Raw genomic sequence first — 144,179 nt, forward strand, 5'->3', positions numbered from 1 at the left:
GGATGTAAGAGAAATCAACCATTGCATCCACATTGCCAGATTTGGTTAGAATGGCCAAGTGGTGGATTTTAATTGCATCCATGTTTAGTACTTTTTTAGAATGGCAAGATAATGGATATTAGGTCCACATATCGCACACACTTTATTTAGAATAGGAAGTTGGTGGATGTGGGAGAAACCAACCATTGCACACACCTTGCAAGAACTGGTAAGTATGTCCAAGTGGTGGATTTTGGATGCAACCACTTTCAAGAATTGGCTAGAATGGCTAGGTGGTGGATCTAAGGTCTACCTTTCTCAAACACTTTACTGAAATTTGTAAATTGGAGGATTTAGGAGACACCAACCATTGTACCTACTTCCAAAACTTGGATAGAATGGCCAAATTTTGGATCTTGGATGCACTCACCCTCCAAGACTTGGTTAGAATGGACCACGTGGGAATATAAGATCTACCTATTGCACACGCTTTATATGTAATTTCAAGGTGGTGGATCTAGGAGACACCAACAATTAGATACACACTTCATACCTTGCTTATAATGGTCGAGTGGCAGATCTTTGATCCACCTCCTTTCCAAATCTTAGTGAGAATGGCCAAATGGTGGATCTAATGTCTACTTATCTCACAAACTTTGTGTAAAAATACAAGTGTTATGATGGCCAAGTGTTTAATTCACCTAACTTAAATACATGGTTAGAATGGCCAAGTGGTTGATCATGGATGCACCCACCTACCAATACTTGGTTAGAATGGCTAGGTGGCGAATCTAACGTGTTCATATTGGACATACTTAGATTAAAATGGTAAGTTGGTGGATGTAAGAGAATCCAACCATTGCGAATGGCCAAGGGGTGGATCTTAATTGCATCCACCTTCAAAATTTGGTTAAAATGGTAGGTTGGTGGATCTAAGGTCTGCATATTGCACACACTTTGTTTCAAATAGTAATTTGGTGGATACAAGAGAAACCAAGCATTACATCCACCTTCAAAGACCTGGTTAGAATGGCCAAGTGGTGTATTTTGAATTCCACCTTCATGAACTGGATAGAATGGCTAGGTGGTGCATATAAGGTCTATATTTCTCACACACTTTTTTGAAAGTTGTAAATTGGAGGATTGAGGAGACACCAACTATTACACCCACATTTTAGAACTTGTTTAGAATGGCCAAGTGTTGAATCTTGGATGCACTCACCCTCCAGGACTTGGTTAGAATGGCCCACTAGTAAATCTAAGGTCTACTTATTTTAAACACTTTATTTTAAATTCACAAGTGGTGGATCTAGGATACAACAACAATTGGATCCATGTTTCAGGCCTTGGATATAATGGCCGAGTGATGGATCTTTGATGCACCTACTTTCCAAATCTTAGTCAAATTGACCAAGTTTTGGATCTAGGGTCTACTCATCCCACAAGATTTGTGTAGAATTACAAGTGTTGAATGCACCTAACTTTAAGATATGGTTAGAAAGGCCAACTGGTGGATCATGGATACACCCACCTACCAATAGTTGGTTAGAATGGCCAAGTGGTGGATCTACGGTCTATCTTTCTTGCAAACACTACTTAAAATTGATAGATTGTGGATGTAGGAGAAACCAACCATTGCATCTACCTTGCAAGGTTTGTTTAGAATCGCCAAGTAGTGGATGATGGATGCACCCACCTACCAATACTTGGGTAGAATGGCCATGTGGTGGATCTAAGGTGTTTATATTGCACACACTTTGTTGAAAATGAAAAGTTGGTGGATGTAAGAGAATCCAACCATTGCATCCACCCTCTGAGGTTTGGTTAGAATGTCCAAGGGATGGATCCTAATTGCATCCACCTTCAAAACTTGGTTATAATGGCTAGATGGTGGATCTAAGGTCTACATATCGCACACACTTTGTTCAGAATAGGAAGTTGGTTGGTAGAACAGACCGACCATTGAATACACTTTGCAAGACCTAGTTAAAATGGCCAAGTGGTGAATTTTGGATGCAACCACCTTCAAGGATTGTCTATATTGGCTAGATGGTGGATCTAAGGTTTACCTTTCTCACACACTTTGTTGAAATATGTAATGTGGAGGATTTAGGAGACAAAAAACATTGCACCCACTTCCAAAACTTGAATAGAATGGCCAGGTATTGGATCTTGGATACACTCACCCTCCGCGACTTGGTTAGAATGCCCAGTGGGAACTCTAAAATCTTCCTATTTCACACACTTTATTTAAAATTGCAAGGTGGTGAATCTAGGAGACACCAACAATTGGATCCACATTTCAAGCCTTGATTATAACGGTAGAGTGGTGAATCTTTCATGCACCTACTTTCTAAATTTTGGTTAGAATGGCAAAGTGGTAGATCTAGGGCCCACAAACTTTGTGTACAATTACAAGTGTTATGATGGTCAAGTATTGAATGCACCTAACTTTAAGACATGGTTAGAAAGGCCAAGTGGTGGTTCATGGATGCACCCACCTACAAATACTTGGTTAGAATGGCCACGTGGTAGATCTAAGATGTTCATATTGCACACACTTTGTTGAAAATGGGAAGTTGGTGGATGAAAGAGAATCCAACCATTGCATCCACTTTGCAAGATTTGGTTGGAATGGCCAAGTAGTGGATGTTGATTGCATCCACCTTCAAAACTTGGTTAGAATGGCCAGTTGGTGGATCTAAGGTCTACATATTGCACATATTTTGTTTAGAATAGGAAGTTGGTTGATATATGAGAAACCAACCATTGCATCCACCTTGCAAGACTTGGTTAAAATGGCCAAGTGGTGGATTTTGAATTCAACCACCTTCAAAAATTGGCTAGAATGGCTAGGTGGTGCATATAAAGTCTACCTTTCTCACACACTTTGTTGTTGAAAGTTGTAAATTGGAGGATTTAGCAGACACCAACCGTTGCATCCACCTTCCAAAACTTGGCTAGAATGGGCAAGTGTAGGATCTTTGGATGCACTCACCCTCCAAAACTTGGTTAGAATGGCTCACTGCAAAATCTAAGGTCTACCTATTTTACGCACATTATTTGAAATTGAAGGGTTTGGATCAAGGAGATAGTAACAATTGGATCCATGTTTCAAGCCTTAGATATAATGTGGTGGATCTTTGATGCACCTACTTTCCAAATCTTATCTAGAATGGCCAAATGATTGATGTAGTGACTACTCATCCCACAAGCTTTGAGTAAAACTACAAGTGTTATCATGGCCAAGTGTTGAATGCACCTAACTTTAAGACATGGTTAGAAAGGCCAAGTGGTGGTTCATGGATGCACCCACCTAACAATACTTGGTTAGAATTGTGAGGTGGTGGATCTAAGGTGTTTATATTGCACACACTTTGTTTCAAATGGGAAGTTGGTGGATGTAAGAAAATCGAGCCATTGCATCCACCTTGTAAGATTTGGTTCAAATGGACAAGTGGTAGATCTTAATTGCATCCAACTTCAAAACTTGGTTAGAATGGCCAGTTGGTGGACCTAAGGTCTACATATTGCACACACTTTGTTTAGAATAGGAAATAATTGGTGGATATAAGAGAAACCAAACATTACATCCACCTTGCAAGACCTAGTTAGAATGCCCTAGTGGTGGATTTTGAATTCAACCACCTTTAAGAATTGGCTAGAATGGGTAGGTGGTGCATATAAGTTCTACCTTTCTCACACACTTTGAAAGTTGTAAATTGGAGGATTAGGAGACACCAACCATTACACCCACCTTCCAGAACTTGGCTAGAATGACCAAGTGTAGGATCTTGGATGCACTCACCCTCAAAGGCTTGGTTAGAATAACTCTAGTAGGGAGTCTAAGATTTACCTATTTTACGTACTTTATTTGAATTGAAGGGTTTGGATCTAGGAGATAGCAACAATTGGATCCAGTTTTCAAGCCTCAGATTTAATGGCCGAGTGGTGGATCTTTGATGCACTTACTTTCCAAATTTTATTCAAAATGACCAAATGGTTGATGTAGTGACTACTCATCCCACAAGCTTTGAGTAAAACTACAAGTGTTATCATGGCCAAGTGTTGAATGCACCTAGCTTTAGGACATGGTTAGAGAGGCCAAGTGGTGGTCGATGGATGCACCCACCTACCAATACTTGGTTAGAATTGCAAGGTGGTAGATCCAAGGTGTTTATATTGCACACACTTTGTTTTGAATGGAAAGTTAGTGGATGTAAGAAAATCTAATCATTGCATCCACCTTGCAAGGTTTGGTTGGAATGGCCAAGTGGTAGATCTTAATTGCATCCAAATTCAAAACTTGGTTAGAATGGCTAGTTGCACAGCTTTGTTTAGAATAGAAAATTGGTGGTTATAGGAGAAACCAAACATTACATCCACCTTGCAAGACTTGGTTAGAATTCCCTAGTGGTGGATTTTGAATTCAACCACCTTCAAGAATTGGCTAGAATGGCTAGGTGGTGCATATAAGGTCTACCTTTCTCACACACTTTGTTGAAAGTTGTGAATTGGAGGATTTACAAGACACCAACCATTGCACCCACCTTCCAAAAGTTTGCTAGAATGGCCAAGTGTAGGATCTTGGATGCACTCACCCTCCAAGACTTGGTGAGAATGGCTCACTAGGGAACATAAGGTTTACCTATTTTACGCACTTTATTTGAAATTGAAGGGTTTGGATCAGGAGATAGCAACAATTGGATCCATGTTTCAAGCGTCAGATATAATAGCCAAGTGGTTGATCTTTCATGCACCTACTTTCCAAAGCTTATTCAGAATGGCCAAATGGTTGATGTAGTGACTACTCATCCCACAAGCTTTGAGTAAAGTTACAAGTGTTTAATTCACCTAGCTTTAAAACATGGTAAGAAAGGCCAAGTGGTGGTTCATGGATGCACCCACCTACCAATACTTGGATAGAATGGCCACTTGGTGGATTTAAAGTGTTCATATTGCACACACTTTGTTGAAAACGGGAATTTGGTCAATGTAAGAGAATTCAACCATTGCATCCACCTTCCAAGATCTGGTTGGAATGGCCATGTGGTGGATCCTAATTACATCCACCTTCAAAACTTGATTAGAATGGCTAGTTGGTGGATCTAAGGTCTACATATTACACACACTTTGTTTAGAACAAGAAGTTGGTGGATATAGGAGAAACCAACCATTGCATCCACGTTGCAAGACTTAGTTAGAATGGCCTAGTGGTGGATTTTGAATTCAACCACCTTCAAGAATTGGCTAGAATAGCTAGGTGGTGCATATAAAGTCTACCTTTCTCACACACTTTGTTGTTGAAAGTTGTAAATTGGAGGATTTAGGAGACACCAACCATTGCATCCACATTCCAAAACTTGGCTAGAATGGCGAAGTGTAGCATATTTGGATGCATCACCCTCCAAAACTCGGTTAGAATGGCTCAGTAGGGAATCTAAGGTCTACCTATTTTACGCACTTTATTTGAAATTGAAGGGTTTGGATCTAGGAGATAGTAACAATTGGATCCATGTTTCAAGACTCGGATATAATGGCCGAGTGGTGGATCTTTGATGCACCTACTTTCAAAATCTTTTTTAGAATGGCCAAATGGTTGATGTAGTGACTACTCATCCCACAAGCTTTGAGTAAAACTACAAGTGTTATCATGGCCAAGTGTTGAATGCACCTAACTTTAAGACATGGTTAGAAAGGCCAAGCGGTGGTTCATGGATGCACCCACCTACCAATACTTGGTTATAATTGTGAGGTGGTGGATCTAAGGTGTTTATATTGCACACACTTTGTTTCAAATGGGAAGTCGGTGGATGTAAGAAAACCCAGTCATTGCATCCACCTTGTAAGATTTGGTTGGAATGGCCAAATGGTAGATCTTAATTGCATCCAACTTCAAAACTTGGTTAGAATGGCCAATTGGTGGACCTAAGATCTACATATTGCACACACTTTGTTTAGAATAGGAATTTGGTGGATATAAGAGAAACCAAACATTACATCCACCTTGCAAGACTTGGTTAGAATGTCCTAGTGGTAGATTTTGAATTCGAACACCTTTAAGAATTGGCTAGAATGGCTAGGTGGTGCATATAAGTTCTACCTTTCTCACACACTTTGAAAGATGCACTCACCCTCAAAGGCTTGGTTAGAATGGCTCACTAGGGAGTCTAAGGTTTATCTATTTTACGCATTTTGTTTGAAATTGAAGGGTTTGAATCTAGGAGATAGCAACAATTGGATCCATTTTTCAAGCCTTAAAATTAATGGCCGAGTGGTGGATCTTTGACGCACTTACTTTCCAAATTTTATTCAAAATGACCAAATGGTTGATGTAGTGACTACTCATCCCACAAGCTTTGAGTAAAACTACCAGTGTTATGATGACCAAGTTGAATGCACCTAGCTTTAGGACATGGTTAGAAAGGCCAAGTGGTGGTTCGTGGTGGTTCAAGGATGCACCCTCCTACCAATACTTGGTTAGAATTACTAGGTGGTAGATCTATGGTGTTTATATTGCGTACACTCTGTTTCAAATGGAAAGTGGTGGATGTAAGAAAATCCAACCATTGCATCCACCTTGCAAGGTTTGGTTGGAATGTCCAAGTGGTAGATCTTAATTGCATCCAAATTCAAAACTTGGTTAGAATAGCTAGTTGCACAGCTTTGTTTAGAATAGGGAATTGGTGGTTATAGGAGAAACCAAACATAACATCCACCTTGCAAGACTTGGTTAGAATGCCCTAGTGGTGGATTTTGAATGTAACCACCTTCAAGAATTGGCTAGAATGGCTAGGTGGTGCATATAAGGTCTACCTTTCTCACACACTTTGTTGAAAGTTGTGAATTGGAGGATTTACAAGACACCAACCATTGCACCCACCTTCCAGAACTTTGCTAGAATGGCCAAGTGTAGGATCTTGGATGCACTCACCCTCCAAGACTTGGTGAGAATGGCTCACTAGGGAACATAAGGTCTACCTATTTTACGCACTTTATTTGAAATTGAAGTTAAAGTGTTCACATTGCACACACTTTGTTGAAAATGGAAATTTGGTCAATGTAAGAGAATTCAACCATTGCATCCACCTTCCAAGATTTGGTTGGAGTGGCCATGTGGTGGATCTTAATTACATCCACCTTTAAAACTTGATTAGAATGGCTAGTTGGTGGATCTAAGGTCTACATATTACACACACTTTGTTTAGAATAAGAAGTTGGTGGATATAGGAGAAACCAACCATTGCATCCACCTTGCAAGACCTGGTTAGAATGGCCTAGTGGTGGATTTTGAATTCAACCACCTTCAAGAATTGTCTAGATTGGCTAGGTGGTACATATAATGTCTACCTTTCTCACAAACTTTGTTGAATGTTGTAAATTAGAGGATTTACGATACACAAACCATTGCACCCACCTTCCAAAACTTGGCTAGAATGGCCAAGTGTAGGATCTTGGATGCACTCATCCTCCAGGACTTGGTTAGAACGGCCCACGAGGGAATCGAAGGTCTACCTATCTTACACACTTTATTTGAAATTGAAAGGTGGTGGCACTAGGAGATATAAACAACTGGATTCATGTTTCAAGCCTCGGACATAATGGTCGAGTGGTGGATCATTGATGCACCTACTTTCCAAATCTTAGTCAGAATGACCAAGTGGTGGATCTAGGGTCTACTCATCCCACAAATTTTGTGTAAAATTACAGGTGTTATGATGGCCAAGTGTTGAATGCATCTAGCTTTAAGAGATGGTTAGAGAGGCCAAGTGGTGGTGCATGGATGCACCCACCTACCAATACTTGTTTAGGAGGGCCAGGTGGTGGATCTAAGGTGTTTATATTGCACACAATTTGTTTCAAATGGGAAGATGGTGGATGTAAGAGAATCCAACCATTGCATCCACCTTGCAAGATTTGGTATGGAACCGACCCCGGTGAAACTTGAACTGCTAATTTATTGGCAATTATAGTTCCAATTTCCAATATGAAAAGACCGACATGCTCCACAAAGTGATCATTTCATGCCCATGCATGAAGTGCTCATGCCCATGCATTCACTTCATTTCTGTCCCCTCAGCTGTAGTTGCCCAATCCAGTATGGATCTGCATCAACTCAAACTTTACATTGACATAACTTTCTCACTGTAGCTCCACAAAGTGAGCACTTCATGCCCATGCATTCACTTCGTTCCCCTGAGCTACAGTTGCCCAATCCGTTATGGATCTGCATCCACTCAAACTTGAAATTGACATAACTTTCTCACCGTAACTCCAATCGACGAGCCGTAAAGACAAGCCAGTAGAGCACTTCAAGCACTAAAGTTCTAGATCATAAACTTCCATGTGTGCTCACTTATAGTATAATCTTTTTTAGCATCATTAAGGTATTTGTTGGCCCTTTAAAGCCACAAATTGTATACATAGCTTGTTACCAAGCCATGAACACTGATCAAGGATCAGGTAAGCTTCAAGTAAGCTCAATGTGCATCTTCCTAGTATCTTTCTTAGTATGGTAGCGGAGCTGCACGACATCCACCCCCTCTGAACTTGCATAGCCTCCGGTCTGTGCCTATCGGTCTTTAATTTGCATCTACTATAAGCACTTAAAGCTCTTTCCTATCATCACGCTCATATAACTAGTAAGTACATGTAAAACAAAATAAGGCTTAAACCCTATCATCAATTTTCTTCCTTATATCATTAGGTAGTTGTCCATTAAAAATATTTTAACTGTATCTGTCATATCTCCAAAGCATTCAATTATGGGAAACTTGTTTAGTGAACCCCGCTAGACTCAAGTGCTCCAATTAATGATGCACACAACCAAATAGGGTCGCCATGGCATGCATAGCATTTTTCATTTCATCCACCTTCTCATTTGAGCTTTTGTGTCGCGCGCTATGAGCGCATCTTCTCTCCCATGTGCCCTCCTTCACTGCCTGCTACCATACCTCATTTCTTTTTCCCTTCTATTCACACCCACTAAGCCCTTTTTATTGTGTGGGCGGTCATTAGGCCTTAAGCCCCTAGTCCTTTGGGCGGCCATTGACCCTTTCATTTCTTAAAGGCACCACATTTGGCATGTGTATCGTCCAAGGCATTGCCCATCACGGCATTTGATTTTCAACAGCCCTTGACTGACAATATCATCGTAAATTTTAATATTATTTTAGTGTCGTGGATATTGCCACATGCCATCAAGATGTAAGTGTGGGTGATTACTTTTGACCAAAGGCCTTCCCTTTGCATTCATAGCTGCCTTGCTTTAACCAATGCATTCCAAATAATGACAATTCAAAGGGGAAGCCCTTCAAGAACTTTATGTATTTTCGTAACGGGCACCATATTTGGCTACATATCAACCACGATAATGTCGAGCACAAATTCACCGGCTTACCCTGCTATCAATGTTCTGCAAGATATGAAATTTTGAACAAGATACTCCTCAAGACTTACTACCATATTCAAGAACCTGGTTGAAGCTCAAAAATTCCCAAATGATCGAGGCAACCAAAGTGGTACGGAAACGGCCCCCATTGAAACTTAATTTGCTAATATCTCGGTAACTAGAGCTCTGATTGTCGATCTAAAAAGACCGACGTGCTCCACAAAGTGAGCACTTCAGGCCCATACATTCAGCTAATTTCTGTCCCCTCAGATGTAGTTGCCCAGTCCGGTATGGATCTACATCAACTCAAACTTCAAACTAACATAACTCTCTCATCGTAGCTCCAATCGACAAGCCGTAAAGACAGGCCGGTAGATCACTTCAAGCACTGCAGTTCTAGATCATAAACTTCCATCTATGCTCACTTCAAGCATGATCTTTTTTAGCATCATTACGGCATCTATTGGTCCTTTAAAGCCGCATTTGGCATACATTAAGCATATACATAGCTTGTTACCAAGCCCTGAACACTAATCAAGGATCAGATAAGTTTCAAGTAAGCTCGATGTGCATCTTCTTGGAATCTTTCTTAGCATGGAAGCGGAGCTGCACGACAACGTAGGATGGTCATGAGGAGCATGCAAGACGGCCACCACCAACCAACAAAAAAACACCCACTCAACATGCATGCAGCTAGTAGTTAAATGCGCACATAGTTGTCCCATGTTTCTCTCTCTTTATCTTTCTCTATATATAATGTTGCCTTGGACTCACACCCTCAATTCAAATGACTGAGCGTGGGCGTGCCATGCAATCACTGTTCACCTGACATCACCATGCACCTCTCTCTCTCTCTCTCTCTCTCTCTCTCTCTCTCTCTCTCTCTCTCTCTCTCTCTCTCTCTCTCTCTCTCTCTCTCTCTCTCTCTCTCTCTCTCTCTCTCTCTCTCTCTCTCTCTCCACTTCATCAGACGGCAAGCAAATTTGAAGCCGCCAGAGTAGACATATACCCAACCACCCATCACCCAGTTCTCCATCTAAAAGGTGCAGTGCTCGACTGTTTATTATGCACATTAGGTAAAGCCTACACGCATACAAGTGTTAAAGTGTTATGTGCTTACAAGCACCTTTAGTTTGAATTCTCACCTTTTGCATGTGTGGATAACCTCATCCACACTTAATCTCAGAAGCAACCAGCAAACACTAACGCCGATGTATGTCCACTAACACCCACACTTTTCATGTGCGCCGCATGCAACCAACCACAACCCACTTTCAATTATCTATAGCACAACTATGGAAAAGTCACATAAAATTTTCTACAAGGTTGCTTCATTTTTTCTTAAGCACATGGGGCATGACCCTCTATGAGTTTTGATAAATTTACCAATGGAGCTTATTCTAGCCACTTGTGATGTAAAAACACATGAATTGGCTAGATTATTTATGGATCATTTACACTGACTTTGTGAGATGCTTATAGACATTTCTGCTCGAAAGGCAAGGCAGCTTGATAGGAAATTCTAATTCCTGATAAACATGTCTAGCAACTAAGCTAGCAGAAGTACGGTACGCAGGTTTGGCGAGTTTCTTCCTACCCAGCAACGGGAGCGCTATGAAACTTTCTTGTCTACCAAAAGAGCAGCTATAGAGAAATTTGCAAGTCAATCACATAAGTAAAAGAGGTAATTTGTCGACTCGAGCCTCCAGGGGGGTAATTCATTGTTGTGCAGGTAGTTGTTTTGATGTGGATGAGGTTCCGACAACAACCACAGAATTGGATAGACCAACAGGGCTTATTGGATTGCCGAGGAGAAGTCGCAAAAGACTGGGTTGATGGTCATGAAAAACGCGAGGCTAAAGGGGAGGTGGTTCTTTCTTGAGATGGGGAGAGAGATGCCTGTTGCAATTGCATTTGCCGATTCAACTAGATGACATTACAGCCCTTTCTAGAATCCGACTTGATAGATTTAGTGCAGCTGAAAAGATCAGTTTGCCATGGCAATCACACTCGTGGGTGTCATTTCAAAACCAAACCTAGTTACACATTAAACCCAAAAAATCCAGGTAGCACGTGTTGCCTCATGGGGAAGAGTATATGATATGTGCATGGATGACTTGGTTAGCGCATGCGATGTGAAACTTGGGTCATGAGGTTGTGGGGTCAAATACAGGCTGCGGGTATGGTGGAGTCTTTGCACTGCCTTGATTTTTACGCTATCCAAGTTTAGTTATCCTAGAGATGCTGCTCGTGAACTCTGACCATTTATCCCCTCATCGTCATTAAATGCATGGCGTTACTTAGTGTGAGGGACATGCATTAGCCAAGGTTACAACAAGGCATGCATAAATGTGCGCTTACATGCACAATGAGAGAATTGCACATTTTCTTAGAGGCGTTTTTGCCTTTGATTTTTTTGTTGCAGGGGGGGTTTCTAATCACCGAGCAAAAAAATCGAGCGAAGACAAATTCGAGCAATTTGATACAATAGCAACAATGGTGAAAGAAAAAATTATGTCATGCACATTATTTTCACTACGCAAATCTAACACTCAATCGACAAAAAATGAGAGTTTAGAACCGATATGAAAATTGAATATTCGAGGCACAAGCAATCTCTTCATACTTGAAACATATACAATTCAATTCCATGTGGCATACCTCCTCTCAAAAATGGTGAAAAAATAATAATGTCAACAATGGTGCAAGAAAAAATACATATTACTTTCACTACACAAATTTAACACTCAATCGACAAAAAATGAGATTTTAGAACCAATATGAAAATTGAATACCCAAGGCACAAGAAATCTCTTTATACTTTAAACATATACAATTCAATTCCATGTGGCATACCTCCTCTCAAAAATAAGTTGTAAAAAGTTTGGCAAGCTCCATTTTGCTAATTACCAAAAGTTTAAGTCAAAACTCCTCGTCTCGCTTAAGTTCGTTGGCAGCTTGTGCAACATTGGCTTTTATGCTACCTCTTAATTCTGTGATCCCTCCTAATTGATAAGATAAAGCTTGAAGAGGTGTCTTGCTCGACCTCTAAATTGTTGCTTTATTTGATCATTTTGCTTTTCGAACCACTTTCCTTGAGACAATTTCTTGCCTAACAAGTCTATTGTGAGATCAGTAGAAAAAAATGATAGGACCCAGAGCCAAATGCAAGTTTTTCTATGCAGGAAAGGCCCAAGTCTCAGGTATATTTGCAAGTTGGATGCAGAGATAATTCATGAAGCAACAATTCCTTAAAAGCTTATATATTGTGAGTGTTCTCATTGTTAAAAACACCCAAGGCCATGGCACAACTAAATCATCTAATCCTAGGATATCCAAGCAAAATTGAAAGAATCTTTTAGTCCTAGCTCAGACAATGGTGATTTACAACTTCCCAAATCATCTTTTGTGGCCCAAGACATTGCTCACAAAAAGGATAATAAACACATCTTAAAGAATTATTTCATGGAAATGGCCATGCTTATCGATGGAAACCAATAGCACACGGCCCGGGTAGTAAGTGACACTCTGAAAAAACTCAAGGACCAAAAATTATACAATAGTGAGAATTTTTATTTTATTTTTTGTATTGCAAGGTGCTAGGTTGGCAAGAAGGCCAGTTATGCAAAAGAAAATTTTGGGATCACCACTAAGAACCCACTAAACCCAACAAAAACCATCAAAACAAACAAAGAAGAGGCATACGTCTAAGTCCTTAAGCATTTTTCAGAAAGCAGATGTAGCAGAAGCCTTGAAGAACATCAAGACAACAATAGAAGCTCCATCTCATAGTATAAGCTAGCTATTGAATATGCTCAAATCATACAAACCAAAGCCTTACAAAGATGCGGAATTAGTTCCTAGAATCCCAATCAGGGAACATCATGGGGAATTAACAAAGAAAGATCCAGAGCTAGAGGCCACAGGGGAAACTCACCATATATGTTGATTGACCAGGCTTAGACACTACCAATAGTAGGGAGATGGATGAAGAAACTTGAGCCCTACAAGTCACTAGCGGTTGAGCCCCTTCCCCTAGCTCTTGAGCCCTACAAGGCACTAGTGGTTGAGCCCCTTCCCCTAGCTCTTGGATTTTCCCATGACAAAGTGCCATTCTCTAAGGTAACTATGATATAGGACGACTACCTAGGCCAAACATCCATAGCAATGATTGGAGTTTAAAACACGATAAAAAATGATCGACTTGAACAAAATGTCTCATATCTTGTAAGACATTTTAAAGATAGATTTAAGGAAGATAATAATGAATGACATTCATAGTCATAATTAGTAACAAACTTAATTAATGCCTAATGGAGAGCAACACCAAAAGGATATAGAAAAGATGAAAATAGATGAGATTCATAAAGTGTGTAAAATGCACAATGATATGTGCTTAAGGTGCATTATGAGATGTGGGTGACATGTGTAGCATCAAGCCACACGGGTTATTTATGCGGTAAACATAGGTAGATGATTTATGTGGCTTATAGATAGGATGCAAGGTGTAGAGGGGCTTCACATAGGTGGAGGTAGGGTTAGACCTAACAATCGACCCCTTCAACAGAACTTCATAATAGATAAGCCCAAGATATATCATGCCTAAATCTCAATGGATTCAATAGGTCATGGTTCATACAAGGAATTGTATATAATGCACATGTTTATATTTGGATGGCATCATAACATGGTTTAAATGGATACATCATGCTATGGGTCAAACTCGGATGCATCATTCAATGGCCTAGAGGGTAGGTCTTGAAACAACAATGACAAAGAGAGCGTGGTGCTTCCTCTTCATTGTCTTCATTATTGCTGGTGAGGTTAATGTTGCCTTCATCCCTATTTTGAGTCTTCTTCAAACACCTTGAGAGTGTATGTCCAAGTTTTCACAGAAGGTGCATGTTTTGACCTTGAAACAATCACTCTTGTAATTACACTTGCCACAATGCTTGTACTTTGCTTTCTGCTTAACAAAAGATCCTCTTGGAAAAATTCTTCTCCTCATCTTGAAGTGAGTTGACAACATCTTCATCCTTTATGTACCATTACAAAGTTGATCATATTCAATTGGAAGTGCCTTGAGCAATACAACAACTTTATCTTTATTATCTACTTTAGCATCAAGGAATGCTAATTGAGTGCAAATAAATTGAAGCTTGTTAATGAGAGTTTCCATGTTTTCATGTGACTCCATAAGAAGCCCATGAAGTTGCATTTTTAGGCTAGTTTTAGAATGCTTAGCCTTTTCTCCAAACATATGTGACCACTTCTCCAATGCAGCTTGTAGTGAAGTGCTACATTCATCTATAAATGTCATCTAGTGCGGTAATTATTATACCTAGGGATTTCTCATCTCTAGATGTAAATAGTGCTTGTGCTCCTCCCATCGTGCTACTTTCCCCTTCCCCAATTAGTTTGATGACTGCCCTTAATTCTTTTTCATTAAGTATTACTGGAATTTAACTTGCCATTCGTGGAAGTTATGCCCATTAAATTTATCTAGATTCTTGGTGCTCATGGTGATGGAGCGGTCTTATATAAGAGACTCTCTGAAGTAGTGGCTAAACTGTGTAGGCATGATAAGCCTTGTTGATGTTGTTCTCATCAACCTTCTCGACTGTTGATGTGTTTGTAGTTGGTTGTCAAGAGTTCACCCGCCAAAAATTTTGATGTTGTTGCCTCACAAGTCTTGGTGTACATGTCTTCAAAACCTTGTGTTGACTTGTTGAGGTAGAGTCTCTTTATATGCTAAAGGTTATACAAGATGGTGCTAGGGGCACCACTTCAATGGAAATATCTTCTAAGACAAATAGAGCTAAAAGCCTTGTAAAAAATCATGTATGGTGACTCAAGCACTATAAGATGAGCGTGGACTTGCTAGCATAGCAAGATCAAACCAGGATGCTTGGTAGATGGCAATTTGGTGGCTTGGAAAAGTTTGATAGTGTAGAAAAGCTTGGTAGATACAATACAGCTAGTCAGTTGACAAGGGGGGCTATTGATAATGCCGCCAAGGCAAAGATATGGGTAGCAGGTGTGGAGCTTAGGCAAGATGATGATGCCACCAAGGCGAGCTACATGTAGCACTTGGAAAAAAGAAACAAGTGTAGGATGATAGCAATTGAGAGAAGGCATTTTTGGCTAGCCTTGAGGGTATGGCTCCTTCAAGGATGGTGGCATGAATGCATGTGGGTATATTGCACTAATAAGGCTTGGGCCAAAGAAGTGCTTGACCGAAGTCTTACAAGTGCTTGCAAAAAGGTGACAAACAAGAAAAAACAAGAAAATTTGGGTGCTAGTAAGGTCAAATGGCCTTCAAAATAATTAAATGCTCATAGTTACATGTCAAGCACATGAAGCATAGCCTTTACACACAATATGCATGCAAAAGACCACCCAAATTCTCTCTAAAAATAGACACCTCAAAAAAGAAATATTTACAATGAAATGGATATTCTTAATAATCATAAATTGAGCCTAATAAATGAGCCTCACATAAGCTTTGATACCAATTGTAAGGCTAAATTTATGAAGGATAATTATGAGTAGTGTTCATCATAATTATTAGCAAATTTAATTGATGTTTAATGGAGAGTTGATGCCAAAAGGATATAGAAAAGATGCAATAGATTAGATTTGTGAGGTGTTTAAAATGTTAGGCTTGTATATCACTATGTGCTATGCTTCAACAATCATATTTGTAAACTGAGGTGTGTAGAATATACAATCATATGTGCTTATATAGCACTATATGGGATGTGCTATGCATAAATTCAAGCTACTTCAAGGAAGGTTCTTTTGGCCAAGATTGGAATGAGATGTTTTAATGTTACCAAATTCTTCTCATGTCAATGCATTAAAGTGGAATGAGTCCAATACCGTGTTAAGCTTTATGCAATGATGCACCTCAATCCATGGTTCTATATCAATTCATAGTTATGAGAAGTGTTTCATTTTATTGATCAATTGGCCCACCCATCTGCACACTCCCACTACGAACATAGAGAATCTCGGTGCATTTGGAGCAAGCCAGAACACCTCCATCCCATGCCAACTCTCTCCATTATCCAGAGCTATGAAATGATTCCAAGTGCGTGCCGGTTGGAGGATATCAACCCCAACTAAACAAGTTTAGATGCCATGTTTCTTCACTGAACCTCATTGAGTGCCAAGAGAGACCTCTTATATGCATTGAGTCGTATGGACCTGACACATATTTTTTTGGTTGACTCAACAGTGTATGTCCCCATGGAAATCCTACCTTAGCCAATGCCTCCTATTTGGATACAATGGAGCTGACCATGTAGGTCTCCCCTTGATTGTTGTGTAGTGGATATTGCTAGGTGGTTATCCCGCAACAAAGTTGTATATCAATATAAACATGAGTTTTCTTTATGCATCCACATATGCATTAAGTAGTTTCTACCAAGAAAATCAAACATGTTGGGCCTCTACCTTTAGCATGAACCATGAAATGCACCCATGGCTCATATCATATACCATCGCACCTTGGCTACGGCCGAAATAAACCATAATCAAACTATAAACCATAAACCATAATCCATGACATGGGTGAGCACTCCACCCCATTTTGAGTGATACACAAACATCCTTACCACTTTAGTACATCACATTGTTGTAGAAATTTTGAGAGCATCCAAAAAATAAATAAAATCTGAGAGCCACATCAGCTATCACAACCAAAACCATAAGGGAAATCTCAGCCCTTGACAATAAACATATAACCATCCTTGAAACAAACTCCCACACTTGGCATTTAATTGCACCCAATGTTACAAACTCTCGGGGGGTTCACTATGTCTAAAACCACCATATCACGTGCGTTCAAGACATGTTTGTGAAACCCCTTATCTGTGAATTTTTTGAGGAATATAATGTACCCTTTTCTTTTAAAATCTGTAAGTTTTTTTCAAATTTGAAAAATAATGCCCATCTGTATATATATTTATGTAAGTTTCAAGAACTTTAAATACCCTTCTGTTGAACTCACGTGACAGGTTACATTTTTATTAGGTGACCTCCCCGAGTACAAACTCACCATATACATGTGATGTTTGAGACCAAACATTTATGCATTACAAAGTTTCCAACCAGTGAGTAAGCATCTTCTCAAATGAACAATTTAAGTTCCATGCACAACAAAGCATCATCACATGACCATTATGATACAAAGCAGCCCCATCACCTTGGATAAGCATATGCCATAACTTCCTTCTTATGTGAAAAATAAATATTTTCACACAAGAGAGTGTTTGACCTCATATCAATGCATCAAGATCAACTTTATAACATAGGCTATCACCTTATCACATCACTTCTCTCATATGTAAATAACTATGATGTGAAAAGGAAGCCCTTTTTTGCATAATTGACTATATCGCTCGATGTACATAACCATATATCCACACATATCTTTATTTCAAACAAGTGGAATCAACTCACCAAAAACAATATATGAACTTCACATCAAACCCATGACCCCGTATGGTACCCCTTCTAAGTAGCACCTCCATCTACACATGTAGGCAATCCCATATTCATAGAAATTAATAACTCACACCCTTGATGAATATGTTTAATCAGGACCTCTTTGTGGGCTAAACGGGATCCTCCATCTGATGAGTACATATAGTAGCTCTTCAAGGAGCCTAAGGTCCAAAATTTTGACTTCAGTATAGAAGACAACAACTTGTATATTTACCATAACTCTTCACACAAGCACAAATTTGACATGAACCATATACGAGAAAACACTCTTAAGTGGTTAATAACTCGTTTGAAGGGATAGAATTAATTCATAGAGGTTTGGGAAAAGCGGTCAAAACATTGCCTTATGTGCAGGTTGCTCCATTTGAATGGCAAGAGACACTTCCTTAGTGATAACTTGGACAGTAGCAACAAAAGCTTTTAGATTCTCAAGGTCCATATCCACTACAAATGTTAGGAAGTTATCCTCTTTAGTATTAATTCTTGATTGTCAAGAAACTTCTTGTGTTGCCACAAGACAACGGTGATAAGAGCTATGTAGAGACTTTTGCCACGAAGTTGATGAGCACAATCGTCGTGAAAGGAGAATTGTAATGACAATAGAAAGAGAGTGGTTTTTCTTCTAGAATTTAATGAGTGAGAGCTTGTGCATAGATTATGAAGATGGTGATGGAGAACTTGATTCTTCTTCTCGATAAATGTAGAGTTTCACTGCATATGTAGGCCACCGTATATGTGTTGTGTGGGAGCACATATGATCCTTATATAGTTCTCTGGTAGGCAGAGTGGAGGCCAAGAACAAAAGAGGGTGTTAGTTTTCGATCCTAAAAGCAACCCAAATTTTGTAAAAAGCAATTTTCCTTTCTTTAAAAACATGGCTTGCTTTTGGTAGTCAACTCTCACCCCCATGACCATCCAATTTCAGGGCCAATTCACTCAATAAAAAGTAGCTATTGCAAACAATCCAATTCTTACTATCCTATCCTTGCATAATCATAGCGCTCATCACACGACTTCAGCGTATTTATGATCTTTTTTCATAAAAATTGTTCCCAAAAAACTTGTTTAGTCTCGTTTCTTAGTACAATGCCCATCCATACACATCTAATAGTAAAAAATATTGTTTTTAGGCTTAGTCGTTTTTTATGCACAAGCGATCCCAAGGCCATCCATAATGCCTAGGCCTAGCACATTTTACCATGTACAGTGTTTTTATTTTATTTAGGCTTTCAATAAAAGCAGACAAGACTTGGTTATGAGAAACCCATTTATAAGATTATATACAGTAACGAGCTCAATTACTCATAGTTCCTTTTCAAACGAAGCAGCAGAATAACCACTAACCACCAATATATGCCATAGTTATTACATCCAGTCCCTACCATTGAACATCCCAAGAGGTGCCAACCAATCCCAATATGTAGAGCCTGACAGCCCCCGACAGTAAACCTCAGAGGCGACCTAACCAGTCCACGGTCAGGAGCAGCTCTAATATGATGTTTATATCAGCTTATAATAGGAGGGGGTGTATCATTCCTAAGTTTACCATATCAAGCTCCTTGATATAACATCAACAGAAAACTCCGTTTGCAAACAGTTTACAAGAATACCATAGCCGTACTTTTAATTGCACAGTATGCGTGCTTGCAACAAGCATAAGGTAGGACCACCTTCCCTAAATTAAAACCTTTTAGTGTTTAATCGTGCATAAATAGTGCAATAAACCAACTAACCCAGCAAGTGTGAGAAAAAAACCTGAGTCACCTGCGTGGTGAGCTCCATTCTCCTTGGTAGTAAAGTAGACAGTAGGTGTTTTCAAAATAACTCAACACAACCACAATGGCTAAGTGAGGGGCAGAGATGTGCCCTCACCTGTTTTTATAGTAGGAGGAGGCCGGTCTGTCCGTATGATGTGCCAAGGTAGCGAGAGAGTCAGGCCGCACTCCCTCATGAGTGTGTGATAGCATAGAGCTGCACGCCTATGGCCATCAATGGATATCGATAGTCAGGGGGGAAGAAAGCCGCCTTCACTATGCCATGAGAGCAGACACCATTGAACACATTCGACTCTCCAGAAGTACAGAGCATCATAATATATTCAAGGGATAGGCCCCCCGGTAGTAGTAAACTTAGTGGTCTATTTTAAATGCAATCTCTTAAGTTGACCTAGTCTGGTCCAGGCAAAAGAGCAAAAAAGGTAGTAGTAAACTTAGTGGTCTATTTTAAATGCAATCTCTTAAGTTGACCTAGTCTGGTCCAGGGAAAAGTGCAAAAAAGAGGGGATGGGGGGGGGGGGAGTTTTTCTTAAAAAATACAACTTATGACCAATATACCAGAGTGTGTGTGTGTGTGTGTGTGTGTGTGTGTGTGTGTGTGTGTGTGTGTGTGTGTGTGTGTGTGTGTGTGTGTGTGTGTGTGTGTGTGTGTGTGTGTGTGTGTGAGAGAGAGAGAGAGAGAGAGAGAGAGAGGAGCAAGTTTCAAGAGATGGAAGGAAGGAAGGAGATGAAGCTCAGTGAGCCTCTTTGTGTTACAAAAGCAAGGAAGGAGATGGTGCTTAGTAGGCTCTCTTGTGTGAGAACATGAATAAGGAATGAGAGAGAGAGAGAGAGAGAGAGAGTGGGGTTGTTCACACTATTGGCACACCCACATTCTTTCGTTAGTTTCTTGCAACTTAACTTTAATTTGTGACACTTCCATATTCATGGTATAGGATGGGAATAGCTCAATAGCTAGTGTCTATGGACACAAGTATTTGTACCATCTTACCATGCATTTACCCAATTTTTTCTAATAGATAACGATCATAAAGTAAAGATTAAGTGCTCAATGTCTTATGGCCTAATAGTGACAGTAATGGGTTAATAGTAGATTATAAGTAGTACTTAAGACCATATCTTGAATTCTGCAAAAGGGAAATTATATTGGAAGTTTTGGCTTTGCACACTTGTAGTGGCTTGTCACTGAGACCTCTGCAAAATGTACAATAGTCACTTTTGTGCATTACCACAATATGGTTTATCAATATACGAAGGCTTAAAAATCAAGCCTCCCTCCCCCAAGAGTAGCTCACTTTTTTTTTTGTAAAACGAATAATTGTTGTGCTTCCCAATAACTTTTGAAACTTTTTCCCAAAGCACATCTTCCCTTCGTTTCTCTTTATCCTTCTTTATTGACAAACGATTGGAGTCCTCCTCCTATCTCAGCTTTTTCTCTTAGGTTCAAGATCTCGATGAAGATGTTGGCTTGACCCCCTGTGATGTATTTTCTTTAAATCCTTTGGTTTGACTTTCAAAGTCAATTAGTGCACTAGGCTTGAGCATTTGCAACTAGTGCAATGTGCATCCATCTAGGTGAAGGGGATCGGGGAGCACCACAGACGGAGAGTGAGTGAGAGAAGGAGACACACGACACACAGATATGGGTGGGGAGACTCAAAAGAGTGAGCAGCCCCCTATACACTTATGCTATGTATAAGGTATACAAATCAGTGGGCGCCCAAACTCTGGGCGGCCGGGCAAGGCACAGGCGCCTATACCCCAACAACCTCCCACTTAAAAGCGATTGTGCCTTTAAGCAAGAGAACCTAGTCTAAAGACTACAAAAGTCTAGAGAAAACCGCTCTCAACCGATGCCCACTGGCTGGCTATGATCGTGTGCATCCGGCTGTCCTGCTCCCGTGTAAGTCCATACACCACCAGACGTACCGCACACGTACTGCAAGTATGTACGCAATACCTGCATATCTCCCTCGTGCACTATGCCATCATCAGTCAACAAACGACTAACAACCCCAACTGCAAATGCTCCCACTACAGCTGCGATATCTGGTCTCAAGATCAGCATCTCATACATGAGACCACCGAATGCCGATGCAATGCTAGCGGGCCCTGCTAGCTCTACGGAGCATGCATCAACATATATATCCCTGGCAATAGGCATCTCTGACTGACAAGGCGTGTCAGCCACATGCATCTCCTGAATGTCCGCAAAAGACGCATCAACCTGTCGTGCAATCTCAGAGCAAACCAGCTGCTCTAGATGTCTGCTGGAAGACATATCCTGCACAACTATATCCCCATGCTCACTGTCGAGCATAGAAAGGAATGACTGCATAATCGTTGACATCTCAGTCTCCTCTGCAATCATCCACTGCAAACATGACCACTCAATCTGATGTGACTCACTAGAGCTCTCATGCTCTAACTCCGTATGCATAGACTCTTGCACAACGTCCTCATGTCGTGACTCACTAGAGCAAGACCGCTCTATCTGTCTATCCTGCATAGAAGTATCTCGCACAACTGACTCTTTGCTTTGCTCAATCACTAGCAAAGCATGCATGTCTGACTCTGTCACCTCTCTGTGTGACTGCTCAAGTCGTGCCCCAACTGTGTGCACAACGAGCTCACTACTCTGCACTCCATGCAAAGCATCCTGCAACCCATAAGCAAAAGAGACTCGCCTGCTCTCTCGCTGTCTACCTGGCTGCATGATCACAGAGACAACACCGTCTCTCGCGTGATCCACATGCAATGGGTAACCTGTACCACTCCTGGCACCTCTCGCAATCACTAGCGAACCCAAATGCAACGCAAAAGATCGCTCAAGCAGCGATACCCGACATCCACTATCCCGTAACTGTCTGACTGAGATCAAAAAATCCCGTCTCAGATCTAGCACATAACGCACATGACGCAAGGTAAATCTCATACCACTGGGCAAGGACAAACATATGTCTCCTGTACCCTCAATGTCATACACAGCACCATCAGCCATGTGCACACAACCAAGTCTCCCACTAGAAAACGTGCTAAACCACTCACGATACGACGTGACATGGAAAGTAGCATCTGAATCTAGTAACCAATGTGAAGACAATGTGCAATCCGATATGCAATCCGTAGACATAAGATCGTCTGAAGACAAGCTAGATGTAAATGTGACATTGCCGTCACAAGCATACTCAGTAACCACCGTACTGATCTCACTAGCATCTCTCATGCCCAAATCTACATCACGCATCTGTCGCCTCCATTGTCTCAAACGCCTGAAACATCGACACCTAATGTGCCCTCTATGTCCACAATGCCAACATGTCAAGTCTCTATGCCGTCGAGACTTGTGTGTGGGATCAATCTCTCCCATGGACATAGAAGTGGGACTAGACTTCCCTGTAGACATGGATGTCGCGTACATAGCATGTAAACTCTGCCATAAAGCATGAGTTGTAGTCTCCCTCGAGACCTGCCAGCCAACAGACTCAATCAGATGCAAACGAATCGTAGACATTGCCAACTCATCAAGATCCTGCCAATCATCATCACGCATAGACTTGGGCTTCACCGATAAACCACACAAGGGTTTATCCTGCCCCAAATCCGCCAATGCAACAAGCATATGTCCTTCCAAGCAACAAAATCTGCACCATCAAACTGTGTCAAACCATAACGCTGGAAGTCAAATGAAAAATCAGCCATAATGCTCGCAAAAGAGCAACCAACAATGAGTAGCAAATGTCAACCAAATCAGCCCTAAATTGGCTCGAATCGCATCAACAAAATTCTGCAAATATGGCTGTAAATCAGCCCCAAAACAGCCCCAAAATTCAGCTCTTAAACAGTTGCATAGACAAGTCACAAATGTGTTCCAAATCAGCCTACAACTGATCCATATATGGACACCTGCAAAGAGGAAACAATGGCTGAAAATTCAGCGCTCAAATAAGCCCTCAAACCTGCTTGTAAACTTGTAAACCTGTAGCTGAAACCTGCTGAAAAACCTCAAGCCATTTGTGCTCGAATTCGGCTACCTAGCTCGTAGCCACACAAGCATACATCACAATACTCACTCCTGTGAGTGTGCCAAGATAACTGTACGCCTTTCAAACCCGTGAGCTAATCACCAAGCCCACACTGTGCGGTATCGATGCATACACACGTACAAATCTCCCACCTGCAGAGAACACCGCACGCAAATGTTGAGTGCAACCCACAATCTCTACCTAGATTGCATAAATGATACACATAAAACTCCTAGGAAAATTTCGCCAAAGTTTCGTCAGTAAAACGGCCACAAAACCAGTAACCAAACTGACTGCACGCTCAAAACCATGAGCAACCAAAGCACATCAAACCGCACTCCAATGCATGCACCAATCTCCACACTTTGCATACATCATTGCAAACACTTGCAAATCTAGTACACAAATATCTGCTCTACCTGTGACTGCCAAAAAACATGCTCGAGGCATACATTGCCGAGCTCAAAATGCAATCACATTAGTCTCCCTGAGCATCAAACCACATAAGGCATACATCGTATCCTCCCACCTGTGAGGAAACTTGCAGCAAATATCACTCTCACATTTGAGAGCAAACCATGTGTGGAATCTTCGACACACAATAAACAACTGCTGCTGCAGAAAATTCAGCGTTCAGAATTTTAAAATTCTGATATGACGAGCGCGTCCGGAGTGTGCCAAAACCCCAAGGTAGACTCCTGGATCACATGTATCCGAGTCCGGGTGTGAAAGCTATGCCAAAAACCTCCGTTTCGACCCAAAAACGCAGCATAAACTGCCAAAAGAGGGCTGAAAAATGCAGCTCCTCAACCGTAGCTCGAATGAAGTTTTTGATGGCTCGAATGGCTTCGAAAGGGGGGTAAATCGCCAGGACACCTGAGGGAAACGCTCTCGGAAAGCTGAATTTGCCGATGCCGAAGTCGAAACCCTGTTTGCACTCTTGAAAGTGCGCGCACGCGCTGACGCGATTTCGGGAATGAAACTGGCTCTCCGCTGTCGTCGTGATTGTGCACACATGCGCTCCCTCCGCACCTACACTCTGATACCAATTGAAGGGGATCGGGGAGCACCACAGACAGAGAGTGAGCGAGAGAAGGAGACACATGACACACAGATATGGGTGGGGAGACTCAAAAGAGTGAGCAGCCCCCTATACACTTATGCTATGTATAAGGTATACAAGTCAGTGGGCGCCTAGACTCTGGGCGGCCGGGCAAGGCACAGGCACCTATACCCCAACACTAGGGTGTGACAAAAGCATTGCACCATTATGTGTGCATCACTTACTCTTTCAATATACACCACGGGCTAAAAATACACCACAAGATGACATGTGCCATCAAATTTGTTGCATTATTTTGCTAGCTTGGATGGCCTCGTTTTGTTGCGCCAAGCGTTAGTAGGCCTACTACTTTGTTCCAACTATAGGAGACTCGTCAAAGTCGATGATGCAAAAGTCGATGACGTGGAAGCGTACGGTTACAGAGAGAAATGCAAGAGAGAGAGAGAGAGAGAGAGAGAGAGAGAGAGAGAGAGAGAGAGAGAGAGAGAGAGCTTCTTGAACCAACCAATGAATTAGATCATTATACAATGGGGCTTGAGTGCTCCTTTATACTAACTTGGGGGACCTTAAGGACCACCTCTCAGGACCTAGTACCTAAAAGACAAAATAACAAATGGGATCACATTGGGCATTCACTTCAGATGCATAAACTTTAATACCCTCTCTGTTGAGGTCCATGAAGAAGCTACCATGGACACCCCAATAGTACGTTTACTACCAGGTAGATTTGCAACCACCAACATGTCCTAAAAAAAGAATGGTATCTTGAGCACCTCAAATACGCCTCGGATTTGCAACCACCAACTTGTCCTAAAAAATAATGGCATCTTGAGCACCGGTTTCCTCATAGAAAGTTGAATTGTACACCACACTGCGTCCAAGAATCCCCATTTGTGAACTGTGAACACATCACGTCCAAGAATTTTCAAGATAATGAAATTTGGAACATCCCCTATCCGTAATCCCGCTAAGAGAAATCGATTGGGTGCACAACATCCATAGTGTTTTGAATACATCATGTTGATTCGGACACATGGGTCAAAGCACTAATGACAAACTTCGAGACAGATCAAAATCAAGGATGGGAACTTCACTCGCCCCTCTCTGCCGCTCACGTGCCTCTCTTTGGCTACTAAATGTTGGGGTCGGCGCAACTTGGGCAGCCAACTTTGTGTGAACAAAGATGTGTTGCCTATATAAGGCTAAGAAAATCTAATCAAAAACTCTCTTTCATTTTTTTCCTCCACTTGTGCCTTATCCGCTTTGTTCGGGTTGAGCCTGCGTGCTACCACTGGTTCAACCCCTGGAGTTTTGGGCCGTCACGCCTTATCTTACTCTTCTTTGCAGCTCCCATGAAAACTTCCTTGGCTCTAATACCACTTGCAGGAGCGGAGCGAAAGCCTATAGAGTCTAGAATGGACATGGTGAGGACAGGAGAGAGAGCAAGCATACCACCTTAACCACCTCGCATGCACGTGCTTGTTGAAAGCATAGGGAGAAGGGTTCCTTTTATGAACCCGCCAGTGTGTAAATTCGGGTCAATTGTGTAAATTCGAAAAAATTGGTAAATTCGGGGTGCGCCACAAGATCGACGGCCCACGATTCTAGCGCTCCGGGAATTAGGCGTAGGGCATTGATCCCCTCCTGCCCATGCCCGTGTGAGATAGTGCTGAGGCAATGGACACACACATAATGACGTCATTAGGGATCTGCACGTTAATTTTTTTCGTTTATTTTATTCAACTTTTCAAAGAAATTTCAAATGGCCTTGCTTTACTTTTGGAGGATGTTCACCAATGTTCGGGAAAAATCATGTTCACAGACATACAAAAATCCCTCCAAGACAAATCTGAACGTGAACTTTTACAATACTAGCCAGTATTTTTGCAAAATTACATTATTTTCCATGTATTTTAAGCGGAATTTCTCCTTCTTGCCCTCCCCTCAATCGGCTACTTTGATTTTGCAACCGGCTCAAGCAAGGCTAAGCTAAGGCACACTTTTCACACAAAAATTGCTTGACGATGATGTTATTGATGTATACAATGAGATGATGAATATTTATATGAAGAAAACCCCCATATGATTATGATTATTTGTAACGGGACTAGACACTGCCCCGCGAAGAAGAATGACACCGAGGTAAGACCTTCCCATACGACATAGATTTTGACTGCCTTGTGAGCCTAGGACGAGTGCCCTTGTGAACCTTGGCGATGCATCCACTATGAGGACCGCCATGATGTATCAGGCGCTATGCCTAGATGTATCATGCGCTATGCCTAGATGTATCAGTAGTTCCTAGGATTACACTTGTACGCCAAGTTTGGTTGAAGGGGGCTATTGTTGGGATCAGCCCAACTTGAGCGGCCAACTGTGTCAACAGGGATGTAAAGCCTATATAAGGCTAAGAAAATCTTTAAAAAAACATTCTTTCATTTTTTTCCTCCACCCATGCCTTATCCTATCTCTCTTGTCTGCTCTCTCTCCTCTCCTCGCCATGTCCTTTGTAGGCTTCCGCTCCACTCCTACACTGAAGCATATTATGGCACTCTTTACCTGGAGTAGAGGGCAACCTAGAGGAGCACCGCAACACAGGAGCCCTCTCTATCCTTGGCATATGTACCATTGTTCAGTGACATCCACTTTCCTAGCACCTTTGACCTTATCCATGTCTTTAGTTGGGCTCTTGTTTGTGGAGTCACAATCACGAGTCAAATTCCCTCTCTTTCCACACGTGTAGCAACGGCTTCAGGTCTTCTTATCGATTCTTGATGGAGTGTATGTGCATATTAGAGTACACGCTATGCCAGACTTTGTCACTTTGGCCTTGATCAAGAAAGAACTCAATCCATCAAAATCCAACTTTTCCTTTGTAATCTGCAATTGAACTGCTTGCCCAACAACAACATACTCCTTCGAAAACTTGGCGAGTACCAGGGTACTAGTCAATGCAATTTCCATAGCTGAGTTGATCAAAGTGGTGGTGGGAGCACCTTCTTCACTGAGCATCTCAAAACGCAGAAGAAGCAAACAGCAAAAACGTAGCCACCTCCAACAGCGTTTCAAAACGTAGCAGACATAGGTAGTTTTCTTGGACCGCTTCTTCTTTTTACCTTCATCGTGCCACTCCTTTCCTTTGATCAAGGAACACGAGGAGACTAGAGAGAGAATACACAAGAGAGAAAGAGAGTTTCTCAAACCAACCAATTTAGCAATGAATTGAATGATTCTACAATGGGGGCGGCATGGCCTAGCACTATTTGACACCTCATTTTTCAGAGGGATCCCAGATCATTGTTGATTGTGGGCCATTTGCTCCATTTGGAGGAAAGAATATGGGTCGGGTGAGATTTGAACTCACGACCTCCCTATCCCAAGGCCATTGCTTTCCCACTACGCTATTGCAGGCGTTTTGAATTGTATGGAGAATGGTAGCATTATATTGTGTAGTTTTGGCTCATCGTGATCTTAGTTTACACCAAGTTCACTTCGAGTTTACAACGAGTTCACATCACAATGATATAGTGCACATAATTTGGAAAGTTCACATCTAGTTCACAGATAGTTTACATTCAAGTTCACAAATTCACATTTGTCCGAGTTTACACCTAGTTTACATCAAGTTCACATTCGGGATCAACGGTTATGATCTTCGAAGCCGATTTTCAACCGTAGATCCTCTCTAAAATTGAGTTGTCAATTAGTGACTCCTTGATACTAACTTTGGGGACCTTTAAGTACCCGCTTCAGAGTATGTCTTCAGATGCTCAAGCAAGGGCACTGCGCTCTCTCTCTCTCTCTCTCTCTCTCTCTCTCTCTCTCTCTCTCTCTCTCCAAGAAAGAGTGTCTCAAGCAAATTCTATCTCCTCTCTCTATGGCGCCGAGGGGGAGCCTTGCCCTAGCTTGGTTCGATTTTTTTAGTTTTTTTTGTTGGCGTGGGGGGGGGGGGAGGGGGCTCCTCAGGACTAAGTAACACGGGGTATTGAAGGAGGCCTAAGCCATGGGATCGACGGGAGGGAAGTAGGGCATGAAACATGAAACATTGTTCAACCGTTCAATGTGTCCAACTTTACTTTTCATCATCTTGATTTACTTTATTTGTTTTTGTTTCCCCCCTTTGGACAATCGCTTGCGTGCACGTGGATAGATCTTGACCCTCTCACCGCGGCTATCTAGGTTAAGTCCTGCTTGCGCATCATGTTAACTTTTTAACCATTGTCTCTCGTACCCATATCCATTGTCTCTGGCCGACATTTCTTTTTGGATATGGGTCCATAAGAATTGGAGGGAAAGTTATTTCCATCTCATGTCCACATTTAAGTCTTCTACGAGTATCCATCCTTCAAACCTAAGCAATATCCCAATGTTGTGTTTCCTGTGGACACGCCGCTCTATGTCATGTCTCACAGTAGCCAAATGGAGGGGGTGTATTCATGGCATGGTTTCGGTTAAAATCATAATTTTGTTCATTATGTAAGGAGGAAATACATAGGGTTTTTAGCCCATTTTGTAGCCCCTTTAACCTATTTTATTTCTTAGGTCATTAGGCTTGAACAATGGTTGCCCAAGCCATGTGGTCATTGAGTATGTGGACACCAACTTTTGCATAGTTAATGCCCCATCGGCCATAGTAGAGGAAGATTTGTTTCCTCCCCTATACAAGTAAAACACTAAATATGAGATTTAGCAATCACCTCTAATCACGTCTCGAGGTGTCTCACAGAAATATCCTTGTAGGTCCCTCTAAAGCATGACAACCTTTATCCTTGACCAACTTCCACATATTTTAAACATTGCGTCATCCATAACATAATTGATAGACCTATAAGAACTCAAAGTGCCTATATTGTCAAGCACCAATAAAGAGAGCCTAATTTCTTGCCGTCCACAACCTTCAAATACATCATCATTTGCTTTCAAGTACTTGCTCGATCGAAAAAACTCTTGCAAGATGATCTTAGAACCACCTCAAGTTGATTCCGAATTGGACTCCTTGGCAATTAAAGTAGTAGACATAACTTTAACCCTCCTCAATGGGGTGTGAATACATATAATGGATTTAAGGTAAGGGGTAGCTGCTAAAACCCTCCTATAGCCACAATAGAAGAGCATGAGAAAGTATTTCAAAAGGATTTCTTATAATCTCTTCTCACAAATCTCTCTTCCTGCTTGCACAAATAATCCTCTCCTACTCTCAACAAAGGAGATGCAACACCAACAATAAAGGAAAGTGGTTAAAAGGAGATGCAACACCAACAAAAGGAAGTGGTTAAAACATCACTTTTGAACTTGAAAAATGACACCATTCTCCTATCCAACCAAAATTGGACAACAAAGGTCGGGTTGAGCAAATGGCATTACAAGAAATTAAATCTTCCTGCCTTATAACTCCAGAAAAACATTTGAAAGAGAGAACAGGCATCATTAAATATAAAGTTTTTAAACGGTATTCCTTTATACTAACATCCATGTTGCTTCCACACCCATTTTACTTTGCTTTCTTCTATGTGAGACAATATGAAGGTGTAACACAATTTCATAATCATATGACTTGACTCCACCTTTTTATTTTCCTTCAAAACTGTGTATTTAGACTAATTGCTCTTTATTTCTAACTAGCAGCAAATGCAAAAAGCACAGTAAGCCCCTTGCCCAATACAACTGCCGTTCTAAATTGCTGCCTGAGCAAAACCTCAAAGCTTAGAAGCTGCAGGTTTGTCTAAAAACCACACCAAACTCCCCTCTGTTGGAAACACCATTTGCACAGGCAAAACGCCAGGAGCCTGCAAATCCCCAAAGGCCTTCTCAAGTACGTCAGCCTTGTTCGCTCCAGTGAGTACCATCGCAATATTGGCAGCAGAATTTAACACAGGAAAGGTGAATGTGATTCTCTCAGGAGGAGGTTTAGGGGAGTCCTTAATGGAGGCTATCCATTTCTCTTTTTCACGAGTCAAAGGATGACTTGGAAATAAGGATGCCACATGCCCATCTGGCCCCATTCCAAGTAATATAAGGTCAAACCTTGGGCAGTCAGAACTTGTAGAAACGTCCACAATTCGAGTCTTGACTAGTTGCCTCAAACCAAACTCATAGTCTTCTGCGGCACCATCTGCAGATAAGGCATCGTTGATGGAGTACACTTGGCCAGGGATTATTGGAACCTGCAACCAATGAACATAATCATGATGCATCACACATTTTCAGCAACCAGTAAAAACTGTTTGAATTGACCGTGGGCTTGGTTATGCAGTATAAGGATCTTCTTTGTTTTGCAACATAAGATTTGTTTAAGCCACTCTTTTGCCACCATGTACGATTATTTTGAACAAAAACAAGTGACAGCTGCCACCATGTACCCCAAACTGTGGGAGAAAATGGAAATACACACATGCCATTATGCTAATGTGAACTATAAGTGATAGTTTTTTATGTTGATCAAGGCTGAGTTCACTTTAAGTTGATTATGTCTTGTCTCTACTAAACATCAAAAATTAAATTTTCCAAAATAACAATGTCACCTTAGCTTTTCCACTAAAAATTCCTCACAACACAATTGAGCTGGTAAGAAAATCAAAACTATTGTACCGTTCAAAAGTTTGAGCAACCCTTACGAAGCTAGCTTCAACCTAATCATGCATATTTTAGAGTTGTGATAAGTGTGTTTATTATTCATGTTTTCCTACAAGTGTATAGCTTCTTGCAATGTCTTCAGATCACTGGCTTCCACATCAAACTTGATCAAGTGGTCCAATCCAAAGAGAAAGGCTTCCAACCTTTCCTCATCCTATTTCCGCAATCGTCCACCCAACTGAGACACACGGTTAGCATACGACATCACCCGTTTACCTTGTTGAGACAAAACCTGAAAATCCTCTTCCAATCGCTTCACGTACTGTGAAGGTAAGAAGCGAGTCTTTAGATCCTCCTCAAACTCCTCCCAACGAAGCTCGAGAGGGGAAACAAGGAGAGACTCGGAATGGGCAAGGTCCTCTCATTTCCTTTCTTAAGGAGAGATGGTTCTTCGCAGAAAAATACCCGTCATGGCACGACAAGCAGAAGAGCTTGAGCGGCTCAAGCAACAGATGGTAGAATTGTAAGCTGCACTTGCTCGGCTAGAAGTGTAGAAAGTGCTTAAGACCCTTGAAAAAGGGAAAGCAAAGATGGTGGAAGAGCCACCTCAAAATCCCCTAGTACCAACTCAGGGAATACCTCAGACTAGGGCCCCAACACGGCCTCAGAGGGATCCTGCAGTAGGAACCTCCGGACAGCACGAAGAGGAAGAGAAATCCCTTCACTGACTTACTCACCAAATTACTCTTTTATGAAGAACCTGGATAATATATCATTCAACCACCAAAAAGCTTAAAAGCAAGACGAGGATCATAAGAAGAGTCAGCATAGAATTCCAATGGACAAGGATTCCACAGTCATCTCCAAGAAGCGGTCCCGACACCACAAGAAGAAGAAGAAGATGTTTAAAGCTGGAGATAAAGATATTAAATTCGAATGTTATAATGAAAAGAGGATTGATACAAAGGCCCTCGCTTTTATTCAACAATTCGAGGTGGCCTTTGCAGAAGGTCATTTTTCAAAACGCTCAAAACTATGCCATGTTAGCATGTATCTGAAAGATACAGCTAGCACTTGGTGGATTACCACAGTTCTGGAAAAACGCAAACCCAAAGACTGGGAGGAGTTTAAAAAGAAGTTTTATGCTCAGTTCCTTCCCCCCGACTTTATTGATAATGTGAAGAAAGAATGGGATTGGCTCTCCCAAAGAGAGCATGAAGTTGTGCCTCACTATATCGACAAATTTTGGGTGGTCCTCCTTAAAGTTACTCCCTTTATGAAAGTTTCTCATGAAAAGAAGAAGCGCAAGTTTGAAGCTAGACTCCAGCCAGTACTTCACAAAAGTATGAAGCTCTACCCCCAAAACACTCTTCAAATTATGATCAATCCGCCCTCATAGCCGTAAACTTGCATTTGAAAGTAACTCCTCGAATTTACTGACACTCTTCCAGATGACTTACCTCCTAAAAGACCAGAGATCATCGTATTGATCTAATTCCGAACAATTCACCCCCAAATCAGCCACCTTACCGAGTTAGTCCTTTACAACAAGAAGAAATCCTTAACAAGTAAATGAACTTCTCAAGAAGGGTCTTGTTCGATCTCGCACTTCTCCATATTGTTCACCAGTCTTGCTTGTTCAAAAGAAAGACGGCACATTTCGAATGTCCATTGATTATCGTTCTCTGAATAAGATTACCATTAAGAATAGATTCCCAATTCCCCAAATCGATGATACCTTAGACAAGCTACAAGGGGCACGGATTTTCAGCCGCATAGATCTCAAGAGCGGCTACCACCAGATTTGTTTTGCTCCTAAGACATACAACTTTCCGAATGTACAATTTTTAGTAATGCTTGCCAGCCTTACTAACGCTCCAACAAGACTCTATTCAAAGAATTGCAACAGCATAAACTTTAAGTTAATACTAAGAAAAATGATTTTTTCTTGATAGAGATTCACTATCTAGGAGACATCGTCTCTCATAATCAAGTACACATGAACCCAGCAAAGGTTCAAGTTATTTCAGATTGGCCACAGCCTGCTTCAGTTCATGATGTCCAAAGTTTCCTTGGCCTCTGTTCCTACTAAAGACGTTTTATTCGCCATTTCACTCATGTAGCCACTCCTCTCTATGATCTTACAAAGAAAAAGATATCTTTTGTATGGGGGCTAAACAGAAAGAAGCTTTTGAAAAGCTTAAGTACCTTCTCACCCATGGACCCATCCTCGTTGTACCTGTAGGTAGAGTTGGGTGTTGCAGGTGCTAGCGTTGGCTCTGTGTGACAGCAAGCGTGAGAGAGAGCATCTTGGCAGTGTCTACCCTGTTACAATAGAGTAGGAGTATAGCATATGGGAACACACAAATGTAGTTAATTAAAGATCTACTCCCCCTTGAGCAATGCTTGTTAAATGGTCACACCAAAAAAAAAAGTTCTTTGAAGCCCGTTGTAGAATTTTGGTTCTCTAAAATCCCTTAAGAAGAAACGATCAAGGAGGGTTTAAAAAGAAACTAAAAACATGTTTGAGCCTTTTTTTTTTTTGGGAGGAGGGTGTGGGGGCGGGGGGGGGCTTTTGACAATGGGAACAAACACTAAAAGGGGGCCTCACCCTTACTCTACGAGCCTTGCAGGAGATTGAAGATGTCTATAGTGCAGTGGTCAATCAACAAGGCAGTTGATGAATCCAAGGTGATGACGACGACCAAGTTGATGAAGCCAAGCCGTAGCGTACTACAATATTGAATACAGGTCGATTATTGACGATGACCTTGGCTCAATGGGTTGCAAGAACGTGTCAGTCGCGCAGCAGATGGAGAGCAACATAAGAGAAGAGTTGATCCAAGCGTGGCAGTGCGGAGGGTAGGCAAGTGGCAAGCCAAACAGGTTGAGCGCTGTTGCTGAGTAGTTTGACGAAGGCCGCAACTTCAAGCAGTGGTGGATATGGTGAGCTTGCATTAGCAATACAATGATGAGAGTAAAGCAATCAAAGTCAAGGCCAAAGTGGGCTAATCTGAGAAGTTGAGGAATTGCGCAGCAGGAAAGGATCATACAAGAGCAAGAGCATTTGAGAATGAGTCTACACACGGGTTGAGCCTTGAGTGAACACCAGACGATGGATGAACGGTTTGGAGATGACAAGCCTCAAGACTCAAGATGTGAGGAGCAATATGTCACGTTACACATCCAACCCTATGTGTCCGTGGACAAGCTACAGCATGACCAGGGTTCAGTTCAATCAAGTCAGTCTAGAGTAGGACGTGATCTGGCACTTTTGTGAGTCTGTTCGCAGACCGTGCATGACCAGTCACGTAGAGTAGATGCATATCCTCCGGTTGCACACACCATGATCATCAGCATTCCCAGCAGAATCCATCAGGGGAATTTTCCAATGCATTAGAACCTATTTTCCCTATTTTTGACTTTTTTCACTTATTTATTAAGTGACTTTTGTTGGGAACTAGGTAGGGCAATTTTGCTAAGATAATATATAAGCAAACCAGAGCTAGCACTTTCTGGCAGAGGAGGCAACAGGAGCATTGCTCAACAAGCCAATTCTCAAGCAAGAACAAGAACCCCCATAGCCTGGCGTTTTCAGCAAGAGGACTCCAGCGTTTTTCAGCCATGCACTTGGCGTTGTGCAGCCCCTGCATCTAGCATTTTCAGCCAACCTGCTCATCGTTTCTGCACCAGCAAGATCAGGGAATCCACAGCAGTTTGACAGCGTTTTCAGCAGCGTTTTTACAGCAGCTTGGCAGCGTTTTCAGCAGCATCATATTAGCGTTTTGCATCAGCAAATTCAGCGGTTGAAACCCACCAGATCCAGCGTTTTCAAGCCACAAGAAAACAGCGTTTTCAGCCATAGGAAGCAAAGCTTTTTCAACAGCAGCAAGTCCGATTCAAGCACTCAGTTTTCAGCATTAGCCTCGTCCACGTCGTCCACACCATCAACATCGACATCGACATCACAGCATTTAGACTCATTGCATTAGTCATTGTACTAGATTGTGCAATCAATAGTAGACCACTCTCGCCATCGAGAGTGGAGCCCTTGGAGGAGGGTTTTACAACGTCTTTGGTGTCGTATTCTCTTCTCTCTCTATCTCTCAGTCTCATGCACCTTCACGCACAGTGTCTAATCACTTTGTTTGTGTCCATTGCACTCTCATTAAAGGAACGGAAGGCTCTCCCTTCCCTAAGTAAAAGGAACCCTTGAGCACAGTTCGGATCACTCATCTTGAGCAAAGTTCAACATTCATTCTGCTTCACCTTACATTGGTATCAGAGCTTTGGCAGTGTTCTGTATCACTCAAGGAAAGAACCACAAGAACCACAGAAATTTTTTTGCTTGTTGCAGTCACACGTAACCCAAGTCCTCTTGGGCGTGTCAATTCCTAATCGTGTTTTTGAAGAGTGACAAGAAACCCAAGAAAGAAGGGCTTGTCCAGCCTTCCCTTGTGCCTCTTTTCACTCATTGAGAGCGGACCGTGCACTTAGCGGCCGGCCAATCGACATGAGGTGGGAAAAAGCAACCTCGGTGTGAGCGCAAGGCCGCCAAGGGGTGCGCCCGCGGGAAAGAGAAGAGCTCAGATAAGAGAAGATCCTTCTCTAACACAGATTGCAAGCGAAAGAAGAACCCTAGAACCTCAAGAACCTCAAGACCCACAAGAACCTCAAGAACTCAAGAACCCAAGTTCCTTGTGAACTTAAGAACCCAAGACCACAAGAACCCAAGACTTCAGTGGATGGTCATCACTCGAAGCGGAATGGATACTTCGCTTGGAGGTGATGAGCATGAGAGAGGCGAAGAAGATTTTTTCCTACCAAGAGGTTTTTCCGACCCTCCCCCTTTCCCATCTACGCCAAGGATTGCACGAACTCCTGTGGAGGAGTTGAAGCAGTTGTTTATGGAAAGGAAGTTAGAACACGAAGAAAGAAAAGTAGAAAGAGAAGCAGAAATAAAGGCCTATGAAGAAAGGAGGACAACCATAGATCGTAAGTACCAAGAAAGAATGGCAGTCATAGCGCGTGAGAGCGAGCAAGCACGCTTGGAAGCCAAAGCAAGAGAAGTAGAATTTGATCGCGAGAACAAAGCAAGGATGCAAGAGATGTTGCGACTCTTTTCTCAAGTGCAGGCACAAATGCAAGAGATTCGAAAAAAAGAGACTCTCTCAGTCTGTTCTTCTCCAAAGCATGACACACAAGATTTGCATGATGAATTGCATGATAATGATGAGGATGATGATTTGAATGACAATGACAAGCATGATGATTTGGATGATAAGGACAAGCATGATGATTCGCATGATGATCAAGATGTGATTCCTCACACGCATGATGATTTGCATCATGAAGATGATGTGATTGTTCACAAGGATGATATGTTGGTTGATACTTTTTCTAGTGAAGCTAACCTCATTGCAGATTCGATCAATCACGAAGAACCGATCTTGGCTCTCAAGTCGAGCTCCACAGAATCCCCACACGAAGATTCGATTAAACACGAAGAACCGATCTTGGCTCTTTAGCCTAGGTCCAAAGAACCCTCACAGGAAGTACTATGTGCTCGAATGATTCGTCAGCACGCATTGTTCGAGTGTTTTATTCGTGATCGTTTCCTGTATTTTAGTCAGCGTCTTTATGTGATCCCTTTTCCTAGACATGGCATATTGTTCGATGAGCACGATTCACTCATGAATGAGCACTGATGTTGTCACGAGGACGTGGCAATTGCTAACCTTAGTTGTTGGTTTCTTTCCAATGATTTTTGTTTTATTTTTGAGACCCTCTTTTTGAAGTTGCAAATGGTCGGACATTGTATGGCCAATGTGAACGGTAGTTTCACCCGCAGACGGGAAGTTGGTCGGCACTGGAATTCGTACAGTAAGAGGATGTCTAGGCTCAGAGCAAGATCATACAGGTCCCCCCCGTCGCACTTAGCAAGTTGGTGGATACTAGGAAGTGAACTCAATAAAGGCATAAAGTCAAGGTGGGATCACCAACAGAAAGTATCCGACAGTTGGGCCACATTGCACTTTTGGATGCGGTCCCAATGAGGATAGATGGTCAGAAGACCAGCGGGAGCCCAACGGAAGCATCTCCTAAAATTTAGGGAACTGCTATTTTGGGCCACAAAATGTGTTCGCGTCATTACCTTCGGTATGACCAAGGGAACATTTTAGTACTCTGCTGCAAAGTCAACTGATGCACAAGTTGAGAGATTTTTAAGCAGGAAGCCCAATGCGGGGAAATTGCATGTATGAGTGCCAAGTGGCACTTTGTGGTCAATTTACCAAGTCTGGGAGAACAGAACCCGTAACTGACTTTTGAGAGCAGTTTTGGAGGCTGTTAACTTGGATTTTCAGCCATTTCTCTCCATTTTTGAGCTTCCCATGACTTTGCCTAGGTCCAAGGAGCTCATTTTCAGCATTGGAAGGCATCAGATGCGTGTTTACAGGGCTGTTTTGCTGCGTTTTCAGCGATACGCAGGTTTTGACAGCCATGGAAATCTTCTCCTTTTTGCATCTATTTGTTCACAGATGCATTACAGGTCAAGGGCAAAAGAGGGGGCGCTCGATTTATGCTGGGAGGATGCTTCATTGAGAACCTGTCACAGGTTAAGAGCTATGGAGTGCTTTCTTTCCCTCTATGTACAGTATGGTGACGGGAGTGATGCCCCGCACGCTACATACTGCTCTCTTTCTCCCCTACGTGCAGTTATGTGATGCCCCACAAGAGGGCTACTCATTTGACTGATGTACAGTTGTGTGGGTTCATGCTTTTGTGCTGAGGCAAGAGCCTCCTTGAGCAGGAACAGGGGTAGCTAACTGCTGCTCCAAAGCAGGCACTGGTGAGGGTCATAACCTCACCGTACAGGTGCAAAATCAGCGCTGTGTATGCACTGTAATTTGACTGTTTTTCAGCCATACGGACGCCAAGATCATTGGGAATCGTGCCCCACTGGCAAAGGACAGTTAGGGGACTGTTTGGGGCTGAAAACAGGGCAAAAACCAGTAAATACAGCGTGCTGAATTTACTGTTTTTGGACAGGAATCAGAGGGTATACGTCAGTGCAAGCGAGTTCCAGCAGGGGAATTGGTTTCGCGCAAGTTTTGGGGCTGTTATGCTAGAAATTTGGCCAAATCAAATGGTATCTAGGTGGATACACGTGAAGGATTCCCAGGACCTTACCTTGTAATTTACCCTCCTAAAGAATAAAGAAATACCGAAAGGGGCGCCAATTTTGGGGCCTACAGGTTGTCGGCGTCTGCTCGGAGCATTCTAGCTTCCGAGCCGTGTGTGTATTCAAGTATTAACTCCCGTCGCAAGTTCTCTTTGCAAAGTGCTGAGTGTGTGTGTATAAAGTAAAGAATTTCGGGTGAAAGCCAACGCCTACCGCCCTACGGGCCAGTTTCATGGTTCCGTTGCCGGGACATCAATCACTTTTTCCTCAAAGAGTGAGCCTGGATAGTTGAGGGTAAAGACACACAGTGCAAGAACACGGGGATTACACTATGGCCGACAAGGGGAAGGGAATTATGGAAGAGGGTTCCTCTTCACAGGACAAACAAGAAATTCCTCATGTACGCCCTGCTAAAAAGTGGTCAAATTAGGGCTGATTTTCTGCTGCGTTTTTAGGGTTTGCAAGTATGAACCAAGATGAGATAGGGAGAGGTCTCACGGTGGTAGATTGGCCACTTGATCTTCTGCGGGAGTGACGTGGGTCTGCCAAGTGACATGTTGCTTGCCGATTCTCTGAGGCGATTGCTTGGATTCTGTGACGCATTGGTAAATCATCTTGAAATTTGAGCTTGCTTGGTCGTGGGTGGTACGTCAGGTTGTGGAATTATGTTCGTTTGCAGAGGCAAGAGCCTTTTGCAACACGTAAAAGTTAAGGGACAGGTTGTAAGATGCTATGGTGAAGTTCAAGAACTATCTACCTATGGATGCAAAGTGGATAGAAGAGCATGAACTGTCAGAGTCACCAAATGTATTGCAGCTTTACCTTGAGGCCTTTGGGTTACAGCCTACGTATGCCCCAACCCAATGTTTGCAAATGAGGGGTAATGATAGAGCTAGCACATCAAATGTACTCATGGATTCAGTGCAACAGCAGTGTACAGTTTGACAAAAGTATGAAGGTCTCATTAAGTCATTTGTACATATGTTTTGACAGTCTTTCTTGCAGATACATGCGATGATAAAAGGGTGCTTACCACACAAGATCATCTATGGCATGTATTTATGGTATGCAATCGAGGACGTTTGCGATTTCAAGAGGGGGGTATGTCACGAGGACGTGGCAATTGCTAACCTTAGTTGTTGGTTTCTTTCCAATGATTTTTGTTTTATTTTTGAGACCCTCTTTTTGAAGTTGCAAATGGTCGGACATTGTATGGCCAATGTGAACGGTAGTTTCACCCGCAGACGGGAAGTTGGTCGGCACTGGAATTCGTACAGTAAGAGGATGTCTAGGCTCAGAGCAAGATCATACAGGTCCCCCCCGTCGCACTTAGCAAGTTGGTGGATACTAGGAAGTGAACTCAATAAAGGCATAAAGTCAAGGTGGGATCACCAACAGAAAGTATCCGACAATTGGGCCACATTGCACTTTTGGATGCGGTCCCAATGAGGATAGATGGTCAGAAGACCAGCGGGAGCCCAACGGAAGCATCTCCTAAAATTTAGGGAACTGCTATTTTGGGCCACGAAATGTGTTCGCGTCATTACCTTCGGTATGACCAAGGGAACATTTTAGTACTCTGCTGCAAAGTCAACTGATGCACAAGTTGAGAGATTTTTAAGCAGGAAGCCCAATGCGGGGAAATTGCATGTATGAGTGCCAAGTGGCACTTTGTGGTCAATTTACCAAGTCTGGGAGAACAGAACCCGTAACTGACTTTTGAGAGCAGTTTTGGAGGCTGTTAACTTGGATTTTCAGCCATTTCTCTCCATTTTTGAGCTTCCCATGACTTTGCCTAGGTCCAAGGAGCTCATTTTCAGCTTAGAAGGCATCAGATGCGTGTTTACAGGGCTGTTTTGCTGCGTTTTCAGCGATACGCAGGTTTTGGCAGCCATGGAAATCTTCTCCTTTTTGCATCTATTTGTTCACAGATGCATTACAGGTCAAGGGCAAAAGAGGGGGCGCTCGATTTATGCTGGGAGGATGCTTCATTGAGAACCTGTCACAGGTTAAGAGCTATGGAGTGCTTTCTTTCCCTCTATGTACAGTATGGTGACGGGAGTGATGCCCCGCACGCTACATACTGCTCTCTTTCTCCCCTACGTGCAGTTATGTGATGCCCCACAAGAGGGCTACTCATTTGACTGATGTACAGTTGTGTGGGTTCATGCTTTTGTGCTGAGGCAAGAGCCTCCTTGAGCAGGAACAGGGGTAGCTAACTGCTGCTCCAAAGCAGGCACTGGTGAGGGTCATAACCTCACCGTACAGGTGCAAAATCAGCGCTGTGTATGCACTGTAATTTGACTGTTTTTCAGCCATACGGACGCCAAGATCATTGGGAATCGTGCCCCACTGGCAAAGGACAGTTAGGGGACTGTTTGGGGCTGAAAACAGGGCAAAAACCAGTAAATACAGCGTGCTGAATTTACTGTTTTTGGACAGGAATCAGAGGGTATACGTCAGTGCAAGCGAGTTCCAGCAGGGGAATTGGTTTCGCGCAAGTTTTGGGGCTGTTATGCTACCGAAATTTGGCCAAATCAAATGGTATCTAGGTGGATACACGTGAAGGATTCCCAGGACCTTACCTTGTAATTTACCCTCCTAAAGAATAAAGAAATACCGAAAGGGGCGCCAATTTTGGGGCCTACAAGTTGTCGGCGTCTGCTCGAAGCATTCTAGCTTCCGAGCCGTGTGTGTATTCAAGTGTTAACTCCCGTCGCAGGTTCTCTTTGCAAAGTGCTGAGTGTGTGTGTATAAAGTAAAGAATTTCGGGTGAAAGCCAACGCCTACCGCCCTACGGGCCGGTTTCAGATGTATGCGGATGATTCATGAAAAGATGAAATGTTTGCATTCAAGGAATTTACACTCCATGTCTCTTTCTTGGCATGACACAATCGTAGAAAGAGCACGAGAAGAATTGAGCATCAAGTATCCGCATTTCCGTTGTGAATTGCCACAGTTGATTGATTTCGATCAAAAAATCAGATTCGACCCCATTGTTTGCGTGTGTTTGATGAACGTTTGGCACTCCGTCACTTTGTTCATCTGCATTTCATGCACAGTTTTTTCGAAAGACTCAAATTTTTCCAGTCACTTTACATGGAATGGGTATGTTCATGTTTTTGTGTTGGAAGTGGTTTTAGGAAATTTCAGCCTCGGAGATTCTAGAAGAAGGTAGACGCATGACTATAAACGATGTGGAAGCATTGAAGATGACTTTGTGTCTCTTTCGGCGCGGCCCAAAGACGAAGGCATTGCAGACCTTTATGAAGTTCAAGTATTACATGACCCACGCATCAAAGTGGGCCAACGAAGAGACCTTTCGAAAATTCCGGATGCTATTGGCGATCTCCCTCGACGCCATACAATTCGGTACCAGTACCTCACTTCGAAAAGGAGGTGTTCAATTCAGTCAAGTCAGTCTAGAGTAGGAAGTGATCTGGCACTTTTATGAGTCTATTCACAGACCGTGCATGACCAGTCACGTAGAGTAGATGCATATCCTCCGGTTGCACACAGCAGTATTCCCATCAGAATCCATCAGGGGAATTTTCCAATGCATTAGAATCTATTTTCCCTATTTTTGACTTTTTTCACTTATTTATTAAATGACTTTTGTTGGGAACTAGGTAGGGCAATTTTGCTAAGATAATATATAAGCAAACCAAAGCTAGCACTTTCTGGCAGAGGAGGCAACAGGAGCATTGCTCAACAAGCCAATTCTCAAGCAAGAACAAGAACCCCCATAGACTGGTGTTTTCAGCAAGAGGACTCCAACGTTTTTCAGCCATGCACTTGGCGTTGTGCAGCCCCTGCATCTAGCGTTTTCAGCCAACCTGCTCAGCGTTTCTGCACCAGCAAGATCAGCGAATCCACAGCAATTTGACAACGTTTTTACAGCAGCTTGGCAGCGTTTTCAGCAGCATCATAACAGCGTTTTGCATCAGAAAATTCAGCGGTTGAAACCTACCAGATCCAGCGTTTTCAAGCCACAAGAAAACAGCATTTTCAGCCATAGGAAGCAGCGCTTTTGCAACAGCAGCAAGTCCGATTCAAGCACTCAATTTTCAGCATTAGCCTCGTCCTCGTCGTCCACACCGTTGACATCGACATCACAGCATTTAGATTCATTGCATCAGCCATTATACCAGATTGTGCAATCAATAGTAGACCACTCTCGCCATCGAGAGTGGGGCCCTTGGAGGAGGGTTTTACAACGTCTCTCGTGTCGTATTCTCTTCTCTCTCTCTCTCTCTCTCTCTCTCTCTCTCTCTCTCTCTCTCTCTCTCAGTCTCGTGCACCTTCACGCACAGTGTCTATTCACTTTGTTTGTATCCACTCTCTCATTAAAGGAACGGAAGGCTCTCCCTTCCCTAAGTAAAAGGAACCCTTGAGCACAGTTCGGAGCACTCATCTTTAGCAAAGTTCAACATTCATTCCGCTGCACCTTACACAATAAGCTTGAAAAGAGAAAATGATGGCAATGTCTCCAAATGCTAAGGCAAGAGAAGCCGAGAGGAGGTGGGGTTGGTTGTGGTCGAGTAAAGAGTCGTGAACGAGGATGAAAGTAGCACAAGTAATTGGCATATTGTTGACTGTAAAGTGCAACGGAATGAATGTTGTATTTTCTCAAGATTAGTGATCTTTACTGCTCAAGGTTCCTTTTAGTTCTTATGGAAAGAGAGAGCTTTCCGTCTTGTAGAGTGCTGTGGTCACGAACAAAGTGAGTGGATTGTGCGTGCAAGTGAATGAGACTAAGAGAAGGAGAAAGAAGAGATACGACATCGAGAGGTTTGTAAAACCCTCCTCCGAAGGCCCCACTCTCGTCGGCGAGAGTGGTCTACTTTGATTGCACAAAGGTGTACAATGCGAATGCAATGGACTGATGCAATGGGACTATGCCGATGACGACGACGATGATGACGACGGCTAAGGCTGAAATCTGTGATCTTCTAGGGTTGAATTCGGGGTTGTCTTCGTGGCTGGAAATAACTGTTTTCTTGCTGTTTCATGGCTGGAGATGATCGGGTTGTCGGGGGCTCCTGTTGGGGGACAAAACAGTGAGGATTTGTACCCCTTTGGCTGCGTTTGTAAGGGCTGATGTACCTGCTGAAAAAACCCTGAGAAAACGCTGATGGGGCTGAAGATCTGGAATGCCAAAACGCTAGGGTTTTGGGGCTGAAATCGCTGAGGTTTGCAAGAGGGTTCTCTGGCGTTAGTAAATCCTGCTACTGCTGCTGGTAATGGGGAAAACGCCAAGACCTTGGGAATGATGGATGGCTACTGATGATGAAAACGCCAGGGATGAGGGAGGTATGGCACCGGGGAGTCATGAGGGGGGTACTGCTGAGAAGTTGCCTGTTGAGCGGGAAGCTCCTACTGCCTCTTCTGCTGTGGAGTGCTAACTTGGGTTTGCTTATATATTAACTTACCCAATTTTCCCTACTGACTACCCAACAAAAGTCACTTAATAAATAAGTGAAAAATGTCAAAAATAGGGAAAATGGGATAAAGTCACTTGAAAAATCCCCTAACTGATGCTAATGGATTCTAATGGGAATTCTGATGGTCATGCTGTGTGCAACAAGAGGATATGCATCTATGCTAAGTGACTGGGCATGCACGGTCTACGAATAGACTCACAAAAGTGCCAGATCACTGCTAATCTAGACTTGACTGAACTTGACTGAACCCTGCTGTGGTGTAGCTTGTCCATGGACACATAGAGTTGGGATGTGTCACGTGACATCCCCTCCTTTTCAAAGTGAGGTACTGGTACCGAACTGTATGGCGTCGAGGGAGATCGCCAACAGCATCCGGAATCCTGGAAGGGACTCTTCGCCGGCCCACTCTGATGTGTGGGTCGTGCGGTACTTGAACTTCATAAAGGTCTGCAACGCTTGCTTCTTTGGGCCGCGCCGAAAGCGACACAAAGTCTTCTGAAACTCCTTTCTTGCTTCAACTTCGTATAGAGTCATGCTTCCTTTGTCTTCAAGAATCTCCATGGCTGAAAATTCTTGAAACTATCTCCAACACAAAACCATGAACATATCCATTCCATGTAAAGTGAAGGAAAAAAATCTTGTCTTCTCTAAAGACTGTGTATGCAATGTAGATGAACATAGAGATGGAGTGACACCCCGTTCATCAAACACATGCAAGCAATGAGGTCGAACCTTTTCTGTTTGATCGAAACCAATCAACTGTGGAAAATCACAATGGAAATGCCCATGCTTGGTGCTCATACTATCATGTGCTCTCTCGGAAACTGTGTCATGCCAAGGAAGAGACATCGATTGTGACTTCCTGACATACAAACTTTTCAACTTTTCATGAACAATCCACATACATTCGTGCTCATCCATGAGAGGAACGTGCTCAACATACAATATGTCATGCCTACGAAAAGGGATCACATAATGATGCTGACTAAAATACAGGAAACCGTCACGAATGAAACACTCGAACAATGCGTGTGTATCAATCATGCGAACACATAATACTTCCTGTGATGGTTCTTTGGACCAAGGCACGAGAGCCAAGATCGATTCTTCCTGAGGGGATTCTTCTTGAGTGGGTTCTTTCTGAGGGGGTTCTGTTGACCTAGGCTCGAGAGCCAAGATCGATCCTTCGTGATTGATCGAATCAACAACGAGGTTAGCTTCGCTAGAAAAAGCATCCACTAACACATCATCCTTGTGAACAATAACATCATCTTCATGCAATTCATCATGCTTGTGAGCAATCACATCTTGATCATGCAAATCATCATGCTTGTCATTGTCATCCAAATCATTATGCAAATCATTGGCATCCAAATCATCATGCAAATCATTATCATTCAATTCGTCATGCTTATCATGGTCAATCAAATCATCATCATGCTTCACACAATCATGCAAATCCTGTGTGTCATGCTTTGGAGAAGAAGAGTGTCACAAAGTGATGACGTGGCGGACAGCAGAAACCCTAATTTCTGCCAGAAACCCTAAAATTCCTGCAAACCCTAATTTTTGCCAAAAACCCTAAATTCCGGAAATCGCGGAGGCGGATTATTAAAAAAAAAAAAAAAAAAATTTTTTTTTTTGGAAAATGATGAGCGACGCGAATTTTGCTTTTGCTTTTTTTTTTATAAAAAAAAAAAGAGAAAAGACTCTCTAAGAGAGAGAGAGAACTGATGCTTTTGATTTTAAAAGCTTTTGGGGCTCTGCTTTTGGGCATCCCTTGTAACCTTTATATTAGTGGTGAGGGCCTCACTTCTCAGAGCATCTGGACGCAGAGTCTGAGAGTGAAACCCTAACCGCTCTCTTGTACTTTGATGATTGATTAATACAAAAAGAAATACCGAAAGGGGCGCCAGTCTTTGGGGCCAATATCTCTAGGCACGGAACTCCGCCGGGCCAGTACAAATCTATTGTGATCTGTGAATTGTTTTGAAGTGGTTATTTGGTGCTGTCGCGGTTGATTCTTGACTTGGAGTGTCCAAGTTTGTTACAGTGGTATCAGAGCACGGCCGATTTCTCTTCTACGGGAAATCCGATCTCCGAAATTTTTTTCCCGCGGCACCTATGGCTTCAGGCAATGATCAGTCGACTCCCTCTGCATCTGGAGATGCGGGCTGGGATCACAACGAAGATTCAGACAGAGAGTATGGCCCGCCTTGGCCTACTTAGGCGGAGCGGCGAGAGATAGAGCGTCGCCAGTTGATCAGCGATGCAACAATGATGATGCTCAATTTTGCCAAGGACCCGAAGATGGCAAAATATATGAACGAGACCTCTTTGAAAGAGCTACAGATGGAGTGGCAGAGAACCACAACACCACTCCCGAAACCCGCTCTCAAGAAACCTTCTGCCTCCAAGAAATATACGGAGAAGGAACTGGAGAACGTGGTTGATGCACGGATTGCTCAGCTTTTCGACGTGCAAAAGAAAGGCAAAAAGCACGGCAAAAAGCAGAACAAAGGTACTGACTTCCCGGGATATTTGGGTCGTCAGTCGACATTCGACAAAGCAAAGAAACGGAAGAAGCGTGTTCGATTTGAAGGAGTACCCAGTTCTTCTTCTTCTTCTTCTGACAGTTCTTCTAGCTCCTCGGATTAGAGCGAAGAAGACAGAAAAAAAGCAAAAAGCGAAGCAAGACACAAAGCTTCGGAACGGGCAAGAAAAAGGCAAAGAAGGCTACATCTCGCCCAGAGACTGACAGTTCTACTGAGGACTCGTCTACAGACAGCTCAGATTCCGATGACGGAAAGTTTTATGCGAACAAGAAGAATTTTTACAAAGCCAACCAGTATGACTTTCTCGAAGATAACAGCAAGAAAGTCCGAGAGTTTAAGGAAGGTGGCCACTCGATCAAGTTTGATACTTTTCAGGATACTCAGATGCTTCGAAGGCTTTGTCTCTTATACAACAGTTTGACATCGCTTTCGCGGGAGGACGCTATTCAGAGCACTCCAAGATTCGGAGAGCTGCCTCTTACTTTAAGGGGAATGCTCGTACTTGGTGGTCCACGCTTCTATTAAGCAAGACTGTGCCAGTTACATGGCTGAAATTCAAGAGGCTTTTTATTTCTTCTTGGTTGACTCAAGAGTTTGAGTGAGATATACGAGCTGCTTGGAACCATCTCCGGACGACCAAGAGCGATACAGTGAATTCTTATTGTGAAAGATTCTGGAGCTCTTTTCTACCCGCCTCTTCATTCAAGAAGATCTCGTTCAGAGAACAGATTGAGCGGTTTACCTTAGGTCTACCTACAGAGATCCGAGATCACTGCTTGGAACAGAAGTCAGCTTCTATTCAGGAGTTGATGAGTCATGCGAAGCGGGGCTTTGCCATTCACTCTGGCAGTCTGACCTACCCCACAGATGAGGCCATGACACAACGAGCCAAACAGACTTCTGGGAATGAAAGTAGAATGAAAAAGAGCAACCCAGAGAAAAAAAAAGGATGCACGACCCAAGCTTACTCCTGAGGAGAGAGCTCGCTTCATCAGAGAGGGGAAGTGCTTTGGATGCGGGAAACATGGACATATTTCCGCAAAGTGCCCTGATAAGGCACAGAAAGAAAAGAATGATAAAGACGACGACAGGTCTGAGAGTTCGAGAGCAGCTGAGGAATGTGGCAGAAAAGGCAGATAGAAAAGCAGAACTGGTACCACATGGCGTGGGACTTGCACCGAATCAAATGAATGAAAGTACAAACTTTGCCGTTTTTTTTTGGGGCAAAGTGAAGGATCAAGAAGCTCTTTTGAAGGAGCCAAGGCCAACTTCTTTTCACTTGGAATTGGCGGCTCGATTTGGAACTGCGCCCGACAGACTGACGCCACTGGCGGAGGTAGTTCGACTGGCACCCGGATGGGATGTTGCCATTACACCGAGCATTGGCAAACTTCGTTTGCAATGACAGGGGTGTTCAGGGCACGTGAGTGACGTTCTACTCGGGATCCCTTGGTACCACAAGAACTACGCCGTGGTTGACTACCGGGCCGAGAAAGCGACTTTGATAAATGAAGGGCTTAGAGATTGTACTTGATGAACTTCAGTTTTCTTACTCATTCTTTTGGGAGAACTGAACCATGGATAAAAGTTGAATATGTTTTGACCTGAAGAAAAGAATGCCAAGATTTTTTTTTCTCCACGCTCATGCCGATTGCTTTTGAGAGGGCTTGAAGATCATACCATTGATCTGATATCTGGAAGCACACCACCGAGTCAGCCACCTTATCGTGTGAGCCGAGTACAGAATGAAAAGATTATGAACTCAGTGAAAGACCTCTTGGAAAAGGGTCTTGTCCAGCTTAGTACTTCACCGTATTGTTCTCCAGTGTTGTTGGTTTTGAAGAAAGACGGATCTTGGAGAATGTGCATCGATTATAGCACTCTCAACGAAATCACCATCAAGAACAGATTTCCGATTCCTAGGATCGATGATATACTCGACAGGTTACAGGGATCCTCGTGCTTTAGCAGGATTGACTTGAAGAGTGGATATCATCAGATCAGGATAGCGCCAGGAGATGTCTACAAGACAGTTTTTCGGACGACTTTTGGGTTATTTGAGTTTTTGGTGATGCCTTTTGGCTTAACCAATGCTCCTGCGACATTTAACCGGATGATGGACAGTTTCGAGAGTACAGGCTATTTGTTGGCACTTTCTTTGACGACATCATTGTTTTCTCGAAGAATGAGGCAGAACACAGAGATCATCTGCTTCAAGTCTTTTAGGCATTACGAGATCACACGCTAGTGATTAATGCAAAGAAAAGTGAATTTTTTCCTACCATGGATACACTTTTTGGGACACATTGTGTCAGCAGCAGGAGTGCAAATGGACCCGGCCAAGATAGAGACTATCCGTGATTGGCCCGATTTGAGGAATGTCCATGAAGTTAGAAGCTTCTTGGGACTATGTTCATACTACAGGCGGTTCATACGAAAGTTTGCAGAGGTTGCTTCCCCTTTGCATATCTTGACACAGAAAGGAGTACCTTTTTTCGTGGGGACCCATAGAGGTGACTGCCTTTCAGACATTGAAAGAGAAATTGACTACGGGACCTATTTTGACTTTGCCGGACTTGCAGAAGTCATTCGAAGTATATTGTGATGCTTGTGGTCGTAGTCTGGGTGCGGTCTTGATGCAAGAAGGCCATGTCATAGCTTACGAGAGCCGTTTGTTCTCTAGGCCGGAGATGACAGCACAGATCTATGGGAAAGAGCTTTTGGCGGTTATCCACGCTCTTACTCAGTGGCGGCATTACCTACTCGGAGCGGATTTCATTGTCTTTACAGACCATCAGAGTTTGCGCTACTTCTTGTCACAGAAGCAGCTTTCGGAAAAGCAGATGCGGTGGGCGAACATCTTGTCACAGTTCCACTTCCAGATTGTCCATGTGCAGGGACAGAAGAATGTGGTGGCAGATGCTTTGTCTCGGAAACCGTTGGTTCTGGCTATTTCCGCGATACATCATAGGAGCTTCGAGGATATGGTCGATCAGTGTGCCACAGATACAGATTTTGCAGATATTTTCACACGGATACGGGATGGGGAGACAGTAGCTGGATACTCCCTTCGGGAAGGCTACTTGATGAAAAAGACTATGTTGTGCGTTACACAGCCGTTGAGGGAAAAGGTTATGACTGATTGCCACTGTCCACCTTTTACGGGTCACCGCAGCATTGCTACCACCATGAAAGGGGTAGAGAGAGATTTCTTTTGGCGGAGACTGAAGAAGGATGTGGAAGAGTTTGTGCGCAGTTGCTTGGTATGCTAGAAGGTCAAGTTTGACAGGCATAAGGCACAGGGATTGTTACAGCCTTTACCCATACCCACCCGCCCCTGGCAAAATATTGAAATGGATTTCATTTTTTTTTATCTCCCGAGAATACAGAATGATCACGATGATTTTCCGATTACATGGCACGTCTGAGACGATTCTCTCCGACATAGACCCCAGATTTATGAGTTGGTTTTGGAAGGCAATTTGGGAGAACATTGGCACGTAGTTGCAGTTCTCATCATCGTTCCACTTGCAGACTGACGGGCAATTTGAGATTGCCAATTCAGTGATTTTAGATTTATTGAAGTCTTGTATCTCGCATCAGAAGACTCAATGGGAAAAGAACTTACCTTTGGTGGAATTTGCCTACAATAACACGATACACTCTTCGACGGGGAAGACGCCATGAGAGATTGTTGAAACTGCTGTGAAGGTTCCATCCTTCCTGAGCACGAAAGATTAGAAATTTGAAGCGGATGAATATTCGCGAGATTTGGATACGGCTTTTGCCCAGGTTCGCGAGACTTTACAGAAGTCTCAAGAACGACAGAAAAAGGCAGCGGATCGCCATCGTCGCGACTGGAAACTGAAGGAGGATGATTGGGTGCTCTTACTTTTGAGAAGACACGCCTAAGAAAGAAAAAGGGAAAGGAGAGGCTTTTTCCAAAGCTTAGTATGTGATACTACGGACCTTTCCAGATTACTGACAAGATAAATGATGTCTCCTTCCGATTGGAACTGCCAGATACTTGGAGGATTCATAATGCATTGCATGTGAGTCTCTTGAACCCTGTTAAGGGTGATGTGCCTGATGATGGGGAGCCTGATGAGCAACCCGAAGTGGAAGAAAACGAGGAGATCCTTGTTCCTAAACAGATTTTGGCACATAATGATACGAAGAAAGGTAAAGTCTGAAGGCGGTTCTTGGTTAAGTTCAAGAACTTTCCTGCATTTGATGCGAAGTGGATGGAGGAGGAGGACCTAGCAGATACTCCTCGGATTGTGAAACTTTACCTCGATGTTTTGGTTTAGCATAGTCTACTCCAAACGGAACCCAAAAACTCAGCTTGGCCGAAGATCTGGTGCAGTGGGATGCACAAGAGGGGAGTCGCTCCACTCCTTTGTCAACAGATGCCTCGATTTTGATACTAAAGTCACTGATGTCTCTTTGAGCTTCAGGGATACTGAGAGCTGACAGTATTCTGCTGGATGACTTTATGAAATGGAATTCCTGATTATGATACTGATTTGTTCTTGACTTCTTGTGAGTGCAGGAACTGATAGCCGAAATGACTGCAGCATTTTGGTCTGATTGATCTCAAATAGACATGGTTGCAATAGGGGTTAGTCAATCGGACATCGATGAGGTCCCGATTGGACCTAGATGTGATTGCTAGCTACATTGCCGATAAATCATGGTCTAAGATCCGAATGAATGTTGAATGTCATGTGATGTCCTGTGATGTCTGGTGATGTCCTGTGATGTCGTGTGATGTGACTGTCGATTTTGTACATGTGCTAGATGTGTGTTCCTAGTACGTAGGTACTAACAGTCAGTGTCTGCTAAGACGGTTTATGGCTTTTGTCGGTTTTGCAGGCGTAATCGCGGTCGATTACAATGCTTTCAAGAGGGGGGTATGTCACAAAGTGATGACGTGGCGGACAGCAGAAACCCTAATTTCTGCCAGAAACCCTAAAATTCCTGCAAACCCTAATTTTTGCCAAAAACCCTAAATTCCGGAAATCGCGGAGGCGGATTATTAAAAAAAAAAAAAAAATTTTTTTTTTTTTTTTGAAAAATGATGAGCGACGCGAATTTTGCTTTTGCTTTTTTTTTATAAAAAAAAAAAGAGAAAAGACTCTCTAAGAGAGAGAGAACTGATGCTTTTGATTTTAAAAGCTTTTGGGGCTCTGATTTTGGGCATCCCTTGTAACCTTTAAATTAGTGGTGAGGGCCTCACTTCTCAGAGCATCTGGACGCAGAGTCTGAGAGTGAAACCCTAACCGCTCTCTTGTACTTTGATGATTGATTAATACAAAAAGAAATACCGAAAGGAGCGCCAGTCTTTGGGGCCAATATCTCTAGGCACGGAACTCCGCCGGGCCAGTACAAATCTATTGTGATCTGTGAATTGTTTTGAAGTGGTTATTTGGTGCTGTCGCGGTTGATTCTTGACTTGGAGTGTCCAAGTTTGTTACAAAGAGACTGAGAGAGTCTCCTTATCTCGAATCCGTTCAACCTTGTCCTACATATTAGCAATGAGAGATGGAGAAGGAACAATGTCCTCTCCATGAAAGACAGTAGGAGAATCACTTTTGGCATTGATAGTTAAAGTGCTAGCCTCCCAATCAACGAGAGGGTTGATTTCACGAAACCATTTCATGCCTAAAATCATATCACATCCTGAGAGAGGAGAAACAACAAATCTTCTAGTGAAGGCAGTCTGTTGAATTGCAAATAACACATCAAGGCACTCCTTCGTGATGAGAGCGTCCATACCAAGACGAAAGCCAGAGACCTCGATAGGAGATCTCGGACTAACTTCGAGGCGGGCTCTCTCAACAAGAGAGGGGCTGATCACATCATGCATACTACCTGGGTCAAACAATACGACAAAACGGTGCCCCGACGTACGACCATAACATTTAATGAGAGAATTATCAATGGGAGGATCCTCAGAAACTTGGGGCACACTCGTGTTATCATTCATTGCATTGACAGATGCAATGGGTGTTGTGGATTCATTCGATTCAAGCTTAGGACATGTTCTTTTTATGTGACCCTTAATGTGACAATGAAAACAACGACCTTCTTTAGAATACGTGCTTTGTTCTTCCAAAGTGATGTATCCTCCTATAATTCCTTGTGCTACTTTTTCATTTGGAGTAAGCTTAGGTTTAGCAATTGTGTTAGCCTTACCCTTAGATTCATTGGAAGAATTCTTTGATGAGATACCGTTGGAAGATTGGTTCGAAGAGTTATCATTCTTACCGTTCTGCGGGTTCTGAGAAGCCTGCGAGGTACTTGTGGAAGTCTTGTTCTCCTTAGGCTTTCCTTTGTTGTGCTTCATCTCGTAGGCGAGAGCAATTGCTACCGCTTTGTTGAGATCAATTGGATCGAGTACCTCGACATCATACTTGATATACTCGTCCAATCCGTAAAGAAATGCCTCCTTGCGCTTCGCATCCGATTTACGTAATTGAGTGCCGAGCTGCAAAACCCGATTAGAGAAAGACATAACCGGCATACCGTTTTGCTTGAGAGCTCGCCAATCGTCCTTTAGTCGTGCAAGGTACTGAGGGGGCATAAACCGCGCCTTGAGCTTGTCTTGGAAATCAGCCCAACTAAAAGAGAGGGACGTGAGATCGTCGGCTTCCTCTAGGTGCGCGGCTAGTTGTGCCTCTTGCCAAGCCTGATACCAATTTATGGCATCACCGGCAAGGTACATAGCTGTCGTCAAAACTTTGCTATTGCATGTTTTCTTAGTTGTCGCAAAATAAGCATTAAATTGATGCAACCAAGAATGAATAACAGTAGCATCCATCTTACCCTCATACTTACTGAAAGTCAACTTAATTGATGCAACCAAGAATGAATAACAGTAGCATCCATCTTACCCTCATACTTACTGAAAGTCAACTTCTCTGTGACTGGATTGTGTGAATCCGCTTCGTGGCTTGCACCACTTGACGAACTCCCACGATCTTTGGGTGATTCGGCCTTCGAGGCTAGGACTTGGGAAATAAACTCTTGTTGACGAATCTCCCTTTGAGCTTCTCGCTCGACGTCCCTTTCTGCTTTGCGTTCAATGGGCTCGCGTTCGAGGGCAAGTCGCTGGTCTTCTTGTCTTGCGGCAATTGCAATGCGCTCACGTTCTTGAGCAAGTCGATGTTCTTCTTGTTGTGCAGCAAGTTTGTCGTTTTGTTTTTCGCGCTCTCGGTCCTTGGCTTCTTGTGCACGGGTCTTTGCCGCTTGTTCTTCTTGTTGTCGTGTCATCATGTCCAACATTGACTTGACCATCATCTCCATAGGAGTGAGGACAACTCGTGGCGTAGATGGCGAAGGGGGAGGGTCGGAAAAATCTCCTACTGCGGAAAATACTTCGTCGCCTCTCTCATGCTCATCACCTGAATGCGAAGTATACATGCCGCTTCGGGTGATGACCATGCACTAGAATCTGTGGTTCTTAAGTTCACGAGGAACTTGGGTCTTGAGGTCTTGAGGTTCTTGAGGGTTTGGAGGTTCTTGAGGGTCTTGAGGGTTTCTTTTGCTTACAAATCGCGTTGGAGAAGGATCTTCTCTTCACCCGAGTTCTACCCTTTTCTGCGGGCGCACCCCTTGGCGGCCTTGCGCTCACACCAAGGTTGCTTTTTCCCACCTCACGTCGATTGGCCGGCTCCTAAGTGCACCGTCCGCTCTCAATGAGTGAAAAGAGACACAAGGGGAGGCTGGACAAGCCCTTCTTTCTTGGGATTCCTGTCACTCTTCAACAAAACACGATTAGGAATCGCCACACCCAAGTAAACTTGGGTTCGTGCGATCGCAACAAGCAAAAAAAATTCATGTGGTTCTTGTGGTTCTTTCCTTGAGTAATGCAGAACACTTCCAAAGCTCTGATACCAATGTTAGGTGCAGCGGAATGAATGTTGTATTTTCTCAAGATTAGTGATCTTTACTGCTCAAGGTTCCTTTTAGTTCTTATGGAAAGAGAGAGCTTTCCGTCTTGTAGAGTGATGTGGTCACGAACAAAGTGAGTGGATATTGTGCGTGCAAGTGAATGAGACTGAGAGAAGGAGAGAGAAGAGATACGACACCCGAGAGGTTGTAAAACCCTCCTCCAAAGGCCCCACTCTCGTCGGCGAGTGGTCTACTTTGATTGCACAAAGGTGTACAATGCGAATGCAATGGACTGATGCAATGGGACTATGCTGATGACAACGACTTAGGCTGAAATATGTGATCTTCTATGGGTTGAATTCGGGGTTGTCTTGGTGGCTACAAATGACTGTTTTCTTGCTGTTTTCATGGCTGAAAATGATCGAGTTGTCGGGGGGTCATGCTGAGAACAAACGCTAAGGATCTGTACCCTTTTGGCTGCATTTTTAGGGGCTGTTGTACCTGCTGAAAACGCTGCTAGGATGTGGTGTCCAAGCTATGAAAAACGCCACCAAAACGCTGAGGCTTTGCTGGTCTTTTCAAGGGCTGAAAACCCTCTGCAGTTACAGATCTTGTAGCATTGATGGTTGGCTGAAAACGCTGGGAAAGGGCAGGTTTTCCAAGGTTGCAAAACGCTGCTAGCGTTAGTGTTTTTGCTGAGTTTAAATCGCTATGGCTGGGTCTGCTGCTAATGGTCCAAAACGCCAGGCAAGAGCACTTGTAGGCAATGGCTTGCTGAGGGGGAAACGCTAAAGGGAAGGAGTGGATGGCGAGGCTAAGTGCAGGGGGGGTACTGCTGAGAAGTTGCCTGTTGAACGGGAAGCTCCTGCTGCCTCTTCTGCCAGAAAGTGCTAACTTGGGTTTGCTTATATATTAACTGAGCAAAATTGCCCTACCTACTTTTGTTGGAAAGTCACTTAAAAATAATAAGTGAAAATAACCAAAAATAGGAAAATAGGCTAAATGCACTGGAAAATTCCCCTAACTGATGCTAATGGATTCTGATGGGAATTTCGATGATCATGCTGTGTGCAACCGGAGGATATGCATCTATGCTAAGTGACTGGGCATGCACGGTCTACGAATAGACTCACAAAAGTGCCAGATCACTGCTATTCTAAACTGACTGGACTGACTGAACCCTGTTGTGGTGTAGCTTGTTCACGGACACATAGGGTGTCACGTAACATCCCCTCCTTTTCAAAGTGAGGTACTGGCACCGAACTAAATGGCGTCGAGGGAGATCGCCAACGGCATCCGGAATCCTGGAAGGGACTCTTCGCCAGCCCACTCTGTCGTGTGGGTCGAGCGGTACTTGAACTTCATAAAGGTCTGCAACGCTTGCTTCTTTGGGCCGCGCCGAAAGCAACACAAAGTCTTCTGTGGCTCCTTCCTTGCTTCAACTTCGTCTAGAGTCCTGCTTCTTCCGTCTTCAAGAATCTCCATGGCTGAAAATTCCTGAAACCATCTCCAACACAAAACCATGAAAATACCCATTCCATGTAAAGTGAAGGAAAAAATTATTGTCTTCGCTAAAGATTGTGTATGCAATGTAGATGAACATAGAGACGGAGTGACAACCCATTCATCAAACACATGCAAACAATGCGATCGAATCTTTTTTGTTTGATCGAAATCAATGAATTGTGGCAAATCACAATGGAAATGCCCATGTTTGGTGCTCATACTATCATGTGCTCTTTCGGAAACTGTGTCATGCCAAGGAAGAGACATGGAATGTGACTTCCTTACATACAAACTTTTCAACTTTGTATGAACAATCCGCATACATTCGTGCTCATCCATGATAGAAACGTGCTCAACATACAATATGTCATGCCTAGGAAAAGGGATCACATAACGATGCTGACTAAAATACAGGAAACCTTCACGAATGAAACACTCGAACAATGCGTACGTATCAATCATGCGAACACACAATACTTCCTGTGAGGGTTCTTTGGACCAAGGCTCGAGAGCCAAGATCGCTTCTTCGGGATCTATCGAATCTTCTTGTGGGGGATCTATGGACCTCGACTCCAAAGCCAAGATCGATTCTTGGTGATTGATCGAATCTACAACGAGGTTAGCTTCGCTAGAAAAAGCATCAACTAACACATCATCCTTGTGAACAATCACATCTTCTTCATGCAACTCATCATGCTTGTGAGAAATCACATCTGGATCATGCAAATCATCATGCTTGTCATTGTCGTCCAAATCATCATGCTTAGCAATATCATTCAAATCATCATGCTTATCTTTGTCATCCAAATCATCATGCAAATCATTAGCAATCAAATCATCATCATGCTTCACACAATCATGCAAGTCCTGTGTATCATGCTTTGGAGAAGAAGAGACTGTGAGAGTCTCCGTCTCCTGAATCTCTTGTATCTGTGTCAGCAGGGGATACAAGAGTCACAAGAACTCTTGCATGTGTCGGCCGCGCCGTTCTTGTCTTGCCTTTCTTTCGGCTTCTCTTTCTGCTTTTTCTTCTGCGTGTCTGCGTTTCATTTCTGCCATTCTTTCCATAAACATCTGCTTTACCTCCTCCATAGGAGTTAGTGCAATCTTTGTCGTAGATGGGGAAGGGTCGGAAAAACCTCCTGGTGGGGAAAATTCTTCTTCGCCTCTCTCATGCTCATCACCTATAAGCGAAGTATCCATTCCGCTTCGAGTGATGAACATTCTGCAATCGTGGGTTCTTGTGGGTTCTTAAGTTCACAAGGAACTTGGGTTCTTGGGGGTCTTGGGTCCTTAAGTTCACGAGGAACTTGGATTCTTGAGGGTCTTGGTTCTTGAGGTCCTTGATTCGTGAGAATCTTGGGTTCTTGAGGTTCTTGAGTCTTGAGGGTCTTGGGTTCTTGGGATTCTTGAGGTTTCCTTTCGCTTGCAAATCGCGTTGGAGAAGGATCTTCTCTTCACCCGAGTTCTACCCTTTTCTGCGGGTGCACCCCTTGGCGGCCTTGCACTCACACCAAGGTTGCTTTTTCCCCATAGTAACAGGGAATGGCCGTTTTCAGGTCTCCGTTCCCCATTCCCATTCTAAGTTCCTGTTCCGAATCCCCGTTCCGTGTTTCAAGCGTGAGTACCCGTAACAGGGAATGGCATTTTGTGGCAATTGCCGTTCCGCGTTCCCCGTTCCGGTTTCCCGTTCCTGGTAACTATGTTTTTCCCACCTCACGTCAATTGGCCGGCCGCTAAGTGCACGGTCCGCTCTCAATGAGTGAAAAGAGACACACGGGGAGGCTGGACAAGCCCTTCTTTCTTGGGATTCCTGTCACTCTTCAACAAAACACGATTAGGAATCGCCATGCCCAAGTAAACTTGGCTTCGTGCGATCGCAACAAGCAAAAAAAAATCTTGTGGTTCTTGTGGTTCTTTCCTTGAGTAATGCAGAACACTTCCAAAGCTCCGATACCAATGTTAGGTGCAGCGGAATGAATGTTGTATTTTCTCAAGATTAGTGATCTTTATTTGCTCAAGGTTCCTTTTAGTTCTTAGGGAAAGAGAGAGCCACGACACCCGAGAGGTTGTAAAACCCTCCTCCGAAGGCCCCACTCTCGTCGGCGAGAGTGGTCTAGTTTGATTGCACAAAGGTGTACAATGCGAATGCAATGGATTGATGCAATGGGACTATGCCGATGACGACGACGGTGATGACGACGACTTGGGCTGAAATCTGTGATCTTCTATGGGTTGAATTCGGGGTTGTCTTGGTGGCTGAAAATGACTGTTTTCTTGTAGTTTTCATGGCTGAAAATGATCAAGTTGTCGGGGGGTCATGCTGAGAACAAACACTAAGGATCTGTACCCTTTTGGCTGCGTTTTTAGGGGCTGTTGTACCTTCTGAAAACGCTGCTAGGATGTGGTGTCCAAGCTGTGAAAAACGCCACCAAAACGCTGAGACTGCTGCTACACTCGCGGAGTTCGCCGGAGTATTGTCCTTCAGTGGACATCGCAACAGACATCTTCATCATTTGCCTCACATCTTCGGCTTCATGCGGTTTGTTGAGCATCCGGTGCTGAGAGAGGGTGTTAGACATATACCACTCTATTGCTTCACAGATCTAGGGCATACTAGTACGGCTAGTATGTCTCCGGGCTGGCCACCCATAGTCTAGGTTGCTCCTGGTCCGGCCGCCCACTTTGTCCGAGCGCCCTCATATATTTTCATATTTCATTTATTTCGTTTTGGGTCGTCGGGGATTTTTTCCAGGCATTGCTATAACCGGCCTGTACAACGTAGAGGGCGGTACTATTTCAATTACCTGTTAACTTTTCACAGAGCACTGAGAAGGAAAGAGAACACAGATGCGTCCAGTGACTAGAATGTCACTGCGCACACGAGACCGACACCTTGTAGGCCCCAAAAACTGGCACCCCCTTCGGTATTTCTTTATTCAGTTTAAAGTAGACGATCCGAAAACTTAGTACAAGATTTCACAAAGCTATCCAAACCTGGCGAGGGCTAAAACGCAGGTTTCCGATCTGATTTGGCAGCATAACGGCGCAAACCCCTGTAGGTCAAAAGTACCTCTCCAGGACGAATTCCCTTGCTATCTGGAAGCTTTTTGGTGACCTGTCACAAAAATTCAACGTGCTGTAATTCTCCATTTTTCATTGTAGGGTGCTCGAAAGCCTGTACATGCATCCCAAGGCTTTCACAAGGCTCCACTGGTGTTCCCTTGCAATTTAGGTGTGAAACCCTAAACCTGCAAAAAAACACAGCAGGCTGTAATTCTCTGTTCTGGATCGTTTTTCACAAAGCGAACACGCCTACGCGTGTCCCAAGGGCTCCCGCACGCAACGGGATAGGTCCCCTATGAATTGGAAGAGTTTTCATGCGAGAAAACTCTCCAAACTCGCAATCTTTTGCGATGGAACTGTGCGTACCTATGGGGGATTAGTAGTTAACTAATCCGGTCATAGTTACATGGGACGGCGGGTCAAGGTTGGGAACGAAGACGGGGACGGCAAAAGTCAAGAAACGGGGACGGGGGTCGGAACGGCGAAAAAAAAGAGTTGTTTTGGCATTTTTTGACCTACACATGCCACACACATAGAGCATCACTTTGACCACAAATTTACACTAAATAGACCAAAGAACATGACTCATATAGACGCAAATGTGCTAATAAAACATCGAGAAATGAGGACCCAAAGGGTGGCTTTTATAGCCATTGGGTGCTTCAAAGTTCAAACATATGGCTATTAGAGAGGAACTAGCCACTAGAAATGATCAGGTTTTCAAATTTTTAAAAAAGTCCCCTCCCATTGAAAACTTTAAAAAAAGTCCCCTCCCATCCCCTGTCGTCCCCCGCCGTCCCGAAGACGTTCTGCTTGCGTTCCCACTTGGCAGCCCTTTTTCCGTCCGTCCCCACCTGTCCCGGTCTCGGAACCGGGCGTCCCCCGTCCCTAGGGTCCGTCCCCTCCGTCCCCTGTAACTATGAATCCGGTTCCTGTTCAGAAGGCTCTTGCCTTGGTAAAGGCGCATAAACCCCCAAAACTCTACATGTTCATCTGAGTAGCCCAACTAGTGGGGCATTACCATATGTGCCAAAGGGGAGAGAGATGCACGAGAGAAAATCATCACGCTACATGAGACAGAGGAGAAGGCAAGCTTTCCATTAAAGCTGTCAACCTGCACCCACTACTCACACACTCTGTAGGTCACTTAGTAGCAAAAATCAACCTCCTCTCTCAAATTGGGGGCCCCCTCTTCGTGCTGGAAGTGGCAAAACTGCCTGCAGCCATGTGTCCAGTTTGCCCCTTTTGAGTTAATTCCCTAGTTCCCACTCACTTATAAAGTTGTGACTTTTCGAGTGGCCCAAACTTCATTTGGCGCACACAGGCTTCCATACTCATCATAATTCAGCGCTAATCGGCCCGACCAATCCCAGACTGACCGACCTAGACTCCCGATGTGAGAAACCTATTTGGCCGCAGCCGTTTCACACTGGCCATGCAATGTCCACTTGCACTTTTTTAAGGGTTCTGGGAAAACTAGTAAAATTAAAATAAAGAAAAATATGTAATTTTTTGTTTTGTTTTGTTTTCGGAGTCGGGCGGGGCAAGCCCGGCCGCTCCCCTTATCCACCATAAAAGTGGACAAGAAGAATGACCAGGACTATGCCCCGAGAAACCGAAGGCAGACGCTTTTGTCAATAGTTTCCTCTGGACTCGGGAAGCCAGAATTATCTACACTCTTAGGGCGATGACTTTTCCCTTGAGAGACCCATTTCGTTGGGCGTGACAGCGACCAAGTACCTCTGTTCAAAGGCCCAGGTACTGCGGGACTTGCTTCGTTCTTCCCTTTGGAGTTGCCTCCTCCAGGTAACTTATCGCTCACCTCACTAAACTGCCTTTGAAACCCGACGGTTTTCCCCTAGGAAATGCCATACCCGCTTGGAAGGGCGTCGGCTCACAGGTGGCGTCCGCTAAGGCTGGTAATGTCTCCCATTATGCATTTCCCAACCCCTTTTCGGTGAAGTTGACCCCCCCGGGGGGGGAATGGCAGTTGGGTGCTCTCGTAGCTCATCTGGCTTCGCTTGGGGAGAATTACGTCATTTCCCCCGGAAGGGATCGAATTCAAATAACGGCATAGGAAGGGGAGCACCTAAATACCGGGATACAACTTCACCGAGGAACTTCGCCACAGGCACGTGCCCTGCAGTTCCGTCCCTCGAGTGCGGATCACGGCGTACCCAGAAGGGCAGCCGCTTCCCGCGAGCCTCCCCACCAAGGAGGATAACGGTCCTTTCTTCAGGGTCCAACGAAGGGTCGAGTGCGTTGAAGGTGGAGTTGAATCGGTCTAGCCACCTCCCCCTAGAATCATCTGCCGCCGGACACCTCATCAGCAAATGCAAAAGCGAACGACCCTCTAACTGGGAGCACAGCGTGCAAATGCTGTGTCCGCGCATATAACTATCAGCCAGTTTGAGCCCACCTACTCTCGCGAGAGCCAGTATTCTCTCCTCCTTTCTATTGACTACAGTGCTCCTATTGAGCTGCAACAGGTATCCACGTGTTTGTTCATAGCCGGCCTCCTTATAGGGCTCCAACGCCAGGCACGAATGCCTCTCGTCCCACTTGTCCCATGCTTGGTAGCATACTGAGCTGAAGTCAGCCGCTGGGATATATTTATTCATCCAATTCTCGGTTCTTGTCGTCCAAGTCCACTTCTTGAACGGTTGGTTCTTAGGCTTCTTGTTTACCAAGGAGCCTATCCAAGTAGATGAAACCGAGCGGTACTTGTCAAAAGCCCGTGCTCGTTGTCCCCCACAAAAGGCAGGTACGGGTGGTATGTTAAACTCGTGATGGAGAGTTGCCGTCCCTACAGAGGTTGACCTTGCTCCCTTTCCGAGTAACATCGCATCCCAGTGGCGACGAGGTGCTGCAGAGAGTGAAGGACACGCTGGTCGTGGGCCCCCATAATTTCCGCGCCATAATAAATCACTGGATACACGCACGCCTTAAAAACAGTCAGTCGAGACCAGATAGGGATGGCTCGGTTCGCCAGTAGGTGTTGACATGCGAAGAGACTTTTCCTCCCCTTGTCCGCTCGCTCTTTAACGATACGTTCAATGGAAAAGGTCGAGTCAACGTCGATGCCAAGGTAACTGTACGTTTCACCTACTTCAACCATCTCAGCTCCTACCTTGCGAAACACCTCAAGCAGGGGGAACGAGGCACTGCATGAGGTGGGGGAATTTACCTTGCGAAGCGCCCCAAGCAAGGGGAACGAGTCACTACATGGGGTGGGGGATTTTACCTTGCGAAGCACCCCAAGCAGGGGGAACGAGTCACTGCATGGGGTGGGGGATCTTACCAGGGCTTCGAGTGGGGGGATTGGACCCCCCACGCTTGTGGTGGATAGACCACCCCACGAGGCCCATGCCAGTGACTTCAGGCGAACGGAAAGAGTGTGCATAACACGTCTGACACTGGCAACGTTGAAACGTGGAGTAGCCTTTGGTGAATTTCGTCTAGTATGTGTTTGGGGAGCGGACAATAATAGCGTCCGCAGCTTTTGGAAGCAGTTAGATGTTGCGAGAGTGGGAGCTAGTGTGATCAAAGTTAGCAAGGTAACCAGCATAAGCCATAGGAATATACGCTTTGATCTCTATACCCACTCTCTTAGTGCAGCTGAAGCGCTCGTAGGTAAGCTAGTTGCAAAATAGCGCTTCAGCAGATGGAGGAGCAGGATGTCGAGACCTTACCGAGACCGGGCCCGTAGACCAGGTTCCACCTCCACCACCGGGGAGTAGTCCGTCAACCACATTAAGGTAACCACCTTCAACGTTAACGGGCTCAAAAACAAAAGGAGCGAACTTGGGTCGTTGATGGGAACCGGTAAATGGAACATTGTCGGGGTGCAAGAGACCCGAATGTTCCAAGGATGTTGGCCTCTTAGACTCCTCGGCCATACGGTCTTTAATGCCCTAGGCACTACAAAACCATGAGAACGTGGAATGGCGTCTCTGGTCACGGTTGAGCTGAGGACCTTTGAGCTCAACTTCTCTTCCCCGAATCAAATTTTCATACAATTTTTTCCCAAAGGTTCAGGGGCTTGGATTCATGGCAATGTGTACATTCCGCAGCGCCAGTTGGGCGAAGCCAGGACAGTCGCTTTGAAGACCCTCCCACGAACATTGGGAGTCATCTCGAACAAAAACCTACCGGTAATTGTTGGAGGTGACTTCAACATGAAGACGGGGGCGCTGAAGAAGTGGCTACTGAGATGCGGAAGAGGATTCGAGAGCTTAAAGGTTCGAGGCTCGAACCTCACGTACCATTCCAGGTGGGGCAAGGGAAAGTCGGACATCGATCACTTCATCGTGAACGAGTCCGCCACGAGTCAACTTCTCAACAATACAGTACAGAGGGGGATAGATTTGTCAGACCACTGGCCACTAGTGTGCCACCTACACTCTGTGGATTCAGGAGTAGCAGCCAAAGCTACTTTGCCGTCCGTACCCAAATTGGATGCATGTAAGATGGATGTGAATTGCAGACCATTTCTCGATGACAATCAGTGGAATACTCTGCTGCACCTCGAGCATGAGGATGGACGTGTGACCCAACAGTGTTATGACAAGTTTGTCTCCGTTGCTACATCCATTGCCAAAGAGGCAGGAGCTCTTTCTACAAAGCCCCCGCCGAGGCCAAGGTCAGGTTGTCGACTCGAACCTCGGGCTCGGAGACTCGTTAATACGCGCCGGAAAGCCTGGAATAGGGTGAGAACCAAAAGTTCGAACTCTAGGGCTGGCCGGCAAGCTATTAGGGAGTACAAGGCAATAGCACTTCGTGCGAAAGCCGTTGTCCGTGACAATAACCGAAGATCCTTCGAGCGCTTCGTGGAAAAAGGGAATGAGCTCCTGAGGGAGGGTCAAATGAAGAAATTCTTTACCCACCTCAAGAAAATTGTTGGGAAGGGGCAAGGAACTATTGCCAATCAACCTTTGAACGCAAATGGGGAGCTAGTAATGGAACCAGAGAGGCAATTACAAGTATGGGAGGGCCACTACTCCAGGATCTTCACCGATACGGACGGTACCAGCAAGGATCCTCTTGCTTGGTATGACAAACACGTGCGCATTTGGCCTGGTATGCTTGAAGTATGTGACCCGTTGAACTGGTACGAAGTGCGGGAGGCCTGTCGGCGGTTGAAGAGGCACAAGGCAGTTGGAGGTGACGGGTTACCACCCGAATTCTTTAAGCTGCTTGTGAAAGATAAGGGGCTTAGGTCGGATCCGCGTAAGCCACGATCGGAGATGGGCAAGGCTTACTTGCACATGATTGAGGGCATTTATGATACCGAAGACATCCCGGTCGGCGCTAGCGATGCAGTGATTGTGTCAATTCCCAAGAAGGGCGATTTGACCAACACTGATAACTACCGCGGGATCGCGTTAATCTCCGTTGCCATAAAAGTCCTCACTACGGTCGTGATTAGGCAAATCACTAAGCTACTTGAAAAGAGGAATTTCTTCAATCCCGGCCAAGCAGGCTTCCGTAATAATGAGGAATGCATAGGGCAAGTCACTTGTCTGAAAGAGATCGTGAAACTCCGTCACAAGTATGGGAAACCAACTTATGTGGCCTACATTGATTTCAAGAAGGCATACGACACAGTACCGCACGAGGCGTTGTTCCTAAAGCTCGCTGCGGCTGGCCTGCAAGGTCGAGCACTTAGATTCTTCCAAGCGCTCTACAGGTCCACCTCTGTTAAAGTCCGACGTATGAATCAAATGTTGGATTCGATTCCGGTGCAGCGGGGAGTCCGCCAAGAATGCCCGGGATCGCCCTGTCTATTCAATATATACATCAATGATATTTTAGACGCAGATGGGGAAACATGGGGCCTGGAAGTACCTAACCTCCTCAAGAGAATAAAAGGACTCCTTTTTGCCGACGACCTGGTTCTACTTGCTGACTCCCCTGAAAGCCTACAAATGAGCCTTGACAAGGTAAGTGAATGGGCAAAGACCTGGGGCATGACCTTTGGAATTGACAAGGTAAGTGAATGGGCAAAGACCTGGGGCATGACCTTTGGAATTGACAAATGCATGGTCACGGTGTTCCACGGCGACCTGCAAGATCTCTCTATGAGGATCTTTACTTTGGGTGGTGAGATGGTTGAAGTAGGTGAAACGTACAGATACCTTGGCATCGACGTTGACTCGACCTTTTCCATTGAACATATCATTAAAGAGCGAGCAGACAAGGGGAGGAAAAGTCTCTTCGCATGTCAACACCTACTGGCGAACCGAGCCATCCCTATCTGGTCTCGATTGACTGTTTTTAAGGCGTGCGTGTATCCAGTGATTTGTTATGGCACGAAGGCAACAGGAAAAATACACATCGTGGTGACACACCCCATCCTTGAAATACTGCAAGCGACCTCGCTTGCATGCCGATAATATATGCGGATATCTCCTGATATCACATATATTCTATGAGGGGAATCAACCAATTCAGACTCTTCCATCCATTTGGCATCCAAAGATGGATAGTTCTTGAACTTCACCAGGTAGCGTCTTGCAACCTTTCCTCTAACCTTCCTTTCCTTATGTGCCAATATCTGATTAAGAACAAGGATCTCATCCAATTCTTCCACTTCGGGCTGTTCCTCATCAAGCATATTCTCTGGCACATCACCAACAAAGGGTCTTAGAAGGCTGACATGAAAAGCATTATGTATTTTCCAGCCTTCTGGTAGCTTCAACCTGTAAGCTACATCGATGATCTTTTCCGAAATCTGAAAAGGACCATAATATCGCATACTGAGCTTAGGAAACAAATGTTCCTTGCCTTTCCTTTTCCTTAACCTGGCCTTTTCAAAGCGCAAAAGCACCCAATCACCAAGTGAAAATACAAGTTCACGACGGTGACGATCAAATGGTGTTCCCAAATTGCCTTGTGCTCTGACACATAACATTCCAACAAATCCAGGATAGTAGGATTTGTAGGAGCGGGATTCGGAACGGGAACTTTGTGAGATCAAATGGCATGACAAGAAACTCATAGAGACCAAATGTTGTCCTGAACGCAGTCTTATAGACATCTTCTGGCCTAATGCGTATTTGATGGTACCCACACTTGAGGTCTATCCTTGTAAACAATGACGCTCCCTCAAGCCGATCAAGAATGTCATCTATCCTCGTATGGGGACCTATTCTTGATGGTATTCTTATTCAAGCGCGATAGTCGATGCACATGCGCCATGAACCATCCTTCTTCTGCACTTATGAGTACAGGCGAACAAAAAGGGGATGAACTGGGCTGAATCAGTCCTTTCTCTAAAAGCTCGTTGACCTGACTCATAATCTCTTTCTGCTAGGCTGCACTAACCCTGTATGGTGGTCTATTCGGTGGACTAGAACCTGGCACAAGATCTATGGTATGATCCTCAAGTCTCTCAGGATGTAACCCCCGTGACAAACAGTCCAAAAAACAATGTAAGATGCAGCGGAAGTGATTGTTGAGCTTTGTTCAAGATGAGTGCTCCAAACTGTGCTCAAGGTTCCTTTTACTTACGAAAGGGAGAGCCTTCCGTTCCTTTAATGAAAGAGTGCAAGTGATCACAAACAAAGTGGATAAATACTGTGAATGAAGGTGCTGAGACTGAGAGATAGAGAGAGAAGAATACGACACCAGACAAATGGTCAAACCCTCCTCCAAGGGCCCCACTCTCTATGGCGAGGGCGGTCTACTATTGATTGCACAAATCTCTACAATGCTTTGGACTTGCCGACGATGTCGAGACGACGAGATGGGCTGAAATCTGATAACGCTAATGTCTGAAATCTGCAAATCTTTATCTGCTGAATTATGACTCTATGCCGACGACTATGTCGATGGCGACGATGCGACGACGACGCGCTGAAAACACAGATGCTGAAATCTGCGTTTTCAGGGCTGAATCTACAAACCTTGTTGAATCTGACCGTGCGGTGAGGAATTGCTGCGGGAAGGTGAGATCTGCGAGGTTCGGGACTTCTACTGCGGGATCCAACTGCTGAAAACTGAAAACGATGGTGCTTGTGATGGTTTCGTCGCGGTGAATCTGCAAAACGCTTATATGCCAGGCTGATGCAAAAACGCTAGGGCTGAATATTGGTTCTGATGCAAAAACACTATGGATCTGCTAACTCTGCTATTGCCAAGCTGATTTGCAATGCAAAAATGCCCGGGCTGGTTCTGGGTAAAAACGCTAGGCTTGCATCTGCAAAAACGCTAGGTCTTCTTTTGGGGGGTCTTGTTGAGAAGGTGTCTGATGAACATAGGGTTCCTGCTGCCTCTTCTGCCAGAAAGTGCTAGCGCTAGGGTTTCTTATATACTAGCCAAGTCAAATTGCCCTACCCAGTTCCCAACAAAAGTCACTTAAAAATAATAAGTGAAAAATGTCAAAAATAGGGAAAATAGGTCTATGCACTGTAAAAATGCTCCTGATGGGTTCTGAAATGAAATCTGATGATCATGATGTGTGCAACCAGAGGATACGCATCTAATCTAGCCTGGACATGCACGGTCTACGAACACACTCACAAAAAGAGCCAGAACACTTCATAAAATAACTGAACTGAACCCATGTCATGAAGTAGCTTGTCCACGTACACATAGGGTTAGATGTGCACGTGACATCCCCTCCTTTTCAAAGTAAGGTACTAGTACCGAACTGTATGGCGTCGAGGGAGATCGCCAACAGCGTCTAGAACTCTGTGGAGGACTCTTCGCTGGCCCACTCTGATGCGTGGGTCGTGCGATACTTGAACTTCATAAAGGTCTGCAACGCTTGCTTCTTTGGGCCGCACCGAAAGCGACACAAAGTCTTTTGTGGCTACTTCAATGCTTCAACTGCGTCCATAGTTATGCGTCTACCTTCTTCAAGAATCTCCGAGGCTGAAAATTCATGAAACCACTTCCAACACAAAAACATGAACATACCCATTCCATGTAAAGTGACTGGAAAAATTCTAGTCTTTCGAAAAAACTGTGCATGCAATGCAGATGAACATAGAGACGGAGTGTCAAACCGTTCATCAAACACACGCAACAATGGGGTCGAATCTTGACTTTTTGAACTAAGTCAATCAACTGTGGCAAATCACAATGGAAATGCCGATGCTTGATGCTCAATCTTTCTTGTGCTCCTTCTGATACTGTGTCATGCCAAGGAAGAGACATGGAATGTGAATTCCTTGGGTGCAAACATTTCATCTTTTCATGAATCATTTGCATACATCCGTGCTCATTCATGAGTGAATCGTGCTCAACGTACAATATGGCATGCTTGTGAAAAGGGATCGCATAAGAATGGTGATTAGAATTAAGGAAAGCATCACGAACGAAACACTCGATCGATGCGTGCTGACTAATCATTCGAACACAAAATACTTCCTGTGGGGGTTCTTTAGACCTAGGCTCAAGAGCCAAGATCGGTTCTTCGTGAGGGATCGAAACTTCCTGAGGGGGTTCTTTGGACCTCGACTCGAGAGCCAAGATCGGTCGTGATTGATCGAATCTGCAATGAGGTTAGTTTCACTAAACAAAGTATCAACTAAACCATCATCCTTGTGAACAATCACATCTTTTTCCTGCAAATCATCATGCTTGTGAGTAATCACATCTTGATCATGCAAATCATCATGCTCATCATCATGCTTATCATTATCATCCAAATCATGTATGTCTTGCTTTGGAGAAGACCAGACTGAGACAGTCTCCTTCACCTGAATCCTGTCAATCTTCGCCTGCACATTAGAAATCAGAGATGAAGAATGAACAACTTGTTCCCCACGAATGACAATGGGAGAGTCACTTTTATGCACGGTCCGCTCTCAATGAGTGAAAAGACGCACAAGGGGAGGCTGGACAAGCCCTTCTTTCTTGGGTTTCCTATCACTCTTCAAAACACAATTAGGAATCGACACGCCCAAAAGGACTTGGGTTACGTGCGACCGCAACAAGCAAAAAAAAAAAATGTGGTTCTTGTGGTTCTTTCCTTGAGTGATACAGAACACTACCAAAGCTCTGATACCAATGTAAGGTGCAGCGGAAGTGATTGTTGAACTTTGCTCAAGATGAGTGCTCCGAACTGTGCTCAAGGTTCCTTTAACTTACGGAAGGAAGAGCCTTCCGTTCCTTTAATGAGAGAGTGCAAGTGATCACAAACAAAGTGGATAAACACTGTGAATGAAGGTGCTGAGACCGAGAGCTAGAGAGAGAAGAATACGACACCATACAAGTCGTCAAACCCTCCTCCAAGGGCTTTACTCTATATGGGGAGAGCGGTCTACTATTGATTGCACAAATCTCTACAATGCTTTGGACTTACCGACGATGTCGACGACGACGAGACGGGCTGAAATCTGAAAACGCTAAAGGCTGAAATCTGCAAATCTTTATCTATTGAATTCTAACTCTATGTCGATGACGATGTCGATGGCGACGATGCGACGACGACGCACTGAAAACACAGATGCTGAAATCTATGTTTTCCGGGCTGAATCTACAAACCTTGTTGGATCTGACCGTGCGTGTAAGGTGCAGCGGAAGTGAATGTTGAACTTTGCTCAAGATGAGTGCTCCGAACTGTGCTCAAGGGTTCCTTTTACTTACGGAAGGGAGAGCCTTCCGTTCCTTTAGTGGAGAGTGCAAATGATCACAAACAAAGTGGATAAACACTGTGAATGAAGGTGCTGAGACTGAGAGATAGAGAGAAGAGAATACGACACCAGAATGTTGTCAAACCCTCCTCCGAAGGCCCCAGACTCTATGGCGAGAGCGGTCTACTTATGATTGCACAAATCTCTACAATGCTTGGGCTTGCCGACGATGTCGACGACGACGAGACGGGCTGAAATCTGAAAACGCTAAGGGCTGAAATCTGCAAAACTTTATCTCCTGAATTCTGACTCTATGTCGGTGACAATGTCGATGTCGATGACGACGGTACGACGACGACACACTGAAAACGCAGATGCTGAAATCTGCGTTTTCCGGGCTGAATTCTCAAACTTCGCGGGATCTGACCGTACAGCGAGGATCTGCTGCGGAAAGGTGAGATCTGCGTGGTTCTGGACTTGTTTTGCGGAGTGTCTATGCTGAAAACTGAAAACGCTGGTCTTCTTGTTGTCTTGTCGCAAAAATGCTAGGGATCTGTTGTCCTGCTGTTGTCGGGCTGCTCTGCAATGCAAAATCACCAGGGCTGATCTAGGTATTGCTATCGCCGCAAGTGCCAAACGCTGGCTGATTTGTCTTCTGCTGAAAACGCTAGGCCTTGCCTGCTGCAAAACGCTAGGGTTCCTCTGTTGGGGGTCCTGCTGAGAAGGTGCCTGTTGGGCAATTGCTCCTGCCGCCTCTTCTGCCAGAAAGTGCTAGTGCTAGGTTTCTACTTACACAAACTTAGCAAAATTGCCCTACCTACTTTCCAACAAAAGTCACTTAAAAATAATAAGTGAAAACTATCAAAAATAGGGAAAATAGGTCTATGCACTATAAAAATACTACTGATGGGATCTTACTGGAATCTGATGGTCATACTGTGTGCGACCAGAGGATCTGCATCTAATCTAAGTGTCTGGACATGCACGGTCTGCGAACAAACTCACAAAAGTGCCAGATCACTTCCTATTCTAGACTAGCTTGACTGAATTGAACCCTGGTGTTGACCGCTGGGTCAACAAAACAACATAACTCAAGTTTCGTACCAAAGTCTTATCTTTTGCGAGTTATGAAATGCTGCGGATTATAGCTATAAACGTCATTTGTAATGAGTAGTTATTCTAGTTTCAGAAGCCGGGGTGCAATGGCACTTCCAGATTGTAAATACAAAGCCATTTGACCCTTTCAACCCCATTTTTGATTAAACCTAAGGTAGCCTTAGTATATAAGGTACCTAGGTCATTTTGTAAAAGAACTTTTGAATCATAATCAAACTTTAGCGCTGCCGTCTACTGTGTGTAAGAGAGAAAGAGAGTGAGCGTGAGCTTCATCCTCTCGCTACGCCCAGCTCGCTCAACACATTGGAGATCTGACTGCACCATTGCTGTAGGCTCGAGGAGAGCTACGCGACAACGCCAAGCATTCCACGCGAGAAGAAGCGCACACGCCGACGCATCTACGAGCTATTTGTGGTCGTAAGTGTATCAAACGATGTCTGTTTTCTGCGTGCTAGTAGTCTATAGAATCGTGGCGACATAAGCTACGCATAGGTACTCATAAATTTCAGTTTCGGGCACTTTCAAAATTCTGTTTTGTCATCCTACGCGTTTTCCGCAGATGGGTTTAGAGTGAGGGTTTTGAGTGTAGAAGCTTAGGGAAAGGTGTATCCTAGTGAGGGGAAGGTGTTCCTTAAGTTTCGTAGGAATCTGGCATGATTAGGTGAGTTACCTTCCGTATGTGTGTATGTGGCTAGGTGGTGTAGTTGAGAGCAGTGAGGTTCTTGATTGTGATTTAGTTGGCCTTCCTGAGTGTTGTATGTGTAGGATGGTCTCAGCCTGACAAGCTAAAGAGATTTCCTCCGTGTGCCTATCGTGTCATCTATGTCCTCGATTGACATTATGTTGATCTAGGTAGTGTTTGCATGCACTTCATGGGTGTGTGAGTCGCTCTCCGTCCAACATTGGCGCCGCTGCCGGGGACACAAGGACCTAAGTAGGTTTCCTACTAACACTCGTGTGATGGTTGCTTGATTTAGTTTCGGCTAAAGAAAGCGTTTTTCTTAAGTGGATCCGGAAGAGGATATTCCGTGATCAAGTGGATAGCCAAGAAGCGTGTGTCTTGCCGAGGGTCTGCGACTAGATAGGTTTAGTTAGGATCTGTGGATTAGAGTAGTTGTTGGTGGTCGAGTGATTTGGAGGTGATAAAAGCGTTTACTAGTCCGTGTGTGGCAGTGAAGCGTTTTTCTACTCATACATGCAAAACTCCATATGATTTGTAGGAGTAGCTTTAGGTAAGTGATCCGATTCTGATCTAGAGCTATTCAGCATTGAATTATTTGCTAAAGTGCTTGATTGCATTTGAAATCACGGAAAAGTGTGCTTTTGAGGGTAAAAATGTATTAAACAAGCTTTTGTGAATATTTTTGTATGACTGACTAATGCTGTGCATATAAAAGAGCATTTGCAAGGGTTCTGTGAAGAAAACCTGCAATTCTGTAAACATAGACATCCTACGCGTAGGATGTCTCAAGGGGGTTCTGGAGACCAAATTTGAAAATTTTGACTTCACCAGTGGGTTCAGAGGGTAGGTTTTACCCTAGTAACATATTGACTTGTGTGTTCTTTCCTATTTTTGTTGACCAAAAGCCAAAAGGTGGAGTCAGAAAATGTAAAATTTTAGAAAAGGCTTAAATTGAGTGATTTTTGCATGTATTTGCAATTGTGAAGCATAGTTGCACTTGCTGAGAGCATAAGGAAGCATCAGGGACACTTCAGTCTCAAAAAATCAGCAGTAGACATCCTACGCGTAGGATGTCTACAAGGTGACCTGGTGGAAATTTTGAAATTCTGAGTTGACGAGTGTGTTTAGAAGGTAAGTTATACCCTATTTTCACCTGGAAAGTGGAAATTTGACCAAATTTTGACAGATCAAAGCCAAAAGACGAGAAGTGTCAGACATCCTACCCAAATTATGCCCAAGGCATAATTTTTGAGACCAAACCATAGGGTGACTTCATGTGCATGTTCTAAATGTTGTATTGAGTGCAAGTGATAAATTTCATCTCATTTGGGTCAGTGAAAGGGAAGATTGAACAGACTCTAGCATTTTTGACTGAAAAAGGCAAGAACAGCTAAAATTTGGGACTTTTGACATCCAAACCAAAATCTAAGCATAGCATTGGGTTACTGACATCAAGGGGAACCTGTGGGACAAGTCTGGGGTCAAGCAGGCCAAAAAGACATCCTACGCGTAGGATGTCATATGTGTGATTTTGCACTCCAAACTTAATTTTGAGCATACCACAGTGATCAACACCTTAAGGAGAGTCTGTGGTTCAAATTTGGGGCAATTCTGAGCAAAAAGACATCCTACACGTAGGATGTCTAATGCATAATTCTGAAACCAAAATTCTACTGTGACCATACCATGCTGTTGTATAGCCTTAGGCAAGCCTCCTAGGCAAATTTGGTCCAATTTGAAATTGATTTGACTAGTGAATTCATCAGGACAGACATCAGGCTTTTGAAACAGATTCTTGATCATTTGACAACCTATAGGTGTCAGAATCAAAAAGTAAAAATAGCTGTGAGTTTAGCACATCAAGGGGAAGCTACACTGCAAGTTTGAGCTGAAACAGAGCAAAAAGACATCCTACGCGTAGGATGTCTCCAGCCTGATTTAGGACTCCAAACCAACCTATGAGCACACCACTGTGATCAGCACATCAAGGAGAAGCTGGGGTGAAAATCTCAAGTCATTCTGAGCAAGAAGACATCCTACGCGGTCTCAAGGCCATTTTTAGGACCAAATGAAATTCTGAGCATACCATTGTGTTGCTGGACTTAAGGGGAGTCTCTGGACCAAATTTTGTTAAATTCTGAGCATATAGACATCCTACGCGTAGGATGTCTCTAGGCCAGTTTTAGGGTCCAACTGTACCTTAGACCATACAGAAGTGTACACAGTGTCACAGAGGTACCAAATCCTTTTTCAAAATTGAATTTGGACTCATTTTGACCAGTCTCAACTGCATTTCACTATTTTGGCCATAACTTTCACAAACGATATCGGATCGGAAAAGTTTTTATATCAAAACGTAGCCTGAGAGCGGCTCTACAGATCTTAGAGCAAAACTTGAACTAAATGCATGCCTGTGGCAACCATTTAGTTCAACTTTGAAAAAAACATCGTTTAAGGCCTCAAAATTCATCCGCAAGTTAGGGGTGTCTAAAAGCGACAATTTGCGAGAATTGTGACGAAACGGTTGCGGTTTTGAACATAGTTTCGACTTTTCCCTAACCAAGGCACTTGAACACATTGGACTAAGTCTACTTGAACCAAGAAAAAGCTCTTAAGTCCAAAAATCATGTCTACCCTAGATTCAAACACAGCTTACACAAGCTTGGAGATCCCGACGATAGAGGAATATCCTCCCACAATGGATCTTCCAAACTTGCAATTGATAAAGACCCATCTTGTTGAGAGAGTTTGGATGATTGGTCATGAGAGTGAAGGACTATATAGATACATTGACGACAATGAGGTCAATCTTTATAGGTGCTCAGATCCATACCTAGAAGAGATAACAGATTACAAGCTCTTATATGTCTACACATACGGAGTTGACTGTCAATGGAAATCTATAGTTGTCGACAAGTATGGACGAGAATACAGAGTTGTAGAAAGCACAAATCCACAGACTGTTCTAGAAAGAGGTGGATATTTAGTCAATGAAGGACCACAAATGCCTCCACCAAACACGAGAATTCCTATAGGAATTCCAAGAAGAGAGCCACCAGGATTCCCTTCAAGAGCGATAACGAGAGAAGGATTGGGAGTCTCTGGTTAGACTTGTAGACAATCGACGAGTAAGACCATCCCAAGTCTAGAAATGGGTAAACAAAAAATACTCCGGAGATAAAGATCCAAGAGATCACGTAGCGGCTTTTAGAAGAGTGATTAGAGCAGAGGAAGTTTCAGATTTTGCGACACAGTTTGCGGGATTTGGATTGACTCTAGAAGATGATGCAGCTACATGGTTCGATTCGATGGAAAAATGGGATTTTGAGAGCCTAGATGAGCTGTTTGAGGAGTTTATTGAAGAATTCTCACCAAAAGGCATTGCTCACAACACGGTCTCGCAAATCCATAGATTCAAACAAAAAGAGAATGAATCAGTACGCAAAGCATCATTACGACTCAAGAGATATGTTAAGCTCTGTCCGAGAGCGGAATTACCTACGCAAGCACGACTGATGCTGATCTTTATCCAGGGAATGAGAGATGAGGGCCTTCAGAAGGATCTGCATATGATAAGGAGGATGACGCTAAACGAGTTGATCAAAGAAGCTCTTTATCTAGTGGATAATTGTGAGGTATACAAAGAAAAGGACTTAAAGAGTCAAGGAGATGACACATCCTCTCAGCACAGTGTTTCACAGATAAGTGAGTCCATTGCCAAGCCAACGGCACCTATTGATCAAGAAAAGTTTATCGACGACTTGGTCAAGAGGTTGATTCCTCTTGTAAGGTTTGATTCGGGAGAGCCGAAGTGGTGTGAAATTGAGAGAAAATGGACGAGCCATACGGGAGAAGAGTGCTATTATAGCATGGAAAATGCTAGAGAGAGGTATGTACAACCTGTCCCAGAAGCACCTACTCCACCTAGATACATTACGGGGAATGAGCCAAGACCAGTAGGAGTTTTAAGGCCACAGCTTGTCTTAGGACAACAACCTCCGCTGCCAGGTGCTAGAATGCAGGTAGACATGAGATACATGCCAATGATGGAAGCATCAAATAAACCAACGCCAGTACCAGCTACAATGTGGTATAGCAACCAAAGTGAGTACTACCCTTCGGAGAAACAAAATGTGAGAAGAACACATGGAGTGGTGAGGCCGGTACAACCTCCACCTCCTGGGTTTCATTCGAAAGAAAGAAGGTATGAAATGGACGAAAGGACATTGCGATTCATTGCAACTAGCGGCTTATCTAGGTCAAAGCTTGCTTATAGCCAAGAGGAAATGCTAAAAGAATCTCCTCAACCAGAGACAGATTGTCACAAAAGTCGTAACAACCACTTGGTCAAACAATGTCCTCATACGGAGATCACTGAAGTAAATGCCTATTGTCTTGAGTGTGGCATCACTCACTTGATCCCCGATTGCCCGAAAAAACCAAACCAAATCAGGAAAATCACGACAAATGTATCAGGGATTGTTCAGCTACCTAGTAGCTCAGAAAATGAAAATGTCGTACCAGTTCAAGTAGTTACGAGAGCAAATGTATCAGGGATTGTTCAGCTACCTAGTAGCTCAGAAAATGAAAATGTCGTACCAGTTCAAGTAGTTACGAGAGCACAAGCTCAAAAGAAAGCTGATGAGAATCCAGAGACAAAGAACACGGAAAGTGACACGAGTCCAAAGACAGATGATGGACCAAAGACAAACGCACCTAGTCAGAAAACCAAGAGCAAACGAAATAGTTGGAAAGCTAGAAAGACTAGGATGAAAGCACACAGGGAACGAGAGCAAAAATCCCTAGCTGAGAAGCTTACCGAAGCTCAGGAGAAGATAAAACAACATGAGGAAAAGGAGGCACCTTCTCTTACACAGATGGTTAAACCTCTAGAAGAACCATCCACAGATGAGAAACCGAGAAGTGCTAGTTCAGGAGGATCTGTGTTGGCAGAGAAGGTTAATGAGACATTAGATGCCCTCTTGAAAGCCTATGATGCGAGGCTCAAAAACAATCAAACCCAAGAACAAAGGTGGATGACATATCCCTATGCGGAGCTAGAAAAGCAAAGGTTTGAAATGTGCCATAAAATGATTCAAACAGCCCAAGCTTTACTAGAACCACCAGTTGCAAAACTTGAGGACGTGATCCGTGTCATGCCTACACAAGTAATCCCACCAAACCAGGAACTAAAAGAGCCAGATTCTAGTCATGAGCACAGACCAAACCTCAAAGACCCAGCATTAGAACCAAGGATAGTACTGAATACCACGGATAACTCTTCCGAGGGATTTCACCAAGCTATACCTGAGGATTGTAAAGAGGTAGATGGTCTTGACGAATTGTGGAAACAAGTCAGAGAGGCCAATGAAGCCGATGACCTAAGAAGACGAGTAGACAAGACTGGTGATGAACAAGGAGTGTTTCTACCACCAATAGAGGAATTTGAGACTGGATCTCAAATGAATCTAGACGTGCGATCGTATTGGGGCGACAAAGGATCTGTACAATCTATGGATAGTCAACCCCAGTCGCTAAGAACACTACCGTCCTACATGGGAGAGTACGAGACCAAGTCAGATGTGGTTACAGTCCCATCACAGAGACTGTCTCCCAACAAGGCCATCGATTCAAAGGGGCTAGTAGATATTCTATCTACCCCAGTCACCTGTACAATAATGTTAGCCGAGTTGCTCAGAATAAGACCAAACATGTGGGCTAATGTGGGTAAATATCTAGAGAAATTTGGTGTAAAAACCCTAATGACTCAAATCGAGGAAGGCATCAAAGAGCTTGAAATGCCTCAACTAAATACTAGGCCAGTGCCATTAAACAAGGTAGGCGAGTATTACGAGGGAGAAGATGGAAACACCACCCTTCCTATGGAATTCAATAATGTAAAAACCATGGCAATCCTTGACAGTGGAGCTGGTGTGGCCATTGCAACCAAAGAGGTTTGGAAAAACTGGGGAAAACCTGCTTTGAGATCCACACGAATGACCCTGCAGCTTGCAGACAGACACAAGGAAAAGCCCATAGGACTGCTAGAAAAAGTACTTGTTACTTCTTGTGGCATTGAATATGAACACACTTTTGCTATTGTTGACTTTGGCAAGAAGAACAACTATGAAATCATTCTGGGAAGACCATTCATGCGACAATTGAAAATGGTCCAAGATTGGGGTTATGACCATATATACCTGAGACATATGGAAACCATAACAAAGATAAACTTGAGGGACCATAGCTATAGGGATGTGACGAGAACACCGGTTGAGGAGTTTGATTCCGCCACAGTAGCAGGATCAGAACCTCCAGCTTGGTTAGGTAAGCCTAAAGAGCTGTGGATGTGTGGAGCTTCACAATGTGGTAGTTTGAAACGTGAGGAATGTATCCTAGAGCGAGTTATAGAGGATAAGGACTACATCCCAGAACCATTTCCTGAAGAAGAGTTAGAGCCTTTTGGATGGGAACACATCTTGGCTACTCTGGACGTGTGCGCCGTGGAGGATGCTCCCACAACAAAGTTTTGTGATGAAAATGGCTATGATGTCGTTCCTTATTTTGCAGTGAGTGTAATCCAGGAAAACGAAGAGATCCAGACATCAACAAGCTCTCGAAATACGGAGCAAACAAAGAAATGTGGAGAATCAAAAGATGAAGAAGACGACGAGTTCTATGACTCTGTAGAACACTTCGAGCTTCAAGAAGATCAACGACCCAGGAATCAATGTCATCCCTACACGAATAAAGTGCATCAAAAGTGGATTCCAAAGTCCTCGGTGAAGACACAGCCACCACAAGCATCCTCATACATGGCTCCTAATAAGGATGCAAAGAATCAGCTAGGAGGAATACGACCAGAGCAACGAGCTAACAATGCTCTAATCAATGGGCTAGAAAAGTCCTCCAAGAAACTACCACTCATGAGCAAACAGACAGTAACTTTCCACTACGAGCCAAAAAATCAAGGGAAAGTTCAAGAAGTCAACCTTGCTGAGGATAGTAGCGATAGTGATGAATCTTACGACATCCCCTATCATCAACTCAAGCCATCACTATCACCAACCCCTTTAGCAACAACCATGATAGGTCAAAAGAACAGGACAACAAGTCAAAGCCAAAAAGCTCGAAAAATCTGGATACCAAAACTCCAGATCGGCCAAAAACAGATATGGATCAAGAAGACAAAGATCTCTAATGACAAATCACAAGATCCAACACCAAAACAAAAACAAGGAAAGCGTGCACGAACGGGTAAGAATATCACAAAGTCGCAAGCTTTCACAACTCAGGTTTGGGCTCCAAAGAAGTTGATTCAAGCACAAAAAAGTCAAGAATTCATTTGGATTCCAAAACAACCACAGTATCAACTTTCAAAACCTAAATCCCGTCACCAACCAAGCGTACAAGGGCTGAAGCAAAGACCACTGTCGACTCACACAACAAAAAGGTGGATCCCAAAGAAGTCTCTTCAAACACAAACGAAGCACAGGCAAGTATGGGTTCCCAAACGAGAGTCAGCAACAAAACAGCCAATAATCGCAAAGAAATGGGTCCCAAAGAAGAACAACAAAACTGTTGTCAGTGCATCGCCGCTTGAATTCTTACAATTCTTCCTACGATTACAGTACAGTTAGAAGAGAGCAAGTCGCTTCAATCAAGCAACGATACAAGAGCTTCAAAGACCATTACATTGCTTAGCATAGGAAGCCTCGCCAACAAATGCCAATAAGCAAATTGCTTATACCCACATCTTGCACAACATAAATCTTTTCCATGCATTGATTGTGTATGCATAATAGGGCTACATTACAAGGCCTGCATAGGCACAACTTTTAATTGCCCAAGCACAACACATACCCTTTGCGATACCCTGTCGTAAAGGATGACTCCAAATAGGAAGGGGGGAGGCATTCTGAATGCGGACCTAATATTATGACTATTAGAGGGCAATGTTTTGTGAGATGCATTGAATTTTTGCGTTTTATTGTGATAATTTTTTGACGAAATTTAGAGTATATGCCCTCATAGTAGTGTTACAGAGGAGTATGGGGACAAAATCCATATATGAGCCCCTAGGGACATGTGTATAGTGTACATAGCATTTAGATTTCTATTTGAATGATTTTTCTTTTGTTGAGATTTTCTTTGTTATTATTAAGAAAAAATAAAAAAAATCCATAATCCACATGAAGAAAAGACTGACGAGAGACCTGAGCACTACAAAGAGAAGAAGGTACAGGGAAACGATGAAACTTCACGAAGTATGTCTCAACAGCCACTACAACAGCTGAAGAACTTGTCACAAAGCAGTGTCAACATGCAACCGATAAGTCATACAAGTCAGAGTCGAGTAGCTAAGCCACAAAATGAGTGAGGTGTTAGTCCCAAAGCTTCAAGTAATATTCTCTGTGGTCTAAGCGTCTTAGCTATTCTAGGTATTGCTCAAGCTAGAAGAGTTGAGCATATTTACGTTGTGTCGCTCATGCTGATATAGGTGAGCAAAAGAGTCGAAGTCTAAGTACTTAAGTTTGGTGAAGTGAAGGAGAAGGTCCAAAAGACACTCACGTACTAAGCACAGTGAGATACGAGTGGAGAAACTTCTACATCGATAACCCTTCTTGGAAAGGTGGAAGCTATTGAGACATCTTTTGATGTCACATGTGCTACATTTATTCCTCGAAACACCCATCATCTCCTTCTTTCACATTGCATGCTTTTGTTGACAAATTTCTCATATGCATATAGAGTGTCCCATAATTGGCACTTGCATCAAGCACTCTTTCCGTGTTTCACCCAAGCACTCACCTTTCATGAACATGTACTTCACGTTCAACTGCCCGACTCCAATAAGAGCGTATACCAAAGACATTTTTTCCCCACCGGGTTTTTTCCCTTTGGTCATCCAAGTTTTAGACCCTAATCTAAAGACACCTATCACCATCCTCTTGTACATATTCCTTCTACATCAACAATAAGGAAATGCTACTCAAATCAATTGACAAATGAATTGGAGCACCAATTTCAGATCATAGCATACTTCTCCTCAATGGCGAGTCGAAGAATGGCCTACAATGACAAAGCTGCAGACAACACTAACAACATGATAACTCAAGAACAAAGAAGTCCTCAACGAAGAAGAGCAGACATAAGGGTAATCAGAAGATCTCAAAAGCTTGTCCTTGATAATACGCATCGAATGCTCGGCAGGGTTTTGAACCTCAAATTAGCATAATTAAGTCCTGGATTCGGCCTGACAGACAGACTTTGCATTGGAGTGCAACTTGGCCTAAAGAAGTTAAGGGTTTAGCCATACAATTTCTACAAAAAATCCTTACAAAGTTGTCATTGGCTCACAAGATCAAAAAGCCAATCACTCAATTCTACAGATTGTAGAAGTTGTTTCTGAGAATCACAAATACTCCGAATTGACAGATTTGCAGGAGCAAGTGATGGATGGAGCTTTCTCTATCCATGATGATAAGAGTCAAGTTAAACGACATTGGGTTCTTTTCTGGCAGTAGACCTATAATGACAGAAACAGATGCTGCAGCTCGAAGCGTGGATGTGAAAGACATAAAGTTCGTCATCAATTATGATTTTCCTGAATCATGTGAAGACTATGTACATCGAATTGGACGAACAAGACAAGCTACTACAAAGGCTATAGTCTATACTTTCTTTACAAGAACAAAATAAAAGCAAAGACCACATCGCCATCAACAATCAGGTCATGTCGGGGACGACATGAACGCGGAAGGGGGGAATGTTGACCGCTGGGTCAACAAAACAACATAACTCAAGTTTCGTACCAAAGTCTTATCTTTTGCGAGTTATGAAATGCTGCGGATTATAGCTATAAACGTCATTTGTAATGAGTAGTTATTCTAGTTTCAGAAGCCGGGGTGCAATGGCACTTCCAGATTGTAAATACAAAGCCATTTGACCCTTTCAACCCCATTTTTGATTAAACCTAAGGTAGCCTTAGTATATAAGGTACCTAGGTCATTTTGTAAAAGAACTTTTGAATCATAATCAAACTTTAGCGCTGCCGTCTACTGTGTGTAAGAGAGAAAGAGAGTGAGCGTGAGCTTCATCCTCTCGCTACGCCCGGCTCGCTCAACACATTGGAGATCTGACTGCACCATTGCTGTAGGCTCGAGGAGAGCTACGCGACAACGCCAAGCATTCCACGCGAGAAGAAGCGCACACGCCGACGCATCTACGAGCTATTTGTGGCCGTAAGTGTATCAAACGATGTCTGTTTTCTGCGTGCTAGTAGTCTATAGAATCGTGGCGACATAAGCTACGCATAGGTACTCATAAATTTCAGTTTCGGGCACTTTCAAAATTCTGTTTTGTCATCCTACGCGTTTTCCGCAGATGGGTTTAGAGTGAGGGTTTTGAGTGTAGAAGCTTAGGGAAAGGTGTATCCTAGTGAGGGGAAGGTGTTCCTTAAGTTCCGTAGGAATCTGGCATGATTAGGTGAGTTACCTTCCGTATGTGTGTATGTGGCTAGGTGGTGTAGTTGAGAGCAGTGAGGTTCTTCATTGTGATTTAGTTGGCCTTCCTGAGTGTTGTATGTGTAGGATGGTCTCAGCCTGACAAGCTAAAGAGATTTCCTCCGTGTGCCTATCGTGTCATCTATGTCCTCGATTGACATTATGTTGATCTAGGTAGTGTTTGCATGCACTTCATGGGTGTGTGAGTCGCTCTCCGTCAAACACTTGGTCATGCTGTAGCTTGTCCATAGACACATAGGGTTGGATGTGTCACGTGACATCCCCTCCTTTTCAAAGTGAGGTACTGGTACCAATCTGTATGGCGTCAAGGGAGATCGCCAATAGCATCCGGAATCCTGGAAAGGACTCTTCGCCGGCCCACTCTGATGTGTTGGTCGTGCGATACTTGAACTTCATAAAGGTCTACAACGCTTGCTTCTTTGGGCCGCGCCGAAAGCGACACAAAGTCTTCTGAGGCTCCTTCAATGCTTCAACTTCGTCTAGAGTCGTGCTTCTTTCTTCTTCAAGAATCTCCAAGGCTAAAAATTCCTGAAACCACTTCCAACACAAAAACATGAACATACCCATTCCGTGTAAAGTGACTGGAAAAATACTATTCTATTGTAGAGCCTGTGCATGCAATGTAGATGAACATAGAGAGGGAGGGTCAAACCGTTCATCAAACACACGCATGGGGTCGAATCTTGACTTTCTGAGCTAAATCAATCAACTACGGCAAAACACAATGGAAATGCCTATGCTTGATGCTCAATCTTTCTTGTGCTCTTTCTACAACTGTGTCGTGCCAAGGAAGAGACATGGAATGTGACTTCCTTGAATGCATACTTTTCAACTTGTCATGAGAAATCCGCATACATCCGTGCTCAACCATGAGTGAAACGTAAGAGCCGTTCTTCGTGTTTGATTGAATATTCCTTGGGGGGGGGGAGTGTTGTGGACCTCGACTCGAAAGCCAAGATCGATTCTTCGTGATTGATCAAGTCTGCAACGAGGTTAGCTTCGCTAGAAAAAGCATCAACTAAACCATCGTCCTTGTGAACAATCACGTCTTGATCATACAAATCATCATGCTCGTGAGAAATCACATCGTGATCGTCATGCAAATCATCATGCTTATCATCATCATTCAATTCATCATGCTTATCATCATGCAAATCATGTGCGTCATGCTTTGAAGAAGAAGAGATTGAGAGAGTCTCCTTTTCACGAATCTCTTGCATCTGTGCCTGAACTTGAGAAAAGGTCGCAAAATCTCTTGCATTCGTGCTTTGTTCTCGCGATCAAATCTTGCTTGTCTTTCTTTGTTCTCGCGCTCGTGCTCACGCTCTATGGCTTCCATTCTTGCGTCGTATTCACGATCTATGGCTGCCCTTCTTTCTGCGAATTCACGATCTATGGCTGCCATTCTTTCTGCTTTACTTACTTCGCGTTCTAACTTCCTCTCTATAAACAACTGCTTCAACTCCTCCATAGGAGTTAGTGCAATCCTTGGCGTAGATGGGGAAAAGGAAGAGTCGGAAAAACCTCCTGGTGGGGAAAATTCTTCTTCGCCTCTCTCATGCTCATCACCTCCAAGCGAAGTATCCATTCCGCTTGGAGTGATGGCCATCCACTGAAGTCTTGGGTTCTTAAGTTCACGAGGAACTTTGGTTCTTGTGGGTCTTGGGTTCTTGGGGGTCTTGAGGTTCTTGAGTTCTTAAGGTGCTTGAGGTTCTTGAGGTTCTTCTTTCGCTTGCAATCTGTGTTACAAAAGGATCTTCTCATCACCCGAGTTCTGCTCTTTTCCGCAGGCGCACCCCTTGGCGGCCTTGCGCTCACACCCAGGTTGCTTTTTTCCACCTCACGTCGATTGGCCGACTGCTAAGTGCACGGTCCGCTCTCAATGAGTGAAAAGAGGCACAAGGGGAGACTGGACAAGCCCTTCTTTCTTGGGTTTCCTGTCACTCTTCAAAAACACGATTAGGAATCGACACGCCCAAAAGGTCTTGGGTTACGTGCGACCGCAACAAGCAAAAAAAATTATGTGGTTCTTCTGGTTCTTTCCTTGAGTGATACAGAACACTGCCAAAGCTCTAATACCAATATAAGGTGCAGTGGAAGTGAATGTTGAACTTTGCTCAAGATGAGTGCCCCAAACTGTGCTCAAGGGTTCCTTTTACTTACGAAAGGGAGAGCCTTCCGTTCCTATAGTGAGAGTGCAAATGATCACAAACAAAGTGGATAAACACTATGACTGAAGGTGTTGAGATGGAGAGATAGAGAGAAGAGAATACGACACCAGAATGTTGTCAAACCCTCCTCCGAAGGCCCCACTCTCTATGGCGAGAGCGGTCTACTTATGATTGCACAAATCTCTACAATGCTTGGACTTGCCGACGACGTCGACGATGACGAGACGGGCTGAAATCTGAGAATGCTAAGGGCTGAAACCTGCAAATCTTTATCTGCTGAATTCTGACTCTGTCGGTGACGATATCGATGACGACGATACGACGACGACACGTTGAAAACGCAGATGCTGAAATCTGCGTTTTCTGGGCTGAATTCTCAAACTTCGCGGGATCTGACCGTGCGGCGAGGATCTGCTGTGGGAAGGTGAGATCTACGAGGTTCTGGACTTGTTCTGCGGAGTGTCTATGCTGAAAACTGAAAACACTGGTCTTCTTGTTGTCTTGTCGCAGGGATCTGCTGTCCTGCTATTGCCGAGCTGCTCTGCAATGCAAAATCGTCAGGGCTGATCTGGGTATTGCTGTCGCCAGGAAACTGCAAGTGCAAAACGCTGGCTGATTTGTCTTCTGACGAAAATGCTAGGCCTTGCTTGCTGCAAAACGCTAGGGTTCCTCTGTTGGAGATCCTGCTGAGAAGGTGCCTGTTGAGCAATTGCTCTTGCCGTCTCTTCTGCCAGAAAGTGCTAGCGCTAGGTTTCTACTTATACAAATTTAGCAAAATTGCCCTACGTACTTTCCAACAAAAGTCACTTAAAAATAATAAGTGAAAAATGTCAAAAATAGGGAAAATAGGTCTATGCACTGTAAAAATGCTATTGATGGGAGCTAACTGGAATCTGATGGTCATGCTGTGTGCAACCAGACGATCTGCATCTAATCTAAGTGTCTGGACATGCACAATCTGCGAACAGACTCACAAAAGTGCCAGATCACTTCCTAATCTAGACTGACTTGACTGAACTGAACCTTGGTCATGATGTAGCTTGTCCACGGACACATAGGGTTGGATGTGTCACGTGACAGTGCGGCGAGAAACTGCTGCGGGAAGGTGATATCTGCGAGGTTCGGGACTTCTACTGCGGGATCCAACTGCTGAAAACTGTGCTTGTGATGGTTCTGTCGCGGTGAATCTGCAAAACGCTAATATGCCAGGCTAATGCAAAAACGCTAGGGCTGAATATATTGGTTCTGATGCAAAAACGCTATGGATCTGCTAACTCTGCTATCGCCGGGCTGATTTGCAATGCAAAAACGCCAGGGCTGGTTCTGGGTGAAAACGCTAGGCTTGCATCTGCAAAAACGCTAGGTCTTCTGTTGGGGGGTCTTGCTGAGAAGGTGTCTGACGAACACAAGGTTCCTGCTACCTCTTCTGCCAGAAAGTACTAGCGCTAGGGTTTCTTATATACTTGCCAAGTCAAATTGCCCTACCCAGTTCCCAACAAAAGTCACTTAAAAATAATAAGTGAAAAATGTCAAAAATAGGGAAAATAGGTCTATGCACTGTAAAAATGCTCCTGATGGGTTCTGAATGAAATCTGATGATCATGTTGTGTGCAACTAGAGGATATGCATCTAATCTAAGTACCTGAACATGCACGCTCTGCGAACTGACTCACAAAAGTGCCAGAACACTTCCTAATCTAACTGAACTGAACCCATGTCATGAAGTAGCTTGTCCACGTACACATAGGGTTGGATGTGCACGTGACAAACAATCACTGAAACCACGCAAAAAAGTTGACCTGTCTAGAAAAATTAGATACAACTTCAGGTACTTCTTTTGCAAAGATCAAGTACGCAGAAAGATGATTCTTTATTACAGATGAAATAGCAAAAGCAGAAACAACTGGAACAGACTCGCCTTTAGGCTTTACATCAAGGACATGAGTCTTTCCTCTATGTACAAGGGTAATCTTTTTGTTGTAAGTATCCACCATAGCATGCAACCTGTAACACCATGGGATACCCAGTAACACATCACAGCCCTCAAGTGGCATAATATGAAATTCTTCCACATCCACATAGCTCTAAATGTGCAAACGAAGCTTCCCCAAAATGGGAGTAACAGACTCTGAATGACCTGGGCATGCCAAACCTGCTTCCCCTATCATACCCATCTCCTCTGTACGATTGCCCAGCTTTGATGCTAATTCTGGTGATATGACATTTGCACGGGCTCCTGGATCAAAGAAAACCAGCATTGTCTGGTCTCTAACTTTGCCCCAAGCTCTGCACAGTTCCGTGGCATCTATGTTTGGCTGGTCTCCAACCAAATCTGGGACAAGTCCTGCACTCGGCTTTGGCTTCTTCCCTTTATGGTCTGACTTGTCATCCTTATCCTGTGACTTCTTTTGTGGGCATTCATTTGCAAAATGTCCTTCCTCTTCACAAATGTAGCATTTCTTGGCCCCTCTAAGCGCTTTCCTTTCTTCAAAAATTTTGCCAAACAAATGGCTTTTTTGTCCTTGTCCTCGTCCCGAAGAAGATTTAGACTGCTTCTTGAACGTATCAGCTTCTTCATTGGAGGGCTTGTTTGTGGGAGGCACAGAAGGCTTTGTTGCAACATTGCCCTTGGCTGAAAATTGTTTGCCCTGGGACCCTTTTTGTGGCTATTAAATCCATCGGAATCTCCCTTCGACAGATTGTTGGCCACTCTTGCATTCTCAATCAACTGGAACATATTCATGACAATAGACTTTGTGCAGTAGTCCCTGATCTTCTTAGGCAATCCGCAACAGTACTTCTCAATCTGTTCTGACAATGGCACAAACCTGTAAGAGGTGATTGGCAACAATGCGGCCCAAAACTACTTATTGTACGCTTCCATATTCGCACACCGTTTAGCATTCAACTCGTTCCATTCTGTCATCACATCCACTTTGAAAGTGTTTGTCAGTCATGCACGCGCAAAAAGCTGTTTGAATTGGACCCACGTTGTTGGGGCTTGTGTCACAAAACGGGAACGTACACGAGCACTTAGAAATCTGAAAAATAAAATACTTTGCAAATGTGAGAGAAGGGAGAAGATCGACACAGTATTGGGGACCAGAAGATGGGCTGGTCCCCCCCCCCCGTCAAGAGTATTCTTTATTCAGGGAGAATTCGTATACAAGCACGAGAACCCGAGGAAACCCCTCCGTTCTGTAATCTTAGACCCGAAGGTCGTTCTTTCCCGTAAAGGGCTTGGGCACAAGGCCGTTCTTTCCCGTAAGGGACTTAGGCGTGAAGCCGTACTTCCCGTGAGGGACTTTCCCGGAAGAAGGGAGATTCCTACAAAACAAACCACACAAAGCAACAACTCGCAATGCGTATCAACAAATTATACCTGTCGCTCCTTGCTCGGAAAGGCGACCTCCGTACTCAGTCGTCACACGAACACTTGCAGATTTTAGTCGTCAGCACTTGCTCCAGAATCCTCAGCGCTTCAGACTTCTGCTGCTCCTTGCCTTCCTTCCCCAAAAACTGAACGTTGGCTGCCTTTTCATAGGCCCGCGCACCTGACGGAAATAGGGCATACAAGCAGAAGCTCTGGCGCTTCTCTAAGAAGCTCTGGCGCTTCTAGAGAGAGGAGAGAGAGAGCTCACTGTTTTCAGCCCATCCGTATAGCTTGCTTGGGTTTTTTTTACGTAAGCTTTTGGGGATGCTTTATTTTATTAATAAAAGGGACCGGTCACTTAAAAGTGACCGATCACTTAAAAGTGACCGGCCACTTTATAAAATAAAGTGTGAACTTGTTTAAACTTTAAAAACTCACTCAGTTAGTTAAAACAATGCTACACGAACACATTCCAGGCGTCCCCGGGTGCAGAACACGGCACAGATGCAATGCAGACATAGCTTCCTCGCGGGAAATCATATGCCCTCCCGCGAAAGTTCCTGCTTTTCGTAAAAAGCTTCTTTGAACCCATCTTTATTCTTGTGCTTGCGTTCTTACACGTATTTTCTTACTCAGTTCGGATTTCCTCCTCAGCCTACGGAATGCCCCCTTTATGATGCACCCGTCACCCATCATGTGACCCATCAGGGGCACTCGTAACCCGGCCCTTTCCACCGAACTTACGGAAACTCCTTCGCGATGTTTACCGTCACCCATCAAATGACACATCAGAGTTGTCCGTTCTTGATGGCACTTCCTGTAGCTACAATCTTTTAACAGTTCTTAGTGTACACAATAAAATATCCTAGAAAAAGAAATTAATCATTAAAATAAGAAAATAGTCCAATTAGCAACATCCCTCTGGCTTCTAAACAGTTGACCTCAACTGTAGTGCTTGAACACATACCTCCAGTATCTCGGGATAAGTTGCTAATTCCTCCTGCGTCATCCACTGAGAATCTAGATTCGAATAGTTCTTAAACTTAACCAAATACTTCCATGTTATTTTTTCGGACTTGAGGGGCCGCTCCTAATGACTTACTGTCTGCTCCGGTTGGAGTATTTCTTCTGTTTCCTCAACCTCAGGAGGTTCCTCAGCACTAGGGTGACTCGGAGGTGGTCCCACATACGGCCGGAGTAAACTGACATGGAAAGCATTATGGATCCTCCAATTAGGCGGTAGCTCTAATCGGAAGGTGACATCATTCACTTGCTCAGTGATCTTAAATGGCCCATAATAACGGGTAGAAAGTTTTACCACCTTCCCCTTATGAGACGCTTGTTTCTTAAGTCTTGCCTTCTCAAACTTGAGTAAGACTAACTGTCCGACTGTTAAGTCTAGATTCCTCTTGTGCTTGTCTGCAGCTTTCTTATGCTTTTCCTGAGAGCGTAGAATAGCTCTCCTAACTTGCCCGTAGGCTGTGTCCAAATCTCGGACAAATTCATCTGCTGCAAAGATCTTATCCTTAGTTAAAAGGATCGGTGGAAGCAAAGGCTTACCATAGAGAATCTCAAAAGGTGCTTTCCCCGTCGATGAGTGTATGGTATTGTTATACGCATACTCGACAAGAGGCAAATATTTCTCCCAGTCATATTGCCGGTCTGACACATAAGCTTTTAACATATCCAATACTGTGGAATTGGCTATCTCACTTTGCCCGTCCGTTTGAGGATGGTAGGCAGATGAAAAATTCAACTTCGTACCAAGATTATCCATCAAGGCAAGCCAAAAATTTCCTGTCATGCGAGGATCTCGATCACTCACAATAGACTTAGGCATTCCATGATGCTTAAAGATCTGTGCCAGAAAGACCCTAGCCATATGATCTGCTTTGATCGTTTTCTTGACTAGTATAAAGTGTGCTTGCTTGCTAAACCTGTCCACCATGGTCCAAATCGCGTCATTTCCAGTCTGAGTTCTAGGGAGGTCCATGATGAAGTCCATGGCAATACTTTCCCAAGGTTCATTAGGCACAGGCAATGGTTGTAGCAACCCAGGCGTCTTATGCCGATCATACTTCACTTTTTGGCAAACCAAGCATTCCCTGACATACTTATCAATGTCTACTTTAAGGCTAGGCCAAAAGAAATATCTTTCCATTGCTAAGGTCGTAGGGAGAATACCCCGATGACCCGCATAAAGCGAAGCGTGTGCTTCATTCATGATCTTCTTTCTTAATGGTTCCGCCACACATATGGCCTGATGGTGGTAGAGATAACCGTCCCGAATGGAATAGGGAAACTCATTCTCTCCACGATGTAGCTTTCCCCAAACGGTGGATAAGTCTGGATCATTCGGATACAAATCCGGTAGTGCTTCTAATTCTTGGTAATACACCGAAGTGATAGCGTTCACCCTTGGCCGCCTAGACAATGCGTCCGCGACCACATTCTTACTCCCAACCGTGTGAAGGATCTAGAAGTGAAACATAGACAAAAAGTTTGCCCATCTCATCTGCTTCTCAGATAGTTTCCTTTGCGTAAGAAAATACCGCAAACTCCGGTGATCAGTCTTGATCACAAAATCCGCTCCTAGAAGATAGTGCTTCCAGTTGGATAAGGCGTGAATCACAGCCGTGAGTTCCTTTTCGTAGATTGATGCATGCAACTCTGTATCCTTAAGCCGTCTGCTTTCATAAGCCACTGCATGGCCTTCTTGGTTTAACACTGCTCCGATGCAATCGCCTGAAGCATCGCAGTGAAACTCAAATGGTTTCCTTAAGTCAGGCACTATCAAAATAGGTCCATGGCTTAGCAAGTACTTGAGCCGATCAAAAGCTCCTTGTTGTCTCGATCCCCATCTGAAAGAAATCTTCTTCTTTGTCAAATCATGGAGTGGTCTTGCCACATGGGCAAATCCTCGAACAAACCTTCGGTAATACGAACATAATCCCAGGAAGCTACGTACATCATGTACCGTAGTGGGAATAGGCCAATCTTCTACCACTCGGATCTTGGCAGGATCCATACTCACTTGATTGTGAGAGACTATATGGCCGAGATAGTGTATCTCTGAGAGAAAGAACTCGCTCTTCTTTGCATTCACATGCAACTCATGCTTTCGCAATTCTTGAAACACTAGGTCCAAGTGCTTCCGATGTTCCTCTTCTGTCTTAGAGAAGATGAGTATGTCGTCAAAGAATACTCCCGTAAAAGCTCGATACGGGCTAAAAATGCGGTCCATCATGCGATTGAACGTCGCAGCAGCATTGGTCAAGCCGAAAGGCATTACCAAAAATTCATATAGTCCAAAGGTTGTGCGGAAAGCAGTCTTATGGACATCCTCAGGGGCGATCCGTATCTGATGATACCCACTCTTTAAGTCTATGCGACTAAAGACACTTGCACCCTACAACATATCAAGTATATCATCATTCCGAGGGATCGGAAAGCGATTCTTGACCGTGATCTTGTTTAAAGACCTATAGTCTATGCACATTCGAAACGTGCCATCTTTCTTCTGCACCATTAGGACTGGAGAGCAGTAGGGTGAAGCACTTGGCCGTACTAACCCTTTCTCTAGAAGCTCGTTGACTTGCTTCAAAATTTCCTCTCGCTGAGCAAGACTCACCCGATAAGGAGGTTGATTGGGAGGCGAGCTACCGGGTATGAGATCTATGCGGTGATCTTCCGGGCGTACCGGAGGTAGTTCATCAGGGAGTGTTTCCGTGAAACAATCTTTGTACTTTTCAATAAATTGAAAACGCTTAATTTCCAGACTAGAGAGTGAATCCCCCCTAGTTTTATCCTTCTCACGTGCAAAAATCAAGTAAGCAGAAACACACTTCTTCATTTCTTTCTTAATGGAGATATGGCTTACAATTGGGAACTGCCAATCTCCTACATCAGCATGAATCTTTATTTTCTTAACCCCATGATCAAAAGTGAGGGTCTTTTCCACATAATCGGGGACATGTGTCATGTGGAAGTGCCATGGCATACCCAAGATGATATCACATCCCTCGATGGGTGCCATCAAAAATGATTCGCGGTCCTTGTACTCGCCAATCCGAAGATTGAGCTGTCCTTGCACGGGAGTTGCATTGGTTGTCAACCCCTCGAATGCCGATCCGGATGTAACCGGTGTGCCAAGCTGAGCCGGTGTGAGGCACAAACGTTCCGCAGTATCCAGGGAGATGAAGTTATCCGTGGATCCTGGATCATAAAGAATCAGTACTCGCTGGTTGTTCACAGACCCCCAGCCCTTCAGAAGCTGACGCTCCCCTTTCTCCGTTTCTGTGTTTCCTTGAACATCTGGAATTGAGTTCGAGCTTGGTGGAGCGAGTACCTTCCTTGCTTTATCTTGCCTCGTAGAGGCTTGTTCTTGCCGTTGCTGCTTTAGAGGGCAGCACGGCTTCATATGTCCTTTCTCTCCACAGTAGAAGCATCTTCCTTCCTCTCTGAAGGTTTGGAGTTGAGTAGGAGAGAGATACTTAGTTCGCTTGCCATTGCCCTCTGGCTTCTTAGAATGATCATGGTCCCTAGATAGAGGACGTTTTCTTCCTTGGCCCCCTTGGTCATCGTAGACCCCTCTTTGTCTCGCACGGTAGGTGCTATGCTCCATTTTTCTGGGCGTCCCAGTTGAGTGCAAATCCTCAACAATGATTGCTGACTCCATCATCCTCTGAAGAGTGTCATGCGAATACACTTTCATACTCTTTCGTAGCTGCGATTGGAGACCCGCTTCAAACTTTCGTTTCTTTTCCTCGTCGGCAATCTTCATGAAGGGAGTGACCTTTAGAAGAACCGACCAATACTTGTCCACATAGGTCGTTACTCTCTCATGTTCCTTCTGGGCGAGCCAGTCCCATTCCTTCCGTATGTCCTGCTCGAAGTCAGGCGGAAGAAACTGTTCATAAAATTCAGATTTGAATCTCTCCCAAGTTCTAGCCTGAGAACCTTCCAGAATCCTGGCTAACCACCAATTATTGGCCGTTTCCTTGAGGTGCATCCCCACATGGCGTAATTTGGATCTTTCTATGAAGTGCCCATTGGTAAAGGCGACTTCAAACTGTCTAATGAAGGACAGTGCTTTGGATATATCTCTCTGTCCGTTGTAGGTTTCGAACTTGATGTCCTTGTCGCCTGATTTGAAGACTCTCATGCAATGTTGAGACTTGCAACCATGCTTCTTGAATCGAGGCTTATCTTTAGGTTGATGTAGGGTAGTAGTAGTTGCGGCTTCCTTCTTCTGGCGAGAAGATTTAGAAGTAGAAGTATAATCAGGGGAGTAAGATGGAGATGAAATAGAGATGTCCTTGCTCTCGTCTAGCAAAGAGAGCGCTTTTTCTTGGCCTTTCCTTGGAGTAGGCCGTTCATTCCGATCCGAAGATCCTTTGTGCACCTCGGCATGTTCTTCTTCTCTTTCTTCCTATGGTCTCACGCCAACAGTGTGGTTTGGATGCCCGGCTGCATCGGTTCCATTCGTTCTCTTCATTCCGCCTAAGAGCTTTTGGACATCTGGCAATAGTAAGATTTGTTGCAAATCCGCAAGCTAAGCTCGCACTTGTTGAAGCTCCTCTTCAACGCTTCTCCCTTGGCTCGACATGGTTCTTCCCGGAATCGTCCTTCTTTGCAGAGAAAGAGAGGAGTCCGAGCTCTGATACCACTGTCACAAAACGGGAGCGTACACGAGCACTTAGAAATCTGAAAAATAAAATACTTTGCAAATGTGAGAGAAGGGAGAAGATCAACACAGTATTGGGGACCAAAAGATGGGCTGGTCACCCCCCTCGGTCAAGAGTATTCTTTATTCAGGGAGAATTCCTATACAAGCACGAGACCCCGAGGAAACCCCTCCGTTCTGTAATCTTAGACCCGAAAGTTGTTCTTTCCCACAAAGGGCTTGGGCACAAGGCCGTTCTTTCCCGTAAGGGACTTAGGCGTGAAGCCGTACTTCCCGTGAGGGACTTTCCCGAAAGAAGGGAGATTCTTGCAAAACAAACCACACAAAGCAACAACTCGCAATGCGTATCAACAAATTATACATGTCGCTCCTTGCTCGGAAAGGCGACCTCCGTACTCAGTCGTCACACGAACACTTGCAGATTTCCGTCGTCAGCACTTGCTCTAGAATCCCCAGCGCTTCAGACTTCTACTGCTCCTTGCCTTCCTTCCCCAAAAACTAAACACTGGTTGCCTTTTTATAGGCCCAATCACCCGACGGAAATAGGGCATAAAAGCAGAAGCTCTGGCGCTTCTAGAGAGAGGAGAGAGAGAGCTCGCTGTTTTCAGCCCATCCGTACAGCTTGCGTGGGTTTTTTGTACGTAAGCTTTTGGGGATGCTTTATTTTATTAATAGAAGGGACCGGTCACTTAAAAGTGACCGGCCACTTTATAAAATAAAGTGTGAACTTGTTTAAACTTTAAAAACTCACTCAATTAGTTAAAACAATGCTACACGAACACATTCCAAGCGTCCCCGGGTACAGAACACGGCACAGATGCAATGCAAACATAGCTTCCTCGCGGGAAAGCATCTGCCCTCCCGCGAAAGTTCCTGCTTTTCGTAAAAAGCTTCTTTGAACCCATCTTTATTCTTGTGCTTACGTTCTTACGCGTATTTTCTTACTCAGTTCGGATTTCCTCCTCAGCCTACGGAATGCCCCCTTTCTGATACACGCGTCACCCATCATGTGACGCATCAGGGGACTCGTAACCCGGCCCTTTCCACCGAACTTACAGAAACTCCTTCGCGATGTTTACCGTCACCCATCAAATGACACATCAGAGTTGTCCGTTCTTGATGGCACTTCCTGTAGCTACAATCTTTTAACAGTTCTTAGTGTACACAATAAAATATCCTAGAAAAGGAAATTAATCATTAAAATAAGAAAATAGTCCAATTAGCAACAGCTTGACCCTGGTTCAACAATGCCGTCCACCATTGAAGCGCATTCCCTATCAAGAAAGTGGCAGCCTTGCATATCTTTGAAGATTCTGTGAAGTTTCCTCCAACATAAGCTGCATCGAACTGTTGTATGAAAGTCAAAGCCTTCAATTGATCCTCAGTTCCTCGAAAAGTTTCAAACTTCACTCCCTGTCCACCTTCCTTGTAATCCTTTGGCTGAGCCGCTGACTCAAAGGAGCCACATTATCATAAACAGGTGCCTGTAACAGTGGTGCTCCATGATTGTTCATTCCAGCACTCGCATCACCCATTTTACGTGTCATATCTGCATTTTGGACATATGGCTGTGAAAAACCAGCCATATCAGATTGTGTTCCAAGCACTCGAAACTGGCTAGAGTGTTAGGTGCAGCGGAATGAATGTTGTATTTTCTCAAGATTAGTGATCCTTATTGCTCAAGGTTCCTTTTAGTTCTTAGGGAAAGAGAGCTTTCCGTCTTATGGAGAGTGCTATGATCACGAACAAAGTGAATGGATTGTGCGTGCAAGTGAATGAGACTGAGAGAAGGAGAGAGAAGAGATACGACAACCCGAGAGGTTGTAAAACCCTCCTCCGAAGGCCCCACTCTCATCGGCGAGAGTGGTCTACTTTGATTGCACAAAGGTGTACAATCAGGGCCGAAAATTGCAACCCTGCCCGCCCTTCCCGAGGCGTTTTGCCCTGCACATGCATGGCAAAAATTTGTAAGCCCTTCACTCAGAAGAGCATGTTGGTCAAGTATCCCTTCCTCAATGAAGGGTCCTTGCATAGTAAACCTTCCTCAGGAAGGGCAAGCTCCCAAATTGCCCTGCAGGGGTTACTTCATGCTAGCCACTATCCAACATGTACAACTAGGTGCCCACTTTGGAAATTGGGTGTCGACTCTAGAGTCAAGAGTGGAGAGTCCCTTATTGAGACTTTTCTTTTTTGTTATTCAGAATACTACATTTCTATCATATATTACTTGGACTGATAACGGGGTTACACATCACTACTTCTGAGCTTGGTCTTAGGAGGTTTATGATAATTGCCTAAAATTTCATTTGCTCTCAAGTCTACTATGCTTTTGCAAACCTGAGATTTTTCACTAATGCACCGTTGTGCGCTCAACTCGAAGCGATTGGAGATACTCATTGGGAGCCACTATTTAGTATAAAGCATGATAGCCAATCTACCTTCTCTGCATGCAATCAACGGATGGTGCGTTTTTGTCCTTAGCGGACAACCACTATTGCTAAATAGCCCATTTAAATCTTCGCACAAGTTTTACCTCTCTGATGCCTGGCATATGAATTGGCATTGCGTTTTTTGTTTCAAGAATGGTTTGCATGCATTTAAATTGATTGGTCCCGACCTCCCAATGCAACAACATCAGCCCACCATCTACATCTCATTTTATATGTTTGATTGTACTAGGACAACACATTTGTGCTTAAGGCTAAGCTAATCGTAACTTGACATTCTAAAATGCCAAGATTCACAATAAAGTTACAACTTTATTGTGTTTAGATTGGAAGGGTGGAAAATTTTAACGCTGTATCGTGAAGGTTGGACCACAAGATTACCCTTCCCATGGGACTAGCAACCATAAAAGTTCCCCTTCCCTAGGAAGAGCAAGGGTGCCCTGCAATTTCCAACCCTGTGTACAATGCGTACGCAATGGACTAATGCAATGGGACTATGCCGATGACGACGACGGTGATGACGACGACGGCTTGATGGCTGAAATCTGAGATCTTCTAATCGCTGAATTTCGGGACTGTTTCGGTGGCTGAAAATGACTGTTTTGGCTGCGTTTTTATGGCTGAAAATGGGGGAACATCTGCAACCAACTTGGGGGCTGATCTGCTACTGTGCATAGGCTGAAAACTGCGTGTATCTGCTGCAGCTTAAGGCTCAAAACAAAAACGCTGATGGTTCCTGTTGCTTAGCAAAACGCTGGTGCTATCTGGGATCGCAAATCAAAAACGCTATGATGCTTGCAAAAACGTCCATGCTGATCTGGGGAAAAACGCCAGCAAATCTGGGAATTCTGATGGCGATCATGAGCATCTGCTGTCGCTATGATGCTGAGGGTGATGGCGATGGCCTGCTGTGGAAAACGCCACGGATGGGAACTTGCCCGCGATGATGGAGGTCCAAAAACGCGGGGGGTGCTGACGGGGGTACTACTGAAAAGTTGCCTGTTGAGCGGGAAGCTCCTGTTGCCTCTTCTGCCAGAAAGTGCTAACTTGGGTTTTGCATATATATTAACTTAGCAAAATTGCCCTACCTACTTTTGTAGGAAAGTCACTTAAAAATAATAAGTGAACATCCCAATAAATAGGAAAATTGTAACAAACTTGGACACTCCAAGTCAAGAATCAACCGCGACAGCACCAAATAACCACTTCAAAACAATTCATAGATCACAATAGATTTGCACTAGCCCGGCGGAGTTCCGTGCCTAGAGATATTGGCCCCAAAGACTGGCGCCCCTTTCGGTATTTCCTTTTGTATTAATGAATCATCAAAGTACAAGACAGCGGTTAGGGTTTCACTCTCAGACTCTGTGTTCTCACCACTTATTTAAAGGTACAAGGGATGCCCAAAAGCAGAGCCCCAAAAGCTTTTAAAATCACAAGCAGTAGTCCTCTCTCTCTCTTTAGAGAGTCTTTTCTTTTTTTATATTAAAAAAAAGCAAAATTCGCGTCGCTCATCATTTTCCCAAAAAAAAAAATAATAATAATAAAGCCTCCGCGATTTTCGAAAATTAGGGTTTCTGTTGTCCGCCACGTCATCACTTTGTGGCATACCCCCCTCTTGAAAGCATTGTAATCGACCGCGATTACGCCTGCAAAACCGACAAAAGCCATAAACCGTCTTAGCAGACACTGACTGTTAGTACCTACGTACTAGGAACACACAATCTAGCACATGTACAAAATCGACAGTCACATCACACGACATCATGGGACATCACCAGACATCACATGACATTCAACATTCATTCGGATCTTAGACCATGATTTATCGGCAATGTAGCTAGCAATCACATCTAGGTCCAATCGAGACCTCATCGATGTCCGATTGACTAACCCCTATTGCAACCATGTCTATTCGAGATCAATCATACCAAAATGCTGCAGTCATTTCGTCTATCAGTTCCTGCACTCACAAGAAGTCAAGAACAAATCAGTATCATAATCAGGAATTCCATTTCATAAAGTCATCCAGCAGAATACTGTCAGCTCTCCGTATCCCTGAAGCTCAAAGAGACATCAGTGACTTTAGTATCAAAATCAAGGCATCTGTTGACAAGGGAGCGGAGTGACTCCCCTCTTGTGCATCCCACTGCACCAGATCTTCGGCCAAGCTGAGTTTCTGGGTTCTGTTTGGAGTAGACTATGCTAAACCAAAACATCGAGGTAAAGTTTCACAATCCGAGGAGTATCTGCTAGGTCCTCCTCCTCCATCCACTTCGCATCAAATGCAGGAAAGTTCTTGAACTAAACCAAGAACCGCCTTCGGACTTTACCTTTCTTCGTATCATTATGTGCCAAAATCTGTTCAGGAACAAGGATCTCCTCGTTTTCTTTCACTTCGGGTTGCTCATCAGGCTCCCCATCATCAGGCACATCACCCTTAACAGGGTTCAAGATAACAGGGTTCAAGAGACTCACATGCAATGCATTGTGAATCCTCCAAGTATCTGGCAGTTTCAATCGGAAGGAGGCATCATTTATCTTTTCAGTAATCTAGAAAGGTCCGTAGTATCGTATACTAAGCTTTGGAAAAAGCCTCTCCTTTCCCTTTTTCTTTCATAGGCGTGCCTTCTCAAAAGTAAGAGCACCCAATCATCCTCCTTCAGTTTCAAGTCGCGACGATGGCGATCCGCTGCCTTTTTCTGTCGTTCTTGAGACTACTGCAAAGTCTCGCGAATCTTGGCAAAAGCCATATCCAAATCTTGCGAATATTCATCCGCTTCAAATATCTAATCTTTCGTGCTCAGGAAGGATGGAACCTTCGCAGCACTTTCAACAATCTCACATGGCGTCTTCCCCGTCGAAGAGTGTATCGTGTTATTGTAGGCAAATTCCACCAAAGGTAAGTTCTTTTCCCATTGAGTCTTCTGATCCAAGATACAAGACTTCAATAAATCTAAAATCACTGAATTGGCAATCTCATATTGCCCGTCAATCTGCAAGTGGAACAATGACGAGAACTGCAACTGCGTGCCAATGTTCTCTCAAATTGCCTTCCAAAACAAACTCGTAAATCTGGGGTCTCTGTCGGAGACAATCGTCTCAGACGTGCCATGTAATCGGAAAATCATCGTGATCATTCTCTGTTTTCGGGAGATCAAAAATGAAATCCATTGCAATACTTTCCCAGGGGTGGGTGGGTATGGGTAAAGGCTGTAACAATCCCTGTGCCTTATGCCTGTCAAACTTGACCTTCTGGCATACCAAGCAACTGCGCACAAACTTTTCCACATCCTTTTTGAGTCTCGACCCAAAGAAGTATCTCTCTACCCCGTTCATGGTGATAGCAATGCCGCGGTGACCCGTAAAAGGTGGACAGTGGCATTCAGTCATAACCTTTTCCCTCAACGGCTGTGTAACGCACAACATAGTCTTTTTCATCAAGTAGCCTTCCCGAAAGGAGTATCCAGCTACTGTCTCCCCATCTCGTATCTGTGCGAAAATATCTGTAAAATCTGTATGTGGCATACTGATCGACCATATCCTCGAAGCTCCTATGATGTATCGCGGAAACAGCCAGAACCAACAGTTTCCGAGACAAAGCATCTGCCACCACATTCTTCTGTCCCTGCACATGGACAATCTGGAAGTGAAACTGTGACAAGATGTTCGTCCACCGCATCTGCTTTTCCGAAAGCTGCTTCTGTGACAAGAAGTAGCGCCAACTCTGATGGTCTGTAAAGACAGTGAAATCCGCTCCGAGTAGGTAATGCCGCCACTGAGTAAGAGCATGGATAACCACCAAAAGCTCTTTCTCATAAATCAGTGTTGTCATGTCCGGCCTAGAGAACAAACGGCTCTCGTAAGCTATGACATGGCCTTCTTGCATCAAGACCGCACCCAGACTACAACCACAAACATCACAATATACTTCAAATGACTTCTGCAAGTCCGGCAAAGTCAAAATAGGTCCTGTAGTCAATTTCTCTTTCAGTGTATGAAAGGCAGTCACCTCTGTGGGTCCCCACGAGAAAGGTACTCCTTTCTGTGTCAAGGTATTCAAAGGGGAAGCAACCTCTGCAAACTTTCATATGAACCGCCTGTAGTACGAACACAGTCCTAAGAAGCTTCTAACTTCATGGACATTCTTCAAGTCGGGCCAATCACGGATAGTCTCTATCTTGGCCGGGTCCATTTGCAGTCCTGCTACTGCTGACACAATGTGTCCCAAAAAAGTGTATCTGTGGTAGGAAAAATTCACTTTTCTTTGCATTAATCACTAACGTGTGATCTTGTAATGCCTGAAAGACTTGAAGCAGATGATCTCTCTGTTCTGCCTCATTCTTGGAGAAAACAATGATGTCGTCAAAGAAAGTGCCAACAAATAGCCTGTACTCTCGAAAAATCCTGTCCATCATCCGGTTAAATGTCGCACGAGCATTGGTTAAGCCAAAAGGCATCACCAAAAACTCAAATAACCCAAAAGTCGTCCAAAAAGCTGTCTTGCAGACATCTCCTAGCGCTATCCTGATCTGATGATATCCACTCTTCAAGTCAATCCTGCTAAAGCACGAGGATCCCTGTAACCTGTCAAGTATATCATCGATCCTAGGAATCGGAAATCTGTTCTTGATGGTGATTTTATTAAGAGCTCTATAATCGATGCACATTCTCCAAGATCCATCTTTCTTCAAAACCAACAACACTGGAGAGCAATACGGTGAAGTACTAGGCTGGACAAGACCCTTTTCCAAGAGGTCTTTCACTCGGTTCATAATCTTTTCATTCTGTACTCGGCTCACACGATAAGGTGGCCGATTCAGTGGCGTGCTTCCAGGTATCAAATCAATGGTTTGATCTTCAGGCCCTCTGAAAAGAAATCGGCATGAGTGTGAAGCAAAATCTTGGCGTTCTTTTGATCAGGTCAAAACATATTCAACCTTTATCCAGCGTTCAGTTCTCTCCCAAAAGAATGAGGAAGAAACTGAAGTTCATCAAGTACAATCTCTAAGTCCTTCATTTATCAAAGTCGCTTTCTCGGCCCGGTAGTCAACCACGGCGTAGTTCTTGTGGTACCAAGGGATCTTGAGTAGAACGTCACTCGCCTGCCCTGAACACCCTTGTCATTGCAAACAAAGTTTACCAATGCTCGGTGTAATGGCAACATCCCATCTAGGTGCCAATCGAACTATCTCCGCCTGTGGCGTCAGTCTGTCGGGCGTAATTCCAAATCGAGCCGCCAATTCCAAGTGAAAAGAAGTTGGCCTTGGCTCCTTCAAAAGAGCTTCCTGATCCTTCACTTTGCCCCAAAAGCGGCAAAGTTTGTACTTTCATTCATTAGATTCGGTGCAGGTCCCACGCCATGTGGTACCAGTTCTGCTTTTCTATCTGCCTTTTCTGCCACATTCCTCAGCTGCTCTCAAACTCTCAGACTTGTCATCGTCTTTATCATTCTGTTCTTTCTGTGCTTAATTAGGGCACTTCGCGGAGATATGTCCATGTTCCCCACATCCAAAGCACTTCCCCTCTCTGATGAAGCGAGCTCTCTCCTCAGGAGTAAGCTTGGGTCGTGCATCATTTTTTTTCTCTGGGTTGCTCTTTTTCTTTCCAGAAGTCTATTCGGCTCGTTGTGTCATGGCCTCATTTGTGGGGTAGGTCAGACTGCCAGAGTGAATGGCAAAGCCCCGCTTTGCATGACTCATCAACTCCTGAATAGAAGCTGACTTCTGTTCCAAGCAGTGATCTCGGATCTCTGTAGGTAGACCCAAGGTAAACCGCTCAATCTGTTCTCTGAACGAGATCTTCTTGAATGAAGAGGCGGATAGAAAAGAGCTCCAGAATCTTTCACAATGAGCATTAATTGTATCTTTCTTGGTCATCCGAAGATGGTTCCAAGCAGCTCGTATATCTCGTTCATATTCTTGCGTCAACCAAGAAGAAATAAAAAGCTTCTTAAATTTCAGCCATTTAACTGGCGCACTCTTGTTAAAAGAAGCGTGGACCACCAAGTACGAGCATTCCCCTTAAGGTAAGAGATAGCTCTCCGAATCTTGGAGTGCTCTGAATAGCGTCCTCTCGCGAAAGCGATGTCAAACTGTTGTATAAAAGACAAAGCCTTCGAAGCATCTGAGTATCCTGAAAAAGTATCAAACTTGATCGAGTGGCCACCTTCCTTAAACTCTCGGACTTTCTTGCTTTTATCTTCGAGAAAGTCATACTGGTTGGCTTTGTAAAAATTCTTCTTGTTTGCATAAAACTTTCCGTCATCGGAATCTGAGCTTACTGTAGACGAGTCCTCAGTAGAACAGTGAGTCTCTGGGCGAGATGTAGCCTTCTTCTTGCCCTTTCCGAAGCTTTGTTTCTTGCTTCGCATTTACCTTTTCTGTCTTCTTCGCTCGAATCTAAAGAGCTAGAAGAACTGTCAGAAGAAGAAGAAGAAGAAGAAGAAGAACTGGGTACTCCTTCAAATCGAACACGCTTCTTCTGTTTCTTTGCCTTGTCAAATGTCGACCGACGACCCAAATATCCCGGGAAGTCAGAGCCTTTCTTCTGCTTTTTGCCGTGCTGTTTGCCTTTCTTTTGCATGTCGAAAAGCTAAGCAATCCATACATCAATCACGTTCTCCAGTTCCTTCTCCATATATTTCTTGGAGGAAGAAGATTTCTTGAGAGCGGGTTTCGAGAGTAGTGTTGTAGTTCTTTGCCACTCCATCTGTACCTCTTCCAAAGAGGTCTGGTTCATATATTTTGCCATCTTCGGGTCCTTGGCAAAATTGAGCATTATCTTTGTTGCATCGCCAATCAATTGACGACGTTCCATCTCTCTTTGCTCCGCCTGAGTAGGCCGAGGCGGGCCATACTCTCTGTCTGAATCTTCGTTGTGATCCCAGCTTGCATCTCCAGATGCAGAGGGAGTCGACTGATCATTGCCTGAAGCCATAGGTGCCGCGGAAAAAAAAAAAAATCGGGGATCGGATTTCTCGTAGAAGAGAATCGGCCGTGCTCTGATACCATTGTAACAGACTTGGACACTCCAAGTTAAGAATCAACCGCGACAGCACCAAATAACCACTTCAAAACAATTCACAGATCACAATAGATTTGCACTGGCCCGACGGAGTTCCGTGCCTAGAGATATTGGCCCCAAAGACTGGCGCCCCTTTCGGTATTTCTTTTTGTATTAATGAATCATCAAAGTACAAGAGAGCGGTTAGGGTTTCACTCTCAGACTCTGCGTCCAGATGCTCTGAGAAGTGAAGCCCTCACCACTTATTTAAAGGTACAAGGGATGCCCAAAAGCAGAGCCCCAAAAGCTTTTAAAATCAAAAGCAGTAGTCCTCTCTCTCTCTTTAGAGAGTCTTTTCTTTTTTTATGTAAAAAAAAAGCAAAATTCGCGTCGCTCATCATTTTCCAAAACATATATATATATATATTTTAAAAGCCTCCGCGATTTTTGAAAATTAGGGTTTTTGGCAGAAATTAGGGTTTGCAGGAATTTTAGGGTTTCTGTTGTCCGCCACGTCATCACTTTGCGACAAAAATAGGCTAAATGCACTGGAAAATTCCCCTAACTGATGCTAATGGATTCTTATGGGAATTCTGATGATCATGTTGTGTGCAACCGAAGGATATGCATCTATGCTAAGTGACTGGGCATGCACGGTCTACGAATAGACTCACAAAAGTGCCAGATCACTGCTAATCTAACTTGATCGGACTGACTGAACCCTGCTATGATGTAGCTTGTCCACGGACACACAGGGTTGGGATGTGTCACGTGACATCCCCTCCTTTTCAATGTGAGGTACTGGTACCGAACTGTATGGCGTCGAGGGAGATCGCCAACAGCATCCGGAATCCTAAAAGGAACTCTTCGCCAGCCCACTCTGCTGTGTGGGTCGAGTGGTACTTGAACTTCATAAAGGTCTGCAACGCTTGCTTCTTTGGGCCTAAAGCGACACAGTCTTCTGAATCTCCGTCCTTGCTTCAACTTCGTCTAGAGTCCTCCTGAAAATTCCTGAAACAATCTCCAACGCAAAACCATGAACATACCCATTCCATGTAAAGTGAAGGGAAATGTCTTCTCTAAAGACTCTGTATGCAATGTCGATGAACATAGAGACGGAGTGGCAACCCGTTCATCAAACACATGCAAACAATGCGCTCGAATCTTTTCTATTTGATCGAAATCAATCAACTGCGGCAAATCACAATGGAAATGCCCATGCTTGGTGCTCATACTATCATGTGATCTTTCGGAAACTGTGTCATGCCAAAGAAGAGACATGGAATGCGACTTCCTTACATACAAACTTTTCAGCTTTTCGTGAACAATCCACATACATTCATGCTCATCCATGAGAGAAACGTGCTCAACATACATGAGAGAAACGTGCTCAACACACAATATGTCATGCCTAGTAAAAGGGATCACATAACGATGCTGACTAAGATACAGGAAACCATCACGAATGAAACACTCGAACAATGCGTGCGTATCAATCATGCGAACACATAATACTTCCTGTGAGGGTTCTTTGGACCAAGGCTCGAGAGCCAAGATCGCTTCTTCTTGAATGATCGAAACGGCTTGTGGGGGTTCTTTAGACCTCGACTCGAAAGCCAAGATCGGTTCTTCGTGATTGATCGAATCTACAACGAGGTTAGCTTCGCTAGAAAAAGCATCCACTAGCACATCATCCTTATGAACAATCACATCATCTTCATGCAACTCATCATGCTTGTGAGAAATCACATCTTGATCATGCAAATCATCGTGCTTGTCAATGTCATCCAAATCATTATGCAAATCATTGGCATCCAAATCATCATGCTTATCATTGTCCTTCAAATCATCATGCTTAGCAATATCATTCAATTCATCATGCAAGTCATGGTCAATCAAATCATCATCATGCTTCACACAATCATGCAAATCCTGTGTGTCATGCTTTGGAGAAGAAGAGACTGAGAGAGTCTTCTTTTCCCGATCTTGTTGCATCTGTGCCTGTATTCGAGAAAAGAGTCGCAACATCTCTTGCATTCTTGCTTTGGTCTCGCGATCAAATCTTGCTTGACTTTCTCTTTCTTCCAAGTCGAACTGACGCTCTATGGCTGCCATTTCTTCTTCGTAGGCCTTTCTGTCTGCTTCTCTTGCTTGGTCCAACTCCTCCATAGGAGTTAGTGCAATCTTTGTCGTAGATGGGGAAGGGTCGGAAAAACCTCTTGGTGGGGAAAATTCTTCTTCGCCTCTCTCATGCTCATCACCTCCAAGCGAAGTATCCATTCCGCTTCGAGTGATGATCGTTCTGCAATCGTGGTTCTTGTGGGTTCTTGGGGGTTCTTGAGTTCACGAGGAACTTGGGTTCTTGGGGGTCTTGGGTTCTTAAGTTCACGAGGAACTTGGATTCTTGGGGGTCTTGGGTTCTTGAGGTTCTTGAGGTGTTCTTTCGCTTGCAAATCGCGTTGGAGAAGGATCTTCTCTTCACCCGAGTTCTACTCCTTTCTGCGGGCACAACCCTTGGCGGCCTTGCGCTCACACCAAGGTTGCTTTTTCCCACCTCACGTCGATTGGCCGGCCGCTTAGTGCACGGTCCGCTCTCAATGAGTGAAAAGAGACACAAGGGGAGGCTGGACAAGCCCTTCTTTCTTGGGATTCCTGTCACTATTCAACAAAACACGATTAGGAATCGCCACGCCCAAGTAAACTTGGGTTCGTGCGATCGCAACAAGCAAAAAAAATTCTTGTGGTTCTTTCCTTGAGTAATGCAGAACACTTCCAAAGCTCTGATACCAATGTTAGGTGCAGCGGAATAAATGTTGTATTTTCTCAAGATTAGTGATCCTTATTGCTCAAGGTTCCTTTTAGTTCTTAGGGAAAGAGAGAGCTTTCCGTCTTATGGAGAGTGCTATGATCACGAACAAAGTGAATGGATTGTGCGTGCAAGTGAATGAGACTGAGAGAAGGAGAGAGAAGAGATACGACAACCCAAGAGGTTGTAAAACCCTCCTCCGAAGGCCCCACTCTCGTCGGCGAGAGTGGTCTACTTTGATTGCACAAAGGTGTACAATGCGTATGCAATGGACTAATGCAATGGGACTATGCCGATGACGACGACGGTGATGACGACGACGACTTGATGGCTGAAATCTGAGATCTTCTAATCGCTGAATTTCGGGACTGTTTCGGTGGCTGAAAATGACTGTTTTGGCTGCGTTTTTATGGCTGAAAATGGGGGAACATCTACAACCAGCTTGGGGGCTGATCTGCTATTGTGCATAGGCTGAAAACTGCGTGTATCTGCTGCGGCTTAAGGCTCAAAACAAAAACGCTGATGGTTCCTGTTGCTTAGCAAAACGCTGGTGCTGATCTGGGACCGCAAATCAAAAACGCTATGATGCTTGCAAAAACGTCCATGCTGATCTGGGGAAAAACGCCAGCAACTCTGGGAATTCTAATGGCGATCATGAGCATCTGCTATCGCTATGATGCTGAGGGTGATGGCGATGGCCTGCTGTGGAAAACGCCATGGATGGGAACTTGCTCGCGATGATGGAGGTCCAAAAACGCTGGGGGTGCTGAGGAGGGATACTGCTGAGAAGTTGCTTGTTGAGCGGGAAGCTCCTGTTGCCTCTTCTGCCAGAAAGTGCTAACTTGGGTTTACTTATATATTAACTTAGCAAAATTACCCTACCTACTTTTGTAGGAAAGTCACTTAAAAATAATAAGTAAAAATCCCAATAAATAGGAAAATAGGCTAAATGCACTGGAAAATTCCCCTAACTGATGCTAATGGATTCTGATGGGAATTCCGATGATCATGGTGTGTGCAACCGGAGAATATGCATCTATGCTAAGTGACTGGGCATGCACGGTCTACGAATAGACTCACAAAAGTGCCAGATCACTGCTAATCTAACTTGATCGGACTGACTGAACCCTGCTGTGGTGTAGCTTGTCCACGGACACATAGGGTTGGGATGTGTCACGTGACACGTAGGCACCCTGAAACCCTGCTTGGACACCCACGTTCGCATACATAGGGTTACCCGTGCCTGTTTGCATTGTCTCGAACACATTCGCTGGCATATAACCTATGGAAGGTCCAGCCATAGCTTGAAATACTGAATCACCTCCAAAATAACCAGGATAAGTTATAGGTAATGGAAGGGTCTGACGCATAGCTTGTTCATTACTCCCTTGACCATTCACAAACGGTTCCTGTCTAGCTAAAGCAAGTTGCTTTGGATCATTGGACACCATTGGTTGCTCAACCACATGGGTTTTCCCTTGAGCATCACGAGTCCTCTGCGTATTGAAAATCTCCTTTTCCTGCAACGGCTCAGTCATGCCCTGTGTAGGAGGCTGAAAACCCTGTGTTGGAGCTTGAAATTCCTGTATAGGCCTGTAAGAAGTCCTACATCCTTGGGTTGCTAGCCAACTGCTGAAACATGTCCATACAGCAACGCAGTTGAGCTCTAAACAACCTGCTCTTCTTGAAGAGTTGAAGGAACTTTCTCTGTGCCATGTGAGGAAGATCCCTCTTCAGATACTTGGTCTCTCTTCCAAGCCATAACGAGAAGCTCTGTGTTGCTTTCACCCACAACAATCCATGCTGCAACTATCCCGTTGATGGGACCATATAACTGCCTGTACAACGTAGAGGACGTTACTATTTCAATTACCTGTTTACTTTTCACACAGCACTGAGAAGGAAAGAGAACACAGATGCGTCCAGCGACTAGAATGTCACTGCGCACACGAGACCGACATCTTGTAAGCCCCAAAGACTAGCGTCCCTTTCGGTATTTCTTTATTCAGTTTAAAGTAGACGATCTGAACACTTAGTACAAGCTTTCACAAAACTGCCCAAACCTGACGAGGACTGAAAACGTAGGATTCCGACCTGATTTCGGCAACATAACGACGCAAAACCCCCTGTAGGTCAAAAGTACCTCTCGAGGATGAATTCCCTCGCTATCTAGAAGCTTTTTGGTGACCTGTTCACAGAAATTCAGCGTGCTGTAATTCTTTGTTTTTCACTATCGGGTGTCCGAAAGCCTGTACACGCATCCCAAGGCTTTCACAAAGCTCCATTGGTGTTCCCTTGCACTTTAGTGCGAAGCCCTAGACCTGTAGAAAACATAGCAAGCTGTAATTCTCTGTTTTGGATCTTTTTCACGGAGCGAACACGCCTGCGCATGTCCCAAGGACTCCCGCACGAATGGGAGAGTTTCCCTGTAAATTGGACGAATTTTCACACGAGAAAACTCTCCAAACTCGCAATCTTTCGAGATGGAGCTGTGCGTACTTGTGGGATATTAAGAGCCTTGGCAAACGCGCATAAATCCTAGAACTGTACATATTCATCTGCTACATTGCACAAATCTAAAGTAGCACATGAAAAAAGCTGCCAAGATATCTCCGTGTCCCCGTTAAAGAGAATAAGTGAGAGTGCTTTGTATATTTTGGACTAGGATGTACATTTGGATAGCGGGATTTTAAACTTTAGAGTTTTGCAATTTCTCTTATACGAGGAGACAATTTAATTGTATATAGTAACTATTGTGTTTGGTCTCATAGGCCATGTTTTCGAATCGTTGTCCCCCGCCCCCTCTCTCTCTCTCTCTCTCTCTCTCTCTCTCTCTCTCTTTGAGTCAACAAAAGCGTGCTTTAGAAAGGAGGCCATCTTTGGCGAGCTTGTAATTGCTGTCCTGGTGATTGCGAGGGACAACGCGCTCATCAGCCCAGAAGACATGCCATTTGGACCAGTCGATGGTCTTTAGGTAAGGAGGTTCACATAGCTTGCTGAAAGTATCGGAAGAGAAAAATAAAAGGGGCATGCATGTTAGTAGAGGAAGCTCCTTTTTGCAGGGGATGGATAGAGAGAGAGAGAGACCTCATTGTGCTGATTAGGGAACCCCCAGAAAGGACAACAGAGAAGGCCCCCCTCTCTTCACAGCCGCATCAGACAGCTCTGCGATGTAGTCGGCAAGGCTCGTGGCCAACTCTTGCACCCCCTCAAAGACCCTGACGTCTCCGCGCCTGCCTGACATGGCCGTAACTCGCCTTCTTCTCTCTGCCCACACCAACAAGGGTCGATCGCAGCACCCGCTCCTCCACGTTTCCTTGCTCGCTTCAAATGAGCGTGGAAAAGCAAGGAAAAAGGCGCGACACTGGAAGAATGTTTTCGGACGGGCAGCAAGTGCGTTTGTTGATGACAAGGAAGCAACGCCATTCTTCTTTATCGGGGTTTCTACACAACACGTGGTGTAGCTGCAGGCTCTGTCAAGGACCCCCACCAGTTAAAGTCCATCTGTAACGGAAAACTCGTTTAATAGGGCCTTGGACAAAGTAGGAGATGTGTGATGGTCATTCGGCTCTTGATCACTAAACTATTAAACGAGTTTAATAGTTTGTATAGCTAAAATTGGCCTTAGGCAAAGTAGGAGATGTGTGATGATCATTAGGCTCTTGCACCACACGCATCAGAAGCTTCCCTTCATGTTCTTCCCTCTCTAGCATGGTACCTTTCTCTCCACACAAGGCCTCGAAGCTCACCTCATGATTCTTGTAATGGTGCAATGGAAGGCATGTTGCAACTCATTTCTAAACTGAATAGGTTCGGAGAAGTTTACTTGATTTACATACAATGTCTTTCAATATTCGCAAGAGTTCTTCTTCTTCAACAAGGTCCGCAACTATTGTGAAAAATGATCATAAATCTCATAAAGATGGAGATAGCAACCAATCACTCCATCAACAACATCAGAAACTATGATTATGGCGTACTTGGTATCGTAAGCAAGGTCAAGACTTATGGGTACTTGCAATGGAGAATGGCACACTAAAGGTTCTTGTTGTTTAAAATGAGCTTCTCAAGAGGGCACTTGAGATGTAAACAACATGCTTGATGCAACTCAAAGATGAAGTCAAAGGATATAAATGCTTTCTTGTAAATTTGATTGCTTTGAAGAAACGCATAAGCTAAGTGAAGCATGATCATGTGTTGAAAATGGAGAAGTTTGACACCACGAGTCATGATGTAAGTGAGATGAAAATGCACGACCAATTCTTGTACTGATATATGTAGTAGCGAAGGAGAAGTGACTGTGTTGTTGGAATGAACTAGTCACTCTGACAGCTATTCCAAGTTGGAGATTTAGAGTAAGATGTCAGATTAGATAGAGAGACAATAGATTTAGACTTTAGATGAACATAAGGAAATCATATATGAACTAAACTAAAAGTACAAAGTCGGATGTTGGACATAAAGTACTGGAGCTGATATATTCAAAAAATGATATACAATTGGCACTGAATATTGGATTACAACAGAGCCTGATTACAATAGGAGCACCATCTCGACAACTACAAAGACTCAAGATAGCCCAACGGAGTGACAACTTTCCAAAATAAAAGTGTATGTATTAGGTTTTGACCGTATATGCACTAATACAGTTATTGTCGTTACTACTAATAACTATTATTCCGATTATGTACAAGCACATGTATAGAGGTAGTTTCCACTATCTACATCCTCCTTCCCTTTCTTTGAATTTTAGCACGTATATATGTATACGCCTCATGATGCAATTTGCATATGCACAACACAACGCATAATGAAAATATGGATGCATGGACCACTCTAAATAAACACATAGTAGAAAGTATTCAACCACAATACACATAGGTCTTCATAAGTATGCTTGCAAATACGTACAAGTTTGTTTTGGCATAAAAGGAATGATATCAACACATTGTGGAGACTTCAGAGAATTTAGTAACCAAGACAATGATGACGACAACTACGAATAAGGTAAAATGTACATTAAATCAAGGTCCCATTGTTTCATGACATAATCGTTTTGTAAGAGCATATGAATAAAAGCATGAGAATGGGATATTGTGGAACTTAGGACGGGGTAAAATAAGCCAAAAACAATAGGTTTTTGTAAAAAAGAAATGTTTTTTATTATTATAAGGCAACAAGTAGTGCTCAAGTATTGACAACTCCTCTCATGAGGTATTTTGGAAAAGTATATAGGTATTTTTTGAAAAATTAGTCAAAGATATTTACTAATATAAATCAAAAAATGGGAATAGTGTTTGGGGTGGAATCTAAAGTGCTCTAGGTTAGCCACTTCCTTGAGCACTCGAGTCGGTGTTCTCCTTTTCGATTATTTGATAAATGGCCTCATGCTCTCATCGCTCAGTCATGATATCCACCTCATAAGGTGCTAGTGTGTTCCATGTCTTTGTGTCAAAATCATAGAATGTCCTCTTACCTCTGGTAAGCCTTGCTCTGGATAGCTTGTGACATATGGATATAGAATGAATCCAACCAGATAGATTTGGTTGGTTGCCTTGATTCCAGCTTCAAAGAGGATTTTGACCATCTCTCTGAATTTTCAAAGCTTGCTTTACTCACCAAGGCTTTTCAAAATTTTGGAGGCTTCCATTGAGAGTTAGTGCAGTTCATTAGTATACTTTAATCAATTGCTTATTTGCCTTTGCCACTGCATCATCATTCCTCTGAAGAAGAGTTCATCTTTTACCTATGAGACTGTTTTCATATGTTACGTCCCATTCAGCACATTCTTCTAGGCTATCCATAGTGCCTTGCTCAGCTCTCATACCATTCTCTGATCTAATCTATAATTTTGATATATCTGTATTGATCAACTGGTTCATGTACTTAGGATATAAAGTTGCATAAAAGCTTGGAAGTTCATCATCCTTCATTGGCAAAGCATACATGAGCGCATGTGAATCAAGTGTTGCTTCAGTGTAATTCAATACAATCTGGTTCTCTTATTGTATCATCTTCCTCTAAATGTGAACCACATAAAGTAGACTCTTTAGTACAGTCTATTGTTCTCTTAGACTCATTCTAGTTCTTGGACCTCTGCTCTTGGATGCATTATTCTCCAAAAGAATCACCACTTTTTAGTTCAACAATCGCCTAGCAATCTGCATCTTAGTGAGTAGAGCCTGCATCTCTAATTTGATATCTTTCATGCACTTATAGGATGGGCGGTCTTCTAATAGCATCTCCAACTAGATAGAAAGCTTTGCAGATTCATCGTGATTAGCTAGGGGGTTTACTAGTAGATTATACTTTCATCAGCACAAGCTTTGGAACTCTGTCCATAGATTGAATAGAGTTCGTGGGTTGGGATAGTCTGTAGGATGCCTATTTATGGTAACTAATTATCTTTAATTGCTCAATCATCATCTTCACACCCACATAAAGCATTTGGCATGTAGTTTTTTGCTCAGATTTCTGGCATGTTACAGATCAGCCCCAGCGTTCTTCACGGGCTTGTTCCCCGAGCCAGTTCCTTTACTCTCCCTTTTGAGTATTGGAGTCATGTTGTGTAGTGGATATTGATTTCACATTTCAATTGTGGGTTTATTCTTCTCAGCACAAGTATAAAGGACAAATTTGGTGAAGATTTTAAGGAAGCAAGTTTCGACAGTGGGAGTATATGTGCTCTTTTGAGTGGGCATGCAGTTTGACATATTGTATTTATAGGGTTGATCTTGGCAGATATAGAGATGTGACAAACATTTGGTTTAATCTCAGGGAGCTTGCTTAAATAGCTAGGTTCACCTCAACGGCTTCTTTGGCAAACAAGATCCTCAGTGATGACCTTTCAAGTCTTCCTATTCTTAGTAGTCCGAGTTTACCGGTGGTGTGATTCTCTTTGAGTCTTGAGTTCCTCGAGATTAAGGTTTTCTATTCAGTTACAGAGGAAGCAGTTTTACTCCAAGTTGTCTAGTATTTCTTTCTTGTGGTACTCATTCTCTTTTACCAAGATTAAGTGGGAGGGGGGCTTCCTATCTTTTGGGGGGGGGGGGGGGGGGGTTCTCAACTTTAGCTGCAGAGATTTCAGTGTCAATGTTTGCTCTGTTCCGACATAGGATTGAGTCAGTTGTTACCTTAGAGCATACTTATGAGGATACTTCTCTTTCAAAGGGGGCTTCCATGTTATTATCTTTAGTCGACTGCCAGTTCTCCATTCAGCGGAGTACCATGCATGATATTTTCAAGTTCTTGGTTTCCTTGCCTCTTTCTTGCGGCTTTGAATGGTGCGCTTCAGCCCACAATGCAATTAGTATCTTGGCGGAAGTTCTTCTTTAGCCATTTTGGTGGTTTCCTCGTCTTGGATTTGTGGTGTTACGTTTACTCTTTCCAGTGCATTCGAGCAGTAGCTCCTATGGTTTGTATTTCAGATTGGCCCCTAGAGATTGTACCATCTAGGACACACCTATTTTCCTTATCCTAAGACTGGCATGTTATTTCCTACAGGTGGATAGTGGTCCTTTTCGGACTAGGAACCAATTACAGCTAGCCGACATTCTTCAAAGAGGGGAGATAGTTTTCTTGGTTCTCCTAAACTTGGTCCCAGGTTTTACATGTATATTTTCTTTCGGATTCACCTATCTCGGGTGGTCTAGTTACACATGCACAGACTGCTGGAGAGTGATGACAATTATCCATGGTTTGGGTATTCTCCCTTCACAGGGGGATGTGGAGCGAGCTTGGGAGTCAATTTCTGTGGACTACTTCCTTTCAATACCAGTTGTTCCATGTGCAACGGACATGATTGACAGTCTATTTGGTGGATTTCTATAGCATCTTGTTCTTCTCTTGCAAATCTTGGGTGTAGGGCCTCTTGATCTTGCCATGTTAGATGCAGTCTCAATATTGATGTGTGTTCCTTCTATTGGATGTTTATTCTTGATTCACTTTGAGAGTGGGGTGACATTTTCTCGGGTGGTGTTCCAGACATATGAAGCTCAATTTCACTCTCAGTTTTGTTGAAGTTCCTTCAAATACAGTTTGCAGTTCATCATTGCATATGATGGTTTTGGTTCTTCATCATCAAGCAATTGATTTCTTAGTAGCCTTGATTGTCCCATTCTTTGGACTTTCATAGCATCTTGGAGATTTTGGCATGTGGTATATGACCTGAGGTACATATTTTCAACTCTTTCCTCGAGAGTGGAGCACTTTAGAGTTGGAAAATGATTCGGATACCATTAGTTTCTACCTTTACCCTTAATGTTGATGCATTCTCTTGGAGCGGTCAACATCAATACCTTTTGTAGATGCTGGTTGTGCAACTTGTGAGTCAGTTAGCTTGAGGAGAGATTCTTATAGAGATGGATTTACTTTCAATGGACATCATTTTACTTCCTAGACACCTTTCAGGGGTAGCAAATTTCATGCCTAGGGTAAGACCGGGCAGGCCAAGGGCCAGGACGAACACGTGGTCAAGGGTACTATATTCAGATGGCTATGAGCCTATATATAGCGAGGTTGGGTGGAGAGTTGCATGGTTCAGTCCTCTCTGGTCAAGGGGTGCTATATTCGGATGACTACAAGCCTATATATAGCGAGGTTGGGTAGAGAGTTGCATGATCTAGTCCGCTCTGGTCTTAGATTGGTATCAGAGCTCAAGGGAGGGGAGGGGGGGAAGGAGGAGGGTCGTGGTGCTTTGCATGGTGATGCATGCTCTCTCCCTCCCTCCCTCCCTCCCTCTCTCTCTCTCTCTCTCTCTCTCTCTCTCTCTCTCTCTCTCTCTCTCTCTCTCTCTCTCTCTCTCTCTCTCACCAAGCAAGGGAGCTCCGTCTTGACTTAGCAACGATAGGTGGTGGAGGTTTTCATGTTGTGACTCTCTCTGGGTCTCTTCCTCAAGCTTGCATGAAGTGGGATGCCACAATGTAGACAGGGTCCCTTGGATGATGCAAAGAGGCTGAGAGCCGGGACCAGGTGGGAATGACCTCTGGCACACACAAAGGTTGGTGGTTCATCTGCACGTAACACAGGAAATTCTGTACCAAAGAGTTTTCCCTTCCCCAGGGAGCAACTTTCAACACAGGGTGGCCCTCCAATTTGGCTTGCAATGGGCACCCTCTCTCTTTTCTCTTTCCTGCAAAATTTGCAGATGCCATCATAGCTTGGAGAAGCTTTGTTGCCAGATGTTGGGTACCCAAAGCCATTGAATTTGGCAATCATGCAAGATTTTCATGCAACCACTCACTCGGTGTTGCATAGTTATGCCAATCCTCTAGCTATGTAGAGCAGGCTTGTAAGGGTCGGTAAGCCAATTGACTTTAATGTTTTCAATTATGACTTCCTTCAATTTTGCAGATCTCTCACTGTACAAGTACGACCAGCAAAGTTTTCTTCTGTCCGACAAGGTTTTGTGGTTAGGCAAAGTATGACAACTCATTCTCTTGAGATATTTGCTCCTAGCATTGAGCAATTTGAGCATGCATGACAAGACTTGAAAGTTTATCATGCATGGCTCTGAGCACAATGATTGGATGCACTATGTTATCAAGGATCTGCAGTAGATATTCCATGCATCTTCTCGATCTACTTTACAATTTTAGGTATGCTTTGTGAATACACCAATTGCATGTTTTTGTGATTCTCAATCAGACGTACTATTCGACAAGGTTGGTTATCTATGAACGATCGACGAGGTCATTTGTATTTTTCCATGACATATACATGCCAGTAGGCGCATCCGTTGGCTATTAGGCATGTTGAATATGATGATATCATAGAGGCTTCTAAAGTTTGGAATAAGCTATTAGCATACGAACTTGGGGAGACTTTGCAATGTGTGCGGGTTATCTCACTGGGTGTTGGCATGGACCAAGTCAAGAGGGTTCTCGTGTGAAGATTGAATTGAGTTTTTAACGATCTTAAACTTGTACAGGCTTATCTATACCACAATGTATAGCTTAGCAAAGTGTTTTAGACAGCACGATTGTTCACAAGAACCTAAGGCTACAAAATTTCAAGTCTAGCACAAATCCAGTTGTGAATAAGATTCCAACTTGAGAGGATCCCATGTTTCGTCTATAGCACTAGAAGTGTCTATAGGGGCACCGTTTTTGGGGTAGATGACTAACTCAATAAGTGCTAGTGGTAAATTCTGGAAATGTTCACACTTTTTTTCAGGGAAAGAAATTCTCCATCTGCTAAGGGGTAGTCAATAAGTTCTTTCTAGACTCTCATCAAGGGAGTTTTATTAGCAGGACTACCCAAGGGGTTCAGATTGTCAAGGCAAAACCCATGGTTAACAGTTTAAATTTCTTTATCTTTACTAACGTCTATTTTTAGTGATTATCATGTCAAAGGAATTTTGGTAATCAATCCTTACAGGGAATTTATGCACTTGACCTCCAAGTAAGTATAAGGTATTTTCCACCTCATTGTAAGGATATGTTTTTGGTTCAGTTTCATTTCCAAATAAGTTTGGTTAAGATTTGCAAGAGGGATGCATAAGCTAGAAGGTTTTCATCCAATTTGCTCTTCAGCCACATGACAAGGTCATGTAAGAGCATCACATTTCAAGAAAGTAGTGTTTCAAGGACCATTTTAGCAACTTGACACTTTCTTTCTTAAATGTTCATTAGGATACAATGATGGGTTCGTTCTTCGTTGAAACAATTATAGACCTACATGGTAGTTTGGCACATGTTGTTAGTCACACAATGTACAACATGGTCTACAAACTCATGGAGTTCGGTTTAGCCAGTGTGGAGCAAGGATAACAAGGGTCCCTCTCACTCACATCGTAGAGTGTTTATAGTTATGTCCACACACAAGTACATCTCGTACTTGAAGGATGCTCTTCTTTTGGACTTCCTTATTTGAGACATATTCCACATGTGGAGAACATGAGTCTTTGGGACTAACATTGGCGCCCATTATTTCAATTATGTGTCGCAAAAAAGTTCCCAGGAGCTGGTCAGATCCGTTTTTTAGACCATTTGAGCACATCGTATCAGGAACAATTTCAATGACCAAAAATATACATAGTAAGAATTGTTAAGTTTACAAGTGTTGTTAAACAACTTTAATGGATGGTTGTTTATACATGTAGTTAAATTATGTTATGTTCATGAACATGTTGTATTGTTGGCACCTAGATGTGCTTAATTTCACATTCTATTATGGTCCAACTAAGTTGCCAGGATTTTCATATATTTCTAGGGGAAAGAATTTATTTCGTCTCCCGTGAGCCATGAGTATAATATTAGCCATAAGCGTTGGCAAGTACAATTATGGTTATGGTTATGTAGGTTCGGATATGTCTTTGCTAAATTCACTAGGTGTTGTGGGTCCAATGTTTAACAAAGGATGATTTGGAGCAACATGCACATTCATGACATTAGTAGCCTCTAAATAATTTCGCACTATATCTGCAAAATCTCTATGAGATTAATTGTAGATCTCTACCAATCACCAATAGAGGTCATGGCTTGGTTTGGGTGCTTGTAGGTCAACTTACTACAGTTAACCAAGATTGAAGGGTATCGGAGAGCACCACAGACGGAGAGTGAGAGAGAGAAGGAGACACACGACACACAGATATGGGTGGGGAGACTCAAAGAGTGAGCAGCCCCCTATACACTTATGTTATGTATAAGGTATACAAGTCAGTGGGCGCCCAGACTCTGGGCGACCGGGCAAGGCAGAGGCGCCTATACCCCAACAATCGGAGAGCACCACAGACGGAGAGTGAGAGAGAGAAGGAGACACACGACACACATATATGGGTGGGGAGACTCAAAGAGTGAGTAGCCCCCTATACACTTATGCTATGTATAAAGTATACAAGTCAGTGGGCGCCTAGACTCTCGGCGACCGGGCAAGGCACAGGCGCCTATACCCCAACAACTTCCCACTTAAAGGCGACTGTGCCTTTAAGCAAGAGAACCTAGTCTAAAGACTACAAAGGGCGAGAGAAAACCGCTCTCAACCGATGCCCACTGGCTGGCTATGATCGTGTGCATCCGGCTGTCCTACTCCCGTGTAAGTCCATACACCACCAGACGTATCGCACACGTACTGCAAGTATGTACGCAATACCTGCATATCTCCCTCGTGCACTATGCCATCATCAGTTAACAAACGACTGACAACCCCAACTGCAAATGCTCCCACTGCAGCTGCGATATCCGGTCTCAAGATAAACATCTTATACATGAGACCACCGAATGCCGATGCAATGCTAGCGGGCCCTGCTAGCTCTACGGAGCATGCATCAACATATATACCCCTGGAAATAGGCATCTCTGACTGACAAGGTGTGTCAGCCACATGCATCTCCTGACTGTCCGCAAAAGACGCATCAACCTGTCGTGCAACCTCATAGAAAACCAGCTGCTCTAGGTGTTTGCTGGAAGACATATCCTGCACAACTATATCCCCATGCTCACTGTCGAGCATAGAAAAGAATGATTGCATAATCAGTGACGTCTCAGCCTCCTCTGCAATCATCCACTGCAAACATGACCACTCAATCTACTGTGACTCACTAGAGCTCTCATGCTCTAACTCCTTATGCATAGACTCTTGCACAACTTCCTCCTGTCGTGACTTACTAGAGCAAGACCGCTCTACCTCTCTATCCTGCATAGAAGTATCTCGCACAACTGACTCTTTGCTTTGCTCAGTCACTAGCAAAGCATGCATGTCTGACTCTATCACCTCTCTGTGTGACTGCTCAAGTCGTGCCCCAACTGTGTGCACAATGAGCTCACTACTCTGCACTCCATGCAAAGCACCCTGCAACCCATGAGCAAAAGAGACTGTCCGGGTCTCTGGCTCTCTGTATGGCTGTAAAACAAGATTGAGACTCGACCATCTCGCACTAGTACTATGTGCAATGGGTACCATGTGCCAACTCTAGCACCTCTCGCAATCACTAGCGAACCCAAATGCAACGCAAAAGATCACTCAAGCAGCGATACGCGACATCTACTATCCCTGAGCTGACCAACGGAGATCAAACTCATCGTCAAATCTGGAACATGATGCACATCTCTGAGCACGTACGATGCACCGCTCGGTAATGACAGTCTCACTTCTCCTGAACCAACAATCTCATGCAGTGACCCATCTGCCAATCGCACACTATCATGCACTCTGCTAGAATAGCTACTGAACCAGTCACGATATGGAGTGACATGAAAAGTAACGTCCCTATCTAGCACCCACTGCAAAAGAAGTGCACTATCCTCAGATGTCAAAAAATCAGGAGTAATATAGGAAGCAAATGTGACCTCACTATCACTAGGGTACTCAGACTATGTATCTGATCCTGCAATTGTCAAGTCAACGGAGCCTATAGCATCTACTGCATCCTTGAGACTAGCCTGTCTGCTATGCTGTCTCATACGACGAAAGCATCGCCGTCTAATGTGCCATGTGTGACCACAATGCCAACATCTCAAGTGTCGAAACGAACGAGAACACAATGTGACCACAATGACAATATGACACAATGTCGAACGAACGAGAACACAATGTGACCACAATGCATCTACTGCATCCTTGAGACTAGCCTGTCTGCTATGCTGTCTCATACGACGAAAGCATCGCCGTCTAATGTGCCATGTGTGACCACAATGCCAACATCTCAAGTGTCGAAACGAACGAGAACACAATGTGAACACAATGTGCCATGTGTGACCACAACATCTCATGTGTGACCACAATGACAACATCTCAAGTGTCTCTCATGAGTCATTGTCCTAGACTCGAAAGTCTCACACATATTGACTACTATAAGTGAATGTCAAAAATAACCAAGAGCTATAACTCTACTCTAGGTACGGTAGCAATGAAATGCACTCAACTGATCCAAAAGAATCAACCTGCAACGAGAAAATGCTCTCAAAAAAGAGCTCACCAGCACCTACAATGCTCATGCGAATCCACGCATAAAATCTCTCGCAGTAGTGTAACCACACTGTGCTCCACAAATGGCAATTATGAAAATCCCAAATGCTAAGTGTACGAGGCTCCTGTAGAGTAAATGAAGCTCCTGCATGGCTGTAAAATATGGCTGCAAATCAGCCCCAAAATTCAGCTCTTAAACAGCTGCATAAACAAGTCACAAACGTGTCCCAAATTAGCCTACAACTGAGCCATACATGGACATCTGCAAAGAGGAAACAATGGCTGAAAATTCAGTGCACAAATAATCCCTCAAACCTGCCTGTAAACTTGTAAACCTGTAGCTGAAACCTGTTGAAAAACCTCAAGCCATTAGTGCTCGAATCCGGCTACCTAGCTCGTAGCCACACAAGCATACATCACAATATTCACTCCTGTGAGTGTGCCAAGATAACTGTACGCGCTGTCAAACCGTGAGCTAATCACCAAGCCCACACTGTGCGATATCGATGCATACACACACACAAATCTCCCACCTGCAGAGAACACCGCACGCAAATGCTGAGTGCAATCTGCAATCTCTACCTAGATCACATAAATGATGCGCATAAATCTCCTAGGAAAATTTCGCCAGAGTTTCGACGCACAATGGCTATCAACACAAAATAACCATTGTCTTGCAAGCTCAATACAATGAGAAATCAATGCGCATCAAACTACACTCAACATACATGCATAAGCTCTGCAAACCTGTGTCCAACAAATGCTCACAAAGAGTACCACAGGTAACCATACATGTCATCCACAACCAACCTCTGCACTTGCTCACAAGATCTACTGCTCACCACATAAGCATACATAGAGCATTACCCACTCAAAGACCATGTATGCAAGCCACAACACTGCAGAAGAACCACTCAACTACAACTGGCAATACCTGTGGGAGTACTAGACTCAACCTGTACATGGGAGTCAAACCCGATCTTGTAACACCTGCAAATAGTGCTTGTCAAACCTCCTCAGATGTGCCTGCTACCTGCAGTGTGCACGGGTAAGCTGTCTGCAGCAAAGAAGACAAAAGAGCCCAAAACTATCCTGAAAAATAGTCTCTGTGTTTTTAATTTCAGACCCACCTGCACTCTGAATCAGAAAACAATTCCTTCTACAAAGTCGTAGAGCTTGAAGCCAGCTCTGTTTTGAACCAATTTTTTTTGGAATCGGAGCTTTGTAGCTCAAGTTATGAGCAAAACAGTAGAATGTTGTCAAATTGCCAAAAACTAAACGTCTTTCTTCTGTGCTTCTTTGAGCTCATAGAAAGGCTCAAACTCACTTCCCAACTCGATGCACGAGCTGAATGTATCAATCTCACAATGCTTCCATGTCTATGGAAGCTCCAAGCTCCAATCTGTCGCCGATGTAGCCGTTGCAAAGCTTGCCGAGAAGAGGAAAGATGCTTTACACAGTGGGCTGATCTTTAGAGGAACTATGGACTGATCTGTGAGCACTAGGAAGCTCCTGAGAGCTCTCCTACAAGCCTTTGTATGGCTGTCCACAAGCCTCACCTATTTCTTTGCTCAGATCTGTGACCTCTCCGCCATAGCCGATGAGTTCATCGCGAAGCCGTCTATCTACGCTTTCACACCTGTCTCTCTGATACGAATTGAAGGGGATCGGAGAGCACCACAGACGGAGAGTGAGAGAGAGAAGGAGACACGCGACACACAGATATGGGTGGGGAGACTCAAAGAGTGAGCAGTCCCCTATACACTTATGCTATGTATAAGGTATACAAGTCAGTGGGCGCCCAGACTCTGGGCGATCGGGCAAGGCACAAGCGCCTATACCCCAACAAAGATGGTTCTTCCTAAAATTATTAATTAATCATCAATAATACAAGGATTTGTGATCCTTGTTTACCAGTCTTTTTGGAGGACTGTCTTTAAACGATGGGAAAACACACCTCAGTCCTGTTAGTTATCCAGAGAGGATATGCAGTTTACAACTGTTAATCTTTTACTAAAGGATATGCTAAGCGTGTACGTTAGCACCAAGAAATCCAATTGGAAAGGTTATTTCTCTAGTTGGAATTTGCTTACCATGAGGCAAAATATCTTGCGGGACTAAGTTTAGCCTCTTCATGTTTAAATCAGGTTCTCACCCTGAGCACCGGTCATGGTGGGGTTGTTTTACTGATGCAGAATGATATTAAGTCAAGGACTTATACTTTGATGGTCAGTCATGTCAGCCAGTTACTTTCATGGAAAGTGAAAAGAGGTACTCTTTTAAATACATCTTACTTGTGATAACTCATTTCGCATACTCACGTGAGTTCTAAATGGAGTCTATACGATAGGTGGACAGGTTACACAAGACGGTTGCAAAGGGACAACAATGTGGAAAATCAAGATGCTCGTCTTGATTTCATTGAACCTCCTACTAACGTGTGTTTCGGTAAAATGGACAGTTGGATCCATGAAGGATGCCACTATAGAAAAGATTAGTGTTCTTTATGAAGATATCACCACTTTTGTTTTTGAGGACGAAAATGCTTCTCCAAGGGGGGAGTAATGTCATGCCTAGGGTAAGATCGGGCAGGCCAATGCCAGCAGCAGGATGGACATGCAATCAAGGGTTGCTATGTTCGGATGGCTAACGAGCCTATATATAATGAGGTTGGGTGGAGAGTTGCATGATTTAGCCCCCTCTGACCTTAGAGAAGTTGGATTGTATTTATTGCAAGATAATTTTTCACTGCAAAATTTGTGGCAGATATCCTCATCCATGAAACCCTCTCTTTACAATTGTAGATTTCTCACTCCAGCTTCTTGGTCTGATTTCCTTTCCAGGATCTGAGAGGGGATGTTAGAGTTCATGCATCTCTCTTGGTTCGTCCAGTCGATACCAATATCTCCCAGGGATAGGTGTTAGGGAGTGAGGACTGTTTTGTGGCTACGCCCAGCCAGTGTGAGGTAGGTTTCTCATGCCGGGTTGCATCTTGCCATGTTTAGCCTTGGGCTTTGGCTTAGTTCCATGGCCATTAGGCTCTTGTAGTCTTGGGGTAGTTTTCTTAGACTTACCGGTATTTTTCCCATCGCCTATTGGACCTTTTGTGATTTTCCTTCCCTATTTTCCCTCCTCTCAGTCGTGAGGGCTGCTATAGATCTAGCCGACCAGTCTTGATGGAAGTATATATGTAGGGAAGGGGGGCTACCAAAGTTAGTGTGGTGCCTAGTCTAGGCGACCCTTGGCGGGAAGCCCTAGGGTGAGCATAGGGTAGAGGAGCGTAGTTTGCTGGCATTTTTCAATACCCTTCTCCCATCATTTTTGGCAGCTTATCATTTTGTTGCACCTACAACAAGGCAACATCACCAGCAATTGATGGGAAGCAAAGGATCAACCTTGCATTTCTACTTCTCAGGGCAGATGCATGGAGGTGCTACGATCATGCACATGTAGAGCACCTCCATCTTGGTGCAAGCATAAGAGAGCATCACCATGATCGGGGCTGCCCTTTTGTATGAAGATCCCCCCTCAGAATCCTGATCCTTGTCTTATTTCTCATCCTCATCTTCATCATCATTGACATTATGGGTACAATGCTCAATCAACACTTGATTGGCCAAGGTGCTAGTGTAAGTTGAGCCTTTCTCTTCCATATCATCTTTAATGGTGTTAACTAGATTTTGTAGACCTTCAAAATTAAAAGTTAGATTTCCTTCTAGATCATAGATTATCACTAAATTTTACATATATATTTATCTAAAATGGATTGTTTAAATACATCATGTAGGGGATGGGATTCGAGGGAGCTTTTGGAGCGAGTTTTAGAGAGAGATTTTTCTAAGCCTTTTTGTTACATTAAGGTGGGTGGATTAGTGTGCCATTCATGCTAATGGCATGCTTGGAGAGGTTACTATAGAGCTCAAGAGAGAGACTATTGCACAATATAATAGAGTATAATTGCAAATGATAAAACTTACATTTATTCAGCATAATGTGCCTCCATATAGGCATATATAAAAGACAGCCTTTTGACACATGAGCACAAGATGTGGCTGCCTATGCACAAACACAAGTGGCTTTTCTTTACACATGTTTTGTAAGGGATTCTTCACATGGGTTATTGACACATAACACTTTTCTAGGTGCAAGAGATTGTTCACACAAGAGATGCAACAAAAGTCCGCATCCCAACAATCCTCCCCTATGTGGGTTTTGGTTGCATATCACTCACACAAGATTATCCTCCCATTAGGGTGAGGCACACAATCCACAAGCCTCCCCTTGAACACAAACCTGCCTCCCCTAGACACAAAGGGTGTAGGCAAACAAAATATGAGGGTGTAGGCACACACACAAGCCTCCCCTAGCACAAATAGAGGGTAAGGTAAAATTGAGAGAATGCTCACAATATATCCTCATATACCAAGCCAATATTGTTGTCGTTATCTTTTTCAGAATCTTCAGTGGTGGTAAGGTTGATTTTTGCTTTTGTTTTATCTTTGAAATGCTCTTTGTGATTGGTAACCTGTGAAGATTTATCTTTGAGTCTACAATATTTTGTAGCATGTTTATTCTTGCCACAAATGTGACAAGGGTTGACTTCATAGCAATCCGTTGAAAGATGATTTGTTCTACCACAGCGTGTGCTCTTTAAGTTCCTTTTGTGATTGCAGTTGTAGCGGTTGAATGAGACCACAAAAGCGCCATTTAACTGTTGTTGACTGCTTGTGAGTTTCTTTTCGTGCTCTTGAAGAGAGTTTATTACATCTTCAATTTTAGGAATTGGGTCTTTCTCTTTAAGCACTATTACAATTTTGTCCAAAATCTGCATTTGGTATTGCTTTGAGAAGCACATCAATTTGATCTTCATTATCAACAGGGAATTTTATATGTGTCAATTGTGTGCAGATACTTTTGAGCCGATTGACAAGAGATGACACATCTTCTCCAGGGTCCATAAACAATCCGTAAAGTTGCACCTTCAATGCAATTTTAGAATGCTTAGCAATAGCACCAAATTGTTGTTCTAAGGTTACCATGCTTCATGTGTAGTGGTGCAATCATCCCAATAATGCACAAAGTTGTCGTCAAGCGAAGTGTGCAGAATGCCAAGAGCTTGCTTGTCCTTAGCTGCAAATTGTGTTAAGATTTGTCGTGTTTCAACTCTGTCATCATCACTTACCGGCTTAATGATAGACCATAATTGCTTTTGCATTAAGTAGCCCTTAGTTTTTGCTTGCCATGTGTGAAAACCATGGCCGTTGAATTTTTTGATCCCCTTTTGATGGTGTGTGCGGTGAGAGGAAGGTCTTACTTGGGTGATTGGGCATTGTCTAATCCTTGTGATCAGTTAATTTCAATGGTTTTACAAGTTGATTGTGAAGTCACTCTCCAATATCGTGGAGTACCTCTTCACAAACTTTTGATATGGCTCAAGGTTCATGAGATTCAGAATTGAAGATTTACTTTTGGAGATTATGGTGAGCACAAAAGAGCTCCGTTGATAGTGGCAAGAGGGCTTTTTTAAGAGTATCGGCACCTTTGAGGGAGAGGAAGGGCTTTTGGGCTTTTGAGGTGCAGCTTCGTGGGAATCAACCCCAGTGGGTGAGGGCCTTGGGCCTTTGGGTGTGTAGGACACAACCCCAGCGGGTGAGGGCGGACGGCCCGCGGTCGGCAAGGTGCAAGAGACGGGGTTCGGTTGGATGGCAAAGTGCCAAAGTCAGGTGGGTTTGGCCGATTGATCATTGGCTGGGGCGGTTGGGCAACGCCGATCAGTCAGTGGGACGGTAGATTGAGGGCACAACATGTCACAGTTCAGACCCGAAAATGGGGAAAAATTCGGATTTTTTCACTGCTGAAGTCCGCTCGATTGTCCCTTCTTTGACCAAGGTTGAGACACCTTATTGCCCACTAACTGAGCTATTTGAGAGGTGGTTTGCACTCTTGTTTTGTCCATATAGCCACACACACACACATGACTAATAATGCATTCAAGGGAGCTAATCTCTTGTTTTCAAAATTCGATGGCTCAAAATGAAGATGAAAATAGAAAGCTTCATAAAAATTCAAGTGCAGTAGGATGGGGATTTTCTTAATTATGTGTAAAAATCAAGCAAAAACATACTAAAGAAAAGAAAAATTAGGCTAAAGTGAATGCTAATTAAGCACAAAATTCTATGTAATTGCTCATCTGAGGATAGTGGCCCGAGGTGTACACCAAGAACATGCTCAAAAGCAAAAGCAATTAGCAAATAGATTAGTGTTATTGCTATTATGCAATGCATGGGAGGTATAATTAGCAATTGCAATGGCTTAGTGAAAGAGAGCCAATGCAATCTAGCATAGAGAGAATGCCTAGGATCTAATAGATTAGGAAATGCTAATCTAAACCATGCTCTGATACCACTTGCTAAGTTAAGGTGGGTGGGTTAGTGTGCCATTCATGCTAATGGCATGCTTGGAGAGTTTAATGTAGAGCTTAAAAGAGAGACTGTTGCACAATACAATAGAGTATAATTGCAAACGATAAAACTTACATTTATTTAACATAATGTGCCTCTATATAGGCATATACAAAAGAGATAGCCTTTTGACACATGAGCACAAGATGTGGCTACCTATGCACAAACACAAGTGGCTTTTCTTTACACATGGGTTGTAAGGGGTTCTTCACATGGGTTATTGACACATGACACTTTTCTAGGTGGAAGAGATTGTTCACACAAGAGATGCAACAAAAGCACGCATCCCAACACTTTCACTATACGGGTGTTTCCAGGAAAAAAGCTTTTCACGCATCGATTAGAGAGAGCTTTTTGGAGGGAATCTTTTTTTATAATTCTAGATTCCAAAAGAACTTTAAAACTAACATGCACATTTTAAAAAACTATCCTTTGGACGTAGCAAAAGAACAACAAGACACAAGGAACCATCATATACTGAATTTCTAAAAGAATAATTACAATATCAAATGACGAGTTACAGTTCATGCAACACAATTACATGGCAAGGCTAAGAGTTTTTATTGATACAACTCAATTACACTCCTTTTTCATGACGTACGATGACAATTGTATACACGTAGCAGATCCTCATTCATCAACTTGCTCTAAAGGATAAACATATTGTGGTTTAAATCCAAGCCAAAGTAGAGAAGGAAGATGAAGTAAATATGCTTGCAAGCCATGTATGATTTGCCTTGTCCCAATTGTTTTGCAAAGTCTCCACATGTACATATTGGGCATTTGCAATATGAACTTCATACCGCTCGCCCAAAACTTATGAAGAATATGTTTTCACCATGAATTTCTCATGCATGCTTGTTTTCACGATACTGTGCTGCACAATCCGGGCTTCCATGGTAACTGTCGATTCAATTATCTTGGAGGCTTGAATTGATACTCCTGACTGATAACGCACATTGTTGGTTTATTGAAACCTTCTTTACCATGTAGCCTCATGTTTCCAATTCCTGGAACTCTAAAGAAGTCATGTTTGTTCCCTTTTCCACTGGCCATATTTTGGGGACTCTAGCAGGTCATTGAGTGATTGTGTTATAGATCTGCCATGTGTGATCCACACTATCATTGCAAAACCACATGAATTGTGCCTTTGTGCTGCTAACATGAGCACTGTCAGCCCTTCCTTCCCAAGTCTGCATACTCCAAAAGGATGGTGCAACAAAACATGCACCCATGTACTTTATATTCGTTTTGCATTTACCGACTCTAGATCCTAACCACCCTTGAAATTGAAGCCTACTTCCCTTTGGTATACGATGGATAGCCCACACTATCTTATGAATGTTTGTCTCCTCAATCACCAATCCACCCCCGTGCTCATTGCCTACCGAATATCCCTCTGTGGTGGTTGCTTGGAGACCTCTACAATTTTGCGGGATGTTTTGTGTGAGATACTCAAGTCGATGTGAGGTGTTATCCTCCTCACAACTCACCTTTCACAGCCTGTTTTCACTTTTTGGCCACTGTAATATTATGCTCATCCATTGTTGATTGTTGATAGAGTGGTGTACCTCCGAGCTCATCCTCAATTTCTCTTGCGATAGCAGTTGGGCCCGATGCTCGGCCTTGCTGTGCCCAATGAGCAAGTTTTTTTGCAGAAGGTCTAGTCCCATGATATCTAACCTCCACAAAAGCAAGCATATTCACACCTTGAAGCAAAGCATTTGACAAGTCAGACATGCATGCATTGTACAAGCTCAACATTTCTTTGTTGCCCTCGCCTACAAGCCAACTCACGTGCTTTGTTTCAACAAGGTTAGTAGAGTCAGTATATATGTCAGATCATCCACTTCCTACATCACATTTGTATTTAGAGACAGCATATCAACACCAAAATAAAATCCACCCTTAAATATAGTTTGCTAATGTTCACCCCAATGAAGTGTTTTCTCCAGCGAGGGTACCACACATGCCACCAACTCAGCCAATAGTCCATTTGCGAGAAGTTACAGGTAGAAACTTTTTTGGAAGCCCACCAAGCTTATTTATTTTGGTACAATTTGTTTGCCTCTTCCACACTTCTTGCACAACTCCATAATTCATGTGAGAGCGCTAGGTGCGGAAGCGATGCGCGGTGCATGCGGAGTGCGAGGGAGGAGAAGAGTAGAAGACACATTGTGTGGGTGGAGAAACCTCCAAGAATGTGGTGAGGAGATCCTTATTCTTTGTGTATATGAAGAATCAGGAATGTGTATGTACATAGAATGGGTGGCCGGACACCGAACATTCGGCCCGGGAAAAGACGCAATGCCTTTACCCCAGCAATCTCCCAATTAAAGGCGATGCACCAATAAGTGAGTGCTACTAGCTAAACTACTAGTATGTACAAGAAAATTGGTGAGAGACTCTCTCAGCCTATGCCCATTGATTTGCTCAATTGATCTACATACAACCGTATCAACTCTAGGGAGAAACAACCATGTGTATTCATGTTGGAGCATGCATGAAATCCTGTAAAAAACTCTGTATGGTCTGCAAAACTCCACTATGCATCATGCTATTGTTAGTCATCATACAATTACAATCCCTGTTGCAAATGCTCCCACTGCTGCTAGGTTGGGCCTCGACACTAGTAGGTTGTACGTGAGACGCCCAAAAGCTGATGAAACCTATGCAAACTTGGTTGTCTTAGTCTCCCCCGTGCTATCTGCATGTACTGCATCATTAGGATTACCCATTGCATATGGATGTGTCAACACTAACACTAGGACGGCTAGTCTCTCTCACCCATAGACAAAGCTGTGTGTCCTGGCACTGACTCATCAATCTCTAGCATGAGCATATCAAAGGACTCTATGTCCGTCATCTTTGCTTGTGTCTCTAGGGAGTAGACCCGCTCTACTTCTGTCTGCATAGACCCTGACAACACTTGATGTGTCTCACTAGAGCACTATCGCTCTATGTTTCTACAGAGTCTACTGGCACATCCTGCATAGCTAAATGCTCTGTTTCGTGATCATGGTGGAGCTCACCTACGAAGGCGACACGTCTTATCTCTCGCTCAAAGCATGCCAACAACAAAACCAAGACTATATCGTCTCAAACCTCATATACATGCATAGGATATACCAAGCCACTACGGGCTCCTCTGGCAATCACTAATGATTTGCTATGCATCTAGAAAGAGTGCTCTCTAAGCAATGTCTGACACACCACAATCTGCTAGCTGTCTCATTGAGATCAAGCTATGAGTTGAGGAACATAGCGCATATGTCATAGCATATATGATGCACCATTGGGCAACGACAAGCAAACATCTATTGCACATGCAATGTTATACACCAAATCATCGGCCAATTTTAGACAACCAAAGCTCCCACTAGAGAAGGTGCTAAACCACTCATGATGTGGTGTGACGTGGAAAACTGCATCTGCATCTAGTAACCAACGGAGAGAATTGTCACCTTTCAAAGACATGTAATCAGGAGGAATGCTAAAGGTAATGTGACATCATCGCCATTGGCATATGCAGCCACACTGCTCTAGCATGCATCAAAACTTCATGTGTATCACGCATACATCTCCGTTGCTACGTCATATGTCTGAAATGGTGATGCCTAATGTGCTATGTGTGGTCACAATGCCAACATCGCAAGTATCGGCAAGAATGAGACCTCTGTCTCTCATGAGCCATATCTGTAGACTCTAAACTTTCACACATGTCTGCTAACTGGATGTCAAGAAACCAAACTATGGCAAGAAATCCTGGTAGAGTCTCTTTTGTTAACCGAGTAAAGAACTCCAGAAAAAGCTCAACCATAGACCATGCCAAACTAGCAACAAAGTGGGAGATGACTCAACCACTACACAATCATGAAAAACATGATCAAACGCATCAAAATTGATGCTTATATATGCATAAAATTAGCTCCACAATCTGCTATATATACAAGCATAAAATCAGGGACAAACGGCAACCAAGCACAAAACGCATCCCACAAGAGAAACTGCGTGCAAAAGTTTGAAAAAACCTATGAAACCTGTGAGACTGCACACGAGCATATGCAAATGTCACTCCTACGAGAGTGTGTACAAGGCTAACAAAACCTGTCAAAATGAGAGTGAAACACTCGACCACTAAACCATCAAAGAACAAAATTGCATATATGCATAAAAAACGGCGAGAATCTGGGAAAAATCCAACAAAGTTTCCCCTATAAATTGAGTAAAAACGTAAAACATCTCAGCCATAAACAATTAGCAACATAAACAGAGACTCGGTCTCTCATCCACAGATGTCATACACCAAGTCAAAAGTGACTTTGCATACAAGGCTCAAAACAAAAATATTGCATGTCTTAGAGCTACCATTAGTTGCACACCCATCAATCTGTAATTAAGTGGCCTTCTTGAGTGGAAGTTGTTGTGCGGATAAAGATCTTGCTTGATCTGTTCGAGGGTTTTTGTAGATAGTGATGTTGGTTGTATTCATATTGTCCATTTTAGCTCAGACAAGACAAAGGATGACTTGAAGAATGCTTTGCTGCACTATGGAGACACACATTCTAGAAAAGTGCCTTTGTCCATTCTGTGATGGGTCGGCTGTCACGTCTGCAGTGAACGATTTTGTTCTATTTTTACCATCCAATAATCTTGTATATGGGTTCTCTGATTTTGATGTGCCAGAGTGGAACAAAATGAAATTATGCCAGTTTGGAGAACTCTTTCGACTCGTGATTGCAACAACCGATGACAAAGGCGTGTTTGTAGTTGTGTGACAGTCAGATAATTATAGCATGGTTCGTGATAACACTAATACTGCTGGATGGCATGAAGACCACCTAAACGTAGTTGTCTCTAAGACACCAATCTGCAAGAAAGAAAGTAGGACACTGCGCACAATGTTGGTGTTTGCAATGAGGAAAGAGCACACTGGGACATACGAGGCCATTGAAATATCGTCGGACGATGCCTGGTTTGATTTTCTAGAGGAGATTGATTGGACAAAAGAGGGGGATGGGACACCTATGTGAGGTAACTGTGGCGCCTTCTATCTAAAAATAATGTGTTTCTGCTTTCTTTGACTTTCATTTGTTGTGCGGGATTTATGGAACGCAGGCGTTGGTTTGTTTGGCAATTGCTTGCACAATATGCAAACAAGAACAATGTTGTCATCCAATATAGAGGAGAGTGTGGTGTGTTGGTTTTGTGGGGGAGCTAGATGGGCCATATGCTGACAATATTCAAGAGCAACAAAGATTTCTCCACCAGACTATGCACAATTTTGGAAATGCAAGCCCGAACTTAGAGAGAAGCAAGAGCAAGGCAAGAGGCATGTTGATGAGGTGGAACGTGCCACCTTGAAGGCATCATCTTTGTTGGGGCCGCTTGGGGAGTTAGATCCACTTGCCCATGACTTAGAGTAGATATTTCATGCTGCACCTCGCATTGTGTAGACAATGCTCTTTTTTGCTAACCATTATGAACGAGCACTTTTAACATGCTTCTTGAATAGAGATATGCTTATTCTCAAATGGTTTGATCTTGAAATTAAGTGGATTTTTTCTATTCATGCCCCCTTCCGCAAATTGTGAGAGAGACATATAGACTTTGTGTGCTAAAGAGAGAGAGATATATAGATAGATAAATTGGATGAATTATCATCTATGGAGGTCAGATATGACCCATGGGACCAAAATAAAACATTACAACCACTTCTTGTAGGTGAGGGCAATTGGTACATATTAGTTAGGGACTCAGAGTCCATCAAAAGAAAAGAACAAAACCTAAAGGGGGTCCTGTGAGGCAAGAGCTATTTTGGGAGTGCAAAAATCCTTGATGATGGCCTTCCCTCCACAGTTTACTGTCCACTTGCCTTTGGCTCATGCTGTATGTACTTTTTTCAGCTCTTCACCTTTGTGCTTGACTTGTGTCGGGGTGACTTCTTCGGCAATCTAAAACCCGGTGTCTTTGAGAAGACGCAATTGTTGGAGTAATCGGAACCATTCCTCCTTGTCTTTGAGCATAGGTGTGTGCCACCTAGCCAATGCATCCTCACTTTCAAGAACAAAGAAGAATGGATGAGGCTGCTACGCCAATCCTATCACCTCAAGGGGACAAAGCTTTGGATCACCAAGGAATTGACTACAAACTAACTCAAGCGTAAAGCAAGCGAGTTCAAGAAGATGCATGAAGCTCGTAAACATGGTAAATGGGCAATCTACCGTGGCGATGAAGCCATATTGACCACTTTTGAGTGCATGAGATTGTTCGATATGTCAAGTAAACTTGTTGTATCAAGTTTGGGCCGGTTTGGAGTTGTTTGTTGTTGCGGGTCAAAAATGATACTTTGCACACCTACGAGCCATTTTGTAATGCCAAGGGAACCATTTGAGGTCTTCTCATGGTCTCACCTAAATACATTATCTATATACCCTATGTAAGAGCCTCCTACTGATTTGGATACTTTGTAAAAACTTAGATTATTATGTAGGGATCCCCTTGGACCCCCACAAAATAGACATCTTGGCATGTAGGAGTGTTCTATAGGTCTATGCTACGGTACTCTTCGAGTTTGGTGTATCATTTTTTTGTGTTTCTGCTCCAGGAAGTCCTTGGTGACCTAGGGTTTTTGTGGGTCGTCCATTTTTCTATGCCGCAGTCTCACAGAAACATGCCTTCAAGAGCTCTCTTTAATAGGTGACAAATGAAAATGAGGTTAGTTGGCCTACTTAGTATATACATAACTTGATCCCATTGAGAATCTAATACCTTTTGGTTAGTCCTAGTAAGTCGCAAAAACAAATTTTTCTTCAAAAATCTTGTCATTTTGATTTTGTTTGCCTGATTTTTAAAAAATTTACAAAATCAAGGATCATCATCTTAATTTGGGCTTTTCTTCTCCAACATCAGGATTGAACAAGATTTGATATGTTTGTCTATCATATATTCTTGATCACCAATGTTTGTCCCATTTCTTCATCTGAACCTGTTTGTTATTATTTATATTTTTGACCTTTTCATTAAAAAAATAAAAAAATCACAAATCCAAATCAACTAAAAAATAAAAAATCCAAGCCAATAATCTACAAAAGATAAACACTATATTTGGCCATAATAAATGCACACACCTATGGGTATTATATTGCATTTTCCTCCATTCTCTTGATTGAGTAGGGCATACTAAGTTGATTTTGCAAAAAAATAACACATTAATATTTATACTCTTGATTGAATCTTCAAACATTGCCCTTTTAATAGAATCTTTAAGTAGTTGAGCAGCGCATTTAGAATGCCTCCCCCCTCCTATTTGAGGTCCTATTTGGAGTCCTCAAAGAAAACCGCTTGTGTCCCAAGTAGTGTCGTGCATGGGTTAGAAAATTGTGTTTATGCATAGTTTGAATTGGCTCTACCATGCAAATGATGCCAATGCAATGTGAAACTCTATGTGGTGCAAGAAGAGGGTCTTGAGTTGATTGCTCGAGGGTTTTAAATGTTAAGGCTTGCTTTTTTATTTTATCTTGAATAAAAGATCATACATGGGATCCTTTAACAAGTTTTTGCTCACTTAGAAGCCCTTAGTTCAACTTTCCACTCTTTCTTGGTGTATGCAAAAATTACTCGTCGTAATTGTCCACTCTTGAGTGAAAGCTCCAAGGTTCTAGTGTCCCAATATTTAACTACCTTGTACATTCTCATCCATGGAACTCCCAATATCATGTTTTCATTCATGTGCTTGTATGGAATTCAAATAAAATTGTGCGAATAGGGGAATCCATTCACTAGTAGGTTCAAGCTAATCATACTCAATGTTGGGGTGAATTCATTGCGACATGGTTTTACTTTGGCTCTATAGTATTGCAAGGGTTGTGTAGTGGCCTTCTTGTAGGTGAAATAGCTAACTTCATTGATCCTACAACATAAGTTTGCTTAGGCATTACTTTGCAGACAGGAAATTTGGGCAAGTGCCTTTGATTACAGATAAGTGAACACTATGTTCAACCTCTAGGTACAAATCTGATATGGTTTTGTCTCTTTTTTTAAACTATGTTTTTGTTTCTTTTCTAAGTAGGATGCATAAACTTCTATGTTTTCATCCATTTTTGCTCTTAAGAGAGATGATAAGGTCATGTAAGAGCGAATAAATTTGAATTGTCGTGTCCAAACTAAGTTTCTACATTACAGAGTTATAGACCCACTTGTAGGGTGTGTTTTGGCACATGTTGTTGCATGGGATACAACATGGTATAGGAACTCAAGGAGTTCAATTTAGCTAGTCTGGAGTAAGGATAATGAGGGTCCCTCTCACTCACGTCGCGGAGTGTTTGTAATTATCTCCAGACACAAGCACATCTCGTATATGAAGGATGTTCTTTTTTTATACATCTTTATATGAGACATATTCCACATATGGAGAATATGAGTCTCTCTAGGACTAACACTAGTGCTCATTATTTCAATTGTGTGTCACGACAAAGTCCCTAGGTGTTGGTCAAAAAATACCGACGCACTTTATAATTCAAGATCTTTACATCCATCACTTCAAACTGGCTTTTGGCCACTTGTCATCAACTGCCATGTCCATCTAAGATTGCAATGCATTCCAGCTTCAAACTTCAATATCTTTCAATCCATAGCTAGGTCTGATGAGCCGTCTAGACAAGCTCCCTCAACACTTCAAGCTCTTCATCCTCGAGCAAAAAATTGATTAATAGCTGGTTTGAAGGGATCGACCTAATTCATGGCGCTTTGGGAGATGCGATCAAAACATTGTCCCTAATACATGATGATATAGGGGAAGAGCATGCTTTTTACATATCTACATGAGTGCATACACTCCTTACACATATATCATCATGTTAAACATAATTAGAGAAGCCTAAATCAACATTTTACACTTTTGACAACCCCATATTTGCCTATGTGCAAGCAAAAACACCAATCAAGAGCATAGTTTCACTACATGAAACATATACGAAAGTAAAGAGAGAAAGAAATGGTGGACATGGGCTCTAGAGACCCTTATTGTAATCAAAGAGTAATTTTTTATTGTCAAGAGACTTCTTGTGTTTTTGCAAAACATCAGCGATAAGAGCTACATAGAGATTTTTACCACAAATTTAATAACAAGTGCAATTGTTGTGAAAGGAGAAGAGTTATAACGAGAGTGCTCCTTCTTCTAGCATTTAATGAATGAGAGCTTGTTCATAAGTTATGAAAATGGTGATGGAGAAATTGCTTCACCTTTGATAACCAGTTATGTAGGCCACAATATATGTTGTGTGGGAGCACATATGCTCCTTATATAGTTCTCCAATAGACAAAGTGGAGGCCAAGCACAAAAGAGGGTTTTTAGTTTTTGGTCTTAGAAACATTCCCAATTTAGGGAAAAGAAAATTTCCTTTCTTTTAAAATATGGCTTGCTTTTGGTAGTCAACTTTCACATCCATGACCATCAAATTTCAAGGCCAATTCACTTGATAAAAAATAATTTCAAAAGCTAATGCAACTTTAGACAATCTAAATCTTACTACCTGGGATAATCATGGCGCTCACCATACCACCCCGACATATTTACGATGTCGCTTTCGTAAAAATTATTCTTGTAAAACTCGTTTGATCCTGTTGCTTAGTAGAATTCCCATCCCATACAAATCTACTAATGATAAAAAATACTATTTTCAAGCTTAGCTAGTATTAAGAAGTATGTTACTTTTGAAAGCATCAAAAAGAAAAAACAAACGTGAAAAGAAAAAAACATAATTTTTTCTAAAATTGAACCACGACTTCACTTAGCTTACTAGAATTAAGAAATGACCTTGCTTTTTGCCAAAAAGCATTGAAAAAAAAACATTTTTTTACAAAATTAGACTTTAGAATCATTGGACCTAGTAGTAATAGGATTTAGCTCTGATTTTTGCTAAAAAACAAAAAAATTAAGAGATTTTTTTTCCAAAACTGAATCAAGTGTCTGTATGACGTAGTACAACTTGGAAGCAATTTGGGTTTCCACTTTAAAACATTACAATGCATAGCACTCATTCTATATCAAAATGACAAAGATAAATTTATTGTGCACTTAGAAAATAATTTATCTTATTTTTAAAAGAAACCTGAAAATAAAAAATCTGACATCCTCCCACATGTGAAAGATTCAAAGTATCCTCACCTCAACATAAAGGTAGGGTAATTGTGTTTCAAAATATCATCATGTTCTCAAGTAACATCTTTTTAAGGGGACGTTGAACATTCAACAAGATGTTAACAATCTTGTTATTACAAAGTGGTTTGGCTCTCCTTTGAACAATGTATACTTCAAAAGTTTCATTTGTGGAAGAAGTAAAAAGAGAATAATCAAGTATGTGATTCCTGTTGGATACATATTTCTTAAGTAAACTCACATGCAAAACAACATGTACCTTGACGTGAAGTAGCAACAATAGTCGATAAGCTTGATCATTGATGTGATGACAAAAGGTCCACAATACCTTGCACTTACCCATTGAAAGAGAACCGAGCGTACATTTCATTCTTAAAAATGCTTTACTCCGTCTTTACATAGTCGAGTAGATCTTTTTGGGTTATCATAACTCTTTTGTCTCTATCCTGAGTAGTCTTAATAACTTGGTGTATAAGACGAGTCTTTAACTGCATCTCGTTGAACATTATCTTTAAATCTTGAACTCTTCTGAGTGTATCCATCCATTTTATTGGAGTAAAGCTTGAAAAAGAGACATCTCAATTGTACAACGATTTAATGATGAATTATAGGCAAATTCAACCATATATAAATACCTTGTCCACTTGCTTTTTTCATGCATACAATACGTAAGCTCTCATTACATCTGTGATTTTTCAATTTGTCTTTTCTATTTGACCGTCGTTCTAAGGATGGTAATAAGTAGTACTAAAGGCTAATTGAGTTTCGACAATTGAAAATAAGGCCTTTCAAAAATTTGAAGTAAACTTTGCATCACGGTTCAAAACTATGCAGCAAGGTAAACCATGATGCATAAAAACACCTTTATGAAAACTGAAGCTATCTCTTGAGCAGTTAATGTTATCTTTACTAAAAATGAGTGAGCTATTTTTTAAGCATATCAACCACCACAAAAATAGAATAATATCCAAGGGATGTAGAGAGTCCTCTGATAAAATCTATGGATATGTTTCCCATTTCATTTGAGGTCCATCAATTGGATGCAGCTTCCCAGAGTACTAGACTCATTTAGCTTTAATGTGTTGACATGCTAAGCATTAAACATCTTGCTTAAATCATGGCCAAAAGAAGCTCTTTCTCAAAGTAGCATAAGTATTAATGTAACCTCGATGTCCCAAAATAAGGAAATCATGTGCTTCTAACAAAATTTGAATTTTGATACTTTTACTAATAGAGATACAAAGACAATTGTTCAAGTATAGATTACCATCTTCAACATGAAAGCCTTTGAATTCATGTTTCTATTTCTATGGTTGATTATTAAAGCTCATTAAATACATAATCTTTTAGAAATAGGGGTCTTGTGGCACACTCTAATGGATAAGGTCAATCAAAGAAATAGTAGAGGTTGTTATCGCCCCTATTGTACTCTTTCTACTTAAAGCGCTGGCCACTAAGTTTTCTTTCCTTGGTATATATATTTAATTTCAAAATGTGGATATTTAAATCTCACTTGGCTTACCCGCATCAAGAACATCCGCAAAATTGTGAGCCTTAAACTTTGAAGTTTAGTCTTCAATGGGTTGTGTAATCCAAACACACAACTTGCTACCTTGAACTTTTGAGTCATCCTTGCTGGACCTTATTTGACTAAGGTCAAGAAACATTGGTAGTATGATTCTTGGTCTCTAATTCCTTGAGTACAATAAAAAAAATCATTCATATGGTGTGAGTGATGTGCCTTGTTGTGATAATTCTTCTTTATTTGAGCATTAAGATATTTCCAAGTTGTTGTAGTTTGGTTGATGTGATTCTCATTGCGATGATCCTTTATAGCAAAGGCTCATTGCAATAAAAGCATGGTCCTATATTTGAAAGAAAGACTGTACAAACTATGATAGAATGTATCTCATAGCTAAGAATCATCAGGGAAATGAAATGACTGGATGCTTGATTATTGTATTTTTTGGAGCCAATTTGATGCCAGATGATGTCTTTCTTGTTTAGAGATACTCAAGTGTGGTACATCCAAAATTGGACTACAATCGTCTTCACCTCAAGCGATAATTTGCTGTAGATGGACTTTCTTTTATGTAATTGCAATGTGTTGGAGAATCCTTCATCAGCTTAAACTCAAGCCATAGTAGCATACATATTCCATGGATTGAATTTTATAGGAAATATTGATACCTGAAGAAGAGCTACTTTATTATCAACCGTTTCATTAACATACATTAGAGCATTCACAAGCATAGTAAGAGTGCTTGCTTTTAAATCAAGTCATCATTGATTTTGAGATGTTTAAACATTTGAAGGGAGAATCTCAAAAAATTGGCAAGACTACTAGAATGGTCACATTCCCTCTCTATTAACTCTAAGATGCCCTTGCCATCTAGCATTTCATGCTCTTCAAAATGTATTGAACAGATTGATCAACTATTTTCTTCTTGCTTCTTGAAGGCCTCATTCTCAAGATCAACTATTTGCACTAGTTTTTCCAAGTGGCATCTTCTTTGGAGCTTTTGCTTTACAATACATTCATACTTCTTTATTGAATGGATTTGATGCTCATCAAGGATTTCTTTTACATTGATGAGAACAACCTTCCTCCATCATTGCCATTGTATATGGTTGTAGAGAAATTTGACAAGTTGGTGCTAAGGATTCAAAAAAACATCACCTCTCTAGATACATCCACCATCTTTTTCTCATACTAATGGAAAATTCAGCTCTTTCCTTCCAAAGATTCTTCCCTTGAAAAAGAATGTGCTTAAAAATCATAATTTTCAACAAACTCCATTCTATCCATTTGCAAAATGTGTGTGTGTTGTGTGTGTGTGTGTGTGTGTGTGTGTGAGTGTGTGTGAGAGAGAGAGAGAGAGAGAGAGAGAGAGAGAGAGAGAGAGAGAGAGAGAGAGAGAGAGAGAGAGAGAGAGAGAGAGAGAGAGAGAGATTAGGGCTTCCATAAGGATACAGAGAAAGAATAGCAATAAGATGAAGATTGTGTATGTGTGTACATGAGAGAGAGATATGAAGAATAACAATAAGATGAAGATCGTATGTGTATATGAGAGAGAGAGAGAGAGAGAGAGAGAGAGAGAGAGAGAGAGAGAGAGAGAGATAGATTTTACTTATCATCCTCGAAGGTCAAATATGACGCATGGGACCAAAGCTACATGTGATATAGTATGTGTGTTGCTAATGAGTGACTCTCGATGCTCAAAAATTGTGGTATGAGAGTCGTAATGAAGAGTCCACATTGTGGTTGGGAGAGGAAAGTGTGTAGGTCTAAGTCATCATGGCTAAAAATGTGAGGGAAGGAAGTTTGGATGTGACCAAAAGCTGAGCACTCTAGTAGTGTGTGGTACTTATAAACTCAAACTTGAAGTGAGCATAATGTGCACAATCAATTTGACTATTCTCCATTGCCCCAACACCCTGTCTGACATCGAAGGGAGTGGGAACTAAGCCAAATGGCTGCAATAGTGCACATCACTGACAAGGGGATAAGCTCAAACATGTAAGTATGAGTACGGTTTCCCCTTTCAACAAAGAACATGGTTTTGTAGTTGGGGGCAATATGGGTGGTGTAATGTATGAAGCGTGACCTACCACATTCCTCCCAAGACGTAATACATTGACATTGTAGAAAAGCTTCATTCACTTGCGAGTCAATTGAGGCATCATGTAGCAAGTGTAATGCATCCCATCTCCCAAACCACTTATTTATGTCTTACATCCATCTTGCTTTTATGCATCTTTTGAACTTTTTCGCTTGCTTCCCATGCAATTGTAGGAAGTCGATGTGAGAGGTTTTGATGCATCTTTATTATGTACTCCACAACCCTTTCCATGCACCTAACCTCAATTGGAAGAGATCCTGACTCAAGAAATAGGAGCATATATGGTATTTGTCTTAACTTAGAGAAAGTTTGTAAGAAAATGCTTTTGGACATTCTCAAAATCTTTCCAAGTAGACTTTGAGATTCTCCCACCCCACACTTCAACTCCATAAAGAAGAACCGGTGTCACCAATGTGTCAAAAAGGTACTTCTTGAGAACCCAACACTTGATGTTTCCCGCATTACACATGTTCTCAAATGCATAGTATGCTCTCTTTCCCACTTTTAAACGACACATAGCACATTCAGGCCACTTGTGATTGGCCAATACCTCAAGGCCAAGGTACTTAAAGCTCTCAAAAACTTCAAGTGTCTCATTGTTTTACACAATGCATGGCTTCTCCTCAGTGGTTTCCTTTCATAAGCATAACCTTTGTTTTGGATTCATTCACAATCAATCCACTATGCAAGCAAAAGTTCTCAAGGACATCTTCTAATTGTGTGCTAGAAGCACTACACCTGCCGCATACAACAAAAGTATGACTACCGCATTGCAAATAGTGACCTCTTCAATGCATTTTTCTTGCATAAAGTCAAGTACCATTTGTTCCAATTGATCGCTGCATAGACCAAAAAGAGTTGGTGACAACGGACATCCTTGTTTAACTCCAATAGTGCTTACATTTTTTTTTTGAAATTCCTCTTCCCATGTGCAATTGACACATCACCTTCTCATACATTTGAGAAACCGCAAGCATAAACTCACTTGGCACTTGGATTTCCTTTATCCTTCTCTGTCTCCACTTACGCTTCCTGCTACTGGAGCCTCCTTGTGTAAGAGCATCATTTGTATTGTTCATGCGTCGTAGTGGTGTTGCAAAATCTAAAAATTGAAATCCACTTTGTACCAAGCTATCACTCTCTTCCTTTGATAAGTTGGTTTCAACCTCGACTTGCCAGAAAGTAGGAACGACGACAAGTGAGAATTTAACTTGCCTTTGTACTTTTTGTGTGTGGCCTACTTCATAATTGCAGAACCATATCCACTGTGCAATTGTCTTGTCTTTAAAAGTTCTCTTAGACCAAAAACAGTGAGAAACCATTCCCACTTGATGGCTCTGTAATTTGTTACTACTACAACTTTTCTTCTCCGCCATTCCAAAACATTTCCGCATGCAATTGGCTAGCATCCTTCATAAAGCCCACTCTTCGTGGGCAACTTCGACCTCTTGATTACACCTTGCTAAATTCTCCCTAGGCTACACTGGAATGCTCTTTCTTGCTTCACTGTCAGTGACAACATATACTCCTTCATTATCCTCTCTGTCAAAATGTATACTCCATGGTCTCCCTCTGGTTTTGTGCTATCTTGGTTCCATTACATATGCAGATTTATGTGATCTTGTACTGATTGCACTTGTTTTCTTATTCTGTTGTACTATGTCTTTGTCACCTTCCATCACAGGCTCCTCATACAAAGGAGTACCAGCAACCAGACCTTTTAATGTACTCGCAAAATGAGTTGGATTTGGAGATTCTTTGCTTTTGGAATTGGCCATTATTGATTCTATGGAAGGGCCCGTTCCGATGTATCTGCATGTGGCGTATCCAAATCTTTTTGCACATTGAATATATGCATTCAAAATGTCACTGACACATGCATCATAAAGTGAGATTTTTGTGTTTACCACCTTTACCTGCTAGCCAAGTAGCATGGATGCTCTTTGACAAGTTTAGACTTGGAATTTGAGGTTTCTCTAAAGCCTTTTTATTATCCCTTGTCACATATTCACCCACCATTCTCATATTGTGGAAGCTATACAAGAGGCCTCATTTGTAGCCCTAAGCACTATGTTTCACACATTTCAATGTGATGCATTTGTCTATCTGTAGCGACATGTTTTTTTTTGTGTTTGTGTAGACTCTGCTCCCAATGGAAAAGACACAAGTGCTCCCTCCCCTCCATTACATTATGCCATCCTCCATTGTATACAACTCGTATTGCCAGCCAATTAGTCCAGGCTTCATCATGCACAAGATTTGTGTTTGTTTGTCTTCTTCTTTACATTCACATATTTCAATCACCTACAATGCTCTCATGATGTACACATAGAACAAATAAGTAATAAAAGGTGTCTTATATCAAAACATTCTATCTAGCATATTTTTATGAATTCACTTATCCAGGATCATAAACCTAGCAGGACATAGTTTCCCATCCTTCAATCCGATGAGTATGATCAAAGTGCACCCAAGCACTACTCAAATCTCCTGTCCCTCCTTGCCTCATTCTATAGACTAGTTCAACTCCATAAGCAGGTCGTTTTGTGGACATTTTGAATACGTAACATTTATCGCGTTATGTCCACCCTAGCATGGAAAACGACGTCCATGAAATAATGGAAAAACACACCGTTTCTGTAGCAATAGTATATTGTCATATACATCACCGACAATCTGATCCTTTTTAGCTTTTCTCATTTGACTAAATACTTTTGAGTCCCCTATTTTGAACAAGGGGCATCATTTCCTCAAGAAAATGGTTAAGCTCTACATCAATGGCTTCTTAATCATCTTCTTTAGTCAAGGCATTTGACAAGCAACTAACATTTGTATTTTTCTAGGACCCCCCTTCTCAATCTTTATAATAGTCTTAACAAGATTGTGCACCTTTTCAAGAGCGGCTCTTCTAGTACCTGGCTGTACATTGTGGTCATGCACTCCCAGATGGATCACCAAACGTGTTATTGTTGTTTCCTTTGGCATCACATAATAGATCATACACTTGCAAACATTTGAACAAGTGACCGTTCTGTCACAATAGTGGCACGTTATTTTAGATTTACTTCACTAGCAGGATAGCCCATGTTGATTTGTCTGTCCAGATGTCCATGAAAGAAGGCATCATTATATCTCCTTTCACCAAGGTAAAAAGGCATGTCACTTTGTGTCATAATAATCAATATCCAATTCTCCTAAATGATTTTCTCATATTAAACTGATCATTTAATGTGGGGAAGTGCCAAGGGAGAAAAAGCTAGAATATTGGTTAAGTTAGCAGACCGGCCACAGTAGGGATCCAAAGGAGGGAAAATAGGGATCCAAAGGGGTGGCCATCTGCAAAAGAGCCATGTGAAACAACGGGCTAAAAAGACCCTAAGGTTCAGCCCATTAAGACTTCCAAAATGCTAAGGTTCCAAAATTCAAAGGTTGTGTCCAAAGGTCAACCTTAGGGAAAATTGGATGCTTAGTGTGTGCCCAAAAAGTCTTTCTACATCCCTACATGGGAGGGGGCGAGCCCCAAAGCTAGGGGATGAGAGAGAAAGCCACACACACACACACAGGCTCCCTTTACACAAAGGGAATGAGGGACACATGTCAGCTCCCTAGGCCAGATGCCCACAAGGTATGCCCAATTCCTATTGGAAGACCCTTGAAGTGGACCAATGAGAATTAGGCTAGAGTAAATCTAGTTTAATTAATTTAAAAACATTTAATAAAAGAAACCAATAAGAATTAAGTGTCCTAGAAGACTATTGGGCAGTCTCCCAAGGGGTCCAATGAGCATTCAGGAGCCCCATGGCTTGCCTGATTCCTATTGGCCAGGAGGCAAAGGGGTCCAATGAGAGTTTAGTTTAATTATTTAATTATCTAAAGCTCTCACAAAAGGGGAAAGGGGGACACATGTCAGAAGGCTATCACTTATGCTGCTTAATCCCTATTGGCTTGACCTGGGGAGGTCCAATGAGGCAAAAGCCAGACTAACTTAGCAGCTAGGGCTCGCCCAAGAGAGAGAGGGGGCTGATTTTTGCTTGGCATGGACACACACACTCTCACACTTGACCATGTGTGAAGGAAAAATACTCTATCTCCTCCCAAGCTTTAATGGAGAGCTCATCACCTACTCCAAGCTTGTGAGATAGAAGCCTACATCAACACTCTCTTGGCATGTGGATGCAAATCCAACCAAGAGCCAAGCTTCAATGCATGCTCATCTTCTCTACCAAGCTAATTACTAAGCTAAGCTATGCTAATATGAGTGATTATGTGAGGAGATGTACTTCTTTCTCGTAAGATACTTCTTTTTCCTCTCAATCTACTCTCATACCCTGCTAGCTCTCACCATCTTCGAAGGTGTGTGAGGTCTTGGGTCTGAGAACGGGGATAATTCAAGTTGTGTTTGATTAAGTGTTTTGCTTGGTGTATGAAGCTTCCATCTTCATTGCACTAGCTCGTCTTGAAGGAACACAAAGAATTGTATTGTACAATGTCTCTCTTGATGGGAGAAACCATAATACAAAGCCTTTTGGAGGGGGGACCGGCTCCATGCAAATCCGGTCCTCAACTGTTGTCAATAGCTTAATTGCTCTCTCTTTTGAAAGTATTGTCGATGCTATCTAACTAGGTGTTATGCTTTTTGTTGCTCTCTCCACCCAAGCACTCTTGTAAT

At 43.2% G+C, this 144,179-nt stretch overlaps 2 protein-coding genes across 2 annotated transcripts; both read right to left on the reverse strand.

The window, feature by feature from the left end:
• Positions 1–30,178: 30,178 nt before the first annotated feature.
• On the reverse strand, positions 30,179–108,845 carry LOC147448342 (putative 6-phosphogluconolactonase 3, chloroplastic). Its single transcript, XM_086524554.1, has 2 exons — positions 108,450–108,845; positions 30,179–30,908 (listed from the first exon to the last, which is right to left on the reverse strand). The coding sequence occupies exon 2, from the start codon at positions 30,744–30,746 to the stop codon at positions 30,441–30,443; it is 306 nt and encodes a 101-aa protein (XP_086380680.1). The 5' UTR covers positions 30,747–30,908; positions 108,450–108,845; the 3' UTR covers positions 30,179–30,440.
• LOC147448343 (uncharacterized) lies at positions 103,303–105,033 on the reverse strand. The gene has a single exon (XM_086524552.1). The coding sequence runs from the start codon at positions 104,834–104,836 to the stop codon at positions 103,547–103,549; it is 1,290 nt and encodes a 429-aa protein (XP_086380678.1). The 5' UTR covers positions 104,837–105,033; the 3' UTR covers positions 103,303–103,546.
• Positions 108,846–144,179: the final 35,334 nt, after the last annotated feature.

Source organism: Adiantum capillus-veneris, chromosome 11 (assembly GCF_014529385.1).
Source record: "Adiantum capillus-veneris isolate H3 chromosome 11, ASM1452938v2, whole genome shotgun sequence".
Classification (NCBI taxonomy): domain Eukaryota; kingdom Viridiplantae; phylum Streptophyta; class Polypodiopsida; order Polypodiales; family Pteridaceae; genus Adiantum; species Adiantum capillus-veneris.

Excerpts from the sequence above, each read along its gene's own strand:
- LOC147448342 (XM_086524554.1), bottom strand. The coding sequence starts at position 30,746 with ATGGGGCCAGATGGGCATGTGGCATCCTTATTTCCAAGTCATCCTTTG.
- LOC147448343 (XM_086524552.1), bottom strand. The coding sequence starts at position 104,836 with ATGGATACTTCGCTTGGAGGTGATGAGCATGAGAGAGGCGAAGAAGAA.